The sequence below is a fragment of the Hyaena hyaena genome, unplaced genomic scaffold (assembly GCF_003009895.1).
Source record: "Hyaena hyaena isolate Hyena2069 unplaced genomic scaffold, ASM300989v1 scaffold_170, whole genome shotgun sequence".
In the NCBI taxonomy this organism is placed as follows: domain Eukaryota; kingdom Metazoa; phylum Chordata; class Mammalia; order Carnivora; family Hyaenidae; genus Hyaena; species Hyaena hyaena.
Window position 1 is genome coordinate 317,789 of NW_024080802.1, and position 144,179 is coordinate 461,967.

The 144,179-nt window shown below is 36.5% G+C and overlaps 2 protein-coding genes across 3 annotated transcripts; both read left to right on the forward strand.

The window, feature by feature from the left end:
- The first annotated feature begins 57,707 nt into the window (after nt 1–57,707).
- On the forward strand, nt 57,708–100,282 carry DCN (decorin). 2 transcript variants are annotated; one of them, XM_039240233.1, is made up of 9 exons: nt 57,708–57,895; nt 60,953–61,073; nt 61,848–62,094; nt 76,976–77,088; nt 83,359–83,572; nt 84,320–84,433; nt 89,733–89,826; nt 93,263–93,401; nt 99,504–100,282. In XM_039240233.1, the coding sequence occupies exons 3-9, from the start codon at nt 61,881–61,883 to the stop codon at nt 99,696–99,698; spliced, it is 1,083 nt and encodes a 360-aa protein (XP_039096164.1). In that variant the 5' UTR covers nt 57,708–57,895; nt 60,953–61,073; nt 61,848–61,880; the 3' UTR covers nt 99,699–100,282. The 2 variants fall into 2 exon arrangements, with proteins under 2 accessions (XP_039096164.1, XP_039096163.1); XM_039240232.1 differs by lacking the exon at nt 60,953–61,073.
- A 29,616-nt stretch (nt 100,283–129,898) lies between these two features.
- On the forward strand, nt 129,899–137,877 carry LUM (lumican). Its single transcript, XM_039240234.1, has 3 exons — nt 129,899–130,148; nt 132,510–133,395; nt 137,028–137,877. The coding sequence occupies exons 2-3, from the start codon at nt 132,531–132,533 to the stop codon at nt 137,180–137,182; spliced, it is 1,020 nt and encodes a 339-aa protein (XP_039096165.1). The 5' UTR covers nt 129,899–130,148; nt 132,510–132,530; the 3' UTR covers nt 137,183–137,877.
- The last annotated feature ends 6,302 nt before the right edge of the window (nt 137,878–144,179 follow it).

A 144,179-nucleotide genomic window follows, 5' to 3' on the forward strand; every position in this document is an offset into this window, starting at 1 on the left:
CATGAGATGCATGTTGTAGGCGTTGTATCACATGACCACACCATGTGAAGGCAGATGGCCTGATAGAACATTGGAATGGAAGACAGATGGCAGTTTAACCTTAGAGTGGAAATTGTACAGAGTTTGCTGAGTTTTCAAAGGAGTTGAAAATAATCCATTAATTTAAGGAACATTAGAGATGCTTATTCCAACCTCATGATTTCCCCTGACTTCATCTCTCTGAAAAATACTCTATAACATGTCAAGGTGCCATCCCAGAGGCATGAATTTAAAGATCAGTAAACAAATGCACTTTTAGCTATACAGAAAATCCTTCAGTTTCTACTTTTTCTGTAGAAAAGTAATGCCAGATGACTATAATTCTGAAAGTTTGTGCTGATCTGCTGGGAGTGAGGGTGGGGAGAACAAAAAAAAAAAAAAAAAAGAAAAGAAAAAGAAAGTAAGTCAGATTTAGGAAATTAAATTCTTGAGCAAGAATTTTAATTTCCCCTCAAAACCCTTCATGTCGTTTTGGCCAAAGCATACACCTGAGAGTTATATACAGTAACAACTATCTCTGAACCTAAAAATCTCCAACCCCTTAAAATAATATATTTAGATCCCTAAACTCAGTATTAATTAAATTTCTTTCATCTTTTGAGGTAACTTGTTTAAATGAATATCAGGAGTCAGAAGACATGAATACAATTTCTATCTATTTCAAATTATTAATAAAGAGATTTTAGACCTGGAGCAGGAAATTAATGTTTCTTTTCAAATGACTGATTGTTTCAACTCATTGCAATGCTGGAATATTCAGAGCATATTTCTGATGTGATGTTAAAGAGTCAGTCCTGATATTTAAGATATGATTGGTTATGTATTTCGGTTCTTTTAATTTTCTTTACACTCATGGTCTTCTAAGATCATGAGTTTCAGCTTGTTATTCTGAATTTATTATTAGGGAGCCCTTCTAGTTAAAAAAAGAAGATAACCAATTACTTTCCTAACCATATGCTGTTACTTCATTGTTACTCTATATTTTTAAATTTTTTTTTTAGCATTTATTCAGTTTTGAGAGACAGAGAATGAGTGGGGAAGGGGCAGAGAGAGAGGGAAACACAGAATATGAAACAGGCTGAGCCATCAGCACAGAGCCTGACGCAGGGCTTGAACTCACAAACTGTGAGATCATGACCTGACCCGAAGTCGGACGCTTAACCGACTGAGCCACCTAGGTGCCCCTCATTGTTACTCTATTAATGCTAATTATGGCATTTCAACCCTGTCAGTTGGATATTACATCTTAGCTGTCAGGTGGCCTTTTCCCCACAGTCCACCCAACATATGCTTAAGTGATCAATTATGTCGTAGTTCATGGCCCACACCCATCCCTAGCCAGTGCACTCTGCCCTTTGGCCAGAATGAATTACTTGTTGTATCTTCACCTGAGTCCTTGCTCATTAAGCAGAAAAGCCCTTTCTCTTAGCTTCAGTCTTTAGGAATCTTTCTGCTCCTTCCACATCTTGCTCCAAAGAAGTCTGAAGTAAGAAAAGGAAAACTCAGCTGTAACCAGGGGACTTGGATCTTAATCTCAGGGTCACCACTAATGAGCTATGCATACTTTGGCAAGTTTTTACTTCTCCAGACTCCGTTTTCTCATCTGTAAATTGAGAACCCACGAACTAGATCAGTAGTCCTCTCTTGACGTAAAGTATACATATGTATGCCTACATATCTGTGAAAAAAGAATATGGAAAGGGCGATGGTGTTCGAGCTTCTCAAGACAGGATTCTGGGGTGCCTGGGTGGCTCAGTCGCTTAAGCGTCCAACTTCGGCTCAGGTCATGATTTCACGGTTGTGAGTTCGAGCCCCGCATTGGGCTCTGTGCTGACAGCTAGCTCAGAGGCCGAAGCCTGTTTCAGACTGTGTGTCTCCCTCTCTCTCTCTCTGACCCTCTCCTGTTCATGCTGTCTCTCTCTTTCTCTCTCTCTCTCAGAAATAAATAAAACATAAAAAAAAATTTTTTTTTTAAAGGACAGAATTCTAAGGAAAAGGACCTCGTTAAAAAACAGAAGCAGAACGCATCAACTGTTAGAAACACTGGCTTAGGGGCGCCTGGGTGGCTCAGTCGGGTAAGCGTCCAACTTTGGCTCAGGTCATGATCTCCCAGTTTGTGGGTTCGAGTCCCACATCGGGCTCTGGGCTGATAGCTCAGAAACTGGAGGCTGCTTTGGATTCTGTGTCTCCCTCTATCTCTCTCCCTCCCCTGTTCCCACTCTGTCTCTGTCTCTCTCTCAAAAATGTATAAATGTTAAAAACATTTACAAAAAAAGAAACACTGCTTTATTTAGATGAATCAAGAGATGGAAATAAGTGAGGACAGCAGGCAGTTCAGGATGGCCCTATAATGGCCAGGAGGGAGCTAGAGAGGCTATTTCATTCACGAGGTTGTAGTCAACAGAGCGTTTATGCAGACAACTGATCGGGCTCAGACCGTAAAAAACGGCAAGCGGCGTTCTTCCCTGAAATTTCTTTATCCCCTTAATGATGTCGGCAAGGCTATATCTTCTTTCTTAATGATTAATGATTGTAAGGAAATAGGGGGGACATACATTCAATGCTATTATGAGTATAAAATGTAGGAATATACTTATGGAGAGGAATATATATATGAATATTATAAGTATAAAAATAATCTTTCCGCCTCATATGATGTGTACTCCTTTCAATTTTGAGGACCGTAAGAAGTGTTGAAGTGTTTTATTGACAATATTCCTTTCTCTTCACCTGCTTTGTGTGGTTTCAGCCTCTGCTTATGACATCCTTTGGGGCATTTTGTACTCTCTCTTTCACTCCTTAATTTAGGTAAAAGCTGTTAGGAATTACCATTCAGGCCATGACCCTTCACTGCCAGAGGAAAGGAGTCTTCCCCTCCACTTGTGCTTCACCCTTTTCCAGATGAAATACTAACTTATGATCTGAGGTCCAACAAGATGTTGTAGTAAAAGAGATTTTGATGGCTTAGGTCTCTCATCTATCCTCATCTTTGTTTAGGGCATAAAATCCTCCAGAAAATGGAGGGACCTATTAGCAGAGTATATGTTAATGAAGCTTCCTTAATCAAGTTGATAGTTGATATAGGGCTTAAATTTCCCTGTCTTTTATCTTAAATAAATTTCTCTTCCGGGCAAAGTGTGACCTTAGAAATGTTTTTAATTCAGATACAGTAGAGTAGGGTGGTGGAAGTGATTACTTTTTTTTTTTTTAATGATCTTGACTCTTCCTCTTTACACATTTACTTCCAAACCTTATTTATTACTTCTTTGATTAAAGGGGACATATACTGGAAGTAAGATTTATATGTCCTTTTCATTAACTTTTATAAAAACTAAAAAATAAAGTGATGTTGTAAACCCATAATATTCTTTTCAATTTTTAAAAGCTGATTTTAGAAACAAATCGAAACAAAACAAAACAAAAAATTATTAGTAATTTATAAATTAAGAAATTCATCAATTTTAAGTATTCATTTCAATGAGTTTTGGCCGCTATATACATTCATATAATAACTTCCACAATCATGATGTTGAGTATATACATTCCCTCAAAAATTCCCTTTGCTCTCTTTAGGAGGTTGCTTACCCCTCCCCCCAACCCCCAGCCACTAGGAACTATAATCTGCTTTCTATTGAATAGTTTCCTCTTTTGTAGGATTGCATCTAAATGAAATCATGTAACATATCATCTTTTATGTTGGGCATTTTCATTTAGCATAATGCATTTGAGATTCATTTATGTTATTATGTGCGTCAGTAGTTCATTTATATTTTTTGCTAGGGAGTATTCTATTGTATGGATAGATAACATTTTATTTATCCAATTACTAGTTGATAGACATATGGGTTGTTTTTTGGTGCTGTTATGAATAAAACTGTTATAAACATTTAAGTACAAGTCATTGCTGGGGCATAACATCTCGTAACTCTTGGTTAATCATCTAGGAGTAAACTGCTAAAAAACAGAAAAATTTGACTTCTTAACAACTAAAAATCTTTTGCTCTTCAAACAATACTCTTCAGAAAATGAAAAGACAAACCACTAACTGAGAAAAAATGTTAGAGAAACATATTTCTGATTAAGACAAAAATGAAAACAAAAACTGCTGTCCAAAATATATGAAGTTTTAGGAGTCAAGAGAAACAATCTGATTTTTTTAAGGTAAAAGAATGAAACAGATCTTTGGCCAAACAAAACACATGAACGGCAAAAAAATCTGCAAAGAATCCTCAACATCACAAGTTATCAGGAAACTACAAATTAAAACACAATGATATAAAACCTACACACCTATTGGAGGGGCTAACTTAAAACCCTAGTGATGCCAAGTGTTGGCAAAGATTTGGAATAACTGGCACTCTCATGCACCTTTAGTGGAAATGCAAAATGGTACAATTCCTTGAAAAAAAGTTTGGCGGTTGCTTAGAAAGTTAAGCATACACTCAATATACCCATTTTTTCAAATGCAGGCAATTTTCCATATTTCCAAAATTCTTTGCAGTCATGTATACATGTGTTCATTATTCATTCCTACTAATTTTTTACAGAATATTGTGAATTCTACAAATATATTTCAATAATTAATAAAACAAGTGACAATATTTATTAATACAACTTTCGCAAGCTGCACAATTACTTGGGGCCCAATCTTTCTCTCTCTCTTTTTTTTTTTTTGATGTTAATTCCCACATAAAGGATTAGGACAAAAGTTTTTCTGTATACAAATATGTCCTGAGCCTTAAAAATCAGTTTAATTTAGGGGCGCCTGGGTGGTTCAGTCGGTTGAGTGTCTGACTTCGGTTCAAGTCATGATCTCACGGCTCCTGAGTTCAAACCCCGCTTCATGCTCTTTGCTGACAGCTCAGAGCCTGGATCTGCTTTGGATTCTCTGTCTCCTTCTCTCTCTCTCTGCCCCTCCCCTTATCCATGTTCTTAATTAGTCATATATTATTGTTGTTTTACTAGTTGGTAGTAATAAATGCTGCAATGATAACTCTGGACAGAATAGCTTAGCAGTTAGAGCCATAAAATGCCAGGAAACTGAAAAAAAATAAATTAAACAAATAATAATTTATATTATTAATATGAATTATTTTATTGCATTAAATTTAATTATATCATATAATCTATAGTGAATTATGTGTTACGTGTAAAATTATACACTAAAATTATATTTTGGATTTCCATAATCTGTATAAATATTTTTACTGTAAAAATCATATTGAGATAATCAAGAAAATGTTTTCATGTGTAGTCTATTACCTTCATAAAGCTCTAATAAAATAATTAAAACATAAATAGGAGTTTGAGGATTAAAAGAAATGATGAAAGATTTCTGACTGCCAAAGTAGAGCGTGCTCATGTATATTTCAGTGAATGATCATGTGTGACACACTGTTTTGCAGTTTAATTTTATTAGATATATTTGAAAGAGACACAAAGCTTTAGCTTTTAAAGATCAATAGTTATAATGTGCTAGAGATTAAATTTTCTGGAACCATATACATTGCTGATGAAAAATTTCAGATATCAATTTAAAATAGGCAAGACAGTAGATGGTTTAAAAATATATATGGCTTTTTAGAAGGTAAATGAGGAAAAAAATTGAAGCTCAGTGTTTTAACCTACCCAATCTGGACAAGATGTGCCATTTTGGAGTATCTTGTGCTTCCTTTCATTATAAGATTTCCTACAATTTTTTGTGACAGCCTATTTACTTACCTGCTTCCTCTATGAAACAAGAAGCCCCTTGTTGTCAGGAAGAGACAAGTCTTAGGACAGATATTGTCAATAAATGTTTTTTGACTGAATGCACATCTAACTGATTTGTTTGCGACACAGATTTCTCAGGGTTTTTTTTTTTATGATTATGTATACTTCTCTTTAGGCTTACAGTCTTTCTCCTGAACTTTTAAGTTCTTCAAGAAAGGAATCAATATCATGCCCTAGTAGGAAGAAAACAATAAGTTTGGATGTAGTCCAATCTCTGACAGCAAAATAATTATGTAACTTGGGCAAGTCATAAATTTTTTAGGCCAAACATTTCTTTACTTGTAAAATCTGGGCCTTTAATTGGGTGCATTCATAGGTCCCTTCCTGCCTTAAACCTATTTTATTTTCATGTATTTCCTATATAGTCGAAAGTGACTTAATTCATAAGTCACGTATTTCCTATATATTCACAGGTAAGAGGGCTCGTGTGTGACTGCGGCCCCCTTGCCTTCCTCGTGACTCTGCATTTGGTAGAAAAGAAGTAACAGGGACTAGAATTAACTGACAGCCATCTACAATTACTGAATCATTATACTTAAAACTGAAAAGTACTCGATACATCAATTCTACTTTTACTTTCAAAATGAGAAAATGTCAAAGACTTTTCCATCATTTGCCCAAGGTGACCCAGAACTATTATCAAGGCTTGGTATCGCATTTTATCCCTCTCAATGGAGGGCCAGTTGCAACAATAATGGATCCAGGTTTTGTGTGTCCATATCTAAAGTCAAATCTCAGTCACAGAATTTGGGGAAAGTTATTTACCATTTCCATTTTTGAGTTCCTCTCTTACATTATGTGATAATAATGCTTTGCCTCATAGCTTGGTTTGAGATTATTAAATAATGGTCATAAAATCTTAGGCACATTCGACAAAGCTAAATAAGTGGTAGTCATGATTCGGTACAAAGCGGCAACATCTTAAGCTAACAATTGTGATTTTACCTTAACAGCACATATAGCAGGCAAAAACAGATCCTCAAAGATTGTACCTAACTGTTTAACTTTCGGTTCTTTCAGTGTCCCCAACCCAGGGAGGTCATTGCTTGGACCTGACAATAAGGGCTGGCCAGGAAACTCAGAGTGGAGATGATGGTTCATGAGCCGGGACCCTTCCCGTGATGGGACCCTTCTGCGGGCCTGCTCTTCCAGAGCCAGAAAAGGAACAGCCCCGAGGCAGTAAGAGTCAAGAAATTTTGGGAAAAGCTTGGGATTTTCATTCTTCTCAGAAGTTGGGGGGCATCTCTGGTCTTGCATACAGCTCTCTAGCCGGTCCTTGATCCCAGTGGCCTGCACAATCATACCATAAAATTCACCACTTTAAAGTACACAATTCAGTTTTTTTTTTTTTTAGTACATGCATCATCATCGCTAACAAAAAAATACTACATGTTGAAAAATGGAAAATAATTATGTAAAGGCACCTGTTGGCTCGGTCTTTGAACATCTGACTCTTGATCTCGGCTCGGGTCCCGATCTCACTCTTTGTGGGATCAAGCTTCATGTCAGGGCTCTGTGCTGTCAGCACGGAGCTGAGTTGGGATTCCCTCTTTCCCTAACTTTCTGCCCCTCCCCCACTCACATTCTCTCCCTCTCTCTCTCTCAAAATAAATAAAAACTTGAAAATATATATTAAAATACAAATTATTTATCAATTAATCTACCTACTTATCTATCTGTCTATCTATCTATCTATCTATCTATCTATCTATCACTTGCATTTATTCAATTCAAGAAACAATGAACGAGTGTCAAATGCGAGTCTACATTAGCCATTGGGGATACACACAGAAATAAAGCATGATACGGTCTATAACTTCAATGAATTCCAAGTTGACATTTTGAGGAAAAAGTCCTAATAAGTGCACGAACCAATTCCTACAGGAACCATACCTGCTGCTACAAGCCTGAAATTAAGCAATTGGCTTTGCAACCCAAGGTCCCTGTAGGATATCCCGTGTCTCTCTTTATATTAAACTGCCTCACCCTATATGATATCAATTGAGACATAATGAAAACTGTTACATCAGATTTCCCTTAAGTGGTGAGAAAAACTAACTCCATGGAACTCGGGTTTACTTAGCCCACTTAAAAGAGATCTTGGAACATGGCATCTATCTGAAGGGAATGAAGCAGGGATGAGAACAAGACAAGATTCAGCATGAAAGGAAATCAGAATTACAAACTACTCTGTGCTCAGAACAGTTTGGATTTTGTAATCGGAGCTCTCCCAGATGTTCTGAGAGTCCCAGGGCAATCATGAGAGACCTAAGGAGATGAAGCAATGAGAGAATTATATATCCTGGGGGATTTGTTTCTTTATAACAAAACTCCTTTAAAGTAATTTATCAAAGTCACCAGAGAACTGAAGACATTTAGCATGGCTTATAAAACCTCAAACGTAGTGCTCTCTTTTTGAAAATTGAAAAAGCTGAAGGCTTTTTTGGTTAGCCTTTTCTTTATAATGTCAGATCGCCACTTGCCATAAATAGGAGTAAGGGAGGATAAGAAAGAAAATGTTTGAAGACAACAGTGAGATGGAGGTTGGGAGCTACTGAGTTTGTACTTGGGGACGAATGTATTTTAAAACCACGGCACGTATGTGTGTACATGTAAATAAGGCATTGACTACAAGAGCAAGCTCATTTCTGTCTTTGAACAAACAGCACATTCTGTGGATTTCAAGTGCATAAACATCAGGAACTAATCTCTTACATAAGCCATATCTATTATCTTCTCCAACATTGAGGTCATACACTAGGGAGATAAGGGAGGACTTTTTATTCCACACACACACACCCATTTTTGGCTGACTATAACATATAAGTAAATTTGTTACCCTATTAATTATATGTGCTGAAAATGATTCTTATTCCTATCAGTCAGAGAACACAACTACCTTTATAATAATCGGAGGTAGAGATTACTATAAAATATTTTGGATAATTTTAATAAAAACAGAGTTGGGACAGATTCCGTTTCCAGCTGAGAACTGCTTTTAATTAAAACCTTGTTCAACATGCTTACTGCAGAGTTTTCTTATTTTCCTGTTATAGAAAGATGTACTGATTCAGCAATTATTGAACTCTGGACACATTATAAAACTTTCTTCTGAGACTATTTAGCCAAGAAAATCAGCTGTGATTCATTAGATAATAACACTACCAGGAAGAATGTTCCTAAGTTCTCCCTTAGTTATAGGTCTTTGCTGGCTATAAAATACAAAGGCCCAAACTAAGAAAAGAGACTTGTCATTTTAAATTTAATAAAAGTCTCTGCAATGAGGCGGTAAAGGTAGACTTCTGTAAATGTATGGCTAGTGAGTCCATCAAGCAGGGTGGAAATGTTAGATAAGCTGTGTTCTATTCACAACTTTGTTAACAATTGTTTCACTATATGCCCTGCAGTGACTACTGCTAGTCAATATTAACTAGCGCAAAAAGTCAAGTCAGTGTTGTCTGTTACAGAATGGATGCTGCACAAGCTCTGCACACTATGTGTGTGTTATATGGGACCAGAACCAAATAGAACTTAATTCTTCAGCATCCACTTGGACTCATGGAGACTGCCAAATATTTTGCTGCCTTCCAAATTTGCTCATTTTTCCAACTCCTAATTTGTGTGTTTATCATTTGTGTTTTTTAACACTAGTGAAATGGATCAAATTCCTGTTACTTAGTCACTTTTTACTTTCTGAGGAAGATGCTTACAATGGTGAAAGAAAAATTTGCAAAATCACATTCTTCCTGAGATCTAAAACTCAGCATAGTGTTTATAGTCAACAATGCTATATTATATAAAAACGTATAATACTTCAGAGTTGCCAAGAGACTAGATCTTAAATGTTCTTGCCACAAAATGAAATGATAGTTGTGTGATGTAATGTAATAACAGTGTTAGTTAACTTTACGGTGGTAATAATGCTATGATATATAAATATCAAATCAACACATTGTACACCTTACACTTACACAATATTATATGTCAATTGTATCTCAATTAAAAATCACACCAAATGGTCTAAGATTTATGAAGTGATTAAAGTAGTAGCTAAACAATATTAAAAAAATCACAATTATAGTTGAGGAATTCAAGAGATCCCCTCACAGAATGAACAGAGAGATATACCATGTCCATAGACTGAATGACTGAAAATATCATTTATTTTCAAATCAATTTATGTGTTTAGTGCAATTCCCAGCAAAAATTTTGGTCAAGCTGATTCTAAAAATGTTATAAAAACATAATCCCAAGAATAGTTAAAATAACCTTGACAAATAATACAATGGAAAGAATTACTCTACCCAATATTAAGGCTTACTATTTAGCTATAGTAAACCAAAAAAAGTATGGAGATAGAAACACAAATAAATGAAAACATAGAGAAAATTCAGAAAGAGACTCACACAAATATGGCCAACTGATTTTTTTTTTTTTTTTTTTACAAAGTTTAGAGATAATTCGATGGAATAAAGATTGCCTCTGACAAACAGTATTGGAGAAACTGGGTATCTATGGCCTCAAAATGAAGCAGACTTACATGTAAAACATGAAACATTGATAACTTGAACCTCATCAAATTAAAATCTTTTGTTCTATTAAAGACCCTGTTTATTTTTTTTATTTTTTTTTCTACAGAACGAGTAGGAATTTATTTTTAAGAGACTGTTACAAAAGGTACTACATCAGTGATAATTGCAGAATTGTTACCATTGCGTTGATTAGTAATAGACTTGATTTTTCCAAAGCATATTCTGTTGCCTGTAGGTAATGCAGAAGAGCTTCTATAAAAGGGCAGAGGGGAAATTAAAACATAGAATTTATCAGTCAAAAATAAAATAGCTTCGAATAGGAATAGGAAATCATGGAGCTTATGAAAGCAATGGAGACATTGTAACTTTTCAGGGGGGATCTAGAAATGGATGGATTTTCCAGCCATATTATCTTCCTAGATTTACCCTCTAATGAATTTCTTTTTTTTTTTTTTTACAAATAGTTTATTAAAGACCCTGTTTAAATGATGAAAAGACAAAAGACAGACTTGGAGAAAATATTTGCAAGCCATGTATCTGACAAAGGTTTAGTATCTAGAACTTACAATGAACTTCTAAAACTCAACATTAGAAAAGAAAGTGGGCAAAAGACATGAATATCTGTATTAAAAAATAAGAGAAAATAAAAGTATAAAGGCAATACTCAAAAGAGCATGACTGAGGTAATGAGTCGAAAAATAGCAATAAAAGAGGATATTCTTTAAGCCATCAATAAGACTTTGAATTCAAGTAAAAATTGCAAACATAATTATAATGTAAACAGCAAAATGAATACTTAACAATATGTAAGACACCTTACTCTTTGAAAGCAAAAGGATTAGATGTGATACTTATATTTTCAGAAAATACCAACCAGCAATTCTGGTAATGTTTTGTTCAGTTTTGCAAAAACACTGAATACATGACTGTACATTTGGTCATAAAATTCAGTCCACTCTTGCCATCACAATTTCAGAGGATTATGAAACATTTCAGAGAGTTTAAAAGAATTTCAGGATATGATTAAAGAGTTGGAAGGAAAAAAATATCTCTAAGTTAAAACTGGAGGAATCAGTATAGTTTGAGGGAAAGACCCAAAGAGGCTTCAAGTTGTGCAAAATGGTATTCACCAAAAACAGTAGCTCTTGTTTGTTTATACAGAAGATGAACCACAATGACATACATTAGATTGACTTCTCTGCCTGAGTAAGTTATAGCTCCAAATGATGCTACTTACGTAAATACCTAAGAGTTCAACTTTATATAACCCTTACACTATCAAATAGACATTGTTGTGCCATAAAAATGAAGACACTGAGGGGTTTGCATTTTGTGTAAGCTTGCACAAGAAATGATGGAATTGTAATTCTGGTCAAGAATGGCTAATTTCAACATTCAGGTTTCTAACCAATGTACCAGGTCAGAGGTCAGCAAACTACAGCCTAAGGACAAATCCAGCCTCAGTCTGTTTTTGTATGGCCCATGAGCTAAGAACGATTTAAAGTCTTAAAAATCCCCCAAAGAGTGTAGCTTATGGCATGTGAAAATTGTACGAAATGCAAATAGTTGACTAGTTGAAAGAGTAACTATATAGACCACAAAACTTAAAATAATTTTTTACAGGAAATGTTTATTTTCTCCTACACTAGGGCATCCATGCAGTATGAATCTGCATACAGAAAATTTCTACCTTGTAATGTATGCCAGGAAGTGGAGGAATTTTCTCTGATAGATTGTAATTCAGGTTATGTGCTCCTTGGGAAACACAGATAAATGCAGAGATTTCTTGAAGGTAGGAAAGCAAACTAAGTAGCTTTTCAAAGAATCTCTAAGGCAGTTGTTGTCTGCATTTGTAAGCATTGGAAAGTATATAAGGAAATCAGAATGGGAAACTGATGTTTCCCAGGCCACCACCCAGTGGAAACAGTTAGCAATGCATATTCTTTTAAACCGGTAGAACACGTAATCTGGGTAAGTGTGTCCCCAAATCATGCAACTCACCTTCGTGTTCTATAATGTGAAGCCATAAACTCACTTTTTACAAAACTGAAGAAAAATGTAAATCTCAAGGTGGTATTTCTGCAAAGAAATTCAAATCAATAAATACATCCACAGTAATGCTAACAGTTTCCTGGTTTTGTTTTTTTTTTGAAACAAAATAATTGAAAGGTTTCTACAAAAAAATTGAGTAAGAAGGAAATAAAAGTTCTTATACTTCAGGCTCTCTTTCATAACACATAATAATATCCTCAGTTGAGTAGCCATAACAGCAAGAGAGATTTCCTGAAAGCTGTTTAACACCCCTTCAAGGAATAAAGGAGAGAGTTTGGGGACAGACAGGGTAGGGGAATTCCTCCTAGCTTCCATTGCTTGCTTTTTTCCTCATTTCTTCTCATCAGCATATGCCCCTCTTCCTAAAGAAATCCTACTGTTTAGTTAATATGTAGGTAAGATCTTTTACAATCAGAAATTGTGCAGATGCCTATTTTTATTAACCATCAGTCTTTGAGAATAATTGTATTAAAAGAAGAATTTACTCTTTGAAAAACTCCTGGGATCTAGCAAACATAATGTAACACTTATTCAAACAAATATCGCCTTTTATCTTCATTGACATTTTTTCCATTCATAAAATAAAGTAAACAATATCTAAACTATCTCCTTTGCGTGACTACTCTCAAATGACCATATAACTCTGGAGGCTAATAAAGTTGAGCCTGATAATAGACTTTGACCTTTTAAAAGAGGATTCATCCTACTCAATTAATCATCATTCTGTTTCAATAGTACTTTGAGCTTAAGTAGCGTGGGAGGCAGAAAAGGGACAATTTTAAGAATATTTGCCATTTCATTCTTGCAACAAAACTGATTTCATGTCTTTGACTGAGCATTCTATAAATCCAGAACTTGGCCTAATATTATTTCTAATATGATAAGTAAAGAAAGGAAAATGAATTCCAGTTGAATGGAGAATGGGAGAAACGACTGCATGATTCATTCGTTGCTTCAATAATTCAAGTTAAGGAAGAAGCAAAAAGTTCTGTTTTTCTATGACTAAAAGTGGCTTTCTTGAGAGGTTCATAAAAAGTTCATGTTACCCTTGAACAAATATGTTTTCCACATTTCATTGCCAGAATGTGGAGAAACAGAAGGGCCAGAAATTAGTGAAAAATTCTGATCTCACTTTGTGTTGCTGGACTTCCCTAGAGTAGGAAGTACCAAAAATCATCCTGGAGAGAACTAATGCTTTTTCCCATTGTTTTTGCCAAAAGTGAAAACTATTTTGCCTAACTCTATGCCTAAGCTAACAAGAGACTAAAATTTTAGATTCTTTCAAGCTCCCAACTGCTGATCTATTTTCATATATCCAATTAAAGGCTCAAATGCTAGAAAAAGTAATAAGTGGAAATGACAGGCTATGAGAGATTTTATTCATATAGAAATTAATACTGTTTCTTTCTCCCCAATGGAAATGATGACAAAAAGTATATTTTTATTTAGACTTTAAAATGTATCTTTTTATTTGGTCATTAAGCAGTACCTAATTTGTCCTGAAGTAAATTGTGGTAATTTCAAACATCTTTGCCTTAATGTAATATAAAATTAAGTGAAAACTAGACAATCCATAAAAAAATAAGCTAGAAGATGTTAACACATTTAAAAATTGCTTAATTTCTCTACACATGTATTCATTCATAGCAAGTCCTGAATTTCCCAGGTATTTGAAAATAGAGATCTATAGGAAATTTTCATCCATGAATTGCACGCCGTACCAAGGTTGTTACTCTATTATAGTAGGCATTTAAACCATTTTCAAGTTATAGAAAATGGTATCACTGCTGTGATTTAAAGTATGTGTGTGTTGGGATGCCTAGGTAGCTCAGTTGGTTAAGTGTCCAACTCTTGATTTCAGCTCAGGTCATGATCTCATGTTCATGAGTTTGAATCCACTGTTCATGGATTTGAGTTGTCAGTGCAGAGCCTGCTTGGATTCTCTCTCTCTCTTTCTATCTCTGCCCCTCCCCTACTCACTTTTTCTCTCCCTCTCTCTCAAGAATAAATAAATAAGCATTAACAAACAATTAAAATAAAAAAGTGTGTGTATATATGTATGAAATTTCTAAATACACATTCATTTTTTTTACATAGTTATGACAAGACTGGAAAATGAGATGTTATGATAGGAAACCTTGGAAGAATTCAACCAACAGTCCAAGTTTATAATTATTAATAGAGTTAAAACCTATAGGCTGAGTTTATAATTATTAATAAAGTTAAAACCTATATTTTGGAATGAGGCAAAATTGTCTCCCTTTTGGCTGTTTCTTTTTTGCTCCTTTCATCCCCACAATCTTAGTTTTCAAACAGCTTAAGTTTTTTTAAAAAAAGGACAAAAAGGAAAATTTGAGGCAGAATATACTAGAAAGACATTTCTAGACACTTGGAGTACCAAGTGTCTGCCTTCCTTCTTCAGATGGACAGACTACAGAACACTAACAAAGTATAAATTGCTATGACGCTACCATGATCCTCATTAATAAGTCAGACCTGCGCAGAGTGTTTTTACAAAGACCACACCTCTCCCTGACCTACCAAAATCAAACACACACACACACACACACACACACACACACAAATCAAAGAAAAAAAACAGAAAAAAACGTACAGTTACTCAGTCTAAAATGGCTGAATGTTTGGGGCCTTTTGATTCTTCTTTTGCATGGGGGCAAAGAAAGGGAGAAATGGATAGAGAAAGGGCTTCTGAGGTGCAAAATAAAAAAGGAAACATACCAGTGACATCTCGGACCCAATTCCTTTGATGTGGAAGACATTGGCAGCGGAGAGGCACATTTGTCTGTTTCTTCCCACATGTCTACAACCAAAGTAGCATTTCAACATCATTTTCAAGTTTAAACCTCTACTTAGTATAGTTTACCATATGCAGTTTTGGATACACCAAACCCCAATAATGTGTACTTATCCCAGAGCCAAGGACAGCCTCATATTCAAAAAAACCAGAAAAGACAGATAAAATGGATTAAATCTGTAGTTGGGGGTACTTGCTAACATGTCAAGAGTTCCACGGACCTATTGATAGTGAGAATGTCGATTTAAAAAAAAAAATATTTAGGGGCTCCTGAGTGGCTCAGTCGGTTGGGCGATCAACTTCAGCTTAGGTCATGATCTCACAGTTCGTGGGTTCGAGTCCAGTGTCAGGCTCTGTGCTGACAGCTCAGAGCCTGGAGCCTGCTTCAGATTCTGTATCTCCCTCTCTCTGACCCTCTTCTGCTCACGCTGTCTCTCTCTCTCTCTCTCTCTCAGAAATAAATTAAAAAACATTAAAAAAATAAAATAAGTATTTATTTATTCTGAGTGTGTGTGTGTGTGTGTGTGTGTGTGTGTGTGTGTGCGCGCGCATGAGCGGAGGAGGGGCAGAGAGCAAAAAAGAGAGAAAATCCTAAACAGATTCTGCATTGTCAGTGCAGAGCTCAACGCAGGGCTCCATCTCAACGCCTGGTAAGATCTGACCTGAGGGTAAATTGAGTCTAAACTTAGCCAACTGAGCCATGCAGGCACTCCAAAAATGTCTGTTTCTGATACAAAATTTTAATATCCCCTGTCCTGAAGATACATATATATCAACCCTAAACACTTATTTGACCAGAATGATAGCAAAATAAAATAGTATTTCTTCAGATGAATGTTACAATAGAAACTTTGTATACCTCTAGTGCTTTTTGTTTTTAAATGCTAAATTGCCTCCTCTTTGACCAAGGGGTTTTCTTCAAATATTCCCTTAAAATTACATTATTCTATTTAGGAAAAAATGGTATACGTTGTGTGAGGATATTTTTGCATGTTTATAATTATTTGTTTGAGAGCATATTTCCCTTCTAAAATATAGTATCATCTATTCTTGTTTATACAAAAAAATTGACAAAATCTTAGCTAGTTCAATAACTAATAATGGGATACAAATCCTGTAACAAGGTATGGTATCATCAGTGCTCCGTATTTAATTCACATCTACCAGAAATATGGATCTATATTAGAACTATGTTACTTTAATAGATTTAGATTGGGTATGATCTCTATCCTCAAACAATTAATACTACAGTAAGTAAACTAGTGTGTGTGTGTGTGTGTGTGTGTGTGCGCGCGCGCAGCTTGGATTATATGATTAATTGAATAATACATTTAGTGTAACTGGGTAACTCATCCTAGTTAAACGAATTTAGATGGAATGTTTTGATAAGTAGTTCTGTTTGTTCATACAAAAATTAGGGACCACCTACTTAACAGGATAAAATTTCACTAAGGCTTAAAGGACACGAAAGGAATTATTTGGGGTCCAAGACAAAGGATATTGAAAGTTACTGGAAGAGTTTGTCAGTGGTGAAGGGCTGTCAGTATGGAACAACAAAACAAAGCAAAAGAAACAAGAAGACAGTCAACACTGAACGTTAGGAGACTAATAATAAATAGACAGGTTATATTGAATAAAGTCAAGGGTGATAATAAATCGAAAGAGATGTAGAAAGCATTTAGGATTACTAAATTTCTCAAATGAAATGGTTATGACATTATCATAAGAGATTTAATTTTTTTTAAAAATATTTTTATTTTATTTCCAGGAGAGAGAGACAGCGTGAGCAGGGGAGGGTCAGAGAGAGAGGGAGATACAGACTCGGAAATAGGCTCCAGGCTCTGAGCTGGCAGTCAGCACAGAGCCCGACGCGGGGCTCAAACCCACGAACCGCGAGATCATGACCAAAGAGAAAGACGGACGCTTAACCGACTAAGCCACCCAGGTGCCCCAGAGATTTAATTTTTTAATGTTTTATTTATTTCTGAGAGAGAGAGAGAGAGAGAGAGAGAGAGAGCATGAGAAGGGGAGGGTCAGAGAGAGAGAGAGATACAGAGTCTGAAACAGGCTCCAGGCTCTGAGCTGGCAGTCAGCACAGAGCCCGACATGGGGCTCGAACCCACGAACCGAGAGATCATGACCTGAGCCAAAGTCGGACGCTTAACCGACTGAGCCACCCAGGTGCCCCTTTAAAAAAATTTTTTTTTTTGTTTTATTTATTTGTAAGAGAGAGAGATAAGAGGTTTAGAAAATGTTAAAACTAAAAGGGACATAGAGATAAGTTTTCAGATGAAAAAAAGGACCACAGAGCTCGAGATGCCAATGTTTTCAGAGCAAGTCACTGGAAAAGGGACTTCCAGAACACAGACTTCCCAGCTTTCAGTTACCACTGAACATTTTTGATACTTGAGGTATTGGAAAAGTAAGGTAGAACTTTCCAGAATGTTGAACAGAACTTCCTGCTATGAAAGTATGAACCATTGACTATAAAACTTTACTTTTTAGTTATAATAACAGGTAAATTTCCCAAAAGAGAATTGTTACTTAACTCTGACTAAATGGTTCTCTGGCCTGTTTATATCTGCCTCAGGCCAACCAATTTCCCCTTTGACCAGATGGACACAGATTTGCAGACAGCAGTGGCCCATGTGGTGTGGCCCAGAGCCTTTCCTGCCTCCTGTGTCACTGATCATGTCCACGGGAATTTGGACCAAGACTGGAAAGTGCAATCTTTAACAAAAGTTTCATGCTTTTCTCCTCTCAGGCAAGAAACCAGAAAAGGATTACTGAATTATTTATCAGCAAGTTTTTATTGACTCCCTTGCTTATTCTGGTGCTCATGGTACCCTCCATTACATTTTAGCTTCAGTTTAAGACAACCTTTTGAATCCTGGACTCTTTAACTGTCCTATATTTTTATTGCTTTAAGGAATAAACTGACTATTGAAGTTGGCCAATCTGATCACATCTCTGACCAATTTAAAATTCTTCAAAGATTCCCACTGAGTATAACCTATCAGATTCCCTAGCATATCATATAAAGCTTCTTAGACCTGGACCCCACATTTTCCTATAATTTGGTCTCCAGTCACACTCTCGTGCACCTATAGTTTTTCCAACATATTTCCAAATTCCCCAAGGCACAAAGCACCTAGTGCCTATTCTTAGTCTCAAAATTTATTATATCAATTATACTACTTATCAATATATAAGTATATTACTTATTACTTATTGATACTTATGTCAGTTATGCAATTATACAACTAAGAGTTGGGGCTGTGTCTTACTTTTTGGTATCTTTTAGTTCTGAGATCTGAATTCTGGCTTAGATACCTCTGTTAAACTAATTATCACATTTTTTTTTGTCTGACAGTCATTTACTACATTTTGAATTCTCGGAAGAAGATGGTGTTGTCCTGTGTCACCGCTGAATTCCCAGAACTGAACACAATACCAAGTACACAGAAATAGAGTAACTGTTTGTTGAATATACTGATGGATAAATTAACACTAGTTTGATTCCATTACTATTGTTGAAGCGCTCTTGTAATACTCATCTGCTCACAGACTTATCATCCCTTTCTCTTAACCTAGTAAAATTCTATAAGCCCAGTGTTTATCACAGTGCTTGGTGGATATGTTAAATGAATAAATTAAAACTTCTTTCATGTCACATTGTACTTTCTTCATAGAGTGTGTCTTGATCCCCATCTAGAAGTAATTTCTCCCTACCCAGGGTCCTTCAAACAATTATTTTTGAGGAAATTTGCTTGGCAATATTGTGTCTATCTTCCATATTTGTCAGAAATTATTTAAATATATTGTTTAAAAATAAATATTGTATCTTGTGTCTCCAATTAGTCCTTAAGATTTTGAGCTCTTGATGATTATAACCAACGTCAACTTCTTTCCTTTGACTTGCCCACGCATTATCAGTGTTTAACTGAGATTTGGAAAGCAAGACACGAACAAAGACAAAGTTACCTGGCATTAGTCTCAGGTTGATGGTGATGGTGAGGGTTTGAGTTGTGAACCCAACATGCTTTCTTTCTGCTACAGAGCAGGAAGTGGGGATAAGAGGAAGAAACAGCAGATGATAGGATGAAACCTATACACAGTAAGCGCCAGGGAAGTGTAATACAGAATGGATTCGAGATGTGAGAGAGAATCAGGGACATTTCCTACAAGGAAGTGAGTGTGGAACATTCTCTTCAATGAGGAATACTGAAAAAAATATATATAAAGACGGAACTCCATAAAGGTTAATACTCTGAAGGTAGTAGGTTTCGTGAGAATTAAGGGGAAGAACGTGCAACAGTGGTTTGATCAGAGAAGCCCTGTTACAAGTTAACAAATACGGGGTCAGATAGACAGAAATGAGTGTCCAATGAAGAATTTTATGAAGAGATTCTAGGAGTTAGGAGATTCCTTTATGTTTTTTAACACCCGGTTCACCTGTTCCAATGGCTGATGTATTGCCGGGATCCTGGCAGGGTCTGTCATCTTTGTCAACATTGTTACAAGCTTAATTCCAGAACCTGGGTGCAGCATGGACAGGTGAGAAACCATGCAAGCAAATAAACCTGAGACTTTTAAACATCACCCTTAGCTTTTGGTAAAGAAATGTGTAGAGTGGGGCGCCTGGGTGGCTCAGTCGGATGGGCGACCGACTTCGGCTCAGGTCATGATCTCGCAGTTGGTGGGTTCGAGCCTCGCGTCGGGCTCTGTGCTGACAGCTCAGAGCCTGGAGCCTGCTTCAGAGTCTGTGTCTCCCTCTCTTTCTGATCCTCCCCTGCTCATGCTGTCTCTCTCTCTCTCTCTCTCTCAGAAATAAATAAAAAACATTTTTTAAAAAAATGTGTAGAGTGATCAGTCTGAAGTCAGTATCTAGACATTGGAAGATAAAAAAGAAGATGAGATATTTTCACCCCTCTTAGTTCCATTCTTATAGATCTGCTTCATTAAATGAAAGCATTCTAGGTATACCCTTGTTAGTCCTGAAATCCTGTGAGATACCCCCAAAGGCCTCACAAGCCATGCATCCCCAGAGAAGACAGAAAAATATGTTCCACTGTTTCCTGATAAGAGCCCATCAAGGAAAAGTCACTGCAATAAAACTAACGACACTCTTTTCATTTCATGAAAACTTTAAACAGCCACTCCTATTTTAAGCATTTTCTGGTTTTCATGCAGTAAGTACAGCGAATGGAGATGTTAGCTGCCGAAACCCTTTCCCCTGCTTGTGTAAGGAAAGACACATCTTTGCCAAATAGCTTTGGTTTGGGGGACAACCCTCCGAGTCCACATTTGCTTGAGTAGCAATTCATGTGAGATGGAAAATGGAAACTTAACAACCTCACTTAGTGACTATGTGCACGGATTAGAAGTACTCAGTGAAAGTTAAAAACCATCAGAGCCGGAAAGAATTTACTGGCAGCAGTAGATGAATGTGTATATTTAGTAATATAAAGAGCCCATGAAGAATGGACACTTGGAGTCTGTAAAAGTCAATCAAGTCTCTGGAATACGTAGGGCAGGGAGAAATCACGTGTCAACTATTCTGTGACAAGGCTCTGGAACACCCTGACTTTTTGACTGAAGCTCAAGAATAGCAGTCAGGAATTTGGTGCTGTGTCCCAGATGTGATGAAGTCGCTGGCTGAAAACAACGTATAAACAAAACATTAAGTAAAAGAAGGGAGAGGAAGAGAGAGAGAAAAAATCTACTTGATTATCCTAAGTAAATATATTTGACCTCAAAAACAGGAGCTAACTGAAAACCAATAGCAGATTCATTCCACCAAACTTGCTAAGTGAGGGAAAATGAACTGTCAAAGTACCTGACATGTAAAAATGTTGGCCACAAATATACAAAGAGCTTTCCTTTCTAGTGACCATTTTTTCATATAGTACCTCAATTGTCCACACAATGGATATTATGTCCCCTAGCACTTTTTTTCTTAATGGTTGTAATTCAATTTATCATGTGCTTTATTTTTAAATAAAATAAATATACATAAAGGTGCATGATTGTTTTGAATTCTCCTATCAAATGCTTATTTCAATTGTCCTTTCCTTCCCTCAGGGTACATTCATCAGCATGAATTTGATAAGTATTTTCTCTGTTCTTTTAAAAATATTCCCGCTCACGTGCATGTATGTTCATGAATGTTGTATTGTTAATAACATCATATCATATATTTTCGTTTTTAATTTTTTTTAAGTTTATTTATTTTGAGAGAAAGAGACAGAAGCAGAGACAGGATACCAAGGAGGCTCCATGCTGTCAGCACACAGCCCGATGTGAGGCTCGAACTCACAGTGAGATCATGACCTGAGCCGAAATCAAGAATGGAATGTTTATCTGACTGAGCCACCCAGGCTCCCCACCATATATTTTTTGCTACTTTTTTTACTCAAATTATATTTTAAGGTATACTTTTTTAAACTAGTATGTGCCTTTTAATAGCTGGACAGCATTTTACCATATAAACATAATGTATATTATTTATCCATTCCATTTCCCTCTGAGGGAATTTGCATTATTTCCATTTTCCCACTTTACAAATAGGACTGCAGACATCCTAGCATACGCTCTATACAAATGAGGCACATACTATTTTCTAAGTTCTTCGCTGCATAATCTAATTTAATCTTCACAAAAAGTCCAGAAAAGCTGTTGTTTGATTAACATCTTAGAAATGAATATATCATAAAGGTTAAGAAACATTATCAACTTTACACAACGGATAAGAAGGGAGCTAGGATTGAATTTTCATCTAATGCTACTGAAATCATCTTGTCTATTTATTGGTTCACCTACTCATTCTCTGTCATACTCACCAGAATATAGGTCTCAGAGGGACAGGGGCCTTGATTTTGGCCAGTAAGTACTTGATAAATGAATGAATGAGTGAGTAAGTGAATACAATAGTTCTCCTCTATGTTGCAGAGCTCAAAGAGTGAAAGAACTGTTATCTGGTCTGGGGTTCTCGAATAAGTTCGTTTTAATTTGAGGCAATTCCATGTTCAAAAAAGCCCAAGCATGCTGTTCCGGGTTTGGCTCCTCATCAAATGTCTGTGTTTGTTCAAACCGGGAACTCAGGGATGTGTACTGGGTGAGCAAGTTTTGGATCATTTCAGATGTCATACACAGGGCTGGCAGTTTGTGGTTCTGAAGAAGTCTGGAAAGTCCAAGTCAGTAAAGTTCTGTGGCTTACTATAATATTTTTTCCTCATTTTGTAAACTCTGGAAAAAATAAATCTTCAAAGTTACGGCCACAAGTTTTGTGACACACCATGCTCTTAAAAATGACTAATTAAAATAATATGAATTGCAGCGCTTAAATCACAAGAATAGTCCTGATTCTGGGAAAAAGACAGTTTAGCAATCCACTGTCTTCAGAGTTGCTGGCAAAAATTTTCCATTCCTTTATTCTATGCCATAAACATTGGATAAGATATGAGGAAAATTCTGTGACTATTATCAGCATTCAGGACTGTTATCAGCACTGCATTTTTTTTGAGTCATTCATTTTATTCTAAGGTATTACTATCCTGAAGTTCATTGAATAACCTTAACTGGGAGAATCAGTTCTGTTTACTGAACTTTCTAGTCAGTTAAAATGTACAAAAGAAGCTTTTCCTTTGTTTTTAGCCTTGTTCTAGCAACTTTCTAATATGTGGTAACATCTTGTAGACTGAGTACATTTAGTGTAACAGTCCAATCTTCCTTTAGAGATGTAGTATCTTTATGTATCTTAGAATGTCTAACCTGCAATAAGTTCTTGTAAGTTTTTCTAAGAGGTTGTACCTAATCCGTAGAAATCACAAGATGTAGCCTAGAATTTAGTTTTTTAATCACTACACCATTTCTATCATTTTGTGTTCTTTCTATTCTTACCCAGATATTTGGACAAGATGTTACTGTTGGGCTCCAGCTGATTGAATTCTGTTGGATGAAGTTTAACCAAGTTGTGTATGAAATGAACCAATATGATACATATGATGTCACAAATGGTCACATTTTGAACTTCATAAAAATAGTACTTTACTAACAGTACTGAAATCTAGTCAACATAAAAACAAAAACAAAAACAAACAACTTTCTACCAAAGCAGAAATGGTGGGTCTATAGCATTCTAGAGTAGATTCTAGCTTCCACTTGCTATAAGGATTATGGGTGGATATTTTAAGCTGGTAAATATCCTGTGGTCTGTACTTACTTTCCTCAAAAATTATGTAATGCTTGATTAGTATAAATTATTGTATGTATGTTATAGATATATGTAATATATTCTATATATGTAACATATTACAAATTATAGTAACAAACTAAAAGACAAATGAGCTCTTTCTACTTGTTTATAAATTTTTTATATATGAATTTTCAAAGACAAAAGTTAAGAATAGCATAATGCACTCCATGAAGCTATGACCCAGAATCAGCTCACAGTCAATCTTGTATCATCTATATCTGACCCAGTACAAACTATCTTAGTATAAGCATTATGTGTGGTGAGGTAGAAAGATCACTGAATGGATGGCAGGAAATCTGGGTCTAAGTCTTAGCATAACCCTAGGGGAACCTCTGAGCTTCTCTGTAATTCACAACCTGAGATATATATAACCAAATTTCCCTTAGCTTCCTACCAATCTTGTTTAATGCACTAGGCTATAGTAGTATATGTTAGGTCATATGCACCCTGTATCTTCCATGACCTTTCTCTTTCTAAATAGACACTTGGATGTAGTCTACTTTCACCACAAAGACAAAATTATAACCAACTTAAAGAGAAAAATAGCACTAGCACTGGACTAGTTCTAACCATAGGTATTCAACCATTATAATGATCTCAACTCTAAAAAGAGTGGGTGTACACACACACACACAAAAAGGATAGACAAGATCTATCACAATAATCTAAAACCAAGCTCCTGTGAATTAGTTCTTTATTGCTGTATAACAAATTACTCAAAACATAGTGGCTTAGCCTTACAAATATTTACTTACTTCATGTGTCTAGTCCCTGGCACTAACCAGGTGTTCAATTATTGTTTTAAAAAATCTTGGGTAAAGAAAAGAATAAAAGTATGTCTACATATGTGGGTGTTCAAATATAAATAAAATATCATGGAACTGGATAATATTTTTATATTATATGGTTATTGCTTATATAATTACTGTTAAATACATTTTCGTCTCTAAATCTGTAAATATATAGTAGGACAGTTGGGGATGGGATGAGTTTTAACTTTTTACAAATCAACTTTATCTGAAAAGTTCTTGTGTTTTGGTTATTTATTGTCACATAGCAATCTCTGCCAACACTTAGTGACTTTCAATATCAATTATTTTGTTTAATGGATCACAATTCTACAATTTGGGCCAGGGCTGGTAAGGCTTGTCTCTGCTTCAGGTGACACCAGCTTGGGCAGCTCACTTGGGTGACACCAGTTAAATAGCCATTTCCAAAATGGCCTTGCTCACATGGGCTGTTGATGCAGCTTGGTTGTCTCTCTCACAGCATGATGGGTTCATGGTACACAGGGCCTTACAGTGCAGGGAACTTTCCCCAGAAAACAGTGGCAGAGTCTCTCGACCTTCTTAGAATCATCAGACCAACACTTGCATACCATGACTTCTTTTGCATTATACTGGTTAACACAAGTCACAGAAAAAGCCAAGATTTTAGGAGAAGGACTACACAAGAATTGGATTATGGGGAGGCATGGTTTATTGGAGAAAGAGTCCATATCTAGTAAATTCCATAAGAACAGAGAATTTGTCTACATTGTTCACTAGTGTATTTCCTTTCTCTAGAACAGTGCCTGGTTTCTACTAGAGGCTCAGACTATGTTTTGAAATGCCTGAGTAAAGGAACAGATAAATTATATGAGGAATAAGAACAATTTTGATTGATTAAAGAGGGGGAGTATTAAATGAGGGCTGTCATGAAACAATGAATATTTTCTCATTTTGAAGAGCAAAGCTTGGATGAATTCAGGTGAGAGACTTCTGAGAGATGTAGGATATCATAGGGAACAGAGAAGGGTGTCAGAGAGCCTGATGGAAGAAAAATACATGGCCCAGCCTAAAGATAATCAAGTTATGTAAGCAGTTTGAAGTTCCAACACTTGAAATTCAGCTATTATTCTTTCTCCTCATATGGTAAACAGATATAAATTAAGCGAGAATTCTGAAAAAGAAGAACAAAACAAAATAAAATTAACATCTTCAAGGAACTAGGCTCTGCAGAACAAAACAGTGCCAAGTAAATAATTACTGCATTGAATTTTGCTATCAACTTAATTTTTTCAAGTGCCAAATGCTCGCCGCTATAGACTGAATGTTTTTGCTCCCTCATCCTGGAAAACTGCATATTTTGACATCCTAACTCCCATAGTGATGGTATTAGAAGGTAGGTCCTTTGGGAGGTAATTAGGTAGGAGGGTGGAGCCCTCATAAATAGGATTAATGCCCTCACAAAAGAGGCTCCAGAGAGATCCCTCATTCCTTCTCTCATGTGAGGTTACAGCAAGGTGACTAATTGATAAATTATAAATTACCTCATTGATAAATGAAGAAGCTGGCTCTCACAGGCACCGAATGTGACAGTTTCATGATCCTGGACTTACCAGCCTCCAAAACTGTGAGACATAAATGTTGTTTATAAGCCACTCAGTTTACGGTATTTTTGTTCTATCAGCCTGAACAGACTGGGACAGTCACCATCCATCAGAACAGGTGACTATTTTCCAAGAGGAAATATCAGTAATAACTGATAACAGATATCAATTAATGACATTTAGAAAGAACAACTTCAATGAGGGTGAGGGGAAGTACCAAGGAGAACTTATCTTTCATATAGAGATTACTTATCAGCTAGCACTTAGAAAAAGTTTAAATGCAGGATCATATTTTAGAAATTTCTGTTCTTCAGGTACAAATGTGTGCCATTCTATGGTCAAAGATAAAATTTTCACGTGGAAAAATGTTCAAGTTTCAACCATGATGGTCACACAATAAAACAATGAAGCATATATTTGAGTTTCTGTGCAATATTTTTTAATACACTTGAACCTGGGGCAAATGTTCAGAAACCCCAATTGGCTATGAACTAGTCACTGTTATGTCTATTATATCGTTGTTAATTTCATTTAACAGTGGGTTTCATTAAAATGCCCAAAAAAGTCAGAGTATTAAATATCCTCTAAATAGATTTTGTTTGGCAGGAATGTTTTCTAACATAGAAAAGGCCTAGATAAATAATGGTCAGTGTGCTGGAAAAGAAAGAGAGACACTCTAGTAGCCCTTTTGAGTTCTTTTTCTGTATGGGATTAGCCTGAACTATTGACTTGAATAAATGGTTAATATGGTTTCAGGTCATTCAATCATTGATTTGGTCAGTACATATTGGGACTACGCCTTGGAATAAATCAACGAACAAAGTCCTAATCACTCCCCTCATAGCATTTACATTCTTACGAGGTGATAAAAAAAATGAACAAGAGTGACAAAAAATACATTAGGTGACATGTAAGAAGGTAATAAATGCTATGGAAATAATAAAAGTAGAGCATGGGAAAGGAGATTTAGTGTCAGAGTGGAAGGGAGGAATGGGATACAGTTGGGCAACTGTGTTAGTCCTGATGGAGACCCGTACCACCCAAGGGGAGAGTGTTTTCAGGCAGGGAAAAATACTAGAGCAAAGGCTTTTAAGGAGAGAGAGTGTCTGGTTTATCTGAGCCACAACAAGGAAGTAACAATGGTGGCATGGGAGTGAGTAATGGAGAAAGTATCACAAGGTAAGTCAGAGAAGTTATGGGTGGGTGGGTGTGGAGCGTGGCTTTGTTTCTGAAAGTCACACAAGCCTTTTAAGAAGTTGAGCTGATTTTTTTTTCTTTTTCTTTTCTTTTCTTTCTTTCTTTTTTTTTTTTACTGGAAAGGCAGAGTCATGGCAGGGTTTTGTGTGAAGAAGTTCCGTGTTGTGAATTTAATTTTCATACCTCACTCAGACTGCTGTACTAGGCATAGCCTGGAAGGAGTTAACCCTGCTTTCCCCCACCCTCCATGGCTAAGGTCTTCTCCTCACTGCTTCTAATTTCTTCATCAATCACCCCATGATGCAGCTGCTCACATGATTTGAACAAGTTCCTTGAAACACATGGTCTTCATTTGGTCCCTTTTTTCTAAAGCCATGTGAATTAGTCTCTACCAAAGAACTTTTGGACAACTTAATTTAGAAATATTAATAATCTAGAAATAATGTAATTTTTTTTTACCTCAATGTCTACTTGCAGTTTTTCCATTGGCAAACCTCAGACACTGGAAATATCAATTCATTGAATTAACTAATTAAATAAATAAATATTTAGTGTTGTCTACTATGTGTTAGGCACTGTTCTATGACTTGGCGATTTAGCAGTACACAAAACAAAGCAGCACCTGGCTCTAATGAAGCTTCTATTAAAATTCAAACAGTCTATGCAACCTATAATGTACATGTTGAAGGCTAGCTCCCATACACATAATTTGAATTTTACTTCAAAGAGGTAAATATGGGGGTAAAAAAATTAGCCATATCATCCCCTTTCATAAGTACTGGGGCATCAAAGGCCACAAGATATTTTTGGATCCAGTTTTGTGTCTTTGAAAATGGAGTATGTAATTTTTTTATTTAGCACATTCATTCATCCTTTTCCTTAGTAACAGTATGCTAGTTTTATTCTAGTTTTCTCCTCTGTATAGCCCATATGAGGTGGGAAAGATAACGGCAAACTCAGCTATAGGTTTGACCCAAATGGCCATAGGCAAATCCATGCTCTTGGCCTTCGGGGATGTATATATGATCTAATTCAGGTTAATGTGATCGGAGGAGATGTTTTTGAGGACTTCTGAAATGAAACTTTCTTATTCCCACAAGAAATTCCTCAGGCCAATGTTCTCCCTTCTGCTCACTGTGCATGTGAAGCATGGGAGCCCCTGGCTGACCCTGGCAGCCATCTTGTAACTTCAAGAGAAGGCAGCTGTAAGTAGAAACAGCACTAAGACAAGTAACAAGGAGACATGGAGAGGAACAGTGCTTGTGGTCAAAAATATTTGATCAAATCTCACTTAAGGCCAGGACAAATTTCCAGTCTTCAGTTACTTGAGCTAAAGTTTCTGTTATTTCAATGAAAAAAATCCCTAAGTGGGGCACCTGGGTGGCTCAGTTTTTTAAGCATCCAATTCTTGATTTCTGATCAGGTCATGATCTCACAGTTCGTGAGATAAAGCCCATACACCGGGCTCTAGGCTGACAGCACAAAGTCTCCTTGAAATTCTTTCTCTCTCTTTCTCTCTCTGCCCCTTCCCACTCATGCTATCTCATACACTGTCTCTCAAAATTAAACAAATATATTTACAAAAAAATGTCCTAAGTGATACAACTACTATATGCCCAGTACTGGCAATACCAAAGAAATAACACAGTCTGTAACATCAAGAGATTTTCATGTTAGTGACAGAGACAGAAAGTAACTAATTATATAGAGGGATGACTTTTAGCATAAGGAAGAGAAGGTTTCATCTAGCAAGAGAACACACGCAGCTGCTAATGAGGGACAGTGAAGGGTTGTCAAGAAACATTTCTTGGAGATGATCCCTGAAGTGCCTTTTATAAAGGCAGTGAGACAGAGAACAAGAACAGTCAGTTATGAAACAAACCAAACCAAACAAACAAAAAAACCCAGAATAAAAAAATAAGCCCACTGCCACTAATGATAATAGTCAATAACATTTCTTGTTTGCCATCTCTCCACCGGTAAAATATTTGCAGATATTGTCTCATTTAACTCCTATAACAACTCTATAAAGTAAATACTTTTTTATATAAATGAGGAAATTGAGGCTAATAAAAGTTAAAGGGCTTGCTCATTTCCAAATAGCAATGAAGTTACAGATCTAGAAACTCAACCAAGCACTTTGACTCTAGGATCCACATCTAAATTCACTCTAGACTACTGGTTTCCAGAATTTGGAGACTAAAACATTTTTTTAAATGTTTATTTAGTTTGGAGAGAGAGAGGGAGACAGAGCATGAGTGGGGAAGGGGCAGAATTGGAAGCAGGCTCCAGGCTCTGAGCTGTCAGTCCAGAGCCTGACATGGGTCCTGAACTTATGAGCTGTGAGATCATGACCCGAGCCGAAGTCAGACACTTAACTGACTGAACCATCCAGGCGCCCCCTAAAACAAATATTCTTATGCCAAGTATTTCTCTGTATCTTGGATATGAGTAGGGGTGTAAATAATGAAAGTAGAGAGGAAATCAGGGGCTATATTATGAAAGGATAGCATGCTCCAAAGTTTAGATTTTAGAAATGAGAGTTAATTTCATATACGATGGAATCTGACATGTGATATACTTGGATCTCACTAAGGTGTATGTGATCACCAGAAAGGCTCTGCATCAAGTGTAGGCCAAGTACTGAGATTCCATAATATCAGTGTGACTTGTGATTATCTCTGAAGTGGGGACTGGTCAATTGTATACCTGGCTTGCAGTAATATAAATATACATGAAAGGTAATAAACATCATACGCAGCAAAAAAACGTTCTTTAAGTACTTTATGCAAAAACAAGAAGTATATAGAATATCTTATATATTTGAACAGATGATTAAGTCTGTAAAATAATACTATTGGACCTATATCAAATGTTTTTTAACTTATATAAACAAGAATTCCTATGATATAAAGTATAAGCTAATTGATGTTTTTTATTAAACAATTCATACTCAGGAGCTGTTTTGAGTGACTTTATTTAGATTGCATTTCTTAAAATAAAAACATTTGTTTATAGAAACTCATTCTTCACTGGTGGGAACAGAGAATGATACAGCCACTTTCTAAGACAGTGTGGCAGTCTCTTACAAAGTTAAACATAGTCTTAACAATACAATCCAGCAATCATGCTCCTAGGTATTTACCCAGAGGAGTTAAAATTTTATGGTCGCACAAAAACCTGCCCATGACTGCTTCTAGCAGTCCTATTCATAATTTCTAAAAATTGGTATCGACCAAATATCTCTCAATTGGATAATGGATAAATAAACAGTAGTATATTTACACAAAGGAATATCCTACAATGATATAATAAATAAGCTATCAAGCCACAGAAAAGACACGGAAGAATCTTAAACACATGTTGCTAAGGGAAAATAGTCAATCTGAAAAGGCTATATTCTCTATGATTCTAACCATATGATATTCTGGGAAAGGAGAAATTGTAGAGATAATAGAAAGAGCAGTGGTTTCCCAAGGTTCAGGAGGAGGCGACAAGGATGAACAAGGAGCACAGAGCACTTTCAGGGTTGTTGAAACTCTTCTGTATGATACTGTAATGATGGACACATGACGTAACACGTCTATCAAAACTGTGCAACGTGAAGGGTGAACCCTAATGCAAAGTATGGACTTTAGCTAATGTGTCCGTATTGGTTCATCAACTGAAGCAAATGCACACACTAATGCAAGATGTTAATAGCAGGGGAAGCTGGGGAGGGAGTCCCTGTACTTCCCACACAAAATTTCTGTAAACCTAAAACTGCTCTAAAAAGTACATTTACTAACATTGATTTATTTGTTTGCTTGTTCATAATATTTATTTATTTATTTTGGGAAAGAGAGAGAGAGCACTAACAAAGGAGGGGCAGATAGAGGGAGAGAGAGAATCCCAAGAAGGCTCTGAGCTGTCAGCACAGAGCCCAACAGGGGGCTTGACCTCACACATTGTGAGATCATGACCTGAAGCGAAACCAAGAGTGGAACACTTAACCAACTGAGCCATCCAGGCACCCCGCTAATTTTTTAAAAATACTTATTTAGAAGCTATTTTTTTGGGCACCATAAGCCACAGGCGATTGAATTCTAAAATTAAAATAATTAGTTCCAGTACATTTCAGGATTCAGAGGCCCTTTGAGATTCTTAGATCTAAGTATGTCTTCACTTTAGAACAAGTCCAGAATGTTTGACTGTCTTGATGGCCACAAAGCATGCAACTGAGGGAGTCTGAACTTGAACTCAGTTCACTTCACTCATAAATTTACAACATTCTTCACTAGATCAATGAAGGTATGACTCAGTAGGTATGAAGGAGTCAATGACATAGTCCACCAACCCTGAGGTCTTTTGAATAGGGTAAAAATATAAATGTGCTTTTTTCAAATGCTTTTTATTTTCCCAATAATGGTCTGTATTTTGAAAACACACACAAATATACACATGCCAGTATGCATGGATATATACATGCACACACAAACACACATACATGCAGATACCTTCTATCAGCAGTATTTTATATGTTTCACATAAAGAAATAAAGATAAACTCTTAAAGCAGGGTAGATCTACTTATTTCATAGACTCGATGAACAACATTTCTTTCAGTTTTTGGATTACATTTTGGAGGGAAGGGTAGTAGTTACTGAACAATTTCTAACTTGTATAAATGTCTTTTTTCTTTTAATCTAGCATCTGTCTAAATTTTTGTAATTTGGCAGATTCTGTATCTGGACATGACAAATTTCAGCTGGAAAAATATGTTGTGAAAACTCTTTCAGATGCCACATCACAACTGGGGCCTCTGTTAAAGCCAAAAGTGCAACTGGACCATATTATTACATAGCTATTTTATTTGCATTCCTGACCCCTAAGGAGTAAGTGGATTTCCATCTGGTATATTATATCATTCTTCTACTATGATGAGAGTGAACAGTTTTTTTAAAGTTATACAAACAGCATAGCTGAATTAACTATATTGGTCAAATTATTTGAAACAATATTATTCTTTATTAAGCTAGCAAGGAACTATAAAAACAACTAGATCTCAATAAAAATAATTAGTATACACGTATAGTCATAGTTAAAACACTGGCAGTGAAAGTGAGACTGAAAAAATATATAATTAAATCTATTTCATTAAATATGCTTTTAAAAGAATGCCTCTTTTTAAATGTTTATTAATTTATTTTGAAAGAGCAAGAGTGCACAGGAGAAAGGCAGAGAGAGGAAGGATCCCAAGCAGACACCACACTGTCAGAGCAGAGCCTGACCCAGGGCTCAATCTCATCAATCGTGAGATCATGGGCTGAGTTGAAATTAAGAGTTGGATGCTTAACTGACTGAGCCACCCGGTGCCCCAGGACGCTTGACTTTAAAGAATGCCACATGACTGAGAGAGAGACCTGGTGTCAGGGCAATGGGACTGGATGGATGCCACAGTTGTATCCCGGGCAGGAGAGCAGGCACTTGGCGAGCAGACCCAGATTGTCACAATTCGTGCAAGAGGAGATACGGGACCTCCAGGGGAAGTCGTTAGCTTTCATGCTGTGCTGGCTAAACTCTATTCCCATCTCTTTCCTGACCTGTGCCCCAGGGGACTGACCTCTACGGGCTTCATTATGGTGCTTCCTTAGTCTCTGGCTTCCACTGGGTCTGACAAATGAGCCATCTGCAAGACGGGGCGGGGGGGGGGGGAGCAATTGATTCTCCTCACCCCCTTCTCCATCATCTGTAATTGCATCAGTGACTGTGTTTTTCTACTTTCTTGCAGTCTTTTTCAGTGCCTCCTGCCCCTCAAGGCTACAGATTTCCCTACATTCTGCTAATACCAGTCCCCTCCCTTTCTTTCAAGGGATGGTCATTATTTATAATAGTTGTTGGTTCCTGGAAGATCAGCCATTCTGTTTAGCTTCTTTATACCCTGACCACACACCTTCATCAATGTCTTTCCAATTCAATATTTTGAACATGCTGTTTCTGCTCAAACCCTAACCAATGTAAAGTAATAATAATAGCTAAGAAGTATTATGATATGTTAATATTATGTTAAGAAGTGAAAATGACTTATAAAAGCTTATAATAATCCTCTGAGGCTGACATGTACTATCTACAGATAAATATTATTTATAGATAAATATTTGAGAAATTGAATGACGTCCCCAAGGTCATGCATCTTAAGTGGGTGAATGATTCAAGCTCTGATTTTCTGAGTCCAGAGCTCAGTTTCTTCATTATTATGCGATCCTATACTGCAAATCATCACACGTTAGAACAAATATCAAAAAAGTCTATGCATAAAAAGTCTTAAAAAATTATAGTTGAGAAAATCCAACTAGCACTGCCTTTCCAAATTATTTTTCCAAAAGGGCAAAATTTCCACATTCTACTTGACTATTACAGCATAAGATGATACAGCAGGTATTCAAACTTCTTAAACCAACAGTATATTTTTACACGTGGAAATTCTGGTTTTAACATTAGCTACGTGGTAGTGCAATGCCTATATAAATCTGCCCAACAACAAAAGTGAATGATACAACATCTGTCATGGGTTTCCCTCAAAAACACTAATAGCTGTGCAGACCAATCCCACAGGAGCAGACTGATCTCATCCTGTATTTGATGTCCTGGGAAATATCTACTGATCTGTAAAACTTATCAGCAGCTATAACAGAGAAAACCTGTCATTAGTTGGTTAGTGTTAGTCCTTAGCTTTTCCAGGAAAGCCTAATAACACTGGAGAGTACTTTGTCCACAATTTTTTTTAATCAAATAAAATTTTGTCTTAACTTTGCTAACTTATTACTATAGGGATCTGACATTCAGACACTCTGTAAGAATTATGCCTACATTTGTTAATGTCAGAAGATATAAGGATGGATGCATGTTGGCACAACAAAAGCAAAAATTATGGTTATAGAGTCGAATGGGTACTATTTATTTTAAGTTCAAGGTGGCTCATCTTCTTTGGTTATGTTATTCTGTATCAGAAAAAAAAAAGGAAACATTAGCTCTAAGAGTTACAGGGACACAGCTGGATTCCATTGTTCCATATCATTCATTAAAAAACATGAATGCCATGAAAAAACAATTTGGTCTTACTCACATACTTTATATTTTCTCTGAGAAGTAAAAACTAATTGAATGTTTGACTGAAGGACCTATAAGTGAATGAATGAACAAACCAAAAAAATCATTTTCCTTACACAATAAGAGTTGATTAACTTAGGGGTGTCTGGATGGCTCAGTAGGTTAAGCAGCTGACTCCACTCAGGGCATGATCATGGGTTCATGAGTTTGAGCCTCACGTTGGGCTCTGGGCTTATAGCTCAGAGCCTGGAGCCTGCTTTGGACTCTGTATCTCCCTCTCTCTCTGCCCCTCCCCCGTTCATACTCTGTCTCCATCTCTCTCTCTCAAAAATAAACTTTTGAAAAAAATTTAAAAAAGAGTTGATTAATGTAACAATTACCTTATACAATGTTTAAATGTTTCTAGTTTACTTAAAAATTTCTTGTTTACTTGCTCCTCCTACTTATTGGGCACTGAGAGAGATTTCACAATTATTGAAAATCTATTATTTGTGAGATTTTGGCTCATAAAATTATTTAAACCTTAAAATAATTGTAGCATGTTAGGTAAAGATGATTAATATTTAGGTGAAAGGCTTTTGGTGTCAGATCTGTGTTTGAGTCCCAGATGGAGGTTATGAGTAGAACCAGAATCTCTGTATAGAAGGAATATTGAAGTTTTAGGGGGTCACAGGTAAAACTCATCTTGTATAAAGGAGATAAAGTGGTAGGTAAATATATCAACTTTATTGCCAATAAAACCTATATTAGAAGATGTGGCTTAGGTCAATGGCCAAATGGTTTGGGAAGCAAACTGTTCTTTATATCCACTCCCATCCCCACTTTAGACATGAGGATGTCCCACTCAAGAAAAAATTGAGGGCTACTGAGGACAAACCCACCTACCATAATTACTACCACACACATCTCTGGGATAATAATGGAAAGAAATATAGAATGAATAGAGAAGCACTTCTCATTGCTTTTAAACTCCAAATCACTTAATTCCATCTAGTTGAGCACAATGCCAGACACATAATCTTTCATAAATAATAGTTATCACTACTTTAAGGCACAAATATTCTAATTTTTCTATTTAAGAAACTAAGTCTCCAATAAATGATATGACATGTTCAAGCATCAGAGAAGCAAGGATTCAGATCTGAGTCAGACTCTATAGTAGGTAGAAAAATGCCCCCGATCCAAAGATGTCCACATCCTAATGCCACCTGGAACGTGTGAATATGTTCTGTTACATGACAAAGGGAAATTAAGATAGTATATGGAATTAAGCTTGCTCATTAGCTGACCTCAAAACAGGGGGTGTATCTTGAATCATCTAGGTGGTCCAAGGTAACTGCAATGGTTTTGAATATGGAAGAGGGAGACAAGAGTCAGAGTGACACACTGTGAGAAAGACTATATCAGCTATTGTTGGCTTCGAGGATGGCTAGGGGCCATGAGCCAAGGAATGAAGGTAGCCTATAGGAGCTGGAAATAGCAAGAAAACAGATTCTACTCTCGAGACTCAAGAAAGGAATGTAGCCCTGCCAACATCTTTATTTTAGACGTGACACTATTTCACATTTCTGACCTCCCAAATGGTGACATAATAAATTTGTGTTTCAAATTACTCAATTTCTGGTAATTTGCTACAACAGCAATAGGAACAAATACAAACTTCAAAGGCAAGCATGTCTACCCCATACGACACTGTCTTCCTGTCCCCGATGAACTGTGACTCCATCAAAGGCTGAGTTCTAAGGGCTAGGTTAGAAGGTGAGGTGGCATGGATTTCAGATGTTGTGCAGGAGTGGCAAGAAAGATTATTTGATGCAGAGGGGTTATTTGCCACTAACAGACTTTGAGAAACATAATAGAGGAGATTTTGGTGAAAAGAGTATGAAAGAGTGAACCCTCTTACCTCAGCGCCATGTCCACAGAAGTTGAATAAAATGGCAAAGAAAGAGCATTTCTGTAACTTTTTTTTCATGAAGACATTGTGCTTCATAGGCAGTTTTAAGCCACACTGTCATTCTGTGGCTCTGTCAGTAAAAACTGGTTACAAAAATACAGATTACTCCAAAGCAAAAAACTCCAAAACAATGTATCATGTCTATTTAACTCTGCCTTTTAATCTAGCCCTAAACCAAAACATTTTGTGAAAAGATTCAACCATAAGACTAGCTTGTTCTATTTTAGAAACTAGTAAAAATGGCTATTAATAGTTTGGAATAGCTATGGCCTTTAGAACATGTTACCCTCATGAAATGGAGCTGCTTTATGTTCATTCCATTGGGTAGAATTGGATATTTTATTTGTGTTCTACCCGGAAAGGGAACTGACACCACCCAGGAGATAAGCCGCGCCATGGGCTTCAGGTGGGATAGCATTAGGAAATTGTAAATCATGTTTTCACCTCTTGGTCTCTTTGTTACCGCTTACAGCAATGTATGCTTAAGATGTTCATCTGTGCTCTGCTTTTTCATTGCTTAGGAACCAGTTTGTGGAAGTGTCTTGTTAGGCTTTGTCCCAGAACTCTGGAACCTTGGGACATATTTTATTTGCTCACTTACCCATCCCTGACCATCTTTGCCTCTCCTTGGTGTCTAAAATTTAGAAAAAGAGTTTCAAAGAGCTTCTGCTTCCTGAGACTACTATTTCTGCTCTCAGACAAACATGGAGTTTTGAAATGATGATCTGAGTTCTCTATCTCTACTAATGTTTCTAGGAGAAGCGACTTATGGAACACATCTGGAACAATTCTGATGAAGTGGAAATTCCCTGAAGTGAGTTCATGTGATTAGCGATAAATATTTTCTTATGTATTCATTTAGAATGGCTTGCAAAATTTTGAGTCATCATCCAGGAAAAATACATACAGTGTAAATAAAGGTGGTATTAATAAATAGATGTTGTTTTCACAAATTCACAGTTATTTCTGAAGAACTGAGATTTGAATGTAGATGTTCTCCTAACTCCAGGAAAACCTCACATGCTAATGCTATTTGTAGGCACAAGCTATTTCTAGGTCTCTTAACATGAATTTCATGTTTTCAAATCCTCAATTTAGGGGAGCCTGGGTGGCTCTGTTGGCTAAGCATCCAACTCTTGATTTTGGCTCAGGTCATGGTCACATGGTTTGTGAGATCCAGTTCTACATTGGCTTCTGTCTTAACCAGCATAGAGCCTGCTTGGGATTCTCTCTCTCTCTCTCTATCTCTCAAACTAAATACATTTGTAAATAAAAATAATAAAATCCTCAATTTACAGATTTCCCTCTATTTGTTCATATATGTAAGGTTTGTTTTCTCTTAATCAGTAAGCCTACCGACAACAAACTCTCTATACCTTTTATTGCCCTGTATCAGAGAACATCATTCTTCTTCGCATCACTCTGAAAGCTTTTACAGATTAACCGATTCAAATAAATGAAGACTGCCAAGAGTTACTTGTCCCAGAATAAGATTTCTTTCATTTTAATAATGAGGAAGTATCTTCAATTTTATGTGGGCATACTTGAAAACCTCAGCCTTTTACTTTTTGATGGAGCAATGAGTTGCCTTTAGGGGCATTAGAAAAGTCTATCTTTCAGCACTAGCACAAGGTTTTGTGAAGGACAAGTTGATGGGAAACCAAAAAGTGTTCATTTTAGGCAGGTGAGTTAGAAGAAGGGCCATCTTTAGACAAATCCTAATAGATCAAAGGCAGGATTTAAGCCCTCACTCACACCCAGGGTTAGCTACTGTGAGACAGCACCTACCCTGCCCAAAGGTGCCCAGGAGCCTTGTACAAAGTAGACCCTCAGCAATTTATCTCTTTGCTTTGACTTCTGAAAGGACCCTTTAAAAAGTACTCTTCTGTTCTTTTCCAAAGAACAGTTGCCATAGGTTACCCAGCAGATAGCCCATTGAAAGGATGGATAAATATCAGGTGATATTGCAAATGAGAAACCACAGTAATTGCTCAGAGATAAGTGTTAGGATCTTTGATGAAACTTTATGTACCATAAGGGCTGTGAACTAACAAATAATCAATTACTCTTGTGGAGTTCTTTATCATTTATAAAAATCTTTTCCTTCTGGAGACTCATTATTTCACCAGATGATCACAACAACTGTGAGAGGGAATTGTTTACTCATTTTTACAGATTCAGACTATAAGTCATTTGCCATGTACTGACCACACTGAAAGCATAATGATGACTCTAAGATAAAGCAGTAGTCAAAGGAAAGTTCAAACGTTGAAAATGGGTAGGTTGTGGAGTGTGTGTTTCTACCATTAGTGTTTCATTTTGTCTGGAAAGTATTCCAAAAAAAACGTAGGCAAACATTTAAACTTGGCAAATTCCATATAAAAATTCAGATTTTTTCCATCAGGCTGTTAGAGGTGAGTAGTAGTGACCCATGTAGAAAAGGTGCGTGCCCTTTCATATAGACACAGCCTCTGCCACTAACTCAAAACAAGTACGTGCATTTACAACCTGCAGGTTTCAAACAAGAGCGTCTTGCCAATGCCTTCTCTCTCTCATCTAGAAGTTGGGATTTTCTTTGATCATTTACTTAATAAACATATATTTATTGAATGTCTACTATGTGCATTGTTTTAAGGTTGGGATAGAGCAATACATGAGACAGACGAAATTCCTGTCCACATGGAGTTTTCATTCTACTAGATAGAGGTTGTGATGGGGTTTATTTAATGAGCTCGTCTATTTCATTTTCTTGTAAAGATCAAATGCAACCATTTTGAAAGAGAGTCATTCACTTAATATGTTACGGTATTTGGGGCTCTATTCATGAGTTAGGTGTTCCAGGTGCTTTGACAAGCATGCTGCATATCTTAATGACAAGAGAAAACTCTCTGAGGCCGGGGTGATTATGATCCTTATCTTAAACATGATTTTACAAACCAAATCTCAGAAAGAGAATCTTGCCCATAGTTTACAAGCTATGAAGCAGTGAAGCCATGATTCATAAACAAGTCTGACTAACACAAAAGACTATCTTTCTTGTAGTAACTTGTGCTGCTAAAAGCCATTAGCTCCAGTTTCAACATTTTGCCTAGAAGCCATCTTGCTTAAAACTACAAGTTAATTGGGTGAATTTACTATCTTTTTAGTTGTAGCAGTACTTTTTTACTGTGAGTAGGTAATACGGACTCCATTTTGCCAATCTCCTCATTTTCTTTCCATTTTTTAATTTTTTTAAACATGTTTTCTTGCCTTTCGCTATCCAGTCCCAAGTCCAGTAGCCAATATTTTAGGGTTTTGTTATAGCAGCAGCACACTGCTAGGCACTGACTCTCCTGGTCAAGAGTTTACCTAGAGAATATATGCCTAAACACAGAAACTTTCCCTTTTTAACCACGTAAAACCAATGGACATATACTTGTGGTGCTGAGAAGAGTGTAGGGAAATAGATATGAGACCAGATGAAATAATTTCAGTGGTTAAGGCACATTACCCTCATTGATAATATTAACCATATCACATTGAACATGTAGCTGTCAACAGATTCTGCTTTACTTGCACAAATGTGTGAATAATGAGGCCTTAAGGAAATTAATTTCTAAAATAGTAACTGGCCAAGTTGTTTTATGACTACTGCAATTTCTTTTGTTCATGGGCAGAAAATCTCATAAAATGAATGAAATACTTTCTGAAAGCTAATGCTCTTTTCCTTAAGAATAAAAATAACTTTTGAATTCTAATCTTCATCCACAGTATATAGATCAAGGAAATTTGTGTTTGTATGTTAAAAAACCAAAAAGCTGCTTGAGTAATATTTACTGTTATCTTCAGGATATAATTTAATTGCAAGTGAAAACATGCAATAATGCATCCCTCCAAATACATAAATTATGTGTCTCTATGATTCATCACCCCATACTCCATACAACATTATGAGGAAATGTATTTCTTTTAGAGAACAACTAGAGAACAACTGGGTTCGGTCAATAATTACTTACAAAAGTAATAGAATAAGAAAGAATCATAGGAAACAAAGGCAATCAATTGATAAGAAATTTGGAAGTGTTGAATTGACAGATTCAAGAGCACCTATATTATGCTTAAAACAGTATTATAAAATATCTTAACACATCAATTCTTATGTTTCCTCACTGAAAACTTGTGAAGTTTCAAACTAGGAACTGCATACGTGCATGAATATATATATGTATATATATATGTACACACATATACATATATATATTCATTCATACACACTTTCATGTATGAAGATTAAAGCCCATCGTGAGGACAGGGTGTATGGCAGGACCACTTAGCACTTGATTTGACGTTCACAGCTTTTCAAATTTTGACTTCAGTACTATCTTCAAATAATCTTATACATATAATTTCATAGATACAATAACGGATTCTAAATGTAATTATGATCAGACTTCTTTAAAGACACAGCTGATTTGGGGGTACATCAGTGGCTTGGTCAGTTCAGTGTTCCACTTCAGCTCAGGTCATCATCTTGAGGTTCCTGAATCCAAGTTCCACATCGGGCTCACTGCTGTCAGTGCAGGGCCTGCTTTGGATCCCCTGTGCCCCTCTCTCTGACCCTCCCCAACGTGTTCTCTTAAGAGCAAATAAATAGTTTTAAAACAGTAAAAAGATGAAATAAAGACACAACTGACTTCAAATCCTATTTTTTATATCTTCATAATAAAAGCAGTAGCCTATAAAATGAAAGAGATGTTGGTTTCTACCAAACTTTTAAGAGACTGATATTATGGTCTTCCTTAAAGGAGGATTATTTTTTGAGAATACATATATATAAGATCATTTACTCAGTTTTTAAATTGATTAGTGTCACAGTCCCACATTTCTATTCATTTATTCATTCATTCAACAAACATTTGTTTAGCATCTGTAGGGTACCCAGTGTGCTAGTACTAAAGATAATATTGCAAGGGTGCCTGGGTGGCTCAGTCCGTTAAGCTGCTGACTCTTGATTTCAGCTCAGGTCATGATCTCGCAGCTAATGAGTTCGGGTGTCACATCAGGCTCTGTGCTCACAGCACGGAGCCTGCTCTGGATCCTCTGTCTCCCTGTCACTGTCCTTTCCTCACTCGGTCTCTCTATCAAAAATAAATAAATGTTAAAATATTTTTTAAAAAGATAATAGTGCAATGTGTTTATCCTCAAAAAATATACTAAATGCACTGTATTGTAAGGGGAGAAAGACATATAAACAAACAGACACAACTGAATGTTATAGTTGGTTTGAGAGAAGTCCATCCTAAAATATATGATGTTGTGAACGGCAAAAACGAATTAATAACTACTTCTAAAAATCAGGACAATGGCACAGATGACGTTACACTTGAAACAGAATTTATACGTTATGTATGTATGTATTTTTTTTTTTTTTTTGAGGGAGAGAGAGAGTGCCCAGTGCAGGGACTGACTTAGGGCTCAATTTTACAACAGCAAAATCATGACCTGAGCTGAAATCAGCCACGTAAGCCACTGAACCACACAGGTGTCCTGAGAAGTTATATTTTAAATGAATATTAAAACAGAAGTAGATTTCACTAATTCATGGAAGAGAAAACAAAGCATGAGCAATGAGTCAGAGAGTATGAAACAATACCATGCATTTGGGGACCCCTAGTCTATTCATGCATTAATAGATGAGGCTGGAGACCTATGCAAAACCCTGCCACTGATCTTGTATTTCAAGTAGTGAGATTTGTTTCTGTATAGCCATCAGCCACATGTGGCTATTTAAATTTAATTTCCATAAATTAAAATTTCATATAATTAAAAATTAAACTCCACTATCACCTCAGCCACACTTCAAGTGCTTAATTGCCTCTATGTCTGGTAGCTACTCTTTAGAACAGTAAAGATAATGATCATTCTTATCATTGTGGAAAGTTATTTTGGACAGCACTAGATCATTTACACTGGGAATCCCAAATGTTAATGCCTACAGAGGCAAGACACATATACATATGTCATATAAAATGCCTATGGGACATCCCAGAGGGAATGTTCAGTGAGGAAGAGAAAATTATAGAGAATAGAACAAATGTCCAGACCATAGTGCAGTGTTTTGTAAATAAAGCTTATTGGCACACCGTCATGCACGTTTATTCACTTAATGTCTGTGGCTGCCTTTGCTCTGCAATGACAGAGCTGAATAGTTACAACAGAGCCTTATGGCCCAGAAACCCAAGAAAAATTTAATACCTGGTCTTTTTCTTGGAAAAAGTTTGTTTATTCCTGCTCTAGAGCAAAAACTTGGTTTACTCCATAAACACACATCGCTAACTGAATGTGTGGGTTAAGCCCATTCATTTATTTATTTATTCAATTTGAAAATATTATTTATTAAGAAGTATATATGTGCCAGGGTTAGACTAACAAATGATGTATGGGAATTCTTTAAAAGTTACAGCATCTTTTAAAAGGATGCAGTTATAATTGTGATAAGGAAAAAGACTTAATATTTAAGATTTTTTTTTCCTCAGGGCATCACAAGGAAAATCTTACCAGGGTAAATATGTGAGTTCTGTCAGTTTTAACAGTCTTCAAACAATTTTGCTGAGGTTCATGCAAATTTTTACTGGAATGTTAGGTGATACTGAATTCTCTGTCATTTCTTCCAGAGTAATTCTACTTAAATAATCAACAATCTAGAAATGTGAAAAGGCTTCCAGACTGACATCTGAAAACTCCAAAAGAACTTCTAGTGCAAGGAGGCCATTGATGGTGTGGTTTGAAGAGCGGACTGTCCCTGGCATACCTACAACTCCAGTAAAGTAGGTGACCCTTCACCTACGCAATCATTTGTTCATCCATCCATTTATTTAGCAAACATTCTTGAAATGCCTATTGTTTACCAAGCACTTTTCTGGCCTTGCAGATGAAAAAGAAAAATGAAGAACAACAACAACAAAAAGATTCTAGGAACCAATATAGATATTAGCCTAGTTGAGGAAATTATGTCTCATAGAGTTATATGGGAATATAATGGTAAAGTTTAAATAGCTGGTGGAAAATGGAACAATTCCATTAACTTCTATTTCTTTACAAAATCCCACTAAGATATCAATAAAAAGAGATTTTTTAAAAAATGTTTATTTTTGAGAGAGAGAGAGAGTGCAAGTAGGGGAGGGGCAGAGAGAAAGGGGAACAGAGGATTCAAAGCAGGCTCTGTGCTGACAGAGCTCTGGGCTTGAACGCACGAATGGTGAGATCATGACCGGAGCCAAAGTCAGATATTCAACTGACTGAACCACTCAGGCACCAAAGAATCTTAAAACATATATCAAAAAAGATGGTGAAAAGGGAAAATAAGACTATGGCAATAGAATTTTGGAAACCAGAAAGAAGGATAAAGCTCACTGACTTAAAAGAACTAAGACATTTATGGTTTCATCAACAAGGTGTAAAAAACTTGGAAGTAACTCCTGTTATAATAAGAAAAAGCTGAACAAACTGAGTATCGATGACCTTCTTGGACTCAGAAGAAAATAGAGGTTTCAAGGCAAAATACTGTACTGAAATCTGGGTAAACAGGTGAATTCAAAGTCACAGCTGGAATGTGCTTAAAGTGGAGCAGAAGCCACTGTAGCCATAAACTGACACAAACACTTAACTAGTACTTTTGAGCAATCACTGAAGGCTAAATGTGGACTGCCAAGAAAATGAGAAACTTCTTGATCTTCAATCTTAGGGTGACCTTACACTTTAAGGATTTTACCTCTAGAAATTCCACCAGGTTCTTAAGCTAAAGTTCTGAGGAAGATCTTCTCATGGTTCTGGAATGAGGAGAAGATGAGTAATCACTTTGTCATATACCTGGAATGTTCTCTGTAACTGAGATCTACTATTTCAGGAAAAAAGCTTTACGAGAGCCTCATCCCATATGAGGGAAGGGGGTTCCTACCACTCCAGCTTCTCCAGTGAAAGTGAACATAAATAAAAGCTTCCTTAGACAAAAATGAAGAAGCTTATTGCCAGCATACCTTTATGCAAAGAAAAAAATGTTAAAAGATTTCTTTAAACAGAAAGAAAATAATATAAGCCACAATCTTGGATCTACCTAAAGAAGAGTGTCAAAGGAAAAAATAAAGAAAGATAAAATAAAAATTTATTTTTTTATTCTTATTTGCTATACACTATAACTTTATATACAGTCATAATAGCAGGACACCTGAGTGGCTCATTCTGTTAAGCATCTGACTCTAGATTTCAGCTCAAGTCATGATCTCACAGTTTGTGAGTTTGAGCCCCACGTAGGACTCTGCACTGTAAGTGAAGAGTCTGCTTGGGATTCTCTGTCCGCCCCACGTAGGACTCTGCACTGTAAGTGAAGAGTCTGCTTGGGATTCTCTGTCCCCCTGTCTCTGTCCTTCCTCCCCCCAGTAAATAAATACATAAATAAATTTATTTTTTTAAAAACCCAGACAAAGCAGAGAAGGGGAAAAAAGAAAGAAAAAAGAACAAAGTCAACAAATAAAACAAAGTTACAAACATGTTAGCTATATCAAAAATGGCTCTCAATGTGAATGGTCACAACACCAATTAAAATCCAGAAATGGTCGTAATGGACAAAAAAGCAAGGCCCAACCTCACATTGTCTTACAGAAACCAACCTTAAAAACAAAGTCTCAGATTGGTTACAAGGGATAGAGCGCTATAAGCTAACAATCAGCAAAATAAAACTAAAGACGTTGTATTAAATCCAAACAAAATGTACTTCAGAACAAGGAAAGTTATCATGGATATATGGGCATTACATCATGATAAAGAAGTCCATTTTAATTTCCCTTTAACGTGTATGCACCTAACAACAAAATGACAGATCAAGTGAGACAAAAGCCGATCAAATTGAAGGCAGACATGAACAAATTCACTACTAAAGTTGATGCCTTCAACACTTCTCTTTCAGTAACTAATAGATCAAGCTAAAAATTGGAATATATATAACCTGAATACCACTATCAATCAACTTGATTTAATTGATATTTATGGAATACTCCAACTAATGACGGCAGAGAACACAACCTACTACAGCTTGCAGAGAACAGTCTTCAGGATTGATCACATGTTGGGACATAAAATATGCCTCAACAAGGTTAACTAATTAGAAAACATACAAAGTATGTTCTCAGACTCAGTGGAAATAAGAGATAGCTGGAAAAACCCCAAGTATTTGAAATTAGACAACATACTTTTAAATAAATTTTGGGTTAAAGAAGACAAGTGTTTGGGTCAAAGAAGAGAAATTTTTTGAAGCAAATAAAAATGGAGAATACAAGTTACCAAAATTTGTGGAATACCACAAAAAACAGTGGCAAGAAGGAATTTATAGCAAAAAATGCATATATTACAAATGAAGAAAGACTTGTAGTCAATTTCATCTTTAAAAAACTAGACAAAATTAAAAAAGAATTAATCTTATAGGGTTGCCTGGGTGGCTCAGTTGGTTAACAATCAGACTTTTGATTTTTGCTCAGGTCATGATCTCATGGTTCATGAAATGGAGCCCCATGCCAGGCTCTGGGCTGACAGCATGAAGCCTTCTTGGGATTCTTTCTCTTTCTCTCTCTCTCCCTGTCTGTCTGTCTGTCTCTCTCCTCCTCCTCTCTCTCTCTCAAAATAAATAAATAAACATCAAAAACTTAATCTTACCAAGGGCCAAATTTTAAAAAATTTATGTGATACTTCTAATTTTTATATGCTTGTAATGATCTGACTTTAGAGCTATTTTTAAACAAGAGAAGTTGGAGTATGGTATGTTATAAACTCAATGTTTGTAATCCCCACCCAATTCATATATTGAAATCTAATCCTCAGTGTGAAGGTATTTGGAGGCAGGGACTTTGAGAGGTTGTTAGGTCATGAGGGTTGAGCCTCATGAGCGGGATTCATGCTCTTCTAAAAGAGGCCTGAGAGAAGGTGCCACGTGAAATGATAGGAAAAAGATGATGGTCTCTGAACCAGGAAGAGGGAGCTCACCAAACCTTGAATTGGACAACACCTTGTTCCTGGATGTCCCAGCCTCCAGAACTATGAGTAACCAATGCCTTGCTTGTAAACCACACAATCTCTGGTCTTCTATTCTGAGGGCCCAAACAGACCAAAACACCATGTTCCTTCACAGATGTACTCAGAACTGACTGTTGGAAACTGTTAGATTTTTATGGATGTTTTTCTTAGGGATGGGATGATGTGAACATAGAATGTCAGTATTGTCCCAGTTGCAGAGGACGTTTAGGGGAGAATCAGCCACCTCTTCCCTCAGCTTTCACATAGTAGCATGTTTGAAAACCCCTGGATTAGGTTATCATTCATCACACTTTATAACAAAATTTTAAAATACCACTGCTTAGCATTTCTAGCCTCTCAACAGTATATAAACAGTCATGTATGAGTCTGTTAGCCCATTTCATGACTTTTACATACTATTGATCCATTGAAATTTGTTTAGGGACTGTGCCAAATGTGGTTTAGTTTCAATGATTTAAAAATTATGTAGCAACCGTATACCCAATATGTCACATGTCAGGAATGATGATGTTGAAAAGACATGGCCTCTACATTTAACCAACTCAGAGTTTAGTGAGATAAACAATTACAAAGATCTTTTCAAAATAATGGAAAATGCTATGAATTATTTTTAAAGTGTAGTTATTTACTTTGGGAGAGAGAATGAGGAAGAGGTAGAGAGGGAAGGAGAGAGAAAGAATCCCAAGCAGGCTCCTCACTGTCAGCACAAGGCCTGATGTAGGGTTTGAACCCACGAGCCGCGAGGTCATGACCTGAGCCAAAGTTCAACACTTAACTGACTGAGCCACCAGGAGCTCCATGTGACCTTGATTCATGTGAAAACACGGCTTGTTTCTCCCCAGGTGATACGGCTGGAAGGCCTCGTGGCTGCTGGCGTGCGCCATGGACCATCTCCCAGATCTCTTCAGCAGCTCACCTTCTAGCTGCCAGAATTGTTGATGACTGACAGTTCACAGTAAGGTCCCATTGGTGAAGGGAGCTACCTTGCCGAAAGTTAAGTCCCTTCCCGGGGACGACTCATAGGGCCGATGTTGGGGAACGGAAGTTCAGCTGTCTTGCCAAAGGGATTCAAGTTAAGTCTCAAGTCCTCTCAGGTTCTGTCAGCTCTAGAGCTTCCTGCCTGACCAGCTGAGGCGGAGGTTGTCACTGCAACGCAGCACCGCCGCTCCTGTCTCATCCTGCTCCCCTCTCTGCCTTACAAGGGTTGTTCCTGAGAGCTTTCTCCAGTCAACCTCCTGCAAGAAAGCTTTGGCTCAGAATCCACTTTTTGGTGAACTGACCTGCGACACCGCTGACTATATGCACACGTAAGGGTCCCAAGTGTCAAGGAAAATCCTGAGGGGCCAGACTGGACATAGGATTAGGCATTAATTATGGGAATCTGCTAGGGAAGATCTAACGTGGGATTTATAGGGCATTAGAAGATCCACGAGACTTCAACTAGACACCTGCTATCAGCCTGGGACCCATTAGAGTAGTTTTAACAAGTAGAAAATAAGATTACTGTAGTCCTTATACTGCTATTATTGTTTCTGGGACTTTTCAGAAAGAAGTTTGAAACATCACAAACATGAAGAACTAAGGATATACTTCCCACCTGACTCCAGCAAACTAAAGCAGCCTTAGGTGGGAAGCCCCCAAATACATATATGCGTGACATCTATTATGGATTAATCATTACTAACATTAAATTAAATATAAAATATTAGAATCTGGTTTTTAAAGTATTGGGCTAAGGATTATTAAATATTTCCCAAAGAGTAAAACCTCTGACATTGATAACAGGCAATGCGATTTTAGGTGATACATCGATGAATAGTTTTATTAGAATAATTATGTATTTACTTAAGCATGTAACAGAAAATATAACCAGAATACAATGATGTGGTTCTTCAGATTTCGTTATTATTTAGAACAATAACTACTAAGTAAATAATGAATGATCAATAAGTAAAATACGTAATTATTGAATAAGAGATGATGAAAAGTTATGATGTTGGTCATCAGCCGACTGAATTTTGAGGGTCACTGATTTATGGCAGAAATGGCAGTTGTAACGGAAAGATGCAGTGTGGGAAAGCTTGCACTATGGAAATGGAAGTAGAGAGGCACATAAGAAAATTTAGACAGATGTGGTTTTGCATTTCTGCGTGCAAGTGCCTGGGGGTCATCTGTGGGGCCCTGAAGAACAAATAGGGATGGGGGGGGGTCTCAACTCTGCAATATGACAGGGAAGATGGAAGGGCTGAGATCGTCAGAATTACCACTCTGAAATGGGATACTCCACTTAGGTGGAACTTTGACTTGATCCTCTGCCAATCTAAGAGGACTTTCTCAGCAAAGACAGGTTCTTCTAGGTTTTTAAGGTCAGATAACACGGAAGAAATGAATGTACGTGCCATTGGGATTTGTGGAACCTTTTGTCCTAAGGGCTAATTTTCAACAACTATTTACCGTGCACCGCTATGTGCTATACCTGTTCAAAGCATGAGAGATAGAGCAGTGAACAAAAGAAGCACATATCCCTGCCCCAATGCAGGTTTCAATCTGGTACCCACATCCAGGATCCCTTAGGATGCATTAAGTTTGTGGTGAGCTGCGTTATGACTCTTAAATAATGAATGAAACTTCACATCTCCCAAGGTAGCTTTGGTCGAGTACTGAATTTTTTTTCCCTAAAAATCTCTACACAATGCTTACATTATTTCTATTGTTTGGAATTAAACACTTAAGTAGTTCGTTTTTCATTTCAACATACTCTATATTTTAAAAGAGATTTTAAAAGCACGTCACAGAAATAGATGCTATTCTTTCAGAAAGATCGTGTGCCTAGTGTTTGCCTAAAAACAGCCAGCTTGTGCAGAAAATATTTCCAGTAAGACCAAGGTATATTTGACTAAGTTAAGTTAGTTTAACTGTATTTTATAATCTCAAAACATAGCCTTATATTCCTTATTTCACAGAGCTGCTATGACAGAATACAGATACTTTACTGAAGCTTAGTTATCAAAACTGAGCAGAGAACTGAAAATAAATGCCTGCTGCTAAGGAGTCAGTACCATCATTCCAAATGCATTAGCAGGTCCTCAAATTATATCCTCAGTGCTTGTAAACAAGCATTGGTGATACTAAAGCTTCCTTGGTGAATTACTTTCTACAGAAAATCTGTATATTTTAATTGTTATGCTTTGGTAATGAGTTTAATTAAAAATGCTAAGTGTCTTTCAATTTTATCTTTGACATAAACATAGCAAGCCCCTGGGCCCATTGCCTAGGATTTATTGGTTGAGACCAAAGCTGTTCTCCAAGAAGAAACCTTTTCATTGAAGAAATATGTTCTAGCTTCTTCATGGCTGGTGATAATTTCCTTACATTACATGATCTTCCCACTTAAATATATATATTTTTTAAAACTAGCAAAAAATAGAGAAAGCTCTTAGTTCTAAATTAAACATTTATTATATGACCCTATTTAACTGGGCTCTCTAGAACAGGCAAATTTATGGAGATCGTAGAATAAGGTTTACTGAGGACCTGAGGGAGAAAGAAATGAGTTGTTGTTTAGTGGTACAGGGTTTCTGTTTGGGATGATGAAAAAGTTCTGGACATGGGTAGTAGTGATGGGTGCATTGTAACTGTACTTAATGCCCCTAAATTGAACATTTAGAATAGAAAGGGATAACATTTGCATTATGAATATCTTGACCACACATACACACAGGCACACAGACACACAGACAGACACACACAGACACACACACAGCCTTTGAAACCACCAGATTTGCAAAGGCATCATTAAATACTTCCTAACATAATGTGGGTGTCGCCGTGCATTAAAACATGCCAGCTTGCAACCACTAATATTTGCAACTACATGAAAATAAAATTTTAAAAAATCTCGGTATTTCCTATAATCTGTCAGCAGCTTGTACTATGTGGTTTTACTCTCCTCAGGCAGGAGAAGAGTATTTCAGAAGTCTACCAAAGCACCTATTTAAAGAGCTGTTTTCATAACACAAACTTCTATGGTCATTGGCCTATGGGAAGAATTAAACGCTTCGTCTCTAGTTAGATTGTGTATTGTTTCAGACCATGAGTAATGCTAGGGAAGTTACTGAAAATGGCCTCCAGGAATGAAGATGTTTCATGAGAAGCCAACATTTTGATGAAGAAAAGCTCCAAAGAGATTTAAACCTGAAACACCAAATGTGATCATGCCTCAATTTTCTTTTTTATCCCCATAGACTCATAATTATAAAGTACACTCACATACTGGTGATATAATGCTTTTTATAAATGATATGCTTAGGCATCATTCTATTAAAAATGAGCATATACATCATTTCTGAAGAGTAACATTTCCTCTAATATTTGAAGTGGATTTATTCAAAATACAGGATTGTTTCCAAATATAAAAGCTCTCATGATTTAAATAGGAAAGCATGTTTCTCTTTGTTTGTCATGTTAATATGTATCTGCATCAAAAAATTCATCTCATGAATTATTAAAGAAATAGCCTCCACAAGGCAAATTACAAGGAATGAATTATTGCTATTGCAGGGACAACTGGAATCAAGCAAATAGTTCTCAAGGGGATATAACTATCTCAGAAAAAAGTCCCTAAACTAAGTCATTATTGTGCAGTACAGACATTAGAACAACACTTTTCATGTGCTTGCCTACTTAAACTCTAGACGGCTGTCTTCTGAGGTGGAGCATTTACTTTTCCTAGGATACAGGGTAAATTGAAAGGAGAATATTTACAGACCAAATAGGTGCCACACAGTCAATACACATTGCACAGACATGACCTGCATTGGAGTGCTCCAAGCTAAACAGGACAGAACTTTCAGGCTGGAGTACGAGTAAAAAACAAGATGAAGAAGAAAATGATCCCTTAAAGTCCTCAGTGCATTCTAACATTTTCATTACTTGACATAAACTCAGATAGCTTCTCCTCCATGGTTCTGTTCTACCCTCTTTATGAATATAGACTCATTTTATCATGTATAATAAGGTGCTATCATGAATGGGGAGACTGCCTAAGGTCACACAGATAATCAGTCGCGGAGCCAAGAATCAAACCTGAGTCATCTGGCCGCAGGGTCTGTGCGCTCAAAGATTACACTATGCTACCTCCCTGAAAAACTAATGAAGTGACCTCTGTTGAAAGTAATTACAAATACAGGGTCTTCTATGCTTTCTACAATTCAGGCATTGCACACTATTCAGTTCTGTCTTATCTTGGGCTTGACCTCAACTTTCACCTTCATATAGTATATTTTCCCTTGTTTGGAAAGGAAACATAGCATTGCCAAAGGAGTACTTCAGTGGGTTTATGGTAGTAAGCTGTGTTTCCAGAAGGACCAGTCAACTAGGAAGTAAACAGGCAGGAGCTCGGCCAGGAGGTGGTCTTCCAGGAAACGTCTGGCTTTTCTCTCTCTCTTTTGTAGTTTCCACTCACTCCCAATATGCACATCTCCTGAGCTTCGTGTCATCTGTAAAATGTCAAGGATTCTGCCTTCGCTCAGTATGAGAAGGCTTCATTCAACATCAAGTCTTCCCCTGTGTGAAAATTCACAGGGAAAGATTCTACATTAATCCTTCCTTTTTTTAAAGCACATAATTCAGTTTGCATGATTTCTGTTTAATTTCTAGAGTTACCATCAAGGCTACAAATCATGTTTGTACCCTAGAAGTTGAATTCAAATAAAATGAATTTTCTTATGAGTTTTGCGGACATCAAGAGCTTTACATAGCTTTATCCTTTTTGATTGTTGCTTGTCCCCATTTAAAGAATGTTCTCCCTGGAGAGAAAGAAGTTGACTCTCTCTGCCTTTGCTTACATGACTAAAGCATCTGCTTAGGATAGCAGAGAACAGTGAGTGGAGGACACAGCTTCTTTAAGCCCCATCTCTGTGCTTTTAAAATTGATTATGGGTGGGGGTCCTGGGTGGCTCAGTTGATTAAGTGTCCAACTTCAGCTCAGGTCATGATCTTGCAGTCCGTGAGCCGGAGCCCTGCATCGGGCTCTGTGCTGACAGCTCAGAGCCTGGAGCCTGCTTCAGATTCTGTGTCTCCTTCTCTCTCTGCCTCTTCCCCACTCACACTCTGTCTCTCAAAAATGAATAAATATTTTTAAAATTAAAAAAATAGAATTGATTATGAGTGGGGCATCTAGGCGGTTCAGTCAGTAGAACATGTGACTTTTGATCTTGGGGTTGTGAGTCCCAGCCGCACATTGGGGGTAGGGATCGCGTTTTATTTTAAAAATAAAACCTTATAAGAATTGATGATGAGAATTGATTATGATGGCACCTTAATGATAGGGTTATCAGGAGTCTTAACTGAGATAATGCATTGAAACAACACAACCAAGTGCCTGGCACAGAATGTGTGCTCCACTCATCCTTAGTGCATCACTGCAGCTTCCTGAGCAGTGAGCCTATTTTCACCACGTTCATCTTCTTGTTACTAAGGTATTAGTACATCAAGATGAAAGCAAGAACTTCCGTACTAGTTTCCCTAATTCTAGTTTCACCATCCTGCAGAAACTTGTTAGAGTTTATTCACTAAAATAAAGCTTTCATCATGGTATAGCCTCATTTAAATACCTCTGATAATATCCAGCTGACAACACATCAGTTGGTAGATACTAATTCCCAAATGTGTTAGGTGCGCAAATGAATGAGTAAATGAATGCTCTATGGGAGACTTACAAGTCTTTTCCCAAACTCTGACCTCATTTCTTGCTTTAGCCCCTGTTAGTTATGCCCATAAACAGGGAACATTCATTTACTGCATGACTTCAGCATGTCAGACACCAAGGCAGTTGTTGAACATTCAAGGATGATAAAAGGGCCCATGGTTTCTTTGAAAGAAAACATCCACTTTAAGCTGCATTGATTTATTTATTGTCTCTTGCCTTCCCATTGCCAAGATTTTGATAGCACTGCTCTGCCAGACTAAAAGCCTCTCTCTCTTCTTTCACATTCTTTTTGCCTGCAGGACTCAGCTCAAATTGTACCTTCTTCTCCATAAACACTTATGTAACTATCCACGTGTAAAATGATCTCTCCCCCTCCCCTCTTCTGCCTTTCTGAGGCAATTACTTTTAATTATATCATACTTGACTTTGGCAGGAATTATAATTATATAATGCATTATAAGTTTCCTGGTATGGTAACTCTAAAATGCTATTAAATATATATTTAAATAAATATATGTTAAATATATATATGGAGTATGTCCTATCTCTTTACTGGTGTGAGTTCTTTAAGGTCCTACCTTTCACATTGTACTTTTTATTTCCTGGTATCTTCCATAGCACCTAGTATTAATATTTTGTCACATAGTGATCCCTCAGTCAGTATTTGCTGGTTGATTGATCGATTCTTTGCAAAGTTACTGGAAATTTCCCAAGTAACAGAAAGGTATGTTCTTTGTTCACACTATGAGATATTTAATAAATGTTAACTTGTTGTTTCAGTACAAACTAATCAGTTTATGAAAAGAATAAGAATCCTTTGACTGCCATTGATAAAAGAAATGCTCCTGAGTATTCAAGAAAAGAGGCAGAGAACTAAGGAATCTAATACATCCCTGTGGTAAAAGAGAACTACATATCTCCATAATGTTTGCCTATCTTCATTCATAACTTTCCCTGTCCCATCCCTATATCTCTTACTGCTTCTTTGCTCGAGTAGAGATTCTTCACCTAGAGTCTCTGGATCCTTATGAAGTCAATGAGTACATTTCAGCAGGGCATGGGACCCAGTAAAATGTTCTGCCTAAGGAAGGGCAGACAGTTATTTAGAAAGTACAAAGTAGAGGTTAAAACCCAAACTTATCTCACTGCAAAGTCCTTGTTTTTCCATGTATATCATGGCTTAGGTGATTTCTTGCCTCTTGGGCAAGTCTGGTTATGGGACCAGAGTGTCCCAGGAAAGTTTTGAAACAACAATGCCACAGGAGTGGCAGCAGCAGAAGCGATGTTATGTGTTATTTGAGATGTGTCAGGCACAGTTCTCAATGCTATATGTACTAACCTACTTTAAACCTCTCCACAACCTATCAAGTAGGTAATACTATGCTTATCTACATTTTATAGATTAAAAACCTGAAAGTCAGAGAGGTTCCTTTATTTACACAAGGCTCAAGTACACTGAACACCATGGTGAGGGGTCGGGGGAGTGGAGGCTTGTGGGAAAGAAAGATGGTCCAGATCATAGTTTTCTACTACCAGATTGTTTTTCAAGACAGCCTGCATTCAAGGCTGTCCTGAATTTCACCTGAGGCTTTGCTTTCTTGGCCAAAGAAAAACTGCCTGTCCTGGGTGGCAAAATAAAGCACCAGACAATCCATGTCAGCCCCCGACCTGACTTTGAAGAGTCAGACTAAGAATAAACCAGTCACATCAGGCTTGTGAAGATAACCACTTGCTTCCAGACCTCTTAGAAAATAAAAGGGTGTCCAAAGGAGACCTTTCTAAATTCTGGCATTTTCCACATCTTTAGTATACAGGGACAATTTAAATCACTTGTATTTGATATTGGTGAGGAAGAGTGACTAGCCTTGAAATGAACTTGGACAACATGTAGAATATAGTTACACTGTTAACTAGTGGGTTGTCAGTAGAAATCACAGTGTAAGTGGCTTTACCAGCAGATGTGCTATGTGCTCTGAATTTGAATATTTCAAATAACTAGAAGGCAGCCAAGGTTTCAGTGACTCCTACTCCTAAGCATTCCAAGCCAGGATAAGTTTCCGCAGTCTGCACAAGCACTACTTCTGGCCTCAAAAGTGTTCCATTTCCCACTAGATTGCAAGAGACCTAGATGCTGATGATAGCCTCATGGCCTATGTGTGGCTTAACCGCATTATGACTTTATTGTGTCTTAGTGTCTCCCAAGTAAAAGTGGGTGTAACAATATGTGAAACTTAACATCTAATTAAAGAACTGATTTTATGTTTGAAAATTTTTATTTATGTATTTTTGAGACAGAGAGAGTGATCATGTGAGCTGGGGAGGGGCAGAGAGGGAGATGGAGAATCCAAGCAGGCTCCATGCTGTCAGCATAGAGCCTGATGTGGAAATCAAACTCACCATGGTGAGATCATGACCTGCACTGAAGCCAGAGTCAGATGCTTAACTGACTGAGCCACTCAGGTGCCCCAGAATAGATTTTAAATAAGATGATGTTGGTAAAATCCTTTAGAAGTGAGCCTCTAACTGAAATTTAAAAAAAAAAAAAAAAAAAAAAAGAGGAAAGATTTGTTCTTGCACAAATACAAAGTGTAAAAGGAATTGTAGCTTGGTCACACTTTTTAAACTAGTCTGCAAAGACATGTTGCCCAAGAATTTTTCTAATTAGTTTTTTATATCTTAAGAGTTTATCTTTCTTTTAATGGAAAACTAGATTAGGTGCAAGAAGAACTGGGTATTAGTTTTTGTTGTGCTTCTTACCAACTCTGGGGACTTGGGCAGATTGTCATTGGACTTCTGTTTTGTCATCTGTAAAATGGAAAGAGTAAGAATGATTTTCCTTGCTCATCTCAAAGGATTGCTCTGACGTCCAATAGAACAGTAAAAGCTAACATTTACGGAGAGTTTAATTTCTTGGGACACGCTCTGAGTTCTATGCTTTATATACATTGCTTCGTTTCATCTTCTTTCTGATATTTTGAGTCAGGTAATAATTTTTACCTATCATACAGATATGGGACCTGAGACTCAGAGACGTTAAGTATTGTCTGAATTCAGAATACCAGAAAAAAGAACCCAGATGTGAACCATAACCAAAAATGTCTCTGCTTTATTAAAGTATCTACATAAAGAGATAATGTGTCGTCTTTTCCAATGCCTTTCCTACTTTCTTCCATTTTCTTCTTAATACCCTTATCTCCCCCTTCTCTCTCTCTTCAGTAATAATTATTGCCATTATTCATTATGTACACTGTGATAGTGCTGAGTTTTGATAAAGAGCAAACCAGAGTTGGGCAGAACAATAATGATGGTGTGATCCATAGCTAATGATCTGTCTGACTTTATGTGGTCATTCACCAAGTATTTCTTGAGAATTTATTATATACCATGAGTGTGCTGAGTGCGGGCACTCTAAAATTAAAATGATGTGCTTCCTCCCTTGGGGTAAGACACACACATAAAAAGCTACAGCATGAAGAAGAAGGGATTACATGTCATATGAAAGAAATAGATGCAAGAGAAGTTCAAGAGGACAATGTAATTGATTCCACATAAGGGGATCATGGACTTTGCACCAATGTCCAGGGAAAATAATACTAAGCTTTTTTCTAAATGATCAAAAAAAAAAAAAAAAACCACTAGGTATGTGGTTATTAGTTGTCAAAGAGAGGAGGGGTTGGGTGGGGGTTGTAAAATTAAGGGAAGCTGGTCTTGGAAAACAAGAAAAAATGTCATGTGACATCACCCCTCCCCTCCTTTAGATATCCACTCAGGAATGTAATTCCTTCAAGTTTCATCAAGGCAGAAGTATTTACTGTAGAATTGTGTACTTGGATGGCTAGAGAAGGAGAGGGGAAGATGGAGGAAGGGAGGGTTAACCTCTCAAGTTTCACAGATGTGGATTTCAAGTTTCCACCTGGTAACAGCCTAGGGGCTATGGCATAAAGATACAAGTCAAAACATAGAGACACACAGGGAAAGAATTAAGGAGCATCCAGCAAGGGAATTAACAAAAATTCAAAAAAGTTTTCCAGTGGCTAAATAAATATCTTCCCTTGTGTTTACATTTCCTTTTTCCTATTTACTGAAATTTGAAAAGAGCCGTAGATTGTGTTGCCTTTTCAAAGCTCTGGATTATATAAAAGTGTAGTCCATGAAAATCAAAATTTTCATATACAGGCTAAATTAAAATGAGACCCATTTCTAGTATCTGTGTGTTTTATTTAGAAAAATAAAATAAACCTAATGGCTGGTAAACAACAAGAGAGATAATAAACTATGAGTAAGGAAATAATAATAATATTAATAATGTGACATTCTTTTCATTAAAAAAAACCTGCCCTTCTTCCGGAACACTTTAGAAATAGGTTCAAAATACATAGGAAAACTCCACAGCAGAGTACTTAAATTTGCACAAACAGCCCAAGGCAAGTAAGAATCTGAATGAGTATTTTCATATAAATCGACTCATTTATTTCTGCAGACCACATTTAAAATAACTACAAGATTAATTTCATTCCATTTGCTGGATTTACACATCATGAAAGCAAGAAAAACTGTCCTTTCGGAAGTATACATGCTTCTTATAAACAAGACTAGAAAGAGTGGCTCCTGCAGTGAGGCTGGGGGTGGGGAAGCAAACCCTTCAGTTACAATCTTTTAGGGAAATGAACCGACACAATAAAACAAATTTCAAATCAAGTTGCCCCTCTCTACCACATAAGCAGTTTAGAATCTTAAGCAGATGCAAAAGGAATAAAGCAAATGGGGAGAGTAAAGGTCGATAAACTTTCTGGCTGCAATACAAGAGACATATCATTACCATATGATCTAATGTGGGTGTCAGCCGGATTGTGTTCATTGAGGGAAACCTTATTTTTTAACCGTGCTATGGAGTAGAAGCAGGAGGTTTTCAACCTAGTGACAGTCACAGAGCAGCACCTACCCCCTCCTCCTTTCCACACCTGCAAACTCTTTTGCTGGGGCTGAATATTTAGTGTAATTACATCTCAGCTTTGAGGGCTCCTGTGGCAAATCCCCGGATTAAAAGGTATGGTTTTCAATAATTGTCCTGAACTCTGCTACAGACTAATAAAACTCCGATCAAGTTGAGAGCAAAAAGGAATTATCTGGTGAGAGAAAGGAAAGGAAAAAAACCGTGCTAAACTTTTGATAATCTTTATGCAGCATTTTAAACGAGTATTGCTTGAAGACAGAAGTTAAATATTTGGTAAAATGGTTGAATGCATTGTTTTAGTTCTTTCTGTTCTTGCAAAGATGTTTATTAAAAAAAAACTGTAACCTAACACCATGAGTATCTATATTGATATATTTTGTATTTGTGCTAATGAAATGTTTTACCTCTTTAGAAAGTATTTATAGAAAAGTATTCTAGATCAGCATGTTATTTGTAGTTGGGTTATATGTATATATTTAAGGATTTGATCCCCTCCTGAATTCTGATATGTTCAGAACTTTTAAAACCTCAGTAACGTGAACTCCGGTGATTAGCTGCAGAAGTTAAATGTATATTTTACAACCTGGAAAAAAACAGAAATTATCATCACAGAGGTGAAAATAAACATTGCAAATATTATGCTGTTTATTAAAGAGAATCTCACAGTTAGTTACATAATTCCTTACAGGGAAAGAAAAGACCCCGTCAGTGTTCTCAATGCAGATGAAATTGTATTGTAAGATACATCACTAGGGTGTAGGTTATTTTTCTTGCTAATTTCAAAGGAGGGTACCAAGATGACCACTGGTTAAGTGGGCTTCCAGGGACATAAATTCCTGTGGCTTTTGCTTTTCCTATTGCTGTTTTGACCGGAAAAGGAACCAAATGCCTCCTATAGCAGCCCTTATTTGTGGATAAATGCTTTTTGTATTGTCTATTTTTAAACCATTTCTGTTATTATTGGGGTTTTCCATTCACATAGTGCTGGGGGATTTTTATTTTTCTCTGTAATTATAGTTTTACTTCTCTCTCGAGGATTAAATTTTGGTCTTGAAAGTCACACCAAAGGAATAAATGACATCCCATAAATGTTGATATGAATGACATAGTTAATTTAATGGACCAAAGTAGTTTAAGGAGACAGAAATTATTTCTGATGAAAACACTTAGAAACTGGGGCAAGTGGCTTTAGTGGAGTAGTGACATTATACTGAACCATTAGCATGTAGGAAAGAGTCATACATTTTGAAAATGCTTAAAACAATTTCAATGAAATTTGGGAAGTATATTATCTAAGTAAATAATCCTCTGATTTCCACAAGGGCAACTGCTATTTTGTGTTTATTTTTCTTCTATACTAAAGAAGGAAAAATGATTAAAAAATTATTAATATCAACAGCCCCCATTAATTGTTTTAAGATGGTGGGTCTTCAAGTATGATGACACCAATTTAAAAGAAATAATCTCCTGTGGGAATTTGTATAAAGTTTCTGGACATACTCTTCTCCAGGACATTCAGGGTTAAAATGCACACACACACACACACACACACACCCCACACATCAAAGTGATATAAGTAATGAAAGCTATAAACTTCCTGTTTGTGTTCAGCTTTAACCAAGAAAAATATTGTGCTGGGAATTTGCACCATTTTAACAAAACTAAACACGTATAAATGATACTATTCCTCTGAGCTTGTGTTCAACATTTCTTTTTCTTTTTCTTTTTCTTTTTTTTTTTTTTTTGAGTTAGTGAAACAACCAGGCATTCTCTGCTCTGGAGAAAAGATCAAAAAGCAACATCTGCATTAATTCTCATTGCTATTTATTAAATCTGCAATTACTTTGCTTCGTTTTTCTTCTAAAATTGTAAGATATTAAAGATGCAAGGCTAGCAAACTGTGGTAAACCGTAAACATTGCATTTTAATGTGAAACAGACCGAAAACCCCTCCCTGAGATCCAGTCCAAGGAAACACTGCCAAAACCATAGGGTCTCTGTAAAAGGCTATGGAGTAACTGAGTGGGAACGTGCTCTTGGAGAAAACCTGATACTAAATTTAAAGGGGCAGTGTGAATAATAAGCTTTGTGGTATTTTTTAAATGAAAAGCCACAACCCTGTACTGTATATGTGCTGCCTCATACATACCTCAGTAATGAATAGAGACTAAGAACAAAAGTATAAGAAGTCCAAAAACTATTTTTCCCTCTCTAGTGGACGTAGCCAAGAATTTCCAGAAGATACTTAGATACCTTAAGGTTAAGGCATACAAAGCTGTTTGTTTTTTTGTTGTTGTTTGTTTTTTGGGTTTCTTTAATTCTCTCATTTATTTATTATTTATTTATTTGCATATGCTACCATTGGCTGCTGACTAAAAATCATTCTTTAAGTCTAGTTATGAATTCGCAGCTCTAATATGTTTCTTAATAAGTGTACAATGCAAAGTAGATGCAAAACTAAAGATAATATCTATAATGTGGTTTTGGAATCCTTAGAACATGTCCAGTGGCGTTTTAAAATATATCAACTCAAAAAATAGACTGCTTGTTCTCCCTATGATCAAACTACTTTTTGTCAATTCAGATTTATTTAGTTCACTTCAGGTAACTAAGCAACCAATTCAACAACAGACATATATATCTAAAGTGCTAACTGAATGAATGGAGGAAATACATAGATTTGTCAAAATATTTTTGTTTCTTTCCAAAATTGCTTTCTTCGTAAAACCAGATAACATGGAAGTCATATAAAAATCAGTAGGGTTTTCCATAGATGTTTATTTTATTTTATTTTATTTTTTAAATGATCAGTTTGAGAAACTGGTCAATAGATTTATTTTGAAAAGTAAACTGCTTATACCAAGTTGAAGTTTTCAATGTGTTACCTTCCTCATGCTAGAAATTTGATATTGAAAAAAAATACAACTTTGTGTTTTAAAAAATCAGACTGGTTGCTGGGAACAAACTGAATAACGTGTATTATTAATAAATTGATGGTCAATTGAGTCATTTTTGTGCAAAATATTGTGCAAGGCCTGGGTACAGAACAAAGAATAATAAGACACGCCCTGAAGGAGTGCATCTTCTAGCTTGGGGGACAGACTGAGCATGCCAAACAAATTACAGTATAATGTGATAAGTTCTTTAAAAGAGGTAAGAGCAACGTGCTTTGGGACACAGAAGACGGAGGAAGCAGCGTCCTGTGTGCATGAGCCAGGGAATACACAAGGGAAGTCCATTGTCTCATTCAATCTTTACAGCCCTCTCACAAGGTAGGTATGTTAAAGGGCAATTAGCTTTGAGTGTCAGGGCTGTGGTGGGGGTTGGAGCGGAGGGGAAATGGGGAGACATAGGGCTTGAAACATCCTTTGGTACCAAATTGTGAATGGTCTCACATGCAGCAAAGGGGATGGGGACCTGATGGGCAAGCCTTGAGAAGTCAACAAGGAGTTTTCGGTAGAATAGAAATACAATGAAATCTGATTTTCTGAACATGACTTGGGCAGCAGAGTGAAAGATGGCCTGGAGTAGAGGAAATATTCAAGGCCAAGGCTGAGACCAGTTGGAAGCTCTTGTGGTAGTTCAGGGAGTGATGAGAAAGATCTGGACCAAGATAAATACAGTGGGCTGGAGCGAGGAGATTGGCTTCCAGAGATATTTCTGATGCAGGAATGGGAGATGTCTCATGTGTATAGATGGGATTTTATTTGACTGTGGCATGGCTTATGTCAAATGAGCATTGAAAATTCCAACATGATCTATCATCGTCACGATTTTGCAAATGATGTGAATATATGTCATCTTAGTTCAGACTCCAAATTCAAGCAAGCAGATTTCAATAACATTCACATGTCTTTACCCAAGTAAGTGTCTGTGTCAGGTAGTCTATTATGTACCTTTCGAATACATTTCAACGCTCTGCTTCCCAACAGTAAACGAAATACGTTTTTGAATGCTTTACACTCACTCTTCTTCGGGGTGTCATATCAGAGGAAACACAGTACCCGGGCAGTGCTGCTTTTCTAAACCTTTTGTTTGTTTTCTAGGTTCCTTGGCAGTGAAAACACATGAGATAAATCATGAAGGCAACCATCATCTTCCTCCTGCTTGCGCAAGTTTCCTGGGCTGGGCCGTTCCAACAGAGAGGCTTATTTGACTTTATGCTAGAAGATGAGGCTTCTGGGATAGGCCCAGAAGATCATGTTCCTACCATGTCTGAACTAGAGCCTCTGGGACCAGTGTGTCCCTTCCGTTGTCAATGCCACCTCCGCGTTGTGCAGTGTTCTGATTTGGGTGAGTAGGTGCAGGGGGCTCTCTTTCCTTAACTTGTTTCATGCTCTATTTTTGAAAATTTCAAATAGTTAGTTAACGTATCCACTGCTCTGTTGTATTCACTGGAATGGCTTCCTGGGGAGGTAAGCGTTTTCATTTTGAATCCCTGCAGTTCCAAAAGTGAGAGGCAGTGCCACCTACGGAGAGGCAACGGAAGCGGAGTAGCCTAGAAAGAAGCAGCCTTGAAATTAGGAGACTTTTTCTCCCTTTTTTTAAAGTTGGGGCTCCATCTCTTGCACCATCTTGGGCAAATCGCTTTTTAAAAAAACCCCTCTGAGCTTCATGGTCCCCCTTCTATAAAATGAAATTTTGAACAAATCACTGTTCTACGATTCCAAAGGGATGGCTCATGTTAATTCAGGGAGTGGTTTGCTTTCAAGAAATACTAGATCGTAAGTCGTGGGTGATGTCTCTACTCTTGGCTTAGCTCAGATAACAGTGTTTGAACATTACTAAACTGTAAAGTATGTAGAGTTATCAGAAGCAAAACACGTAAAGTTTTAGAACAAAAAAAAAATTATCTTTCAAGTACCAAACGACTCCCTTAATCTCTGGGTTTTAGTTTCGGCTTTGCATTTGGCATTCTGCAATCTAGCTATTTATTCTTCAGAAAGTTTTAAAAGCAATCTTTACAGCCAAGATACGGTATAAATATTCAATATAATCATGGGACAGATAACATTAGCCCAATACTGTATACAGTTTGATTTATCACGTTTCAAGAAAAATTTGGCCTGGGAATTCCAAGAGCAGTACACTCAAAAGATATATCTCCAGAAAGTTTGAGGCCCCAGCAGATGGGCCAAAGGGAAATGAATTTAGTTGACATGACAGTTGATTTCTCTCTCTCTCTCTCTGTTCATTTTCTTATAAGGAAAAATCCTCACAAAATAACTCTACCATGCTATATAGACTATTTCCTTATAGGGGAAACTCCATAGTGTTGTGGGGTATTTTTTAGACACTCTATATTTATTCAGAACATGCTTTCTAGCACTATTTTGCAGGGAAATTTGCCACCAACTTCTATAGTTGGAATAAACTACATACTGGAGCCCAAGAAAACATGAAACATGTTCAATAGGAACAATTGAAAATCAAATACTTCAAGATATCTTTTTCAGTGCTGACATTTTGTGCAGCCATTTAACCACTCCCCAACCCCCAATGAAAACCAGTGTGTAGAAAGACTTTAAAAGGTGACGGGATAATTCCACTGGATTCATGCATTTATTCAGCAAATATATTGTGATCCCACAATGTCATAGGCCCTGGAAAGAAAGGAACGAGGAAGACGACTATGGTCCTTGTTCTTGTGGGTCTGATACTATATTAATGGTGATTATTTCTTTTTTGAATTGTATATTCACTACAAGGGGGATTAGATTGCTATCAAATTCTACAGGAACTATTATAAGCATTTAGAGATTACCTGCATTACCCACATAGGCAGGAAAAAAATGGAGATGAAAATCTGAACAGAGGAATCATCATATGATGGATATACTACTGCTAAACTTTTATTATTTTTAATGTTTGTTTATCTGTTTTTGAGAGAGAGAGAGAGAGAAGAAGAAGAAGATGGGGGGAGGGGGTGACAGAGAATCCCAAGCAGGCTCTGTGATGTCAGCGCAGAGAATGACATGGGGCTTGAACTCAAGAACCATGAAATCATGACCTGAGCTGGAATTAAGCGTCAGATGCTTAACCAACTGAGCCACCCAGGTGCCCCAAGTGGTAGACTTTTAAAAAAAATGTATTAAAATGGTCGAGTTCCTAAGAAATGTGATACATGTGAAATCTCGCTTTGCCCCTCAGAGCGAGGTTAAAAGGATTCATGATTCTTCCCACTACATGTAATACCAACAATGAACAGTTGATAGTTTTAAGGAACAAAGACTTGTTCAGTCACTTCACTGGTTTTATTTTTCATAGATGAAGTTTTACTCTGCTCACATGATAAATAGTTTATAAAGCTTGGCTCTGAAGAAAGCATTGGAGACAGTTTTCTAGTTGTCTTTCATCAAAAAGGCCTAAGCCTATTGCTCAAAACTAAACAGAAAAATCCAGTCTCACGAAACATCAAATTCATTGAGTTGGGTGTCTCATGATATGGCTTTGTTGTTGTCCTTGTTATTATTGTGTTTTATTTTGTGTTGTTTTTGGATGAGGACATTTTATATGTGTTACCTTTTATATAAGAGCCCAGAGTGCACATTTGTCCTGTAGAAGGCTTACTAACTTTATATACCAAAGAAGTAGCTAAGATTGCAATAATGATTTGTTTGGGGTAACCCTGTCTAATTGAGAAAACTGAGTTCCTGTGAGCAATGGTCTCATCTAAATTACTTTAAGTTTTTATGAAACTCATATTTAAATATGTTGTGAGTAATTTTGGTCAGATATTTCTAAAACAGAAAATACATTTATTTTTCTTTTAAATTTTCATTTATTTACTTATTTATTTATTTATTTTGATTGAGAGAGAGAGAGTGAGAGAGAGAGAAAGCAGGAGGGAGAGGGTGAGAGAGAATCCCAAGCAGGCTCTGGGCCATCAACATGGAGACTGACATGGGGCTCCATCCCACAAACCATGTGATGATGACCTTAACTGATATCAAGAATTGGATGCCTAACTGACTGAACCACCCAGGCAACCAGAAAATTCATTTCTTAAAAGGAAGAGCAATCGTTTGCCTTTAAAGAAAACACTCTATTCACACTTTCAACTACTATCTAACTTCTCACTTTATGCTTGTGGCGCTGTTCATAGTCTTGACTACTTACCTCATTTGCAGAAAAATCATAGCCGACCTTAGAGATTCTATTCTCTCTGAATGTTACCTAGCTCATAGTGGGGTCTCAATATATATATTTCTTTTTTTTTTTTTAGTTTATTATTTATTTTGACAGAGAGAAAGAGCAAGTGGGAGAAGAGCGGGGGGGGGGGGGGAGAGGGAGAGAGAGAGAATCCTAAGCAGGCTTTGCACTGTCAGTCTAGAGCCCAACCTGGGGCTCGAACTCATGAACTGTGTGATCATGCCCTGAGCTGAAATCAAGACTTGGACACAACCTATTGAGCCACCCAGGTGCCCCAATATATATTTTCTACATGAGGATTATATGGAGTAGAAGCTGAAGAATATGTAGACAAAAAAGGGGGGAAGGAGAAATGGGAAACCTTGTTCACAGTAAAGGCAATGCAGTTTATCTTACTTTTTGGTTTAAGTTTTCTAGTGATCTGAACATGAAGCTTGAATTATCATAACAGAGGAAAGAATGTAATGCAGTTTGGAATGAGAAATGTGAATGCTTATCTGCATCAAAGGCTAATGTTTTCTTAAGGATCATCCTTGCCAGAGCTTTTAATGAGCAGAGAGGATCTACCATGTTGAGGACAGTAGGCTTTGTCATCTGTCTAAACAGTGCTTAACAGAAGAGAACATTTCTTATTAAAACATTTGACTATTTTTGCCGCTAAGAAGTATTTTTGACAAAGTTAAACAGCATCAAATTTGTAAACAGTTCTTTCAAAGCTGAGATGTAACAACTGTGAAATTGGAATTGAATAATCAGCCCATGGAAAAATTTGAGGTGTTCAGGAAGATACACTGACTGTTTTAGTCCTTCCTTCTAATATAGCAAAATAGCATTATGATATGTTTTCTGTAGCATGTTTATTATTTCTATAGCATGCAGGATTGAGAAAGTAAAGCTGTTTGAACCTGTCCAAGAAATAATGAATGCTCCACACATATTGGCCAAGTTGGTTGGCTGAATATCTTGTAAATTAGCTTGCAGTTTGGACCAGAACTTTATGAAACTCCTATCTTCTTTGTTTCTTTTTCCTCTTAAGACATAAAGCAGTTTGCTCTTAAATGTAGCATTTATTTAAGAAATAAAATAAACATAAGCTTATGAAATTCAGAAATCTATGGGTTCCCTTAAAATAAAAAAAGCCACCAATGTAACTCATTTTTGTTAAATCTCTTCAAAATGTCCTAATATCGTTCCTGTGATTGGATGCTTTGTCTGACGTACCTAACATCTTGAAGGAAGACAGTTCCCTTACTTGTATGTATCCTCTTTGGCTCATGTGTTACCAGGTAGCATTATTTGGTACTTTCATCTTGTTGCTAAAAGGCAGACCGACCCTGGCAGGTAAAATAAGAATAAGCATTGTTTTTTCACGACTCTTCCACATTCAAGCAGTACTTATTGATAACTTCCTATAAGCAAACTTCAAAAGAATTTAAATACCTTTTAAAATGATTTAACAGTTGAAAGAACTTGGGTTATGGAGTTCAACACCTCTGAACCCGAGCCCTGCTTTACCATTTACTACCTGTAACTTTGAAACTTTCATTGGATAAATGGGAATATATTGCATTTCATTAGGTAAGAATAGAACTGTTTGTAAAAGTGTCTAGCATACTGTTGTATTTAGTTTACCATTTCAGACAAAGTTGGCTAGTAACATGATGCTATTCCTCATAATATTCTTTTATTTTTCTTTGAAACTGAGGATCTCTAAGAAATACATGGCCTGTCAAGCTTAATATAAAATAGCACCTTCTCTCTCCTCCCTCCTAAGAGGGCCACATCATCTCCAGCTTTGAATAGACACAAATCCCAAAATGATACAATTATCAAGCAATTCACTCTTCTTTAAACGCTATTCCTTTGGATAAAATGGGTTCATTTAAGTAGAGAACAATGAAACATTTGGCTATTTTATAATCATAAATGACTCATAGAGATCTCTCTAGAGATGACCTCGGAAGATGTAACAATTTATTTTGCCATGTAAAAGCAGTGCAAATAACTACTGGTTCCTAAATGGTACTTCCTATGGGGAAGGATATTTTAGTTTAAAAACAAATCTTCACAAAAAAAATTCCTTTTAAATTGCATAGAGTTAGTTTTCTTCTTCTTCTTCTTCTTCTTCTTCTTCTTCTTCTTCTTCTTCTTCTTCTTCTTCTCCTTTTTTAGTTTATTTTTAAGTGAGAGAGAGACAGAGCTTGAGGAGGGGAGGGGCAAAGAGAGACGGAAACATAGAATCTGTAGTAGGCTCAAGGCTCTGATCTGTCAGCACAGAGCCCAATTCGGGGCTAACTCGTGAACTGCAAGATCGTGACCTGAGCCAGTCAGCTGCTTAACCGCCTGGGCCACCCAGGCACTGCTAGTTTTCTTCTTTTTAAATCATTTTGCTTCAACTGGTGAAAATTTTGTCAGTGGCTGCCACGTGGGACATATATGGCATAGCTTGTTTCTTCTTTGGGGAAACTGGTTTTCCAGAAGCAAATTGTATACATGAGGTAAATGAACCATTAGCCTTCCTCTGTGAAATCAACTCAGAAGAACAAACTAGGGCTATTTTGTTGGAGGGCAGAGAGAATGCTAGAAGTTCGGTTGCTTTTATAGTTTCTGTCTAACTCCGCAGCAGCAGGGACATAGGTGACCCTCCCTGAGAGTTTCAGATACATCAAAAGGGTGTGTCTGGGGCACCTGGGTGGCTCAGTCGGTTGAGCATCAGGACTTCAGCTCAGGTCAGGATCTCACCGCTGGTGAGTTCAAGCCCCTGTAGGGCTCTGTGCTGACAGCTCAGAGTCTGGAGTGTGCTTCAGATTCTGTGTCTTCCTCTCTCTCTGACCCTCTCCCACTCCCACACTGTCTCTTTCTTAAAAATAAATAAAAGTTTAAAAAAAAGCTGTGCCTAAGACATGGTACAGGAAGGAGGCTGTACACAGAGTGTGCCCAATGGGTTCCCTACTATTGGATAGGGTGGAGTAGGGCAGATCTTTACATGCAGCAAGAGGAACTCTCAGGTAACTCAGATGGCCGAGGTTCCTGACACCAGAGGTTAAAGATGGGGAGGAAGAAGAAAGGAGCAGAGAAAGCCACAGGAAGCATCTGTCTTCTTGAGCTGACTGAGAACTGACACATCCCTGGTTTCATTCTCAGTCCCAGGAGGTAGAGAGAGACAGCTGTGTGGGATCAATGGTATTTGGTCAGACTGCAGCTGTGATGTGTCCTCTGCAAGATCATCCGGGCTCCAGAGGACAGGCTGGGAATAGGTTGCCCGAATATCAGTTCTCTGGGCAAAAGAAATGCAGGAGACCCTCTGATCTTAACTTTTCTCCTTCAGAGAATAGCAAGAAGATTATATATTTCCCTGAAAATAAGGATAAAGAAGAATTAACCCACTTTTCATTCCAGTCTCAATAATAGGAGAAAGACTGGTAGCAACTAATCGTTGACTTAGTTAGAAGATCGCTTTTCTGTAGCTTGTCTGCTTCTGTGCTTTCACTATAATCTATATTTTCCTTGATTATTCTTATATATTCTTATACTTGTTAGGCTCTCAAGCATCAATAATTGCCTTATGAATGAATAAGTGAATATATGTATTACCTAGTACTTGGATGAGTGCAAAATCCTACAATAGTCTTGATTCCATCAAGCTAGAAAAAGAGCAAATATGGCTGACTGTGAATTAGGAGTCCTGGAGCTGTGGTGCACAGCATTTTTGTTTTTAGTTTTGTGGGTTTTTGTTTTTTTTTTTTTTTTTTAGGATGGCCATAGAATCAGGAAGCTTAGAACTTCCTTGAGTTTATTTGAAAAGAGAATGAAATTAAAGGGGAATGTCTTATTTCAGAAACCCAATCCAACTGCCATCGCTATCAAATTGCCATTTTTAAGAGGAAAATTGGGAAATATGTATACCTTGAAGGTGTTTTGATGGAGCTGAGACTCCATGTTATATCTCTCATGGGCCAAAAACTGAAGTGTATCACTCTTGTCTTCATTATTAAATTGAAGACAGCATTATTAAAAAATACTGTTGGAAGTCAGCAAGAATAAATTGTGGAGTTTGGACCCCTGCCACAGAGCAGAGGAGCGGGGAAAGCATGACATCTTAGGGACGCCTGGCCTTTGTCCAACATGATGTTTACCAGATTGCTGACATTTACTAACAGGACCATGCTATTCATCACTGGGGCAACTAGAAAGAAAAAGTACAATTGTCATTCACCTTCATATCAGAAATGAATTCCTGGTAACTCTTAAGTAGAATTTTATTTACTTTAATAAATAACCCTATTTTAAAGAAGATACGGTTCCTCTTATAGAATTTGGGAGAACAAATAATTCAGACAAGCCTTAGAAACAACTGCATTTTAATGGAAAATTTAGAATTATATTAAAGGAAGCTCATTGAAAAATAATTGAATTGAAGAGAACCACTCTCTCCCTGTTACTCTTACTGAATAAATGTTATCTCAAAACTCGGCAACTTAAAAAGATAATTTTATTTGGCTCATTATTTAAGTGCAGAAAATTTGACTCAGGGTCTCTCCCACATTTCAGTCGGGGGTTGGCTGGGGCCTTGGCCGTGGGGAGGCTAGCCCAGGCTACACACCTAATGCCGCGCTCCCATAACTGGCAGTCAGTGCCGCCATTGCCTGTGAGCTCAGCTGTTCTTTCATCTGGAGTGCTTCAGATGGTCCCCACAGCTGGGTGGTCTCTGCCTAGACAGGCTTTTTCCATGGCCCTTGGCGGCTGCCGAGGCAAGCGTTCCAGAAGAACTGGGGAGCAGCTGTACCACCTTTTTGGACCTAGCCTCAAAAGTCAGGCTGTATCTCTTCTGGCCCATTCCCTTAGGTCATAGAGACGTTATAAGGCCATCCCAGATTCAAAAGGAGGGGAATTTGACTTCATCTTTTTATGCTTATTGAATAAGCCCATATCAGATGGGAGATATAATTAATGCCATCTTTGGAAAAGGCAATCATCTACACACCCACTCAGATGTATATACATTTCTAATGAGAAATAAAGGCATAGATTATGTATCCTATGTGGAAGGTCCACAGATATTACATGTCCCTATGAAGGTCATTATTTAACTACTTAAGAGGTCAAATCAATGATATGCAAATTAATTGACAAATTTACTTCATAGTAACAAACTTTAGACTGAAATTTAAGAAAGGCATTGAATCATATCTTCTTTTCTTTCCATTGTAGAATTATCTTTTTTTTATAACATGTTTATTTATTTATTTTTAGAGAGACAGAGAAAGTCAGGGAGGGGCAGAGAGAGAGGGAGAAAAAGAATCCCAAGCAGGCTCCACACTGTCAGCACAGAGCCCAACATGGGGCTTGATCCCATGAACTGTGGGATCATGACCTGAGCCAAAACAAGAGTTGGGTGCTTAACTGACTGAACCCCCTCAGGTACCCCTGTAGAATATCTTTTTTGGAACAAAGTTTACCTTGGTAAGTGATATTTCATTTAAAATGCTTAATATCTTACTTTCCATACAGTTTTAGGAACTAATATAAAATTCATCAGTATAAGTAAGAATGATTTAGTTAAAATCGTATTGGTTAATAAAATCATATACAAAGACAGAAGGTAAGGTTTTTTTTCATTTAAAAGCTTAAGATAAAAATATACTTAAGGTTGAACAACTGTGTGCTTGAATGCTATCTGAAGATTAGTGTTAGTTCAAATAAACAATTTTTAATTGAAATACAGTTTTTAATTGTCTCAAAGTAATCTTTAGCTCTCGTATTTCTACCCTAGTCTACTTCCTTCTCAGCATTTTCAGATGAAGAAATAGAGCTGTTATATAAGTGAATATAATAAGTTAAAGGTTCCAGTTATCTCACATTAGTGTCCGAGTTGATTTTAACACAAAGTCACTCTGACTCTAAAGATGATAATATTGACCAAACAAATAGCCCAATATAAACATGACTGATATATTACAAATTTCCCAAAAGAGTGTAGCATTTGCCACTACTAAAATATAGTTAAATGGACCAGCAGCAGCTTTTGGGAGACTTAGTTGTTGGGAAAGGTGCTTGCTGAAATGAAAGGTTACCACCCAAAAAGCAGGGCTTTGTAGACAAGCTCTTTAGAGGAGAACTTCAACATCATGGGAACCGTGATCAATGCAATAGGACCACAAAGGGTTTGGTAAGAAGAGCCAACCCAGGAATAAAATATATCAATGAAAACTCTGTGTGTGATACATGGGCAGAGCAGATGTCAGCTTCCAGGATAATATGTGTTATCGTTGTATTTATACAAGGGAGAGGAGTAAACCTGAAAAACAAACATTTGGTCATAGATTTACAGACTAATAAGCAGCAAGATAATTAGACCTACACTCTTTTGTCTCCTTTTCGATGACACTTATAGGTACCAAGAATTGAGGCCCTGCTCTGCAAGATGGTAAGAAATCATTTTGTAGAACAATTTAGTGCATCCTCACAAAAATTCTTTGAAAGATGCAAGAAACCTGGGGCATAGACAGCTCAAACAACTTGCCCAGGGATGTTAAGAATCAAAAAGAGAAACCAGGATTAAAATTCAAATAACAATCTTATTTAAAAAGTTATAGAAATATTTTTAAACATGTAAAACTTTGCAAAATAAGACTCTTGTACACCCATCACCAAGCTTCAACAAATGTCAACTAACGCCTTCATTTTTCTATATATCTCCAACCATCTTCCCCCATCATATTATTTTAAAGCAAATTCCAATTGTCATTTCATTTTATACAACAATATATCAGTATGTTTCTCTGAAAGATTAAAGCCCTTAATTCATACAATCATAACAATCAGATCACATCTAAAATTTAAAATCATTTTTAATATCATCAGAGATTCATTCAGTGTACACATTTCAACCATCTCATAAATATTATAAATGTTTAATTTTACAGTTTGTGTGAATTAGGATCCAAATGAAGTACATATAGTGTAATTATTGAATGGCTTTAAAGTCTCTTAAACTATTAGTTTGAAAAACAAGCCTTTCTTTACTTTTCCTTGCAGTTTATCTGTTGACGAAATAGGGATTTTGTTGAATCCATTTCTTTACTTTTTTAAAGTTTTAATTTGATTCTAGTTAGTTAACATACAATGTTATATTAATTTCGGGTGTGTAATATAGTAATTCAACAGTTCCGTACATCACCCTGTGCTCATCAAAACAATGGTACTGCTTAATCTCCATCTCCTATTTAACCCATTCCCCAGCTCCCCTCCCCTCTGGTAACCATCTGTATGTTTTCTGTAATTAAGAATTTGTTTCTTTATTTCTCTCTCTCCCTCTCATTTTTGTTCCCTTTGCTTTCTTGCTTGTTTCTTAAATTCCACATATGAATGAAAGCATATAGTATTTGTTTTTCTCTGACTGAATTATTTCACTTAGCAATATACTCTCTAGATCCATCCATGCCATTTCAAATGGCAAGATTTCATTCCTTCTTATGGCTGGGTAACATTCCATTACAAACCATTCCACTATATATATAGATATAGATATAGATATATCTTCACTATATATATATATAGATATATATATCTTCACTATATATATATATCTATATATATCTATCTAACATCTTTTTTATTCATTAATCAGTGGCACTTGGGCTCCTTCCATATCTTGGCCATTGTAAAGAATGTTGCTATAAAATCAGGAGTGCATGTATCCCTTTGAATAGTGTTCTTGTATTCTTTGGGTAAAGACCCAGTAGCTTGATTGCTGGATCTTAAGGTAGTTCCATTTTTAATGTTTTAAGGAACCTCCATATTGCCTTCCACGCTGGCTGTACCAGTTTGAGTTCTCACGAACAGTGCTTGAGGGTTCCTTTTTCTCCACATTCTCACCAATACTGGTTGTTTCTTGTGATATTGATATAAGCCATTGTGACAGCTGTGAGGTGATATCTCATTGGAGTTTTGATTTGTATCTCCTTGATAATGGGTGATGTTGAGCATCTTTTCATGTGTCTGCTGGCCATCTGTATGCCTTCTTTGGAGAAATGTCTGTTCATGTCTTCTGCCCATTTTTTAATCGGTATTGTTGAATCCATTTCTTTAGTAGACTTAAGAATGTACTTTTGACTTCTGTATTTCTTGTAAATTGGGAGTTACATCTACAGGCTTAATCAGATTCAGTATTCATTATTTGCTTCATTGTTTTTGACAACACTCTACTTATCTATAAATGAGGGTCTGTTCCTCCATCTAAGGGTTTATAATTGATCTCTTCCCCCTGAGAAATATATGTCATACAAAGAAACAGTTACCATTTTATCAGTTACCATGTGGGAGAGAAAAGGTAGTATACTTCAGACATATGTGAAAAAAGATTCCTCACAAATATGTCAAAGACACAGAAGAAATTGGGAGCAGTTATCAAGTGCAGATAATGGGGGCAACATATTTGATAGTAGTGTTCATTACTAAATGTTTCTGGCTAACCAAGAATCAGAAAGAAAATTATGATTATTATAGCCAGTTACATTCTAGTACTTCCGAGGAAAAGTAAGAACTGTTATGAAAGCAGGATGTGAAGAGATGATTGTAACAAAACACAGCAGAAAAGATCTTGAAGCTATGACCACGAACTTTTCACCAAGGACAGCAGGACAGATTATGATTTTCACATTAATCAATCAAAAAGCTACTTTTATGTGTAAAAGAGTAAGATCACAGCTCTCGTGAAATACAGTCATTTGTTCCTGCTTATCCAGAATTTATAGAAAAGAAAGAAAACTGAAGTGAAGGACAATACCTCATGAGCTTATATATAAGGAGTTTGTGGCAGAGCGGTCACTGTGTGGTTAGGATGAATATTATAGAGGGGGTAAAGAGCATACTTTAAGGCATTATTAGAATGAAGCTAGAAGGACTAGACTGGGTGGAATATTCCATAAAACATACATTATAAATAAAAACAAGTATTTAAGAATAAGCACAGTATGTTTAAGGAACAGTGTAGATCAGGATCTTTTAAAAAATATGCACCGTGTTTATATTCACCTATGACACATCTGGTAGATGTAGAGTGAGGACTCATACCACCTTGTTCTTGGTTTAGGTTAAATGTGAGATACCTTAGAGAAGCCGTATAACTTTATTAAATTTAAATCACCTATAAAAGAGAGTCTCGGTCTATCATAGAAGTTTCCTAATTTCTGGGACAAGTGAAGTTTCGAATGTTGAACAAGTTAGTTTCTTATAAGGTCGAACTCAAATTTAGCAAAATAACAACTCGCCATCTGCTATTAGAATTATTTTTTTAGGATGATATATTTGAAATGGGGGCAGATACTGGTCTCAGAAATGTGTGTGTGTTTGTGTATGTGTAGGTGTGTGTTATTTATATTAAAATGAACTCAGTTGCACTCATTTGTTTTGAATTTTGATGTAGACTGATAAGAACTTCATTGTAGTGTCTGTCTGATCAGCATTTGGGAATCATAGACTAGCTGTTACTTAATGGTCCTTTCCTTTGTGATATTTTAAGAACCCGTAACTGGGATAATTCTGTATCTCCCTCTCTCCCTCTGTCCCTTCCCTGCTCAGGCTCGGTCTCTCTCTCTCTCTCAAAACTAAATAAATATTGGGGCGCCTGGGTGGCTTAGTTGGTTAAGCGTCCGACTTTCACTTAGGTCATGATCTCGCGTCGGGCTCTGTGCTGACTGCCTGCTCAGAGCTTGGAGCCTGTTTCGGTCTGTGACTGCCTCTCTCTCTGACCCTCCCCTTCTCACGCGGTCTCTCTCTCTCCTAGAAATAAATAAAAAACATTAAAAAATTTAAAAAAAACTAAATAAATATTTACAAAATGTAAAAAAAAAGGCTAGCTCTTTGTTGGAAATACAGGAAAATTGTCTTCTATTCTGCACTTTGATCCTCTTATGTGAGTTATTCATGTTAGTAAGCTTGTTCTAAAAAATGTCTGGAAAAATAAAATTACGCTACAGACTTACCTGTCTTACAGGATTGATGTGAGGTAAGTGAGATAACATATCAGCTTTCATAAACTATAAATCTACATAAACAAAGTTTTAATAAAAATATTGATATGTGAAATCTCCCCAATAGATTTAAATTTACTAGTAATTGAGAGTAGATGGTAGGGTTATGATTTTCATTGATAAAATGATTTTCTAAGCACTAATATGCAAAAGTCACAAGCCTGAAGATTTTTTGACACTAAATCTTCAGAAAAATAATGTATATAATTCTCCCCAAACAGTTCCTAAAATTTTAGGGCAAAATAATCAAAATTGTTAGCTTAGTAGATATATCATTTTTTCCTCTCCCCATCTGAAATTTATCTACACTTTGGCATTGAACAAATGTTAGGAGAGTCACTATGATTTAAGTTCAATAATATATAAAAGTAAGTATAAGTGGAGATTAAAACTTTGACAAAGAAGCCCACGAAGTAATAATTAAATGTAGGCAGGAAGCTTTTTTTTTTTCCAAAGGAAAAACAAATGTGTCTTTTCTTGGTTGGAAAATGCTAATTATCAAAGATTTGGCAGAAGCCTACCACTCCTAATTGAGTGAAATTATCAAACTGACATTTCGGAAAATGGCAGCGATCATGACTACACAGTGCTGTTAAATATCCTCCTACAAGATAGCTGTGCATCGCTGGAAACACTTCACTCTTGTTATTTCTCTGTGAACTGTTTCTGTAGTGTTCTTGGAATATATTTATGCATGTTTAGCATTGCCTGCATTTTGCTATTTAAATTTATAATGATAGTTGATCTCTGATAATGTGATAACGCAAGTAAAAAGTGATTTCCAGAGAACTTAGAAGGCAGGTGACTTCAGAAATATTTTCTGCAATTTTCATGGAAGACGTGAAGATAGCACTATGGCTACCATGGTAATTCCACAGTCTACACTTACATAAGATTCAAAATGGGAAGGACACCTTTGCAACATAGCAGTTATGTTCTCTGTAGAAATTTTCCTTGTAATTGAGAACTGTAGATTGAATTATATGTTCTGTGGGGATGTGGACAATATCTGTCTTGTTCCTGCTCTGTCCCTAGGACCTAATAAATTGGTGGTGTCTAGGAAGTATAACATAAGGCTGTGTTGAATGAATGAAAGAATTCAAGGTTCAGATATGGTGGAGAGGTTAAAAAACTTTTCTGATTTAGTTATACAACCTAAAGTATAGAAATGATCACATTAATTTGAGTCAATAGAATATCAAAATTTTCCTTAATGTCCTACAACTATATGAGACAAAGCCAATGGAAGAGAGACAGGCATTTTAATTTTTTTAATCTTTATTTATTTTTGAGAGAGAGAGAGAGACTGAGAGACAAAGTGTGAGCAGGGGAGGGACAGAGAGAGAGGAAGGCACAGAATCCAAAGCAGTCTCCAGGCTCTGAGCTGTCAGCACAGAACCTGACTCAGGGCTCAAACTCACGAACCACAAGATGGGATGCTTAACCGACTGAGCCACCTAGATGTCAGGAGAGAGGCATTTTACATGTATATCTGTGGCAATGTCATGTTACAACTAAAGGATCTCTAATGATTTGACTAAAGCTCTTCTCTACTAATGGTATATTTATGTAGAAAGTATAGATTTATAAATCACTTGCACTTAACATTTATCAAAGGAATTGATTTCTAAAACAAGAACAGTGAGGTAAAACATAATGTGCACTGAGAAATTTGAGCCACTCTCTTACAAAATATAAATTTACTTTTATGTAGAAAAGTAAATACATAGGGAAGGTGATGTATTTATTTATACTTAAATATACATATATGTATCCCTTACATATGTATCCTTATATATATATCCTTTGACCTCTTTGGCAAAAATAAGGCAGGTACTTAAAACTACAATTGGTATAATTCCTAGAAGAAACTTATGGCATCAGTAAAACTTTCATCGCAACATTGATTTCTTTGCAAACACATCCTTTGTGATTGTATAGTCATGTGCCGTTTTTCCTGACCGCATATCACTTTATTCTCATGCAAGGTTTGGACAAAGTGCCCAAAGAGCTCCCGCCTGACACTACACTGCTGGACTTGCAAAACAACAAAATAACTGAAATCAAAGATGGAGACTTCAAGAACCTGAAGAACCTTCACGTAAGAATTCTTGGTTGGTTGGTTGGTTGGTTTGTGAATTGTAACAAGATCTGAATCAGAGGGTTTTTCAGAACAAAACTTAGATAAGGCCTGGAGTACTATATGGTGACAAATAAGCACATATGTGTTTATTAAATTCTCCTTTTGGGGAATGATGGGGGAGCAAAACATCATATTTATTAACCCCTAAAAGTCAGTCAATTTTCTTATATATACCCCCTATATCTTTAGTACTTGCTTTCTAATATATGTATATATATAATATATATATTCTATACATATTCTAATATATATTCTAAATATATTCTAATATATATTATATATATGTATATATATATATATATATAATCTTAATCTTCTCTTACATTTCATGAATAAAAGTCTTTATCTCCTCAGTTAGATAGTATTTCATTAGTGGAGCAAAATGGACTACTGACCTTAGCATTATTTTATTTTTTTCTGTTTTCTTTCGTTCATTTTCTAAGAGGTGCAAATGTTGTAAAGGCTCAAAGATTGGCACCAATAGGAAAAGGGATAAACATCCATGTTTTACTTAGTAAATAGAATTCTATCTTCAAATATCTGTATTTATATATCTATATGTTGCTTTGCATGCAGGATTATGCATGCTGCATTCTTATCCATATCTGTGCTTTTGTTGTGATTATTACTTTCCTCTACTCTATTACAATGTCACACACCCAAGTGTACCAGATAGGATTCCAGCAGAAAATTGATGGCACTCTCAAAAGGTTCACAGAGAAGGCGTTACTGAAGGGACTATCTACAAAGGGATGTAGGAGCCAACAAAGCATTATGAAGTATGAAAGCCCACCCTGAGAGAGGTAGGGAGCTGTATTCCTGCCTCCTGATTTCCTGTCAGTGCCTCCTATGGATGAACCTAACTAGAGGCCAGAGGTTAGGGTCATCTGGGTGAGGCAGTTTCCAAGTTCACTTCCCAGGACATAGAGGAAAGTCACAAAGAACAAAGATGGAGCATAACTATAGTTGGGAGAAGCTGTGTTATAAATGGAGAATGACTTACCCAATCAAATAGGGTTAAGCATTGCTAAGACAGCCTTCTGTAACAGTAAGTGCATTGTCTTTTCAGAGAGGTCTTCAGAATCTCTATAAACTGTATTCTTGAATCCAGCTCTCTACTTGTGGGATGGATATAATGTAGTTTCCCCTCAGAATATCATTGCACAATTAGTAAAAAGATGCCGGGTTTCAATGTCCATAATAAATACCAAACACGTCACTGTCTCTGTATTCTACTCTGGTAGGCCACTCTTGGAGTATTGAGTCTGGTCCTGAGCAAGACATTTTTAGAAGAGCATTAACCTTTAAGTATCCTCAGAATGATCATCATGGGGATAAAGAATCTGGAAATCATCTCTTATAATCACAGTTGACAGATATGTGGATGTCTAAATTGAATGAAAAAAGGTCATGAGTGACATATGTGAAGGGATATATTGGAGAAGAGAAATTGAATTGACTTACTTCAACTACAAAGTGACAGAAATGTCCTATTGGCAATTGAGTGGAGATTTCAGGGGAACAGAGTTGTGCTCAACATTAAAAATACAATGTAAAGCATTAGAATTTTCAGGAAAAAATATAGAGAATTGCGTAGTTACGAGTGACCTATATATAGAAATAAGTTTTACAGCCTCTTATGATGAATATCACAAAAATACATCTTAAAGTATTTTTTAAGAGAGAGCATGAGCAGCAGAGGGGCAGAAGGAGAGGGAGAGAGAGAATCTTAAGCAGGCTCCATGCACAGCACAGAGCCTGACACAGGGCTCAAGCTAATGACCGTGAGATCATGACCTGAGCTGAAATCAAGAGCTGGACGCTCAAGTGACTGAGCTACCCATGTGTCCCTAGAAATACATTTTTTTAAGGTCGGAAACATAAACAAAAAACTCTAATTTCACATCCATCTGGTTCTTCTAGTCATTAGAGAAAATAATGGAGGGTATATATAGTAAGAATAGGCAATACATAGTAAAATATAAATATAAAAAATAAATAATCTGGCTGCTATTACTAAAATAAGAAATATAGACTAAAGGGAAGTAATGTAAATAAAATAAACTGGGCACAATATGCTATAGGCTTAATATAATCAAGATAAGTTTTAGTTATCAACTTTTGGATAACCAGGATGAGAAAAGCAATGAACACTTTTTAGGAGAAAATACACCAGATTTTTATAAGGAGGCAAAGATATTTTTTTCCTTAAGATTTTAAGACTCTCTATGGAACAGTTAATAAAAATAAAGCCAGCACATTAAATGACATAGTCTGTTTACTGAAGTGTCCTACAATAGAAGCCTGATGTGATGTAAGTAGTGGATGTTATAGGCACCAAGAAAGAGTCAAATCAGACATATCCTACGTCAGGTTTCCAGTTAGTATTTGAGAGAATATAGGACAAAGGATCTAGAGGATTAGCAGAGTTTTGAAAGGAAGAGAAGAAAAGAGGGGTTTTTGTGTGAAAGGAAAGGCAAGGCGAAGAAAAAGCAGATACAGGAGTTGGCTAGAGTGAAAGATACAGAAAGAGTGAGGATAAGGCTTGAGCTACAGATCTCAAATCTTGAAGCAATGGGATCCATCTCCACTGATAAGATACTTGACCTGAGCCCCAACTCACATTTTCTCTGCCTTCATGGTACGTTTTCACTGGGAGTGAGCTGATGGCAATATCAACACAGTTTGTCAATGACTCTTCAAACTATCACTGGATATGTTAAAAAATTAATTAAGAAAAACAGTATTATTTTCAATGAACTAAAATTTAAAGGCTTCATTTTATTTTTATAACCACTCTAAAGCTACTTTTTTAAGGAAGGAAAATTCTCTTACTTTAATCCCAAATTACTCTATATTTAAGTATAATCTGAATAATTTATTTGAGCTCCTTATAGCCTTAAATAAGAGATACCTAGTTTCTGTGACACTCTCATTAAATCTGGCATTTGTAATAAGATGTTCTTTCTTTTCCATTTCTCTTCAGTATGTTTTCGGCAACTACTATCTTGGAAATCTCTTTCCTTCTACTTTGAAGTATACATTGAACAGAGGAAGAGTTTATTAGAGCTTCCAACTGTTAAGGGAATGTTAACCAGCTATTTTTCTCTTACTCTTTCATCCATGATCATTTCTATCCTTGTTATTTTGCAAATAAACATTATAATTTCAGCTAGGAAAGCCACACTTGAATGAGAAGGAAGAAGAGAAATGAAAATTCAGTAAAGGTTAAAATAGAAAGGATTTAACAGAAAACTTCCTTTTTTCTCAATAATTTTATCAATTTAAATTCTGTGTCTTGTAATGAGTAGTATATACTGTATAAGAGTAGTTTTATGCTTATATGTAAAAGAAAAACAACATAACTATTATGTGAAATAATGGGAAATTAAGTCTTACAATGCCAAATTTCAATGTATTTCCTTTGAATTAATGCCTAATAAATCTAGTAAGGAAGTTCTTTTAAATTAAAAATAAAAATCGTCAAAAATTTTATAATAGCAAATATTTGTTTAGCAATTACTATATACTAGGTTTAATACCTACATATACTCACTTGTGGAATTCTTACAACTTATGAGGTAGACACTCTTGATAACTCCCTTATACAGATGAGGACACTCAGGCACAGAGAGGTTACTTATTCACAGCTACTTGTTCATAGTCAACACAGCAAATAAGAGCCAAATCTTGAGATCTAAACTTGAGAGCATTCTGAATTGGGTTTGTACATTAATTGCCTATAAATATGATAGTAACCATATAATCCCTTAAAACAATAACTGGTACAGTGTAAACCTGCATTAGTGGCTTTGAGGGAAACTGTCCATAATACTAGTCAGGTGTCGAGATTTTTTTTCTGTCAATTTTCTTGAAATATAATTGACATACAGCACTGTATAAGTTTAAGGTATACAGCATAATGACTTCATATACTGCAAAGTGATCACCACAATAAGTTTAGTTAATATCCTTGATCTCTGATTATATAGTGTGTGTGTGTGTGTGTGTGTGTGTGTGTGTGTGTGTGAAGAGAAAAAAATGTGTTTTTCCTTGTGACCTTGTGAGGAGATCTTTTAGGACTTCCTCTCTTACCGTCCTTCATGGTTTTGCTGGCCTTTGGCATTAGCCAACGTAATTAGTTTATTCTTATTCCTATCTTACAATCTTGTCATTGCCTGTTATTTTATAAGTGAGCTTTCTTAAATGGGTATCAGTGCTTATGGAGCTAACATCAACCATATTTAGCAATACTCTATATACACAAATAACTTTGTTTTCGCTTGTGGATCTGTTTTGTGTGAAGTTCTAAGTCATATAGCTCTTAAAATTTTACTTCATTATGACCCAAATTTACATAGCTTATATTTATTTTCTGAACGTTTTTAAATTTGAAAGCAGGTGTGATTTCCACTGGATTAAAATGCTCAACCAACAATGCCATTTGAAAGGTACTTTGCAAAGAACTCCATATATGTCATTATGTTTTGACTCTCACAACAACCCCCTATTGGTGCTATTATTATGCTCAGTGTACTGAAGAAATAATTGGGGCAAATGTCATACTGCCCTTCAACATAACAGCAGGTAGTACTACTGCATGCTCACAGGTAGAGCCGTTATCTAGTTATTACCTAGCAAACAAAGTAATATTTTGTTAGCTGAAATAACAGGTATTATATCTTCAGGGTGATTCTTCATAGTAGGTTTTAACATTTAGTGAAAAATAAGCAGGTTTTCAGACTTTAGTTAATACATTTAATGATATCAAGCTTTCAGAGTTTTCTTCCATAGATGGCAATAGATGATCATCTCTTCATACTTAAGCATCTGCCATTTTGGGTGTGTTTCAATGAGGCAACTCCTTTTAGACCTCTCTTCTAGCTCTGCTTTTACAAATTTCCTGGGCATTTTCCTTGTAAATATTAATACCCTATGACTTTAACTATCACAAGTTTTTGCATTTTTTGTAATATTCTTTGGAATTTCCTGGGATTTTGTTTAAATCTACCCATGCATCTTTTAGGGTTAGTTAAAAGATTGTTACTTGTAATAAGGTTTAAGTAAGTCAAATAACGTGAACTACATGAGAATGTACATGGGTTAACCAACCGACTGTTACCTTCAGGAAGTATTTCTGCATTTCTGATACTGAAAGTTCTCATTGTTTTATTTTTTTGTTCCTATGCATTTTCATATATGCACAAAACTGCACTACAACTGAAAAGGAAGTTTCTTAGACCTTGATAAAATTATCCTGAATCCCAGAGGATTAGTTGACAAGAAGACTTTCAATAATTAGAAGTATGGTTCTATAGACATACATATCACTGGAAGAGAATGAAGTAGCCCAAAAATAAGTTTAGCAGTAGCTATGTGTATAACAATAAGGAATGAGAAGTAATTTTCTATATTAGGAGAATGCAGAAACAAAAATTTAAAAATTACCAAAAATATTAACATATTGGACTATATAAAACCTTTATATGTAAAAAGGACAAAAGCAGAAGAGAAAATATTAAGGCTCTGCATTTCATATTAACTATGTCTTTATTTTCTGTAAACCAATGATTAAAATATATTAAAATGTAATAAAAATGAGAAGTATTGTGATCAGGCAAATCTTTCTCTCCATAAAATACAGTAAATAGTAGCAGAACAAAAGGAAATTTATTTAACCTTTCAATTCACAAAGAAATGCAAAGAAATTATAGTGAGCTTCAACACAATGTACTTTGGGGGGAAATTATATCAAAATTTGCAAGGCTGCAAGAAAGTTTTACTGTCTTGCCTTGCTGGTGACAGTGCAAATTGATGCCACTCTTTAGCAGTGGAATCCATGACACTGGTCAATGAAGATGGACTTTTAGGTTAAAAAATTCGCTGGGGCATGATGGATGCCTGTGGGACTGGATTGTTTTCAAGTATCTTGGGTTACTCTCATAATTTCAATCTTTAGGAGTATTTACTGTTGAAAAGTTAAGTGTCCATGTATCTTATTATAATCTATATTTCATCACCTTAATTTCTGATGTTCAGATCCTCATTACGTTTCTGAAATGAAAGAATCATGTTTGCTTAATTTTTTTCTGATTTCTTGCAATTTTATAGATTTCTGTTAGTCCCATGAATGAAATAAATAAACTGCACACCTATTATATATATCATAATATATATTATATATAATATGATATTACATATATTGTTGTTTTTGTTCACTATCTGCAGACATTGATTCTTGTCAACAACAAAATTAGCAAAATCAGCCCTGGAGCATTTACACCTTTGTTGAAATTGGAACGGCTTTATCTGTCTAAGAATCATCTGAAGGAATTGCCAGAAAAAATGCCCAAAACTCTTCAGGAGCTGCGCGCTCATGAGAATGAGATCACCAAAGTGCGAAAAGCTGTGTTCAATGGCCTGAACCAGATGATCGTCGTAGGTACAGATATTCTTATAACTCTAAGGCCAGGATTGAAGGTTCACCTTAAAAGATTCTAAGTAAGCTTTAGCTGAGGGAAGGTAAATTAGCTAGAACTTGCATGTCTTTAGCCCATAGGAGGAACAGTAGCAAGACCAGCAGAAATGAGATTTTGAATATGTGCCTTGCAATGCTTTTGTTTCTCATCTTTAAGAATCTGGAAATGTGGAGAAAACTATAGGCCAAAGTCACCCTCATGCATTCCCAAGAAGCAATGGAATGGATGGAATTAAGTAATTATTAATTAGAGATGTGTGGGAGATACCTTTCCATTGTGGGGGTTGTTTCTATTGTGAACATCTATAAATCATTTGTTTTAACAAATGTGTTCTATATATGAGAACAAATGGTGATTACAATGCTAGTTTCAGATTATTTAAGATTGTAATTCATCTCAGGAAAGTAATAGCCCCATAATAAGTGTGACTTATAAACACTTGTGTTTGTTGATTTCTGGGTAAACCTTTTGCTTTATCATAAATCTTTGTGTTTTACTGTTATTGTTTGGTTTTTGTTTGCTTTAGTAAGAAATTTTTACCTTAGTTTGCTATCTCTTTGAAGAGCGTGTTCATTAATTTCTCTTTTGTTTTTCAGTCAAGTTGTTATTGACCCAAATTTCTCTTAAATTCCTTGTTGAAACTGACACGACTGTGATTTGCAATATCCTAATGCTGTTCTCTAAGAACTTTGCACTTATTGCATTTGTAGAGCTGGGCACCAACCCACTGAAGAGCTCGGGAATTGAAAATGGAGCCTTCCAGGGAATGAAGAAGCTATCCTACATCCGCATCGCTGACACCAATATAACCACCATCCCACAAGGTGATAGAAAATTTTCCAAGGCAGTTTGACATCTAAATAGAAAAAACTTAACATTCAAAAAGAATGTTTTGAAAATTTAAATGGTGACTGAAGCATTCAACGTTATTTCCAGTAAATTGTCTACCCCTGTTTCTGTTGAGCCTGGATGACCCCTGGGCTATCTAGGCTCATTGTAGACATGGCAAGATCTATAAAGTCTCTTCTGAGATATAACTTACACATAATGATTTCTTATTAAGGAATTGTGAGAGCACAGGGGAAAAAGTATAGTTGTTTAAGAATATAATGTCTTGCTGGTGTTAAAAGAAAAAAGATACACAGAAACACCTCTGAAATTGAGCCACTTTTTACTTTGAGTCAGTCTTTTAGCAAATTCCTTTCCATCTTACTCTGCCATTATGTAAGTGGTGACCACTTATATAATAAGTCTTATATGATAATATTGTAGAGAATGTGGATTTTGGTCTGTTTGCTTGAGTTCAATGTGTCCCTAATTGACTCTAAGATCTTGGACAAGTTATTCAGTATTTATGCCTTAATTTCTTTATCTGCAAAGTGGTAATAATACTAATATACAGCTCATTAGGTTGTCTAAAATTAAATAACTAATTAGAAAATATCAGGCCTGTAAATAAATAGTGGATTAATATTACATTTTATTATTCATAAAAATGTTTTGACATTCATTTTGCTTAGGCAAAGTACCAAACACTGGAGATAGGCCAGTGAATAGGGTATACTGCCTGCCTTCATGGGGCTTATTATCTACAACAAAGCCAGACAAATAGCCATCACCACACAACCACGGGGTCAAGGTTATCCAGCTAAGGGCTGGACACATAAGCCAGTCTTTGTGAATCAGAAAAGAAATCCAATCATTGTAAAGAAATGCCTCTAATTTTCACATTTTCCCTGCCCCAGTGTTTTAATCTTTCAAAAGCCCATTTGTAATCTCAAAATTTCCCCTTCATCTGGACCTTTCTCAGCTTACATATCTTGTTCTTGGACTGAGCACAAAATGTAGGTTTTTTGCCCGCAGAACACAATCAGCCTTTATTGTGCTTCCACAGAAACTTCAGCTCCTGTGAGTACATATTCCATAGAATGGTTTCTTACCACCCCTTGCCCTCTCCATAGTCTTTTTTAGTCTTTTTGTTACAGAAGATGTTTTTCTGCCCATAATAGCAACTACTGGTATAGATAAGATAGATGAAAGGTAGATGATAGATAGATAGATAGATAGATAGATAGATAGATAGATAGGGATTGATTAATAGTTTATAAACCACTTTCATATTGAGCCTCCAACTTGCTGCATGTAACAAGTGTCATTTTTTAAGATATTTATTTATTTTAAGAGAGAGAGCATGAGAGAGAGTGTGAGACAGAGAAGGAGAGGGGCAGAGAGGATCCCAAGCAGGTTCCATGCTCACTGCGGGGCTCGACACAGAGTTCATTCCCACAAAGGTGAGATTATGACCTGGACCACAATCAAGAGGTAGACAGTCTGCTAGACAGTCAGTTAGACAACCTGCCACCCAGGCACCCCAACAAGTGTCTTTTTACATTCCCAGGGCAGATGTGTATATATCTGTTTATATACAATATATGCATCATATATAATATTTATATTATCCCAAGTATAGATGTATATATATTTTTATGTTTTTAATATATTTTATATTTTAGTAATGTTTTAATTATTTAATTATATTTAATTATGTTTTTCTATATAATACATACACATACATCTTGCCAAAGGCCATAGAGCTATAGAAGGCCAAATAAAAAACCTAGAACTTACTTTTATTTATTAAACACTTACTATAAACATTACAGTAACTAAATTTTGTTCAGCCCTTATTAGGTAACAGGTATTGTGCCAAATGCTTTTTATGGATTCTTCTATATGAATCTCAAACCATTTCTCTATAAGAAGATTGTCATGCCTGTTTAATAAATAAAGAAAACCAAACTTAGTGACATGAAATAAACTGTGACCAAGGTCTTGGAGTTTGGAGGTGGCCAAGCTGGGGCTGCACTGTGCTGATGTCAGATCCCATGTGCGTGACCACTATACTCTGCTGCCTACCTAAGTCCTCTCTCTTATGCATAGTTATGCTGGGAAAATACATAAGTCTGCCTTTCCTAGGCCAGACTCTTATGCCTGAACATCACCAGCCTCTGGGAGTCTTAATGTCCACATTAATAATCTACTATCACTGATAGAAACACAAGGCAGAGGGATAAAGTGACAAATTATGGTTTCTCTATTTAAACAACATGAGTGAGAGGTCTGACTCAGTCACATAGTCTTTCTGTGACTTTAGGCTAGTTGTTGCACATCTCTAAAACCTAAGCGGGGCGCCTGGGTGGCCCAGTTGGTTAAATGTCCGACTTTGGCTCAGGTCATGATCTCGCGGTTCGTGGGTTCAAGCCCCACGTCGGGTTCTGTGCTGACAGCTCAGAGCCTGAAGCCTGTTTCAGATTCTGTGTCTCCCTCTCTCTCTGACCCTTCCCCACTCATGCTCTGTCTCTCTCTGTCTCGACAATAAATTAAAAAAAAACTTTAAAAAAAAATTTAAGAAACAACAACTCAGCTTTGCTATCTATGGAGATATCAATGACACGTATCTTCTAGGATATTTATGAGAATAAATAGACACAAATAAGACTTATAATGTGCGTGTATCTGGCCCAAAGTAAGCTCTTATATTTACCTTCAAAATGAAAAGGAAACCGAGAAAAAGTAAGTAGAGTATAGGTTCTTTAGCTAAATGCTACGGTGGCAAAGGTTAATGGTATTCTTTACAAATTTGCCTCTCTCTATCCTATTGCAAGTTGTCTTCCATAGTCAGTCTTTCTCCTGACTATAACTTTACTTTCGGGAAACTGACATTGCAAAATGGAAGACACTTAGAACCTAGGAAAGAGGTATGGATGTGATAATTATTGTTCTAGAGACATTACATTTTAATAATATCTTTTCATGGTGATAGGAAAGAAGGATGTGTATTCAATTTGGTCTGCTATAAATTCACTCATTAATTATATATGGGAATATTTTAATAATCTACATTTGTTTTTTTTTTTTTAAATGTTTTATTTATTTCTGAGAGAGAGAGAGCCTGAGCAGGGGAGGGTCAGAGAGAGAGGGAGATACAGAATCCGAAGGAGGCTCCAGGCTCTGAGTTAGCCATCAACACAGAGCCTGATGTGGGGCTCGAACCCACGAACCGTGAGATCATGACCTGAGCCGAAGTCGGACGCCTAACTGACTCAGCCACCCAGGCACCCCACATTTGTTTATTCTAAGGAGGCTTGAGTGGTTGAAATCCCTTCTTCCAAGAATGACTGTGTTTTCATGATATTTAGCCATAAGAACGATGCAATTGTGATTTTGTTACTGGACCCCCGAGACCAGGTTCTTGAGTCTCAGTGTCATAGAAATAAACACTGAACTCAAGGGAAAGAATGCGGGTGGAGTTTATTAGAGGTAACTTGTGTACAACGGAGCCAACCAGAGAAATGTTGCTCTCTGAAAGAGTATTATGCAAGACTTCTAAAGGCACTTTGCCTAGGGGAGAGGGGCTAGGATTTGGGAAGCATTCTTCAATCCCACGGTCATTATCTGTGGTCATTAGTTTTCAGTGGACAAGAGACAATCACAGAATGCCTTTGCCTATGGTTGACATTCTTTTAGGGCTCCTGGAAAATAGAAATACTTGTGCAAGCAGGCTTTAAATTGTTACTTCTAATTTTGCCCAGACAACCATTACTCATAATGACTATTATCTCATTTGTTCGCTTTCCCAGAAGAAGGTATTTGTCTCTAAGTATATGGAAACTTTTAACCTTTGCCTCAGACCAGTGGCTTTACAGGAGTTAAGTCCCTCTTGCTTCTTTTATACTGTGTCAACCTCATTTCCTTCAGTTAAGAGCACGCTAGTTAACTACCTTTGACTGTCTGGGGGCATTATACATTTCCCTACTTAGCAGCTAGATAGCCTCTGAATTTGTATCTGGGAGTCTCAGTTTCTTCATCTATGAATGGGGACTAACAAAAAATAATTTGTAAACTGAAACAATTAAATGAGCTAAGTTAGGGAACATGCCAGTATCAGCGTTCACCACATTTCAGACGTTCAGGGTGAAGTTCCCTTCCTTAGCATCTCCCTCACAAAACATAGCACCGTAGAGAAGTGAATAATAAGTTCAAATAACATACGGACTAAACTTTTACATTAACTAGACAGTATTGATAGAATCCTGCTATTGATAGAAAACATAACCTGCAGTTTTCCAATTTTGTTCTTTACGGACAAATAACCAACACTCTCTGCTAAGCAGATGTTAGTTCTACATGTAACCAATTTGCTCTTTTCTTTGTGGTCGGTGCTATTCTTCTAAGTGGAACAATATGCTCTTTAAAAGGCTGTATCAATGCATATTATATCCTCAGATGGCAGGAGGAAACGAAAATAAAATATTCAAACTTTTATATTAATATGACTAAATTTTTAGAAGTCGTAATCTTTCAAGAAGCACTGTCCAGAGGTTTCGTGGATACTTTGGAGAAATTATTTCCCCAGGTGTTCTACACATGGCAGATAGCTTGATTATAGACCTCTGCATTCCTCTTGCATAAAGAAACAGTCTTGATTTAAAAGGCCGAAGTAATCTTTAGCCCTTGTACACATCCGTGTTGCACAGGAATTAGATGCTGGGTGTGTTTGGCTTGTTTGTTTCTGTGTTTGATTTTTAATGTAGAAAAGCTGATTACGACTGAAGTACAGTATATCTGTTAATTATTCATAATGCCCATTAATGAAATACTTAGTTAAATTTGTCTATAGGTTTAACTTATACATAATCGCTTTATTATAGTTCAAATGCTTACCTAATTTTCGAGTTGTCTTCTTTTATCAATGGTAGTGTTAACTTATTAAAGAAACTCATGAGATTCAGGGCGTGACTTCAGCTCTCCGATTGGGTCTTGAGAATTCCTGAGAATTCCTGGGACAAAAATCTACTGTGTGACAAACCACAGTCCATATTTTTGTTAAAATCAAACTACGAGAAAAGGAAAAAGCGCTTGAACTACTTCCAGAACTGTATATTATTATGAGAGGGATGAAGAAAAATGATATAAAGCAAAACCAATGAAAAAGATGTAAAGCAAATCCTTTGACACTCTGTGTCTTTTAGAAAATAGGTGGCCTTCGTCATCATTAAGTCTTTCTACATCCCGTCATTACGATTATCTGCTAATGTTACATTTTGTACTTCCGTATTCCAGGTCTTCCTCCTTCCCTTACTGAGTTACATCTTGAAGGCAACAAAATCTCCAAAGTTGATGCAGCCAGCCTGAAAGGACTGAATAATTTGGCTAAGTAATAATATTCTTTCATAACTTATGTCAGTAAAATGGCCAGATGTATAGGTGTCTACGTGCTCAGAACCAGAAATACCATGGGCAAATTCTGACCATATCACATTTTTTGATCTTGGTCCCAACCACCTCAGATCTCAGCATGCTCAATTATTTTTTAAAGAACTATGAAATAGCATACTTAGCATAACCATGAAGATTATCGACCATACTATGTTTAGATTTATTTAAACATATCTCATGTACAAAGCATCTGATTAAATCAGCATGCTTATTCCATAGGTTCTAACTTATGCATTCACTAGAAGGTTGATTAAATTATGATCCAGTGTTCAGAACTTGAAAGTGCCTTAAAATGAAAACTACCAGGACGTGAAAATACTGGGCGTCCCACACGACTGTATTAAGATAATTATGATGAGATTCTCACGCCTCTATTCTCTGAAGAGTTTAAAATGTCTCACAACATTTAGTGTAGTCTTACAAAAGTTACTGGGTTGCTTTTGTGTGTGTGTGTGTGTGTGTGTGTGTGTTTTCTGGCTCTTCTTACCTTTTTTTTTTTCCTAATAGGTAATCATTAGCTCCTTTCCTGCCTTCTAGCTTAACTTTAATCTTTCTATGTTTGCAATCTGGTTAAGTAATAAAAAGAGGAGAACGCTTCCAAACTATTTGCTTTATCTTCAAAAAACACTCTGCTCTTGAATGGTGTTGCTGAATGTTCTTACGAAGGAGCATGGTGTTAGGCCAAATTGACTCACTCCTTTTTTTTTCTTTATAAATTTTATGGTAGATAAATCAATATAAACTATAAAATTGATCTTGAGAAATAGCTAAGACCAGATGATATATAACACAGCTTCTCCCATTTCTGTGGATATTCCCCAGTGAGCTTGTGGGTGGTGAGGGCTTAAGGTGAGCATACTCATGTATTATCATATACTGTATTACCCTAAGTCTCAGATGATAAGAAATCTAAAGCTATTTTAATTACAGCCTCTAATATAGCAAATATATTTTTGAAATAGTATTGTCCATCACTGACCTTTTTTTGTTGATTTGGTCTCTCTAGCTGCAGAAAATGGAAGAAGATAAGTTGCATTGCCTGTTGTATAGAACAGTCATTAGGACAGCTATTATGAGTGGTAGTGGTAGTCATAGAGATGTACAATAGTCTAATTCCAAATATGGTAAGCCATTAATAATATTTGTGTCTTTTTAGAAAAAAAGTTTATTTTATGCTGAAAGTGGCATGGAATTTATTTTTAAATTCCATTTATTAAATTGGAGCAGATTGACTCATGGGCCAAGCAAAATTTTCCAATTTGTTTGAATGTATCAAACAAATTTCTTTTTGTTTGGAATCAAGTCCTGAAAAATCTGTCTATGAAACCATCAAATCCTCATGTCGTTTACTCTTCACTGCTGTTGGAACATGAGACATGTTTGGGTATCGAAAATCAAAACTGTGAAAAGGAGAAATAAAGCAGCCACTGATCTCAGAACATTATGGGGCAAATGTTACAGTTAGTTGTTAGGAACATGTGAGGAGAAATAATATATGCCTCTCTTCAAAAGTATAAGATGGTTTTCAGGCAAACTTCCCTTTTGTTATATATGTATACATATAGTATACATATAGCACCATCTCCTTTACTAGATGAAACACTCTTCAGTGGAAGGAATCGTGGTTTTTGAGCCATGTGCCCTCTACCTTCCTAAGGCTAAGATAACATCTTGAACATAGCAGGTCCCCCAAAACATTTATTGATTGAATATATAAATAGATCATCAGAAAAGTGAACTTTCTCTGAATCAGTTATTAAGAATATTATACTGTAAAAATGTATTAGCCCAAAATTGAATATGGGATTTGGAATGTTGTAAGAAATGGGAGACAAAGGTCTATGATAGAAGAGACAAGAGATAAATATCTAAGACTGGGGGCAAAACAAATTGTTCTCTGCCAAGATGCCAGGTTAATAATCAATAGCTAAGCTAACACATTTTATTAATAAACTAAAATTAATATACAGTGATATCAGTTATTTCAAATCTCAAGTCGTGATTAAAATCGAGAGACTTGGGTTACATACAATAGAATATAAATCCCAAAATGACTCAAAAATCAGAACTAGCTGAAGGCAAGCTAAAATGATCCTGCTGAAAGTTCCCAAGGCTGTTCTACATCATTTGAAGGAGCCCAGTAGACCCCTCCTCTTTCTCTTCCTTTGAGCTTTCTGATTCTCTTTCATTTCCTTGTTGCCTCATCCTGGGTATCTCCTCTCTGCCCTTTTGGATTGGCATCTCCCTAGTTTGACAGAGTCATTCATCTTCATAATGCCAGATAAACCAGCCTGTCTCCCTGTTAACCTCTTCTAACTTTTGAATCCCATTGACTAGGAAGAAACCTCCGGGATGCAGAACTTTCACTTGTTATGCATTTAATTTAAAAAATGCATCCCAAAACTTTGAGTGGCATTGTATAAGAAATGTCAAAAAGGCCAACACACAGACATGTAGGTCACAGATCAGGGTCAGAAGCCAGGAATGCTGGCACCAGGCAAATTCTGATAGTAGCCGATGATCACTGAGAAGCTCAAACAAAAGCAAAATGCCAATTCTGTTAACCTTCTTGGCAGGTATGTTTACTGATTCATTAGAACCTTCTATCTTTTATTTCCAATGAAAAAATTTATGTAATAAATATACAATTGCTGATTTCTAAAATGGCCAAAATGATACTAGTACTCTTTTTAGTATCATAGGGGGCAAATTCATTATATGCGTTATACAGAGAAATCAATTCAACATCTAGTCATTGATCATAAGAAGCTCTGTATTAGTACTGGATACGCTGCAAAATAGTCACTTTTGTCTAGAAGAGACCACAAGTACACAGTCCCTTGAATTTTTTAAAGAGGGTGATAACAGGAGGCTCTAGGAGCATTTACTAGGGGTACCTATCTAGTCTGGTAGGATCAGCAGAGTTTCAAAGAGAGTGAGTTGGGGCACCTGGGGAGTTCGGGCAGTCAAACCCAAGACTCTTGATTTCAGCACAAGTCATGATCTTTTGTTCAGAGCCCAGGGTTGCTGTCAGTGCAGAGCCTGTTCAGGATTGTCTCTCTCACTCTCTCTCTCTCTCTGCCCCTCCCCTGCTTGCATGCATGTGCTCTTGCTCTCTCTCTCTCTCTCTCAAAATAAATAGATAAATATTTTCAGAAAAGAGAAAGTGACTCTAAGTTGGGAACTTACGAACACATGGGCTTTATGTAGGCTCAGCAAGGTTGGAAAAAAGCACTCTAGGCAAAGGGAACAGTAAGTAAGTGCAAAAACAAAGAACATCCTTGCCATTGACTTGATAAATCACACAATGCCTGTGAGAAAGGCATCCATGTGCCCTGAGCAGGGCATGCATTCATTTCTGCTTCCTTCTGCAGGTTGGGACTGAGTTTTAACAGCATCTCTGCTATTGACAACGGCACTCTGGCCAACACTCCTCATTTGAGGGAGCTCCACTTGGACAACAATAAACTTATCAAAGTACCTGGAGGGCTGGCGGAGCATAAGTACATCCAGGTAATGCAATGCCACTACACCTGTGAGGAGTCTTGAGGGAGCAAACCCTCCCTCCTGGGATACGAGGAGGCAGGACGCTCTGCCTGGGAATATTTTTGCAGAAAGATATTTTTAATGTTTCCACATCATTATTCATTCTGGTTTAATGAAAAATACAGGCTTGAATTATTATTTTTAATAGGAATATCACCTTAAACTTATTATAATGCTACCTGCTAGGACATAGTATTTTTTAGGAAGTAGTTAAGATAGTTTCAAGTCATAGATCAGTGTAACAAAAACATACTACTTGAAAAAGATGAAATCATCTGTGATGGACAGATGTGGAATAAAAGAGCAATTTTAACTTTTAGCTGTAGCAGATGTCATGAAGGTCCAAAAGAATGTTCTGTGACTGAGTTAACTTCATGTAAGTTACCAAGCTAGAGTACATGCATAAGGATAAGAAGTTATGGTCCAGTGGCCCATGGAGATAATAGAGCTTTGTAGTCTGTAAACCTATAAATGTAAGTCAGCTCATCAGTTTAAACAGTGATATATTTTTTCATATATAAAAATACAGATTTCCACTGTTACTCTGAGGAAATGACACAAATATGTTATTCAAATTTTATATTTAAAAAATTAATAATGTGGTTATTCATGGATTTTATGTGTTGGCTTAATTTATCTAATTTTCGGTTTCTTTAAAGGTCATATTTAAATTGCTTCTTTCAGAAATTTACATAGGTGCTTAGTTCAACCATGGTGATTGAGAAATTATGTCTTAACATTGACACACTATTATAGATAAAAACTTTTTATTAAGTTGCCATTTGGTAATCAACTTTTTTGCTTGTGGTTCAAGATAGGTTTATTGCTTACTCTGCTCTCGATTATGTCAAAATGTTATTGACCTCTTTTTGTATTGGTTTGTAACAAAAAGTCCAAATGAAATAGATATCACCATTCACATTAGCTAGATTTCAGCAAAGTATCTGAATTATAAGTATGAAGATGACACTTGAACATATTTTATTTCATGCTGATTCTTTTTTAGTGGGTCTTTGATGGTGATAGGATAATGAGTAAGCAGGTCTGAAGGCACAAGAGAAAACAAGACACTTTTAAGACCTAGGAATCGCTACCATTGTTACTATTAAGATTTCTGTTGGTAGTGGGCATTTTTGGGGGGGGTGGGGAGACTCTTTCGTTTTCATTTTTATATCCCAGAATAATCAGTTTTACCTTCTTGATTGCCATTTTTCAAGTGTCAGTCTGGACATATTATTGAGTTCATAAGATAAGTTTAATGAGTTTCTTAAGAACATGTATGAGATGGGAAAGGATAGAATAGGATGCGTGGAAAGAAAGTATCACTGTAATGGTAAGTATTTCATAAAAATGTTGTTTAAATGCATATATATACTAAATTTATATTTATACTATTTATATATACTAGATTTATATATACTAAAGATTTACATATACTAAACCTCCGTATACAATGTGTTTCTTATTGTGAGTCACAGAGAAAAATTTATAAAACATGCTATTTTGAAATCTTTGTTGAATATCAGTAAATATCATGGGCATTTTCACATGACCTCACATTCAGAAGGGTCTCACTCTTCGTTTTCCATATCTAATTGGCTATCCATGCACCCATTTCATCTCTTATAGGCTCTCTTCATCTTCTTATAAGCTCTTAGGGATTTTGCTTATCTTACTGCCTTTTTTGGTAAACATATAACTCAGTTATTTTTAGCAAAATTATATACTTGTTCAACCATCACCACAATCCACTTATAGCACTTATATTATTCCCAAATATTCTTTGTATCCATTTTCAATATCATCCCCTGTCATAGGAAAACATTACTCTACTTTGTTCCTCCATGGATTTGCCTTTCCTGGACATTTCATATAAATAGAATCACTTATTGTAATGATTTTAGGTCACCTGTAACATAGCATATATCAGTAGTTCATTCATTTTCATCAGTGAATAGCATTCCATTGTGTGTATATACTGTTGTAGACTCTGAGTCTAGAGTCTTGTCTAGCAAGAAAGCAGGGCACAGGATTAAAATACAAGAGATGGCTAATGTCCGGGAGAAGACAAGAGCCCCTATTAAGAGTCCTTACTCTGTTCTTATTAGGATCAGAAGGCTTACAAACATGGTGATGGATGTGCGCAAAGAGACAATAAAACTGTGAACATTAACTATGGGACGTGAGGGAAAGGGAGTCTTGAAGATGTGTGGGGTTAGGGGTTTGGGTTAGTACAAAACAAAATCCTGCCGCTGAGCAAAAGGTTGCTTACAGAAGACAAGAAGCACCACTTCTGTTTCCTGAAACTGGTCTAGGGGACAAGAAAGACAGAGCATGCTACCTCAGGGTCAACAAGGCCCTTTCTTTTATTAATTAGCTCCACTCTGGGCAACTTTGCCCTGCAGACATTTATAGCCCTATTTACCTGTTTACCTAATGGTCCTTCCTTCCTGTGAAAGCAGCTTTCTGCTATAGTACTAAGTTGGGGGCTTCTGCTCTGAATACCTTATCTTGTTTATTTCATATACCTTTGTTCTACATTGGGGCCTTTGCCCCACCATGTCTATACTGGGGCCTCAGCTCCACCCTCTCTCTACCTATTTGCCTAATCTTGTTTACCCAAACTTGGGTGTGAGCATCCTATGGCTTTCTAATTCTTTATGCCTTGTTAACCCATCCGTGAAAGCCTAGGGAATTCCTAAACTTATTCTCCACAATATAGCACATTTTGTTTTGATGACTTTAACCTTTGATTGTGTTTTGAAGTTGGGAGTGAAGGTCTTTTAACATTGTTCTTATTTCTCAAAAATAAGAACTATTCTTGTTTCTTTGTATTTTCATACAAATTTTAGAATCAGGTTTTAATTTTTGCAAAAATAGCCTGTTAGGACTTAACAGGGATTGTGTCGAATCTATAGATCAATTAGGGATGAATTGTCATCTTAACAATATTGAGTCTTCCAATTCATAAACATGGAATATCTCTCTATTTCATATTATTTAACTTCTCACAGCAATGTTTTTTCTTTTTTTGTATACATGTCTTACAATTATTTCACTAAGTTTATTGTTATTTTTGATGCTGTTGTGAATGCTTACCTTAACTTCATTTTTGAATTGTTTTTTCCTAGTACAGTAAAACCTTGGTTCCTGAGTATAATTCATTCCAGAAACATGCTTGTAATCCAAAGCACTCATATATGAAAGTGAATTTCAAGAACCATTGGCTCAGTTGTGACCATGTGACATTTGGTGTCACATACTACTCGTTTTGCAAGACATCACTCTTTTATCAAGTTAAAATTTATTAGAAGTGTTTGCTCATCTTGCAGAACACTTGCAGAACAAGTGACTCGCAATCCAAGGTTTTACTGTATATGTAAATAAAATTCATTTTTTTATTGATCTCCTATCCTGATACCATCCTGAAATTGTTTTAGTTGCGGAAGTTTTTGTGCATGTCTTTGGATATTCTGTTTTTGGGATCATGTCATTTGTAAATAAATATGGTTTTAGTTAATCTTTTCTTATCTGAATTATTTTCTTTTTTCTTTCTTTCTTTCTTTCTTTCTTTCTTTTTTTTTTTTCCTTCATTGCACTGGCTAGAATCTCCACTGCAATATTGAATAGAAGGAATGAAATTAGACATCTTTGCCTTGTTGTCTATTTTAAGAGAGGGATGGACATTCAACCTTTTACCATTCAGAGTGATGTTACCTACAGGTCTTTCGTAGATGCTCTTTATCACGTTAAGAAATTTTTCTTATCAGTTTATTGAGAGTTTTTGTCATGATTTTTTAAAATGCTTTTTTCTGTGTCTGTTGAGATTATCATGTGGTTTTGTCTTTTATTCTTATAATAAGGTAAATTAAATTAATTAATTTTTCAGTTAAAGCAATTTTACATCCCTGGGATAAATTATGCTTGGTCTTGGTGATGGTGTAGAATCTTTTTATATTTTGTGAGATACAGTTTCCTTAGAAATTGTTAAAATTCTATGTCTATGCTTATATGAAATATTTGACTGTAGGTTGTGTGTGTATGTATGTGAGGTGATTTTTGTCTGGTTTAATGATAGAAAATAATGACCTCAGAAAATGAGTTGAGAACCTAATTTTCTTTTCTACACAGGCTAATCCTTGCTTTATGTCTTGACATTTTCTTCTCTCATCTTCAGTATTAACCATAAACTCTAACCAAACCAGCCCCCCCTTTCTTGTTAATCACTGCTAGAAAATAGAGAAGGGAAAATGAAAAGAAATTTTCAAAGTCTGAGAATTATAAAAAAAATAGTTACAGGTATTTTTTGGCTTTAATATCCCTTGTTTCTGTTTTTATATGGTATCTATTCTCTTCCTTCTAAAACCTTTCTTAAACAAGACCCTTTTCACCTGCATAAAATATGAATGTTCTGGGAGGTGGAGCATCTCATAGGTTTTATACTGCACTTTATAATTGCCACATCACTATTATATTTTAATTTTGGTTGTATGATAAGTCATTTCTCGCTCTTCAGAAATCACCTATACATGAAAACCCATTTCTTAAGCCCTTTCATAAGTCTGATATTTAATATACATGAGAAAAATCTGTGAACAAGTTACCATTCTCTTAAACATGATCATAAAATACATTTCAGAAAAAATTCTAAAGAACTATAAAATTCTATTCATAAGGTAGAATTTGTAACATGGAGTAGATTTTCATTAAAAGTTCCTGAGTCTGGGGCACCTGGGTGGCTCAGTTATTTGAGCGTCCAACTCTTGATTTTGGCTTAGATCATGATCTTATAGTTCATGAATTTGAGCCCCATGTCAGGCTCTGTGTTGACATTGCAGAGCCTGCTTGGGACTCTCTTTCTCCCTCTCTCTCTGCCCATTCCCTGCATTCTCTCTTTCTCTCTCTTTCTCAAAATAAATAAATTAACTTAAACAACTTTCTAGGTCTATTCATTCCAAATGCTATGAGACTCCAGTGTTTCTTAGACTTTGTTATTATTTTGATTCAAATACTTCACACACTCTTCTTGTCCATTATATATCACTTCTTCATTTTGCATAATCTTATTAAAAGGTCCATTATTTTATCTTTGCCTTGAAAACATTCCATGTAGACACAGTTTATGAAATAACATAAATTTATTCATGTACTCATTTAACATATATTTATTAAACAACTACGCTGTTTAATAGACAGTGATGATACAGTCATGAACAAAACAGAACAAGTTTCCTTCCTCATGGAGCTTTTATTCTAGAGAAGGAAAAAGGACAAAAAAACAAATCTATAATATGCCATATAGTGATAATTACTATGAAGATTTAAAGTAGTGCGACTGGGATAGAGAATGGCAGCATTGGACAGTCAGGGAAGGAGTCTCCGGTAAGAAGAAGTTACATACATTACATGAAAGAGTAAGACTTGTAGACACCCTGGAGAAGGTCAGTCCAGGTGGAAGAAACCATGTGTGCCAACCTAAGGAAGGACCATGATCTTTGTAATAGAAGAAAAGCAAGTAGGCCAGTTAGATTGAATAGTGAGGGGAGATGAGGTCAGGCCGGAAGGATGGCAGATCATGTTGGATTTGTGGGCCATTGTGAGAACTTTGTACTTTATTCTGCATGAGATAGGAAGCGACTGGAGTGTTGAGGCAAAGAGTATATAACTTGGCTTAATTTTTTAAATAATTGCTTTATGAGCTAAGAAAAGAAAAAAGAAAGAAGAAGGGAGGGAGAGGGGGAAGGAAGGAAGGAAGGAAAGAAGGAAGACTGACTTTGAAGCAAAAGAGGAAGCAGGAAGGACAACATTAAAGGCAACTTAAATCATCCAGGAGGACACAATGGCAGTTTTGGACAATGTTGGAGGAGTCAACATGGGGACAAGGACTGGGTTCTGGGTACATTCTGAAGACTGATCCAGCAGCATTTGTTGATGGTTGGGCAGAGAGTGTAGGAGGAAGGAGGGGTCAGGGTGAAGAGTAAAGAATAAAAGAAAAAGAATAAAGTATTTACATAAATGGCTCAGTATATTTAGAGGAAAATAATCATTCTTTATTATTTCATTTTGCAGGTTGTCTACCTTCATAACAACAATATCTCTGTAGTTGGGTCTAACGACTTCTGCCCACCTGGATACAACACCAAAAAGGCTTCTTATTCAGGTGTGAGCCTTTTCAGCAACCCAGTCCAGTACTGGGAGATCCAACCATCCACCTTCCGATGTGTCTATGTGCGTTCTGCCATCCAACTTGGAAATTATAAATAACTCCCAAGAAAGTCCTCGTTTTTATAACCTGGAAAAATCCCATTAATATCATTGCTCAAAAAAAAAAAAAAAAAAAAAGAAAGAAAAAAAAAGAAAGCTAGATACTGGAAACCTAACTGCAATGTGGATCTTTTTCCCACATGATTTATAATGCATAAAGCCAAATATGCAGTTTAAATAATTGCCTACAATAAAAAAAATATTTTGCCTGCCATTTTCAGAATCCTTTTTTGAAGCTTTCCGTTGATGTTAACTGAGCTATTGCAGGGATTTTTTTTTTCCCTAAATGTAAAATTTGGAGTAAATGTATATATACGTATATATACATTTCAACAATTTAGTAAAGCTTTTCTTGTTCAATTTTCAGAAGGAATCAAATAAAAAAAGTATTGATCTTCTGTAACTCATAGGCTTTTAGATCCTTTGACATTACGTTAAACTGCAAATTCTATCTAGCTCTGTATTAAACCCTGTTATTACTGGTAAAGCCTCATTTGAATATGTAAATTCAATACAGGCTATGTAAAATTTTCACTAATGTCATCATTTTGAAAAAAATAAATTAACAAAAACATTCAAAATTACTATTGTATAAAAGTGTAATCTTCCCTAAACTCAGTTTTCTGAAGAGAGCAGACATTGTGCTCGTGGCAAAAATAGCACATCTTTTCAAGTTCTCGCCATTTCTTTAACTCCTGTTTTTTGATACTTGTGTATTAGAACTTATATTACTTATATTCAGTGCTAAGCTGATAAAGCACAAAGCTGATTTTTCCTGATTGGTCTAGAAAGCTGGTATTTTCAGTTACTAAGACAGTAAATCAGTTTTAAAACATGATGTGTATAATCAGGCTGCTCATTGGATATTTCTATAATTACTAGATTAATATTCTAATATTCTAAATATTAGAAATATTTATTGCATTTAGTTAAATCTTCAAATTTAGATTTTTTTTCTGCAGGATTTATAAAGACCATTCGTCAAGCCTGGGGAATAAGCTGATTTGCAAAAAGTAGAGATATATCAAAAACTGTATTTAAGCTCTCCACGTCTAACAAGCAAATATGTGAGGATGATTATTTTTTTCTACAGTGTTGGATGCTTTATGGTTGCAAACACTGACAACCAAATCCAAACTGATTTAAACCATAAAGGAAAACTCAAACCATCCTGCAGTTTGAGTAGGCTGTAGGTACAACTTGATCGGAGTTCCAGCCAAGTTTCTCTGTATCTCTTTCAACTTCACCTTCTTTCATTACATTTTCAGGCTGGCTTCCCTTATGGTTGAGAAAATGCATCTCCCTCATTATTTACAACTCAGAACACAAAAGCATATCAACACAAAATTTCCAGAAGTCATGAGATTCTGTCTCATTATTACACAGCAACCTCACAGCCCTATAGAGGACATGAGTAAATACCATTTTATAGAAAAGTAGACTGAAGTCAGGAGAAATTAAGGAACTTTCCTATGGTCAAATACCTGGAAAATACATGGAAACAGAGTGATCTCTTTTGATCTTTGTGTAAATCGGGGCCAGATAGAAAATAGAATTTACCTCTGAGAGTTCAAATGAATGGAATGAAAGGACTATTATACAGTGTGCACAGTTTACTGCACCAAAAGAGGGATGATGAGGCACCAAGAGATGGCAGTGGTGTAAAGCCATTGCCACACAAATGGCTACGTTGTCCACATAGAATTGAGTTTCTGGATCCAAGTGAGAGGACAGCACTGGAGGATTTCTGTGCCCGGGGTCTGTGCTCCTGGAGGGAAGCCACAGCTGCTAACTGTGAGGTGTTGAAACAGGGTCTCTCCCCTGCTCCCCTTGTACATCAAATCCTCCCACTGATTAAGCCTAAAGGAAAGGCAACCATCCAGAAAGCTGGAAAGATGAAAGCTCTTCCTGGGGTAAGATGAAGATGGGAGAAAAATTGATCTGGTCAGAGCATTTGGAGAAGGACTAATTAGTCCAGGCACTATAATTATATCTGTAGCATTACAAATACCTGTAGCATTGATCTGTAGCATTATTACAAATTTCAGCAGACACAGATAAATATTATATTCCCCTCCTATGTCATCCCAGGTGCCTTTTCTGAAACCCAATTATTTTAGACTTTTCTGTATTGGTCAGAGTTGCTAACAAATAAAACAATATTTGATGAAACCTTGTCAAATGATTAACTGAATCTGGTTTTCCACTCTTAAGCATGGGGCTATTTTTATAATGGCTTTGACTAAAACAGCATTTACTTCTTTAAAGGAATATGACCAGTATTAAAAATAAAAGTGTAATCAGAAAACTTGCACTATCACTATTAATGGATGGTCAATTATTTGTGCATATTGTTATGCACAAATTTGGCAGGAAATAAAAATAATATTTGGATGATCATGAGAATCAGCACTTACAGCTCTAAGCTCTTGAAGTCAGTCATTTTCTTCATTGCAGCAGTAACTGCCTGAAATGCACAGTCCTTTGTGTGAGCTATTTAATAACATGCACGTCTTTCATGAAGTGATCATGTTAGACATTCATTTAGTCTGACATCAGGCAAAAAGTGGGAGAGGCTGTTTATTGATTTAGCTAACTCCATTCATTCATTCATGCATTCATTCATTCAGTAAACTTTTTTGTTTATTGGGAATATAAGTCCTGGTAGAAAGATAACAACAACAGATATTTATTTCTGGAGGTTATTTCGTGCACACAAAGCTTCCGTGTTAGGCTGTATTTGGTCCATATCTGCTTATCACAGAACTCCCATAAGAATGTACTGTTCCTATTTCACAGATGATGAAATTTAGAAATCGTAAATGCAGAATCAGAATTATAACCACAGTGTGTGCTGATCTAGTTAGGGTTGGCCTCCATTTTCGCAATAGTTTATATGACTCAAAGCATGTCAAGGCCAAAGGTGTTAGTTGTAAAAGCTGAGAAGAGAATCTATTCCTGGTTCTTAGCAGTTCCTCTGCATTGTGGTAATAGGTGAGTGTCCAGAGGCGCAAGATAAAAACTATCCTTTATTCAGCTCTATGTCTTAAGTGTACATACAGTCTCATTTAATACTTACATTAGCCCTGTGGACTATATATGGTTGTTTAATATCTTTTTAAATAAGCAAATGAAGCCCCGGGGAGGTCAAATAATTTCCACATGGAAACACAGCTTGTAATTAAGAAAAGGCAAACTGTTCATTCCTTCAATGTGTTGCCTCCTGCTACTTTAGAAAAAAATGAGTTTGTGTCCAACAATGAACAATTACTGCACACTCACAGCATCTTTCATCTCATTTGCTCTATTATGCAAGGTGATAAGATAATGGGTCATCGCACCAATGTGATGTGTTAAATTTTAAGAAAGATACATTTGTTTGTTAAAAAATATTCAAACTACGACACTGTTCAACTTTAAAAACGTTCTGTGTTAGCACCGTCCAATATGGTACTTATTACCATATTGAACATATCTTTGTGTCGGTGTGAGGGGGCCACAATGCAACCATTAACATCAACTTTCTTTTCATCTTTATAAAATACTTACTTATGTTTTTTGTTCTTATTTTTGTCAACAATTGTGTTTGATTGTGTGTGGATTACGTAGGAGGCTAGGAAGTGTCTTTTCGCCTCTGACCCTTTGTGGTTGGCTAAGCACTTTCATGCATTCATGCTAGTTTTAAGTCATCTTTCCATATTCAAGCGACCCAAGTTTTCCAGAACACAGTACTGAAGTTTTGGTTTTTTTTAATGCATTCTTCGCCAATGACCTTGATCTGGCAATGAAAATTACTATGTCATTCTCATCACATAAATCAAGCGTAAACTCGTCTCTGCTTTCCTTCTGGTTCACTCATTTTACTGAATCATCATCATTATCTTCTTTTTTTTTTAATTTTTCCTTCCTCCTGCTCCGTAATATGGTTCCAAGGAACTCCATTCCCCAGCTTATTGCAGCTGTAGATGCAAGATCTCATTGCTTTATCCTCCATGCAAACAAAGAAATGCCTAATCCCTCAAGTCAACCAAAACGTTACATACAACAATTTCCCATTCATCCAGAGCTCCTTCTGGAAGACTGGCCCAATGCACACACAACTCTTTACCAGACTCCATTGCCCGTCAGACTCTGATCTCCCACAGCAGAGATATTACAGGTTGCTGACTTGATATCACAACCATTTCATCCTTCGCTCTGCTGCTCATGTTTTCATTCCCACATTGACTGCTGAATAATTTTTTAAGCAGATTGGCTTATGTATCCCAGGGCACCATCTGCCCGTGTTCCTTCGAATCTCAGGTCTGGGACAGACTGCTGATTTCACACCACAAAACAGAACAGTGCAAAACAAAGAAAAACCAAGAGAGGGAAAACATGCAACTTAATGAAGTCAAAAGCGAACATAAACATCCTGGAATGCAAAACAACCTTCACATGGATTGAAATAGTAAAAGACAGTCCACGTGTTCCCCTCAATGGGAGATCACGGAGGAAGGACTTGGGAGCGATGCCTCTTGTGTATGTGGCTCATAGTGTGTGAGCCATTGGTGATCCGGAGACTTTCTCCCTAGGCCATTTATGGACCGTAAAGGCTAAGTGACTGCTTCCAGGTCGTCATGAACAAACACAGGGACACAAATCAATTGAAAGTATACATAAAATATCAAAGTAATCCAACCCTCCTGCCCAAGCACAATATATCACCCGGTACATATTACTTTGTTTATTCAACAGAAAGTTATGAAAGCCCAGCTAGATAACTGACACTGTCTTAGTGGCTGACATAGAGCAAAGAAGGGTGTCTCACAACCAAACAGCAGATGTCACAGTGGGAAGGGACACAGCAGGGAATGACCCATGAGATAGGAAACAAGGAGTGTGGGGGGGTGGGACGACCTTCAGATAAAGTGACATGTGAGTAGGGATATGAAAGACAGAAGGAAGCAACCGCTCCCCCCCCCCAAAAAAAAAAAAAGCTAAGAGCGAGGGTGCATGGCATGTTCTAGTGACAGCAGAGAGGTCAAATGTGAACAGAGTAAAGGGAGTAAGAAGAGGAAAAGTCAGAGAGGAAACAGGAACCTCTACCCAGTAAGGTTTTTTTACACAATTTTATTATATTTTTCTAATTTTTTAAATGCTTCTGTGAGAGAGAGAGACAGAGCTTGAGCAGGGGAGGGGCAGAGAGAGAAGGAGATACAGAATCTGAAGCAGGCTCCAGGCTCCGAGCTGTCAGCACAGAGCCCAATGTGGGGCTGGAACTCACGAACCATGAGATAGTAACCTGAGCCACAGTCGGAGGCTTAATCGACTGAGCCACACAGGCGCCCCCTTTATAGGCAATTTTAAAGACTACCTTTCTTCTGAGCACGACTGGAAGCTATTAAAGACTTCTCAGCGGAAAAAAGACTTGATTCAACTGTCTTTGAAGGGACATCTCCGACTGCAAAAATCATAGGATGACAAGAGGGATGCAAGAAGGATATTTAAGACATTATTGCAATAACCAAGCACGATATGATGCTGGTTATGGGCGGCATGTGACCTGGATGGTAGCAGAGAATTTGCAGAGAAAGGTCACACCGTGGAGGTGTTTTAAAGATACAGAGGACAAGGAGGGCTGAGAAACCAAATGGGGAAGGAGACAGAATAGAGACAAGAATGACTCCAAGAATTTTGCCCTGAGCCACTGAGAGGATGAAGTCACCATTGCCCAAGATGGGAAAGACTGAGGAGGCAGATGGGGAGGTAGAGGGGGAGAATATCAAAAGTTGTTTTTGGATGCATTCATTTTGAGATTTCTATTCAATTTCCACACAGAGGTATCAAGGAGGCTTTGGATTCAGGAGTCTGGCTCAGGGGAGAGGGTTGGGGTACAGACACAAATTTGGGAGATACCAGAATATAGATTGTCCTTTATCAGTGCAGAAATGACTTGGCTTTATCCACACTAAGCCATCCCACTGTACATGTTAACAATACATTTTACAGGGCCGATTCTGGCCTTTTGCAATGTTCTTGTGGTTTCTAAGATAAATAAACATATTATATGTTTCCCTCTGGATGCCTTTGCTAAGATCATGTCAGCATTTCCAAAACAGTCCTTGCTTAAACAACACTGAGAAAGTAAAACCTCTTGGGGAGAAAGGATTTTATTGTTTTTGAAAAGATCCCTGTATTTTCTCTTACGAATTTAGAATTGTATAAAAATGGTTTAGTTTCTATTTGCCTCAAGAACTCATATTAACAAAAGTGCAGCTTGGTGCCTGTCTCGAATGTGGGCTGATAACTTGCTGGTGGTTTGACGGTTATGAATAAACAGTTCTGTACCGTAAGACAAGCATATTCCTGAAACTGCACAAAGTCTCAGTGGGCTTCAGACACTGCCCCAGCACATTTAGCTAGAAAACCTTGGAAACGTGTACAAATTCCACGGCCAAAGTGATTATACTATGGAATCCTAGCATAGACAATCTGTAATAACTTATACTGATCACCAGTTTATCAAGAATACACATGGTCATTGGATCTGGAATTGATCTATGATAAATGGAAGATATTTCTCTGGAAATAATTTACCTTTTCCCCTCTTTTCACAAAACCAGTTATCTGCATGTGCGGGGAGATGGGAGCAAACCCCTTGCAATACTAGCATAAGAAAAAAATTAATTAACTTAATCATCCATTTATTCCTTTAATTCACACACTTACCGAGGACTTAGAATCTAACCTGAACTATGATAGGTCTGGAGATAGTAAAAACAAAAAAATCCATACTTTTCCCTGTAATAAATAACTGAGGTATGTGAAAGTGAGAAGTTTCTTCCATAAACTTTAAAAATGAATTCAAAGATAAAGTCTGAGAAGTTTCTGAGAGGAAACGAAAACCAAGACTATTGTGTACCTCTTCACGATTAAAAATTATGATGTTAAACAAATTTCCTGTGGCTGTCGTTGACTTCAGAAAAAAGCATCTGGAACACAGTAAGAAACACCAGGCCACCTACAAATCACAGAGCTGTTACTGAGGTCGAGGCAATGATAAACAAAGCTTAGGAGACCAGATGTTTCTGGATGCAGTATTTTGATTAAGATGTTCTCATACCATCTGGATTGATAGATGGATTTTTTTTTTTCTGGTGTATTTCTTCCTAGCTTCAGCAACTCTCATTGATAGATATATTGAGATCTATTTACCTAAGACAAGTGACAAGAGACCTAGAAATTTCTAGAAGCAATGTCCATATAAAAAAAACCCTTCAAGGACTCATGTATGAGAGGTACAGTTTAGCCCAGGTTTGGAAGTTGCTGTCACATTCACAAACCTTACATTTTCTCCAGATATGTAAAAGTGGACCAGCGTCCACTTTTAAACTTCTTTCTCAGGAAGAATACCTCAGGCCCTAGCTGACAAAAGTCAGAAATCAGGTAATTGTGTAAAGAATCTTTTCACAAACTTCTTGATGTTGGTTCTTTCTGACTTGCAAATTGCACAATGATTCAGAGTATTTCTGGTTTTGGTATTTGGTTTTTGTTTTCATGTGAGCACATGTTATTTTATTTTTTCTAGTTTTAATTGGATATAATTGACATATAACCTTGTATACATTGAAGGTGTACAACATAATGATTTGGTGTTGACAAAATATATATATGTAACAAACTGATTACCTCAGTGAGTTTGGTTAATCTCCAACAGTTTAGAGACACTCTCTGGGTTTTCCTTTGTAGTAACAACAACAACAACAACAATGTTATTTTGTATTGATCCAGCAGTTTTTGGTTGACAAGGGTATTCACTGGTATAATCTCATTGTTTCACAATTAATGGCTACAACTGGTTTATATTCTAAGAAAAAAAGACAAGGAATGAGTAGCTTAAAAGGGCTTTGATAGATGAGGTAAACATAGGCCTGATCTATGATTATATTATTGACTAGGGGATAAGGAGCTGTGCTAACAGAGCTGGGAAAGAAAAATTTTTCTTTTCCTTCTCCATATTCTTGCTGCTATTGCCTCTACTTTACTCCTTTTCTTCCTCATTCTCCTGTGTCTCCATTCCACCCTTGTTATGAACTGAAAGTTTGTGATCCCCCCTCCCCCCCAGAAGTCATATGTTGAAATCTCCCCCTCCCCCACCTGACTCCACAGTGTGATGGTTTTAGGAGGTGGGGCTTTGGGAAGGTAATTAACATTTGAAGTGCACAAGGGTAGAGACTTTGTGAATGGTGTTCGTGCCCTGATAAGAGTCTCAGAAGATTTTGCTTCCCTCTGCTCTCTGCCACGTGAGAATACAACTAGAAGTTGGCCATCAGCTTCCAGGAAGAGAGCCCTCAATAGAACCCGACTGTACTGGCACCCTGATCTGGTACTTCCTGCCTCCAGAACTGTGAGAAATAGATTTCTGTTTTTTATAAGTCAGTCCATGCTGTTTTGTTATAGCAGCCTGAGCTGGCTAAGATTATTCTCACCTGTATACCTGGAGGTTCACATCCGTGCTACACCAATGGATCAGAGCAGGGCAATTCTAGCTCAGAGTTGGAGATACCCAAGAGGTTGTGAAGCTAGTGAAATTTAGGTTTCAGAGCTGAAGGAGGATATGGCTGGTGGTACGAGTAGCCTGTGTGGACTCCTGAACTGTAGCTTCAGAATCTGCTTCTGCTTCTGAGCATTGAAGAGCAACCATAAAGAGTAAAAGCCTGGGGGTGCCTGGGTGGCCAGTCAGTTAAACGTCCGACTTCGGCTCAGGTCATGATCTCACAGTTTGTGGGTTCGAGCCCCACATCGGGCTCTGTGCTGACAGCTCAGAGCCTGGAGCCTGCTTCACATTCTGTATCTCCCTGTCTCTCTGACCCTCCCCTGCTCACGCTGTCTCTCTCTGTCTCTCAGAAATAAATAAAAACATTAAATTTTTTTAAAAATTTGAAAAGAATAAAAGCCTGAAACAGCTCAAATGTCCACCAACTGCTGAATGGATAAAGAAGATGTGATGTATATATCCTCACAATGGAATATTACTCAGCCATAAAAGAGAATGAAATCTTACCATTTGCAATGAGTTACAATAGTTTATGCTAAGTGTAATGAGTCAGAGACAAATACCATATTCTTTCACTTATATGCAGAGTTTAAGAAACAAAACAAACAAGCAAAGGGGAAAAGAAAGAGAGAGAAGCAAACGAAGAAACAGACTCTTAACCATAGAAAACAAACTGATGGTTACCAGAATGGAGGTGGGCAGGGGACGTGGCAAAAACACTGCTTTAAAGGCTGTTTGTGTAGAAAATAGACATTTTGGAAACCTCTACATTCTATTCTAAATAAATATTTAAAGGGCAGTAGGCTCAAAATAAGAGATGCCAAGACATAGGAAAATAAAGAGCAGAAGAAATAAAAATAAGTTATGAGAAAAATAATAGCTTCAGAAACAGTAAAGAAGTAAATTAACACTGCAGGAAGAAGGCAAAAGAAGAAGATGAAGGGATGAGTGATCTAACTGATGACAAATAAAAGCAGAAAGAAAAAAATTATCCTGTGGATAATTGCTGGTCTTTAAAAAGAAGCTAATTCAAAAAGTGCAGAAGGAAAAGTCAAAGGCAAACTAGGAGAAAGATTCTCTGAGTTGAAGATTTGAATCCTCAGCTTAAAAGGAGGTCCCTGAAAAATCAAAAAAATTAATGAAAAAAAACCAATCATCACGAAACCTGGCAAGGTACTTGGATTTCAAAAAAGTCATGCAGGCATAAGGTGGGACATACAACACAAATAAGAGTCTATCTATAGAGACGAAACAATTATACCTGCCTTGGATTTCTCTGCAACACTAAACCAGAAGAAAATGGAGCAAATTTGTCAGAATTTTGATAGAAAATTTTGTGACTATGTGTATGTATTCTTTTACATGTTTCCCTAAGACTTGAGTTATAGTAGGCATTCAGTGAGTATTTGTTACTCGAAATAAGAAGGAATAGATACAAACGTGAGTAAACCTTTAAAATCACTAGGGAACCAAATAATGTACTGGTAATAAACTCATTGAATTTTAAATGAGTATGAGTATTATTCATTCAATTATGATTAGTGTACCTGATTTTCAACTCTGCTGCTAATCAAGATTAATATTCTTAGCCTTTTGTTATTCAAGAGAATATGATATAATTTTCATTGCCTTCATGTGATTGAAAAGAACAAAAAATGGGGTGCCTGGGTGGCTCAGTCGGTTAAGCGTCTAACTTCGGCTCAGGTCATGATCTCATGGTTCGTGGGTTTGAGCCCCGCATCAGGCTCTGTGCCGACAGCTAGCTCAGAGCCTGGAGCCTGCTTCACTTTCTGTATCTCCCTCTCTCTTTGACCCTCCTCTGCTCACACTGTCTCTCTCTCTTTCAGGAATAAATTAAAAATAAATAAATAAATAAAAAGAAATGAACAAAAATTATTTATTGTCAATATACCATAGAGTCATTGGCTTGCTCACTCAAAATCTGGGAAGCTTTTTTCATAATCTATCAGTAGGTGCTACTAGGATAACATTGAAGGCATAACCTCAGTCTGTCCTTTTCATGAACTCCATTGCTACCAACAAATTCAACACCATCATGTCTCCCATGGGATGTGACATATTGTGATTTTCCTGCTTCCACTCCCCGCCTTTCTACTCCGCTTCTATAAAACCCCTTTCTATAGCAACGCAATCTGTACAGCTATCTATGAACACTTTCTGGTCTAACCCTCTGCATTTAACTCTCACCACTAATATGCCAAGCTTGTCCTACCTCAGGACATTTATACTTCTTCATCCCTCTGTCTGAGACACTTTGATCTGTACTCGAATGCCATTTCCATGACCACCCACTAGAAAACAACATATATTCTAATTTCCTATCCTTTAATCTTGTTTTCTTTTTCATAATACTTAGATTAATGTCTGAGATTATCGTATTTACGTACTGTCTTTTCCCCCCAATAAATAAGCTCCTTAAGAGCAGGGACCTTGTCTGTCTTGTTTATTTCTAATATGCCAAGAACATAGACTAATTCTAGACACATAGTGGTGTATTCCATATATCTCGAGTGAATGAATGAATGAGTGAATGATTACATAAATCAATGGATGAATGTCTGAACAAAGGACACTAGTTAGTGTGTATACTCACTCTCACAACTAACTACTGAAGAGTTTAGAAATTACTTCTCGGAACTGCAAACTAGCTGCTTTTATTTATCTCCTTTTCCGTAACTGGAATGATCAGGGGGAAAGTCCAGATAATAAGGTTGTTTTGTGAGAGGGGTTCTGCCAGAGGAATCTGAGGGAGTAACCTGGATATTGGCAGGGGAAAAAATAAGTTCAAGATGACACAATAGTAGCACACTCTTTGTAAATACATGCAGATATATGCATTATGAAGTAGGTGTGTGTTAATAGCATATCTGATACTGAAAATTCACTTTTCAGCAAGATTGCTTCCATTCTGTCATGAGTATCTAGAGAATGACCAACTGGAGAAAGAGAGAGAGAAAGAGAGGAGGGAGGAAGGAAGGAAGAAAGGAAGCAGGAAAGGAAGGAAGGAAGGCAAAGAGATTGCATTTCAACAGCTGGATCAAATTAAGAAAACCAAAGGAAATTCTCTGGGTTGAGTCCTGGACCCAGAAAACTGCAGTTGTGGGGAAGCACCACATTTATTTCAGCAAGTAACATGTAAGAAAATCATATCTGTAGTACTGAGTTCTGCAAATGTTGTTCAGTTAGATACCCTAGGGGCCAAGCCCCAGGACCTGTAAAATATTGTTACTGGTGAGATGGAAAATTAGACTTAGTGAAGTTTAAAACACTCACCTAAAATATGCGTTTTTGCAAACTAAGCCAGAATTTATTTGAGGTTTGCCTCTGTTTACATTAGGGATAATGTCTGCAAAGCATTCTTTTGTCATCAGAATGTACATCTATTTAAAAGCAAACATTTTTTTTCTTGGAAGTAAGGTAAAGATTTCTGAGTTCAGAGGTTTTTTTTTTTTTCAAAATGAATATAAGCATAAAAATGAGGGAGAGACGTGTTTGATGAATATATCATATTTATCACCTTGTTTGAAATCATGATGAGATTTGTAAAATATGCAAGTTTAATTTTTTATCTTTTCCCAAATTAAATCAGAAGAATACATGGTCCTGATTGTAAGTTCATTTTATAAAATTATGATAATTGCCAAAATGTAAAAATTAAATTAAAAGTTGTCAAGGTTTTGAGGCACATGGATGGCTCAGTTGGTTGAGCATCTGACTACATTTCAGCTCAGGCCATGATCCCAGGGTTGTGGGACTGAGCTCTGTATTGGGCTCTGCATTGAGAGTAAGGCCTGCATAACATTCCACCTCCTCCCCTGCTCCGCCTGTCTACCCCCTTCCCTCTCTCTCTAAAATAATAAAAAAAATTTTTTTTAAAGTTTTATCTAAAATATTCACATAAGTTTAACCAGCAAATTCCTCACTTTATTTTCTGTTGGGAAAAGAATACACAAATAAAACGGAGAATTTGATCATAATTACAAAATAGTCAACAAAATAATGAATCTTGCATCTGCATTTAGGAGTTATTCAGCATTAGGAATAAGAAATTGCCTCTTAGTGAAACAATTATTTTGATAAAAATTAAGTTGTGCAAAATTATGATACTAGAGCTAGAAGGAATCTTAGGTCAAGGAGATAATTATTTTGATGATTTTCCTTTAATTTGCCTTATTGTTGGTATGTATGTGGATGCAGTTCTATCACTGCAAATAGAAATGATGAGGTTATAGTGCACTTTTGCTGCTTTTACTTATATTTAAATAGAAATGTTTCAACTTCTTTACATAGTATGGGCATATTTCACTAGTATTTCATAATATTTCATATGTGAATTTAACATATAGTCATTTACCTATGCTTTTACTTCTCTAATTTGGAATTTCTTCCACCTTTCTATTATTATATAGTGCTGAAAAAATATTATCCTGATTATAAGTCACTTAATATAGGCATTCCTAGATCAAAAACTATGAGCATGTCAGTACATTTTGCCAATTAAAAATGTTTCTTAAATTAGTATCATGTCAGAGGCTCAAAGTGATAACTTATTTTTTCTGGTTACTATTATTTTTGTTGTTGTTGTTTTTCAATTTTTCTTAATGTTTCATTTATTTCTGAGAGAGAGAGAGAGAGAAAGAGAGAGAGACAGTGTGAGCAGGGGAGGGACAGAGAGAGAGGGAGACACAGAATGTGAAGCAGGCTCCAGGCTCTGAGCTGGCTGTCAGCACATAGCCCAATGTGGGGCTCGAACCCACGAACCATGAGATCATGACCTGAGGCAAAGCTGGACACTCAACTGACTGAGCCACCCAGGCGCCCCATGTATGTCGTTGTTTACCTAATTATACTTTACTAACTTCATTAGAATGAGAAAGATTATAAAGCCTAAAGAAGATAAATGACTCCCAGGAAAAACAAAAACAAAAGGACCCCAGCAATTTAGTGAAAGAACTAACACCACGTTGTCCTCAAGTTCTATCATTTACACACAACATTAGTGTTAATAGTATGTGTTAAATTGGCAATGAGAACCTGCTAAATTTGTGAGGTTCAGAGTACTAATATTATTAAAACACAAATTGATTGAAAAGTAGATATTTTAAGAGACTGATGCAATGCAAAAGAACCAGACGTAAATGCTTTCATGTTAGGACCTGGGAAGCGTGAGCAAATTCTGATATTGCCCAGCCATTTGGAAGACCTCACAAAATTCTTGGGCAATCTACTTTATAATTTAATTCTTAAAACATAGTTCTGTGGGAATTGAGACAAAGTGGGAATAGAGACTGGGAACACTGTCCTGGTTGAGATATGGAAATCTTCAGAGATACGGAAATCTTCAGAGATACGGAAATAGAGATGCAACAAACATTTCCTACATATGATTAGCAAATTCAGATCATATACACAAGGGGCAGAAAGTGTTTGGGGTGACTTCATAGTTACTGATGTATGAGAGTCCAGGATGAGGGACGCCTGGGTGGCTCAGTCGGTTAAGCGTCCAACTTTGGCTCAGGTCATGATGTCAGCTTGTGAGTTTGAGCCCCACATTCCGCTGTGTGCTGACAGACAGCTCAGAGCCTGGAACCTGCTTTGGATTCTGTGTCTTCCTCTCTCTTTCTGTTCCAACTCTGCTCGTGCTCTCTCTCTCTGTCTCTCAAAAATAAATAAACATTAAGAAAAAAAGCATATTTGCGGCGCCTGGGTGGCTCAGTCGGTTGGGCATCCGACTTCGGCTCAGGTCATGATCTCTCCATGGGTTAGTTCGAGCCCCTCATCGGGCTCTGTGCTGACAGCTCAAAGCCTAGAGCCTGCTTCAGATTCTGTGTCTCCCTCTCTCTCTGCCCCTCCCCACTCATGCTTGCTCTCTCTGTCTCTCAAAAATAAATAAACATTTAAAAAAAGAAAGAAAAAAAGAAAAAAGCCATATTCTACAGACTTGTAATAGAATTCAGAATCCTTTGGCATATATTACAATATTTTTACTATGAGTAGATTAATCCATGATTTTCATGTATATGTTCATTCATTCAACAATTATTTGAGGGGCTCCTGGGTGGCTCAGTTGGTTAAGAGGCAGATTCTTGATTTCAGCTCATGTTATGATCTGCCAGTTGGTAGAATTGAGCCCTGCATCCAGCTCTGTACTGAGTGCACAGACTTCTAGACACGCCTCTTGTGTTCTCTCTCTCTCTCTCACACTCTCAAAATAAATAAATAAATACATCAATAAACATTTTTTAAAACACAATTATTTAAACTCCGACTCTGTGCTGAACATTGCCCTAGATGCTGGAGATGCTGAGGTGAAAACAACGGAAAAAGCAAGTATGATCTCATTCTGTTGAGCAATGCACTTGCAAACATACACACACACACACACACACAAACACGCAGTAGAAAACTAAGCCAAAGGGAACTTGTAGTCAGGGTATGGCAGCAGTGAAAGAACAACAGGAGCCTGGCAGACAGCACGTTGAGAACAAGACCCAAGAACTCATATGTCCCAGGTGTGGGAAAGGCTGTGCAGAGTTGGGTGGGTGTGGTGGAGAGGGTTTGTGAGGAAACTAGTCCGCAAAGGAATACAGAAAACATGAGAGTCAGTATTACCTATTCCAGGGAGATTTGGAGGCAGGCATCTTGTTTCTGAGGTCTGATATTTTATCTTTATTATGGGTTTAATCATTTGTATTTTATGGGGAGTTAACAAGAAGCAGTACAAATACATACACAAAAGAATTTTCTACAGTGTAAATCACTAAAATGTTAATTGAGGATCATTATTATCTCTGTCAAGAAAGGTAAACTGGTGTTTTTTTCTAGCTAACACTACCATAAAGAAAACCATTAATTTAATATATAAAAACCCCCAAAATCCAATTAAAAATGGGCAGGGGACCTGAATAGACGTTTCACCAAAGAAGGCATAGAAATGGTCAACAGACACATGAAAAAATGCTCAACATCACTTCTCATTAGGGAAATGCAAATTAAAACCACGATGAGTTATCACCTCTCACCTGTCAGAATGGCTATTGTCAAAAAGACAAGAAACAGAAAGTGTTGGCAAGGATGTGGAGAAAAGGGAACCCATGTGCACTGTTAGTGGGGATGCAACATGGTGCAGCCAGTATGGACAAAGTATGGGGATTCCTCCAAAAATTGAAAATAGTACTACCTTACAATCCAGATATTCCACTTCTGGGTATTTATCTAAAGGAAACAAACACACTAATTTGAAAAGATGAATATACTCTATATTTATTCCAACATTATTTACAATAGTTGACATATGGAAGCAATGAGAATGTCCATCAATAGCTGAATGGATAAATAAGAGGTGGTATATACACACAATGAAATATTAATCAGTCATAAAAAAAGAATGAAATCTTGCTATTTGTGGCAGCATGAATAAATCTCGAGGGTATTATGCTAAGTGAAATAAGTCAGACAGAGAAAGACAAATACCTTATGATTTTGCTTATACATGGAATCTAAAAACAAAAGAAATGAACAAAACAAAGAAAACATGAAACACACTAAGCTACAGAGAACGATCTTGTGGTTGTCAGGAGAGAGTTTGGAGGATGGATGAAATAGAAGAAGAGGATCAAAAGGTACAAGCTTCCAGTTATAAAATAAATAAGACCTGGTATACAATGTACAGCATGTATAGAGAGACTCGATTAGACCTGGTGGTTTAGAGTCCCGGTCTTCACGTAAGAATGTCTTGGACATCTTTTGCCACTTCAGCTGGGAAGATTTGAGTATTGGTGGGAGAGGTAGACCATGGAAGCTCATTTGTGTTCAAACTCATACTCCTTTCCCAATGTTACCTTTTCCTTTCCATGTTTTCAAATATTTTTAGGAAGAAAGTAATATTTGGAATTGATGAAGGGAGTCATAGGGCTCAAATTAAACCACATGCTAACTGTAATCAAGGAGTGATTACTTTGTCTCTTTTTCCTTCTTTTTAAAAAAATGTCACCCAAATATATACTATAACAGTGTTCTACAGGCCATAGTGGAATGAAGCAAGAATCTTATATAAATGTTAATGAAATCAAAGTCATGAATCTAAAAGTAATGGTACACTCCTCTTCTTTGTTTACTTCCTTGTTCCTTTTGGTCTCCTTCTGTGTAGACAGACTCATAGAACAATGGCAATGATTTGCATTTGTTGCAAAGTGATTGGGGAAACAGTCAAGGGAAATATAATTGGGAAATTAGGCAGAGAAGGAAGGTGAAGAGGGGGTTGGCATTAATAAGAATCCTGATAAAGTTCATGGACAAAAAGTAGTATTAGAAATCTGAGGACGTGTACAGTTGTTTGGAATCCATGATCAAGCACAATTGTACAACTGTTCTTCTGTTTAGATGCTCATCTCCTTTTTCTCCAAAGTGGCAAATGAGATCATGATTCATTTAGGGATCCCACTGTGAGTCATGATCATGACGATCCCTGAAATAAATGCAGACTCGCCAGCACTCCCTCCCTCTTCTGGTTGCCCAGTCTAGTGTACAGCATCACTTCTGGGAAGACAACCCACAGACCCACAAGCAAATTTCTCAGTGCACTTTTAAAGTTCTCCAAAGTCTATTCCCAGAAAGGACATTAACCAGACCCAGAATAAATTCATTATTATTTTATTTTCCCTGGCTTCCAAAGGAAAATTAAATTCACAATTTGGCAACAAGATAGCTGAATTACTCTACTGAAGATCACATCTTGACTCACCTTCCTGACTGGATAATAAAAGTTTAAAAATAAAAATTTTAATCCTTTAATGTTAGAGTATAAATGAGGAAATACTATGTGGAGTGGCTCTACCTGATTTTTTTAAATTTTTTTTAAAATTTTTTAAAATGTTTTTTATTTATTTCTAGGAGAAAGAGAGAGAGACAGCATGAGCAGGGGAGGGTCAGAGAGAGAGGGAGTCACAGACTGAAACAGGCTCCAGGCTCTGAGTTGGCTGTCAGCACAGAGCCCCACGCGGGGCTCGAACCCACAAACCGGGAGATCATGACCTAAGCGAAAGTCGGACGCTCAACCGACTAAGCCACCCAGGCGCCCCTCTACCTGATTTTTGAAAAATTTACATCAAACATTTTAGAAGTCAGAGATCTAAAGTACAGTTTCTTCCAATCAAACATATTTGGGAATTTTATATAAATGAACCTATAGTGCCACATGATGTTTGGGAAACTGCTATAGGTTGGCTAATGGCTTCTCAAAGGTATCTGTATTCTATTCCCGGGAGTTGTGAATATGCTACATTTTGTGGCAATGAAGAGTTAAGGTAGCTGATGGAATTAAGGATACGACTCAGCTGACTTTAAAACAGGGAGATTATCCTGGAATATCTTGATGAGCCTAACTGTAATCTCAGGGTCCTAAGAGTGGAAGAAGCAGGCAGAAGAGTCAGTGATATAGTGATGTGATTTGAGAAAGACCCAAGTGGTCATTGTTGGCTTTGAAGTTGGATAGCTTAAAAGGCAAGGGGTGTGGGTGTCTCTAGAAGCTGGAAAAGGCAGGGGAATGAATTCTCCCTGAGAGCCTCCTAAAGGGATGCAACCTTGCTGACACCATGACTTTAACCCAGTGAAACTCACTTTGGGTTTCTGAACTTGAGCAGAAAGATAATGAACTTGTGTTGTGTTAGGCCTCTAAATTTGTGGTAATTTTTTTATAGCTACAACAGGAAACTAATAATGAATTTATCTTTATCCCTTCTTCCCCTCTCTCACTCCATTCCAGTCACACTGACCTTGGTTCTGTTACTACAGAGTCAACCATCTAAGCAGGGATTTATTGGAGAGTGAGGGCCAACCCCCTGGGATGTCAGTCAGAGATGGTGTGAGATCAATGATTATGGAGGATTGATGTGTACATGACTGACATCAGAGATGAGAGACCACAGACTCAGGAGCCATGATGTCTGGGTGCAAAGGTAGGTAAATCAATGAAGATGCCAAGAAGAGCAAAAGAACTATAATAAAGATCCCTGTAGTCACTCCTTCTTTATCTCTCTCCCCTGACCCCAGGGAGATATATGAGCCCCTCACACACATCCAGATTCCATTCTGTGGAATATAATGGTGAAGGAGTTAATCTCTGGAAGGCTAAAGGGACAATCTAAATTGAGAGAGACTATTTAAATAGATAGAAATTTAAAAGTGGTAATTAGTAAATTCAAATTTCCTGTCACCCAGTGTTGATTAAAGAGAGATTAAATAAAAAATAAAAAAATGAAAAAATAAATATCCCAATTTTCTTTGTACAACTGAATAAAGTGCATTAATTTGCAACCAACATAAAATGAATAAATGGTCTGAGACTAGGTCATTTCCATACTTGCCTGATCTGTCTGACCAACAGGAATATTCCTGAACACCCTGAGTTTTTAGATATCTTCTTTCCTCACATTAGCATTATTCGTGGACTGAATGCAAAAGCACAAGGCAGTTTATGCTGAACTCATCTCTGCCTCTTCTGTGGGTCATTCTGTTTAACCCTGAATTTTCTCCACTGGAGTCACACATGTTTCCTTTAGAAACAAACAAAAAAAAAAGGCAGAGACACCATCTCCATATGAGAATTTAAAAAGCACATAAGTTATAAAGGGACTCTTTAATTACTGCAAAAAACTATAAGAAATCAGGCATTTGGTAACCCAAGGGTTCCTCAAGAGATGAATGACAAAGATATGGTACATACACAATGGAATATTACTCAGCCCTAAGAAAGAATGAGATCTTGACATTTGTAACAATATGAATGCACCCACAGAGTACTATGCCAAGTAAAATAAGTCAGACAGAGAAAGACAAATAACATACAATTGCACTTATATGTGGAATGTAAAAACCAAATAAATAAGCAAAAACCAAAAAACACAAGTAGATTCTTAAAGGCAGAGAATAAATTGGTGGTTACCAGAGGGGAGGTTGGTAGGAGGTGAGTCAAATAAATTAAAGAGATTAAGAGGTACAATCTTCCCGTTCTAAAATAAATAAGTCATGGGGATGAAAAGTACAGCACAGGGAATTTTGTCAATAATATTGTGACAACATGTATGGTGGCACATGGTGACTCCACTTACTGTAGCTAGCACTGAGTAATGTATAGTACGGTCAAATAACTATGTTGTCACCTGAAACTAATATAACATTGTATGTCAGCTCTACTGCAATAAAAAAATAATATTAAAAGAAATCAGGCATTTGGAGCCTGCGGTCCTTAGGAGAAGATAATTTTAATAGTACAAAGATAACTTTCATAAGCACAAAGTAATTCATCATGTCTAACATTAGCTCAAGGCCTCCAAACTTAGGGTCATGGAATTTTCTATAGAAAAACAAAAATAGAGGAAAGAATAGAATATAATTTAATGACTTCCATCTGATTACCCTAATCTCTCTTGGTGATTGTTTAAAAATGCATTCTCAGTTACATGCCCTCAATCAGAATCTCCAAGGGAAATTTTTTTAGAAATTTATATTTTTTAAATTTCTTGAATGATTTCAATCAACAACCAACTTTAATTATCATTGATATTTTAAAATTTGAGTTATGGCCAATTTTCACTAAAGAAAACAAAAAGCATGGCTTTAAAAAATGCAGAAATATTTAAACCAACAAATTACTGCCAAGATAACTATAATGCATCTTGATCTATTTTCTCTTTGGAAACTTTAGGAGGAATTTTCTTGACATCTTGGTAATTTCATTGTTATGCAAAGGAAGAAAATGGGTATGGGTTGGAATATAATAGGTTTGGGTGAGTATCCAAAATCTAATATACTTTTTGGATTTTGGATACTCACCCAAACCTATTATGTATTATGTATATGTGTGTGTGTGTGTGTGTGTGTGTGTGTGTACATACACACATACATACATACACAATACAGAAGGGAAGATTAGATGCACACTGGAATTTTCAATATTGAAATAATTATCATAAAAATGTTGTGGTTTATGAATAAGTCAACTTAAACTTGTATTTTAAAACCCCAGAGCTATTTTCTGAAATTTCCTTCTGAAGGTTAGGGGAAACCATATAACCCTGGAAAATGTGTATCATTGAAAGTATATTAACTACTTAATCTTATAGGTCAATCATTCCCTTGCAAATATAATGGAGGAAGGATATTTGTAATGAAAGGTACATATTAAATTTCAGGACTAAGGCTTTCAACATGAAAGTAATGAGTACTCATACCACTTGTTATTAAAAGTCACTTTGTTTTTAGTGGAACCTATTTTATAATGAGTCAATGTTATGTCATTTTCAAAACATGCGTTTGGTACTAAAAAACACACTAGGATTAGTTGAGTGTTTAAAGCTTTGTAGTTTCATGAGGATATGTCTACTGGGCTCCTAGGAAGTATTTATTTGTAAATTAGGTTAAGCCTAAAATATTTTTAATCTTATTTGTTATTTACACATAGTTAAACCTTTCATTGATTTAGCTTCTTAGAAAATGATGTGTTCTGAACGCACCATAAATTTCATCAGAAGAAAAAAGGATTTATTTTTTTATTTTTTGTATATTTACTGATAATTTATTTATGAATTCACTCATTGGAAACCAGTTGATTTCCAAAAGTTTAGTTTCTTCTATTCCTTTGTACCTTTTAAAAGCTTTCCCTATGCCTGGGATTGTAGTCTCTCCGTGGCTAAACCCAGCTTATCCTTCACTTTATATAAAGCTTCATCTTGATTTTCACTTCCTAATGTAAAACCTTCCTCAATAAATCGTAGCCACTTTTGATGCTGATGCTGCATGAAATGGTAGCTCTTGTTTTTCCTCCTATAGAAATGCCACAGTAGTCGCTACCCGTTTATTTGCATCTCTTCCACCTAAACTTCCTAAACTTTGTGCTGCTTGAAGACAGGGATGGGTTTCTAGTGCAGTATGGTGCCTGACTTTTTTTTTTTCCTGTTTGGTTTATTAGGTTTATTTATTCATTGAGAGAGAGAAAGAGAGAGGGAGAGAGATAATAAGCCAAATAGGCTCTGTATTGTCAGCACAGAGGCTGATGCAGGGCTTGAACTCATGACCAGTGAGATCATGACCAAGAGTCAGCAACTCAACCAACTGAGCCACCCAGACACTGCTATGTGCAAAACTCTTAATAGGCCTTTATGTGTGGACTGATGAGTAAATAATTTGGTTTTCCCTCAAGGGGCAAATCAGAAATTTAAAAACTGTCTTATACTTACTTTGTAAGTTGGTATTGATATTAATTTGACTTGCATATGGAAAATAGGTCTGTAAGATATTTTTTCAGTGCTTCCGAACTTTTTTTTAAATGTTTTATTTATTTGTGTGTGTGTGTGTGTGTGAGAGAGAGAGAGAGAGATGTGTGAGCAGGGGAGGGTCAGAGAGAGAGGGAGATACAGAATCTGAAACAGGCTCCAGGCTCTGAGCTAGCTGTCAGCACAGAGCCCTACGTGGGGCTTGAACCCACACACCGTGAGATCATGACCTGAGCCGCAGTTGGGCGCTTAACTGACTGAGCCACCCAGGCGCCCCTCAGTGCTTACAAACTTTAAAGTTCTGCTTTCATGTAGTTAACTCATTCCCTGATTGTACTGCAATTGTATGTACCAATTTCTATCTATCTCCATAGCCACCTTTCTAGTTCAAGCCACCATCTTTGCTTCTTTCCTAGTCTAAAGCTGTTGTGTCCCATTTGGCCTTGTTGCTTCCTCTTATGATTCTATTACTTACAAATAATGACTAGCATCTCAAACCACTTGAAGGAAAATCCACAGTGTATGGTACAGACTATGATGCCCCACATAACCTGACCATCATTACATCTTCAGTCACAATTTGTATGCCACTTAACCATCAACCTTTTACCATCAGCCCTCTTTCAAACATTGTAAACCCTCTATACTGAGCACTCTTTCCTTTACTTCTTTATGTTTTCCTACCCAGGTTAACTATGATTTAATCCAAGAGGAGGCTTTCTCTGCTTTCCCATGCTGTGTTCTCTTTCACTGCATCCTATCATTTTATTTTATAACACTAATGATAAGTTGTAATTATTATTTGTTTTTGCATGCTGTTGAATGTAATATTAGTATAAATAGTAAGCATTTATGAATATTAAGCCTAGTTATATACTTTTACTTCACAAAGATGAATCACTTCATGCTTATAATGTTCTAAGTACTTTAATATATTGAATCACTTAATCCTCTTAACATCCCAATGATGAAGATAATTAATCCTATGTTACAAATATGGAAAATGAAGTTTAAAGAGTTGATATACACAGAGTCAGTTCCAGAGAAGACAGTAGAAGAGACAGAAGCAAAGATTCCCATCTCAGAGAATTTGCTGCTCTTATTCAATACATCAACTTCCATGCCATTTGCTTTCATACAAACTGAAAACAGTGGACCCCTGTAAAAGTAATAATAACTATTGAGTGCTTATTGTATGTAAGGAGCTGTCCTGAGAGTTTCATATACATTAACTCATTTAAGCTCATGAACAAGCTTTATGAGATAGACCCAGTGACTGTTCTCATTTTAATGATGAGCAAACTGATGCAAAGTGAATTGCCCAAGATCTCACTGCAAATATGTCACATATCATTATTAGCCACTAGAATATAGTTCAGTCAAAACAAATGCACATACACAGATTCCTGGGGTTAAAAGAAGGCAGCATGCTTGATGTCATCATTTTCTCTTTTTGTTATAATACAATGTTGATGAACTTTTTATTTTCATATTTGAAATGATTCTTATACTTCCTATTTCACTCCACTTAAAACCAATTAAATATGTGTAATCAGAGTATACATGATACTAGACATAAAAAATCATAACACATCAGCCATGCTTCACATGCAGGGACTTGCATCTGTCACTTTGGAGGACATATCAGAGAAAATTCTAGGTTTGGACTTTGGATTTTCTTTTTAAATTTTAATTTATGTTTTGAGGGAGAAACAGTGAGAGTGAGCAGGGGAGAGGCAGAGAAAGAGGGAGAGAGAGAATCTCATCCAGGCTCCACACTGTCAGCACGGAGCCTGATGTGGGGCTCGAACTCATGAATTGTGAGATCATGACCTGATCCAAAACCAAGTGTAGGACACTGAACTGACTGAGCCACCCAGGTGTCCCCCAGTTTGGACTCTGAACTTTGAAAAAAACTATAATGTCATGGGCATATTTCTTGTGCTTTACCTGCTTTCATGAAAAATAAAGGGGAGTTTAATTCTTTCTTGCTTGTCCTGTACAACACAATTGAAATCCACATCAGCACTGCACAGTATAAAATTTTATGTTAGGTTTGATTTCATAAATCGAGACAAGATAATCTGGAAGAAACTGTACCTGAAGAAAAGATTTAAAGGAAAGTATTCTAGGGGTACCTGGGTATCTCAGTTGGTTAAGAGTCCAACTCGATTTGGGCTCAGGTTCCCGGGTTTGAGTCCCCCATTAGGATTCATGCTGACAATGCAGAACCTGTTTGAGATTCTCTCTTTCTCTCTCTCTCTCTCTCTTTCTCTCTCTTTCTGCCCCTTCCCCTCTCATGTGCTCTCATGTTCTCTGTCTCTCTCTCAGAATTAATAAACTTGTAATGAAGTAAAAATAAAGGAAATTATTCTAAATTCTCTAATAGATAGGGATCATAATCTCATGGCATAGGGTTTTCAAATGTTAATTAATTTACCATACAGATTCAGTGAGAAGTTAGATATTTGACATAAAATAAACCACTTAGATAAATGCTATAAGTCTGTCCTTTCACCTCAACTGATCTCATTCAAATACAATAGCATTGGCTTTGATATAACAAAATATATATGAAAATCCATCTAAAAAGTGAACAGATTGAGACCAAGAAATATCCTGGAAAAATATTTCGTTCATTAAGTATATATGTGTGAAGAACTTATGCCAAGCCTAAGGGACAGATAAAGTCTTACTCTATGGAAGTGACAGTCTAGAAGGCCAAAGTTATAAAATATACTTCTAAAAAATGAACAATTTAAAAATCATTCCAGCAATTTGCAAATGACAATAAATTACAATATTCTAAACTGATAGAGAATAACTGAATGAGGCTCAAAGATCGCTTCCATTCCGGTGGTTCAATACCTGTCTGAGGAGGCTAAGGCTTAAGTGACTGCAAGCTAACAATTAAGGGGTCTAGGGCAGCAGCACTCAAAGTGTTGATCTTTCAGATAGTCCACAATATAAAAATTATTCTTTTCTTAATTAATTAATTAATTGTTATTTTAGAGAGATAGTGTGCGACTGCATGAGAGAAAACAGGGGAGGAGCAGAGGGAGAGAGAGAATCCCAACGAGGCTCCAGGGTCAGCACAGAGTCCAAAACAGGGCTCGATCTCACAATGCCAGGATCATGACCTGAGCCAAAATCAAGAGTTAGACGCTCAACTGACTGAGCCAGCCAGGTGTCCCAAATAATTCTTTTTTTAAGAAAAAATTATGTTCATAATAATATTTGGCTATTATTTGTGCTTTTTACTTTGACTCTATCAGAAGTGAAAAGTAGAGCTTTCCAGAGGCTATAGGACATGTGATGATATCATCTTGATGGCTAATGGACTTCTGCTTGTGTATTTTTGTACTTTCTAGAATTTTCTATGGTAGTAGTTTAGACTCTAAATATATTTTCAGAGATTAGTTCAGTTTGTTCTCAAAAACAATATTATGTGCCTGTTATTTTTGTTTATAGCTGTTATTACAATAAGCTGTACCTTAGCCCAATAAATCATTATTTTTAATCCTCAAATCTCCCTTGTGCCTACACAAACCAACAAAAGGAAGTTACTATACTTTGTGATCTTGTTTTGCAAAAGTATTTTGTGCACTATTTGACTAGTGCACAAAATTTGCTAAATATATTACAATTGATTGCCATAGCAATTAAATAATCAAAATAACAAACAAAGATATATAGAAAGACCTGAATCACACACCATTGGGCAGAAACATCAGTTTTGGTACAATGCCATGTCCTTAACAAACATTATTAAGCCAAAACAAGTAGTTTAGGTGAAAAATACAGGACATCAAGGATAAGAGAGAGAGACAGAGAGGAAGAGAGGAAGGGAAACGAAATTCTCTTGTATATATAGGACATGTCTGAAATATTTGAAGTCATAAACAAAGATCACTTTTAGGGACTGAGATTGGAGAGTCGGTTGGGTGAGGGATTTGTTTGCATTTCACCCCACATCCTGGTATGCTGTGAAATTTTCCACATGTTAAACTATTCATGTATATTAATTTTATAATGTAAGTGAACTAACAAAATGTAATAAATAAAAATATCAATATATAGTATATATCCAGGATGCCTGGGTGGCTCAGTTGGTTAAATATCAGACTCGATTTCAGCTCAGGTCATGATCTCATGGTTTGTGTGTTCAAGCCCCACAAAGGATGCTTGTGATCCTCCCTCTCTCTCTCTCTGTCCCTCCACTGCTCATTTTCTCTCCATCCCTCTCTCTCCAAATGAATAAATAAACTTAAAAAGATATGTATTTCAAAAAATATATATACACATCCATAAAAGTGTAAAGGTTATGAAGATGAAGGAATGTTCCATGGCTTGTAAGAAATGCTAAACTTGATAATGGTAGTAAGATTGATGTGAAGGGAGAAAAAATGCAAATGCATTTGTCTATTGTTCTGATTTAAAAACATAAACCACTTAACAAAAAAAAAGGAAACTTCATTTAAAGTGTCCTACTGAGATAAGCAAAAAAGACAGATTAGGTATGACCCATGTGAAAAATAAAATTCCAATACATGTGACAGTAGTTTGCAAATTATAAGAGAAAGCAAGTGGTGATTTTAATACTAAAAAGTAATTACTCCATAGCACATCTATATGATAGAATTCCATGTAGTAAATAAAAATGGCATTCGAGAATAATACATACTGATATGGAAAGGTATCCATAGCTTACTGTTTTGTGGAAAAGGATACACACCTACATGGATAATCGTACCACATATTTGTGAAAATCAAAACGTCTATGAGTTTGTGTGAGAACAAACTCACACCCCAAGGAAAAATATTAAAATTTTATCATCTCTGGGTTAGGATATTTATTTTCATCTTTTTCCATGTAAATATTCTCCAAATGTGCTAAGACAAACTACTTTTATGAAATTTATAATCAAATAAAAGTGCAGTTTTAAACCCCAGTGTATAAAATGATAAAAATAGAACTTTCTCCTCTACTAACAGGGAGTTATTATCGTATTTCATCGTATTTTATGCTCATGGATGACTTCACTTACGTAGATGCACAGTCACATATCACTAGATATAAAGTGCAGGGAAACATGGAGTACCATCCATCTAAGCCAAAGGGAAAGCAATGTCATAGTTTGGGTAGAGTACAGGTAACACATTAGTTTTAACTCTTCACATGAAAAAAGAATCGGCTATAGAATTTGGGAAATGTGTTTAACACTACCCATCAATTTGATGATCTCTGAAATTCTTTCCAAATCTGTGGTTCTATGACTAATAACTAATAACAGCTATACAATATTAAGCATTTGAACATATCAGTCACTTATACAGTAGCCCCCCACCCCTTATCCATGGTTTTGCTTCCCACAGTTTGTTATTCACAGTCCACTGGAGTCTGGAAGCAGATAATCCTCCTTCTGACAATATATCAGAAGGTCAGTAGTAGTCTAAGTTACCTCACAATTCACTTTACCTCATTTTGTTACGTAGACATTTTATCATAACATATCATTAGAAAAAGAAGGTGGGTGAGGACTGTGCAATAAGGCATTCTGAGAGAGAGGGAGAGAGTAAGAGACCACATCACATAACTTATATTACAGTATAGTGTTGTAATTATTCTGTTATTACGTATTGTTGTTATTCTCTTTCTGTGCCTAATTTGTTAATTAAACTTTATCATAAGGATGTATGTATATATGGGAAAAACATAATATCTATAGGGTTACGTCCTATCTGAGGCATCAGGCATCCAGTCAGGGACTTGGAATGTATATCAACTCTCCCCTTCCCTACATGGTATTATGCCAAGTCCTGTCCCAACAGCATTATACACATGGTGTTCTTTGATACTCACAAGTTTACCTATAAGCATCATCATACTCACTTTAAGCATGAAGACACTAAAGCTACCAAAATTACCTTTTAAAAATAGTTTGATACCTGATAGTTTGCTTAAGTTTCCAAATCTGTATCTATCTTTCCACCAAACCTGGGCTCTTTACTACTATCTTCCTCCAGGACCGACTTTTCAGAGATCACTAGCTAGCTTGGACAAAAAAGATTCTCTGCCATCAGAATGGTTTTGGGAAGGAAACAAGAAAGCTGTGGTGAGCCCGGGGTGGGGGTGGGGGTGCATTGTGAGAAATGCAAGGCTCGATTCAGAATGAGGCAGATGAAAGGGTCACCATATTCCCCGTCATTTTTGCTGGCCTTAGTCACCGAGGGATTCTGTGGGCGGGCTGAAGGGGCAGCTCAATCATTTGAACATGGATATTGATAAAACCTCCAACGTCTATTGCCACAAATGACCTCAGTCCATTTGCCAGGGTGGAAAGCTCCCACCTCACCCAGAAGTCTGAAGTGTGGATGGGAGTGTGTTTGCATGTAAGTGTGCTACGTACAAGGAAAGACAGTACTGCTTAGGTTTTGTGTGTATGTGTGTGTGGGGGGGGGTTGCCTTTTTAAAAACTATTGTATAGTTAATATTTCAGCTCTCAACTAATATTATCTGTAGAATATTCCAAGTTGATTAAATTAACTGCTTTGTTGTAGCTCTATCTTGTCCAGGGTCTTCTCAGTGGATGAATATTTCAAGATTTTGCTTTTCCACTTATTTGTGAGGTGACTTTAGTGAATTATTTAGACTTTCTGAGTCTGCATTTCTACTTCTGAAAATGTGGTAACAGTAGTCACATGGTTTTTAAGGCATAAAACTTAAAGTAAAATATATGTGAAAATTCTGAGAATAAAGCATTGGATAAATTACACTCTGAGTAGTAATTTTATTTCTTTCTAACAGACTCAAGAAATGTGCTTTTAAGTTGGCAGCATCCAATTTATTGGTTTCCAAGAACAGATTTTATTAAAAAAAAAGAAAGTATATGTTGATATATCAACTTCACAATGAGGTAAATAAAATCTAATGCAGCTAAACTCTACTACAGATACCCCAACACATTTATTGCTTATTAAAGAAAAATCCTAGGTGTAGAGAGCTGGAATTTTTCAAACAAAATCTCAGACTGTAGAATTTGACACAATCTAATGCTTAGAATTATTTAACTATCTTCTTATAATGAACCACTTAATTATATATAATTGGTTTAGTTCTCTTTTTTTCTGATTTCTTGAAGTTTATTTCCTTTCTCTGTTACAAAACGAGGCCTTTCTATAATTTTCTTAAAGTAATAATAATGAAACATTATGCTGAGTTGATTTATCATTGTGTTGTGGTGTGTGTGTTGGATGTGTGTGTGTGTGTGTGTTTGTTATTTTCAAGAATATTATCTTTTGTTTTTTTAACAATTCCATGACAAAAACAAGGCAGTATTCCAGTATTAGTTTTTCAGGCAAATGCATTAATGGCCAGGGAGATTGAATAACTCCATGGGTCTCATAGCTAAAGGTGACACATTTTAGTTATTTTAAAAAGGGAAAATCTTACATGTGGCAATTTATGGTAAAATATTTGATTCTAAAAGTTCCTATAAACACAAGGAACTGAAAAATTTGCAGGTAAAATAAATCCTCTAAATACAGCTGATACAATCACAAGATGAAATAGGCAAGAACGGAATATATCACTCATTTGCTAAAAGCATGCATCAGGAACGGACAATTAAAGATGTATCAAACCAGGCCTTTGGGAGAGTACAACTTTGCATAACTTCTAGTTTTGGGGGAAAATACTGCTAGCATGCAACAAGAGAATGAAAGATTACTGCCTTGTGATATTTTTAGTGTACATTTTTTCACGTTCTTTTATGTTTTTTGGCATTAAGCTATAGAATACCATCCCCAAGTAAGGTTTTGGACGAATTCCTAAATTAAATCCACAAAATAAGAAACAGGCAGGACATTGCTGATTGGTTCCAGATCTGAATAACACAAAATGAATCCTCATAACATAAGAAATAAACGGGAAATGTTGATTTTACCTTTTATGTCAGTGCCTAAATGAAGCATTTTTCATATTTTAGAAATGAATGTAAGTTACCTCCCTGGCCTGAAATTAAGGTAGTCCAGGTAAATAAATATAAATTTCAAGAGTATGGGCAAAAAAAAAAAAAAAAAAAAAAAGATCTAATTACTCTGAAGACTCATTTGCATTTTCCTGAAATTATTTGTTGTGTTTATGATTTATGAGACCTTTAGATGAACCTGATGGTTGGTTGAGAGAATAGCACCTAATTGTTCCCACAGCTCCAGAGAGAAAGAGCTAGCTTTGCAAGAGAACTGATCCTACAGGAGATGTCTCATTTGCAACAGGACTCAGTTCTTGGTTCAAAGCTATGGTATTTGGGCTAGTGAAGCTTGAATCTCTCTCCCATTCCATAGGGAATGAGCTGGGCAGTCCTTGCTCCCCACGTCCACCTGCACTTCGTTAGAGAGCAAAGGCTCACATGCCACCACCCCACAAGATCCCCACAATGACATAACTCCATGCAGAGACTGGCGTGACTGGGCTGGGTTTCCCCCCCTTCAGCTCTTGTATCACTAAGAATCTGGCAGCCAGTTCCGTCCTGACAGAGTGCACAGCATATATTGGTGGATTCTTGTCCATAGTGCATCTGCTTTAAGAATTAACGAAAGCAGTGTCAAGACGGTAAGGTAAGTGCTGTTTTAACTATAGCACTGGGGAGGTCGGCTGTTGGGGACAGTGTTTATTGTAACAGGAACAGAAAAGATCCCAGAGCAACTTTGCCAATTGCTATTCAACAGCAAATCCACAGTTTTGAGCATTTACTTTCACATTTTGCTTAACATGCTTTCCATGATTTATGGATTTGAGATAAATTTTATAAAGTATATTTTGTGCTGCTTGGCAAAGGAAGTTATACAAAGTTTCAAAATTGTAATGAGACAGTATTTAAAACTGAACATAATAAAAGAGTTTGGCGTTTAAAATGTTTGTTATTTTATGCTAATTACTGATGTATGTTAGTGCTGTTAGAACCTCATTTTGAGGTGAAGAAAGTCCATTTCAATTAGCATTCAAAATATTTTGCAATAAATATATTGTTCTAATTTGTTACAATTGACAAGGAACATGTTATAAAATGTGAGCTAAAAGACTTAGGTATGAATCACTTACTTCTATTTTGTTAATTTTAAAGATTTGTTCTTTGGATGTATGTCTTAAAAAAACATGTTTTAAGCAAATTCTGGGAAAGACGATTTACTTTTTGAGAAAAGCATTTCCTCCATAGCCACAGGTATTTGGAAAAAAAAACTGGGGAAAAAGCAAAGTGTGCTTTTGCCTCATAGTGGAGTCATTATATGGTTACAAACTCTCTTTGAATTCAGAGCCCTTGTTTTTACTCTGCCAAAAAGTATGGAAGCATTTTTTTTCATTACTATCCAAGACTCATGTTATAGTGACCATGACTGTTTCAGTGTATACTCAGTTTAAACAAGGTGGAGGCTTCTTAATGAAGCAAGACAAATCTTTACAACATTAACATATTGTAACTTAAAAGAATCCTATAATTACATTAACACGGTGTAATTGTTCTCATGGCCAAGCCCTGTCAGCTAAATTAAATAATGCTATCGTAAACTTAAGGAATAATTTCCAGAGACTCTGGCTACATGTTACATTATGTCAGCTATCAGAGTGATTCCAACAGCTTTTTTGAGGGTTTTATCTGCTAAAATAAAGTAATTCAAGTTGAAGCAAAGAAACGATGTCTCCATTTCTGATACTAAACATTCCTACTTATCCCAATTGATCTAGATACATAAGCTTGTACCATTTCTCACAAGAAGATATATTATTCTATGACATCTAGTGGAATGTGGATCCTGCTACACATTATGATTTCCCTCCCAGAGTTACCCCTCAGCCATAACTCTCCACTCTACAAAAGTCCAACTCTTTACCTAAACTGCTAACCCTCTATTTCCCCAAGCAATTGCAATACACCTTATTGAACGTCACCTTAGAAACATGTTCATAGGAGAGGATCACTGTTACAGCTTATTTTTAATTTATATTCTCAATTTTGTCCTTTCCTACACGGTTCCAAATGCCACTCTTCAATGCAGACTTTCCTCAGTTCTACCTCTTTTCCACTTCCATGCTGTGAGAGCATTAAAATCCAGAGAAGTGAGCCATGCCTTTCTAAATTTTGGCATGAATAAGGTAGAGAACTGGTAAAGTATTAAGAAAGGACAATTTTAATTCAAAACTGGAAAATAATAGATGTTTTCTACCAGTTGGATATCTTTACAGGCTTAATTACTTTTTGAATCTGTGACATTTCCCTGATTAATTAAAATTAATTTCTAAAACGAATACACTAAATATTAATTTCAAAACACAGTTGTGTAATGTGCCTAAAAGTACGGAATGTCAAAGACAAGTCAAGATAATAATCACACACACATACACACCCACCACGAATTCTGTCCCTCCTCCTCAGAATCAACAATACTCAGACATTTTTAAAGGAATGTACCCCCTCTCACATACACATAGATAAGAATAGCTTTCCTTCAGGCAAAACCACAGATTGCCCATGTTCCCAGCGAGGGTCTTCTTAATGAGACATTTTAACGATGGTGAATGGTAGGGTACAGGGTACAGCTTACAATTGTCTTTTCATTTACAGTTTTCTGGTTTTGAAGGATGTTCGGAAGCAGTGTACTAACATGGGAGCTAGTGGGCACCACCCAGAAACCTATTGCAGGAAGGCATTTAGTTAAGGAAGGACTAGAGAGATTGTTGGGCCTGGCTCGCCCAGAAGGGGGCGCATGTGTATGTAATCTGACCTGAAACCTACTCCCCACCCAGAAGAACGGGTACATCCTCCTGATGGTTAAATACAGATTTAAAAGACATCATTAGGTGCTCTAAAAATACTATAAAATAATAAAACACACATTTGTTAATGCATTTAACGTTGCAAATCCAATATCCTTTTCCTGAAAGTATACTGATTTATAAATAATATGTTTCACTTTGTTTAGGAGTCAAAGCATTGCCCAAACATGAATCCAGGTGTGTTTATTCTCCTCCTGGCATTAACTGGTAGTGCCAGTGGTTATTACTATGATGATTATGATTTCCCTCTATCAATTTATGGGCGATCATCACCAAACTGTGCACCAGAATGTAATTGCCCTGAAAGCTATCCAACAGCCATGTACTGCGATGAGCTGAAATTGAAAAGTGTGCCAATGGTGCCTCCTGGAATCAAGTATCTCTACCTTAGGAATAACCAGATCGACCATATTGATGAAAAGGCCTTTGAGAACGTAACTGATCTTCAGTGGCTCATTCTAGATCATAACCTTCTAGAAAATTCCAAGATAAAAGGAAAAATTTTCTCTAAACTGAAACAACTTAAGAAGCTGCATATAAATTACAACAACCTTACAGAGTCTGTGGGCCCACTCCCCAAATCTCTGGTGGACTTGCAGCTGACGCACAACAAGATAACGAAGCTTGGCTCCTTCGATGGACTGGTGAACCTGACCTTTGTCCACCTTCAACACAATCAACTGAAAGAGGATGCTGTTTCAGCTGCTTTTAAAGGTCTTAAGTCCCTCGAGTACCTTGACTTGAGCTTCAATCAGATGTCCAAACTGCCTTCTGGTCTCCCAGCATCTCTTCTAACTCTCTACTTGGACAACAATAAGATTAGCAACATCCCTGATGAATATTTCAAGCGTTTTAGTGGACTGCAGTATCTACGTTTATCTCATAATGAACTGGCCGACAGTGGAGTACCTGGGAATTCTTTTAACGTATCATCCCTGCTTGAGCTGGATCTCTCCTACAATAAGCTTAAAAACATACCAACTGTCAATGAGAACCTTGAAAACTATTACCTGGAGGTCAATGAACTCGAAAGTAAGTAGAAAGCTGTGCCTGTACTTGACTGGTGTTTCCTCAAGTTTTTACATGCCTGAGCTGTGCAGCATCAATATAGTCTATGGCTCCATTAACAAAAATGAATAAAAATGCCAATAAAATATTTATCCCTTTAATTCAAATAGAGATGAATTCTAGCTCAGTTATTTATCCAATGTTTGGCCTTTCTTTGGAGTGTCCAGATCAGAAACCATTAAGCTTACAGAACTTAAATACTAATTTCTTCAAATTTGATATTTTGTGCTAATACCTGTTGGTGTGTTAGCTCTTGATATTTGCTTTCATTTGTCGCTGTCGTGATTTAGATTTCTGTCCTACATTTATTTCTTGGCAAGTTCTAGTTGGGGGAGGAACAAAGAAGCCCAGAAGAGGGATGGCCAACAGAGGCTTTCAAATGTCCCTCCTGCTTATCTCCAGAGCAGTTCACATATACTCATGGTCTCCTCTGACATCTTTACTTGGGGCTCCATATGTTACTCTACTGTCATTGACCATCATTTACCCCTGTCATCTGTATTATGGTGTGTCTGGTCTTCACAGTGTTCTTAGGAAGATGGTGAGGAAGATTAAGGAGGGAAGGAATAGGGGCACCTCAGTGGCTCGGTTGATTAAGTGTCTGACTTTGGCTCAGGTCATAATTCATGGTTCATGAGTTCAAGCCTTGCATCAGACTCTGTACTCACAGCTCCAAGCCTGGAGCCTGCTTCGGATTCTGTGTGTCTGTCTCTCTGCCCCTCCCCTGCTTGCGCGCACTCTCTCTCTCTCAAAGATAAATAAACATTGAAACAATTTTTAAAGGAGTTAAGGAATATAATGAAGGTTCAGAATATTTTTTAACAGTATGAAAGATCTCCTTATTTTATACACAACACTTAACCTCATTTGATTTTCTCAGTTTTTCTCCTTTCCTTCTCCTGTCGTAATTGTATATTTTTTATTTATCTTCTGAGTAGGAGTTTGACCTGATCCACTTGGGCTGTTTATGTATTCTTTAGGTCTTCTGGGACATTTATCAATTAAATCCATACAGATTCGGGTGGGAAATTGAAATTCGCCATACTTCACCTTATTCTTTAACAAAGGCTGGTAGAAGAGTAAATGTATGGTTCATGAACAAAGTTGTTTAAATAAACAGTCAGGTGGGAAAGCTTTATTTACTTATAAAACAATCGTACCTGCAAATTAATCTATTGAAACTGAACATCTTTATACCACGAAAGTTGGTTCTTTTGTCATATTGGATAAGGATTTGACATTTCCACCCAAAAAATTATAGTGTGATTTATTGATATGATACTTTGTAATTTTGCAACAATTTTGTGTAACTGCTAGTAGGGTTGGGGTGCTTTCAAGAAGGAGACCATGACCATCAGCTCTGAAATGCCACAGATCCTTTCTTATGCCTGAAAATCTTGCTTGTTATATTATACAGAGTAAAGTTATCATAGCTGAACCCTTACAGTCATTTCCAGTGGAAAACTCATTCTGTAGCAATATATGGTCCCATGGTATAAACATTGGCGGTCAGGAGGAAAGATACTCAGACATCCCAAAATGCTAATGGGATTTAAGAAATTTAAGGGCTGAAGAAACCCATTAAATTTGGTTGGTGGAGTCTATCCATGTGAGTGGAACTACCTCATACTCTGAGACAAGAAAGGGAAGACATACAGATGCAGGAACATCTGGGAGCACAAAGATGAGTATGAGTACAAGAAGGAAGAGGTGATATAGGAGATGAGGAAGGTGGTCTCTGGAGGAAATGTTAGTAGTCACTCAGTGTCAAGCTGAGCTGGAATCCACACAGAACAGTCATTTGAAAATGCGTGTTTAGTTACTTTTATTCCTTTCTCATCTTTCACATTTAGGTATATCCATTTCAAGTGTTCTTGTTGTTTGATTTTGCATGTATGCAGTTCAGCTTTTTGCTACAGGATAATTATGTATAGTAATTGTCCACATTCTCTTAAGACACAAAAAGCTCCTTATGTGTTTCTAATATTAAGAAATAAGCAGTCTAGGAGTATTTATCATATTTCAAGCTTGCAACTTTAACCTTAATCTAGTCACAGATTTTCCTAAGTTGGAAAAGAGGGCAAAATTCAAATACATCAGGGGCTATTTAGCACATTTAGTGTGCTAGTACTGAGTGCAAAGTTGCTTCCATATCATAATCACTTCAATCTTTATGTAACACCGTGTGATAGATACATTATATAGCTAATAAGATCAGATAAATGTTCCAAAGTTACCCAGATGATAAATGGCAGAGATAGAAAACTAATATAAGCCTAAACCCACGTTTTTTCCATTGCTCCATGCTTTCTCAGAGGTAGTTACCATAAGATTCCTGAAATTTGATGAATTATTTAAAGATAACATCTTAGTGGAAAAAACAGTGTGGTAAGCCCCACTGAAGTCGTCATTAACTAGAATTTAAGAATGAAAGAAAATAACAACAAAGAGAACCAGATACTTTAATCAGAATAGACTTGAGCAATAGGCATAGGCATTTTCTATGAACACACATAGATCATGAAATCTAAGAGCAGCCTCAGTTTCCACTCAAAACTAAATCAGTTTTTCATTTGTGGCAGCTTTTCTTCCACAGAAGAAAAGAACATGAGCTCTGATCATGGACATTCTGTGATTTGCTTTTGGCTTTGGAGTTTTGACTTATTGTCATGAAGAGTGGTTGTTGGAAAACTCCTCAGAGGTCATGTAGTCCCTTATTTTAAGTTGCAAAACCCAAAGATGCTTATATTGGCGAGGTTGCTCACACAACAGCACCAACTTTAGATTTCCTCAGCTAGACTAAACATTTCAAAAGAGTGCTCAGATAATATGACACAGTAATTGAATGGCTTTTAAAATCCAGTGTTTCTAAATCCAGAAGTGATAATTAATAAGTACTCTTCTTGCAAACATTCAACTGAATGTCCTGATCTACCATGTTTTCTTAACTTATTTTATTTTTTATTTATTTTTAATTTCTAAAAATATTCATTTTTGAGAGAGAGAGAGAGAGAGAGAGAAAGAGTGCATGAGCAGGGGAAGGGCAAAGAGAGAAGGAGACAGAGAATCTGAAGCAGGTTCCAGGCTCTGAGCTGTCAGCACAGAGCCCGATGTGGGGCTCAAACCCATGAACCATGAGACTCTGATCTGAACAAAAGTCAGACCCTTAACTGAATGAGCCAGGTGTCCCAATTTTATTATTTATTTTAAGAGAGACAGAGACAGCATGAGCAGGGGTGGTGAAGAGAGAGAGGGACATAGAGAATCCCAAGCAGGCTCCATGCTGTCAGCACAGAGCTAGATGCAGGACTCGAATTCATGAACCTGTGAGATCATGACCTGAGCAGAAACCTTAAGAGTCAGAAGCTTAACCAACTGAGCCACCCAGGTGTCCCTCTACCATAAGCATTCTTTACTGAATATTGCTATGTCATTTGGTAGCCAGAAATACTTCTGTAGCAGTTTCAAATTCAAAGATCCATCAAATAAGTGGGAAGGAGTCCTAGGAGACACTGTTATGGATTGGAGCTTTTTTTAAGGGATCACTTCTAGCCCATGTACTAAAAAACTAATGGACATTTTCTATTAATTTCCAGAGTTTGAAGTAAAGAGCTTCTGTAAGATCCTGGGACCACTATCCTACTCCAAGATCAAGCATTTACGTTTGGATGGCAACCGTCTCACACACACCAGTCTGCCACCTGAGATGTATGAATGTCTACGTGTAGCAAATGAAATCACCGTTAATTAATATCTACAAATTCCAATTCTAATGAGGTGGATCCTGGAGCAACATTTCATGGTTACGTTTGTGTGTCTGTGTGTGTCAGTTTTCATAGTATTCATTTTTTGTCACTGTTTATTACTTTCACAAATTATAAATTCTAAGGAAAATGTTTTGTAAACATTTTACCACTTTTTTTTAAAGAAAAGATGAAAGGCAGGCCTATTTCATCACGAACACAGACACAGACACACACATAGACGATCAACTTATGCTTTATTTGTAAATTTAGTGTTTTCTACATCTCTACTGTCAAAAGTTGTGCAGAGTCTTCTACTGGAAGTAGCCCATGGAAGTCAGCCCAGCATTATAATTCCTAAATATGAACTCAATGTGCCAAAAAGCATGGGCTACCCATGTATGGATATTTAGTGTCTTGAACCGAATTATCTCAGTATTCAAATTCAATTTTCAGGTTTGTTTAGCTAAAAAAATAGGTGGTAAAATTTTGAGACCAATGATTTTGCAAAATACTAGACCAAATTCAAGAAGCCCCATACACATAAAGTGATATTTTTAGTATTAAGGATTTATATGGTTACTTATTGAAACTTTTCTTTTCTAGAATTATTTTTTACTCTAAGTCATGTGTATGTTTCTTTTTAATCATTTGCATGTTATGTTTAACAAGCTAATAGCAAAATAAAACACAGCAAATGGCATCACTGTGTTTTCTTTTGAAATTCATACCTCTCATATATAAAATAATGGATAAAAACTTTACAGATATCTTTAGCCTGCAATATTTGACTTATGTTGAATAGAGCTTTTCACTATATAAATTGTCTGCTTCTAGCATCCATTTGCAAACAGCTTTGAAACACATCTTACAGGATGTACTTAAAGGGGTGCAGATCCCAATTTCTGTTCGTCTTGGGGGAGGGGATTCTCCCCACTGAGTAATTCTCTGGACACCAACTGAGTGTCCTACAATCCTACTCGATTTTGACCCTGTCTACCTAGAGTCAGATTTCACAGGTCTTACTAGACTTCCCACACCCCCATGCGTCTGATGCCAATCCCAAGCCCAGGTCATTACCTGTACATCTGATCAACTGGCTCCAAATCAGAGGCTCCTAAGACTCCCTCCTTGGGTACAACTACTTTGCTAGAGTGGGTCATAGAACTCAGGAACTCTGTTTACTCACTAGATTACCAGTTTCTTATACCCGGATATAAGTCATTAATAGCCTGATAGGAGAGATGCACAAGGCAAGGTGTATGGAAGGCACACGGCTTCCACGTCCTCTCCAGGAGCACTGCTGTAACCAAACCTCCACAAATTCACCAATCCAGAAGCTCTCTGAACCCCATTGTTTTGTGATTTTATGGAGGCTTAGCTACACACACAGGACTGATTGGATCATTAACCGTTAGCAATTGAACTCAATTTCCAGCCCCTCTCAGCCCCCTGGAGGTAGGAAGGGGGCACTGAATATTCCAACCCTTTAATCACATGGTTGGTTCTCCTGGCAATCAATCCCCATTCTTGGGTTATCAAAGTGCTTTCCAAAAGTCGCTTCATCTGGTAACAAGGGACAACTTTATTATTCTTAAGAAGGGGAATACCAAATATTTTAGGAGCTTGAGCCAAGAACCATGGACAAAAACAAGATATATTTAAAGAATATATTTTGGTCATCTGAACGACCAAATATGTCTTTTATGTAACTCACATTATCAGAATTCTTAAATCTCAAAGCTTCCTTGGATATTTAACATTATTTCCATTACTGTTGGTTTTGATGATTTATATGCAATGATATTCTATTAAACAAGAAACTGCTATAAGATCTCAGAAATCACTGCTTGGTTGTTAAGCAAAAGTGGTGGACAACTCCCAGGACTGTAAACATGAATGTATATAAATGTTTTGAAAATGAGACTTTAGAAAATCAATTTATCTTGAAGCCAATACATTTGCAATAACAGAATCCAGGCTTTCTGTATTATGGATATTCATGGTTCTTTACAATGGGAAGTAAAAGGAAAAATAATTTCTGAGAAATAACTTTTTTATCCAGTTAACAGTAAGGAATATATCTGGGGGCAAATATTATGCAGTCAAAAACATACTTGACCCATAGGAGTACATATATAGCCTCAGTTGTATCTAAAACAAAAGAAGCATCTCTCTAAAGCATTCTATGTTTTAACAGAACATTTTTAGTGAACTATACCTTATGGCAAAACAGCCTATCTTCAAAAGAGCGTTATCAGTAAAGATTGAGTTTGACTGGCAGATGTGTGAGATATATATTAGATTAGGTACACTGTAGTTTTGATTGTCATGTCGTTTCTACATAAAGATAAGCTGCTTAAGCCGTGACTGTACTCTCAAGCCATTTCTTGGTATGAACTTAAAAATTTTATTTTTCTCCCAATTAAACTATAATATAGAAGAAATAAAACTATATGTTTCCTGGCCATATCTATAAAAAAGTCACCATTGATCTTTGAAACATACTCTCAAGTAGGTAGTAGGGAATGCACCATAAATTCTCTTTTAGAAAGAGTGTTATAGACTTACATGAATTTTGTCTCCATATCACTTAGGGAAAACATCTTGTCAGCTGGCAGTCTCTATCTTTGAAAGCTTTTGATTTATCTCTATCCAAAGTCATATGTTATTCTTAAGCCCAAAAAAAGCAAAACTATAACTTTTAAATGGCAACTGCCTTTGTAGTTGTGGTTGGTTGACAAGGACCAAATTAAGCAACATGACACTTTGATGTAGAAGCATTTGGGGAAGGCACTAGTTAGATACTATTTTAAAACAGCTCCCCTTTCTAGAGGCCAGACCCCATCCATTCAGGGCAGAGGTGGAGAAGAGATGCTTCCTGCTTGCTTCTTCACTCATTGTGGCAGCCCTACAGAAGAAAGAATATTGGAGACTCTCTTTGTCTTCTCTTTCCTCATTCCCTCACTGCCACTCCAGCAAGGGTAGTGTTTTTCAACATGATATAGTATAATCAGCATGATGAAATACTTTTCTAAATACAGATTACCAGACACAATGGTTCAGATGTACAGACCCAGTAAATTAAACAATGTAGGATCCCACATTTTTAAAGAACATACATGATGATTCTTATACTGATGATCAGTGATAAACATCTTTAAAAACAATGGCAACAGTGTGATCAAGACATTGAACTCCCAAACAGTTAAAAAACAGAAGAGTCCTTTTTACTCCGGAAGCAAGACAGAAAGAAGCCTGTTGTTAGGAATATACATACACGAGAATAAATATTACTTTTCTTGTTTTCTGATTCATTTAAGTTCTCTAACCATCAGTTTCTTCAAGTGTAAGCAAGGAATTAAAAATACTAACTCCATAAAGGTATGATGAGACACTTCTGCTGTCCAACTAATTTGAGAGTTACTTTGCCATATCCTTCTTGTCTGCCTATGGTCCTTTCTCTCCAGAATGGCTGGTACTTGCTTAAGAGAGATAGCTCAGAATTTAGTTGATTAAATTTTCAAAAAACATACCAGGAGAAATGCTCACAAACAGGGTGAATTTAAAATAGGAAGTTCTCTCAACTGTCTCACTAAAAACAAAGATTCTGATTTTGTGTTTTCCTTGATAAACAACCCCATAAGTGGATTAAAGCAATAATGCATATGGGTTCTTTCTTTCCTCAGATTGATTCACTGGAGAGTTAACTATAGACCCCGATTTGGGAGGAAAATGGAAAAATGAGAACTATTCCCCTTTATTCTCAACATCTCCCTTTGAAGATCAGGACTAGGTCATGCCTTTATGATGAAGGAGAACTAGGATGCGCTCAGGCTTTGAGGTTTGTAAGGAATTATCACGCCTTAATAAGTACAGAAAACACAGATGGATGACAGACCACTGAATGAGCCAGAGGAATGTTGATTTCTTAGTTAAAAGTTCTCCAACTGGTAATAGCTGTTTTCAGAAACACAGGAGAGTTGAAAAGGTTCGCTTTACAAAAGGCTATGGATTTATTTCCTTGTGATCTTTTAAGTTTTGGGTTCCGGTTTTTTCTATAGCTGTAATTTTATCATAATGATGGCCTTAGATTTTTTTTTTTTTTGGTTGGATTTTGCAACCATCACACATACTTGCTTCACATTTTGCTCGCAAGTAACAGAAAATACTCATTTGGTTTAAAGTGAAATTTAAAGGCGCTTTACAAATGGAACTAAATATGTATATAAAATAACAATGCTATAGAAGCTAAAGAAGTCATGTGACTTCTGTTCTACAAAAGAGAATGCATTCCATGTTTTAAGAATATAGATTGTGTCTCAGATAAACCCCTTTTTAGTCTCACTGCCACTGCTTTATTTTAAGATTTGCTCAATTTTCAAGATTCTCACGTTTTACCTAACTTCATCAACCATAATGTGACCAGTGTAAATTTTCTAACACCTAAACCTGGTCTCTTATTGTTTACCTGCTTAAAAGTACATAATGATCCACCATCATTTTTCTATTCTCTTTTTATTTTTAAATTTATTTATCTGGGAGAGGGAGAGAGAGAGAGAGAGAGCAAGCACAAGCAGGGGAAGAACAGGGAGAGAGGAGAGAGAGAATCCCAAGCAGGCTCACACTGCCAGCAAGGAGCTGGGTGCCGGGCTCCAACTCACCAGCCATGAGATCTTGACCTGAGTTGAAGTCAGTCGCTTAACCAAATGGGCTGCCCAGGTCCCCCTATGTGTCATCATTTTCAAGATGTGATCTAGGCTCCTCAGTACAGCATACCAGGATACCAAAGTTTTATTGTGGTCTGGTCCTTGGTTATCTCTAGAGGCTTATCTCTTATCAGGCTTTGCCAAGCTTTGCCATGTACCATATGAAATCAGCTGATATTGCAACCATACTTACCAGTTTATAGTTGGTTTTATTCTGGTGTGTATAGAAACGTGTCCTTTCTTCTTAGAATCTCTTTATGCTTCTTCTATTTGAGCATACCTACACAACTTTCAAGACTCAAACTACTCTGTTTCTTTCCCATAAATTCCTCTGAACTTTCTCAGAGAGAATGTATATCTTTTATCATGAAAAGAAAATCCTTTATCATAGAAATGAAAATTAGTTTTTGTTTTTTTTTTTAATTTTTTAATTTCCATTTTTAACTTATTTTTAGGGAGAAAGAGGGAGAGAGAGAGAGAATTCCAAGCAGGCACTGTACTGTCAGCACAGAGCCCAACGTGTGGCTCGAACTCACGAACCATGAGTACATGACCTAAGCTGAAACCAAGAGTCAGACATTTAACTGACTGAGCCACCCAGGAGCTCCAACAAATGAAAATCCTTTATCAAAATTTTGTGCTAGAATTAATGACTTTCCCTGCTATGTCTCCATGTGTACTTTTTTGTTAGTTCATTCAACAGATAGTTTTTGAGATTCTACTCTGCTCCAGAAATGGGTTAGGTGTTAGGGATTCAGCAAAACAAGACCACACGTTCCTCCCTAATTAGCCTTCAAAAAGAAGTCAGACAATAGCAGAATAACATGTACTTCATGACTTAATGTCAGGTAGTGATAAGTGCTATGAAAAAAATAAATAAATAAACTATGTGAAGGGATAAGAGGATGAAGAAGGAGGGTGATTTTTTTTTATTGGCTAAAGAAAGACATTCTAGGGAAAAGACTTAATTGCAATAACAATATTTACTTAAATTTTATTATGTATTAGATACTTCAGGGAATGCTTTTTATATATTTCGCTCAAAAAAAAAAAAAAACATACCTATACAATACATTCCTCCTTAACAGGGGAGAAAAAGCAGATTGTAAGGTCAGACATATTTTAAGTGTTTTATTCCTCAAGTGAGACCAGACCCCTAATGCCAGAGTGCGTGCTCTAACTCAGTAAGCTCCCATGGTATTAAGAGGTGCTTAGATGTGTTTACGTGTGTGTCTGTCAATTCCCTCTTCCCAGTCCTGATAAAACTCAGGGCCTGGTGGTATGTTCTGAAGTTGTGGTCTTTGAATAGTTACTGAAATCAAATGGCGATGAGGAAGAACAAATCATGAAGGCAGTCTTGAGTCAGGCCTTTGCTGGCGAGCTCCACTACAATTGCTTCCATTTTGGTCTCTTTGACTTTACATAAAATAGTTCAGTTTACTTTCATTCATGGGGATCATCCATTTCTCTCTATTAAATCTATTTTGAATAGAATGTTTTCTACTTTAAACCCCAAATATTGGATATCTAATCTGTCAATAACATTTCTATTTTTTTTTAATTTTTCATATTTTTTCATCTAGTCTGTCAACAACTTTCTGGCTAGATTTTCAAAATACATTACAAATCTGACCATTCGCAACTACCAGTCCAACCCACTGCCATCTCTCTTCTGAGTTAATGCTACAGCTACCCAGTGGATTTCAAAGAGGATTCAAGAGCTCAAACACACAGTCTATTTTCAAGCAACAGCCAGGATGGTCCTTGGAAAATATGTCAAGTTATTCCAACTTAAATAACTAAAATATCTTCTCATCACATGTAAAACTTGAAGCTCTTACCAGAACCTTCAAGGTCTTTTTCCCGCATCACTCTTCTTGACCACTTCTCTCCAGCTACACTGGTATCCTTGTTCCTTGCACACACTAAATATATTCTTATTTAGTTCAGGTTTCTTGGACTTGTCTCAACTGTGCCCCAACTTTATACAGTTTATTTTCTTACTTAATTCTGATCTGTTTAAAATCATCTGCTTAGAATGAACTTCACTAATCACTTCATATAAAAAAAAGGACACTTTTTTGTTCTCTGTCCTTTCCTTTACTTTATTTATGTATTTATTTATTCATCCATTTATTTATTTGGAGAGAGAGAGTGCACACAAGTAAGGTAGGAGCAAAGAGGGAGAGAATATTTTAAGCAGGGCTTAAATACCCCCAGCCCCCAGCACAAAGTCATACACAGGGCTTGAGCTCATGACCCTGGGATCATGATCTGAGTCAAACTCAAGAGTCAG

What these genes read in the sequence shown, in the direction of transcription:
- DCN (XM_039240233.1), top strand. Translation starts at nt 61,881, where the DNA reads ATGAAGGCAACCATCATCTTCCTCCTGCTTGCGCAAGTTTCCTGGGCT. An exon ending in TATAACCACCATCCCACAAG is followed by an intron (nt 84,434 to 89,732) that starts GTGATAGAAAAT and finishes TCCGTATTCCAG; the next exon opens with GTCTTCCTCCTTCCCTTACT. An exon ending in GGACTGAATAATTTGGCTAA is followed by an intron (nt 89,827 to 93,262) that starts GTAATAATATTC and finishes TTCCTTCTGCAG; the next exon opens with GTTGGGACTGAGTTTTAACA.
- LUM (XM_039240234.1), top strand. Translation starts at nt 132,531, where the DNA reads ATGAATCCAGGTGTGTTTATTCTCCTCCTGGCATTAACTGGTAGTGCC. An exon ending in GGAGGTCAATGAACTCGAAA is followed by an intron (nt 133,396 to 137,027) that starts GTAAGTAGAAAG and finishes ATTAATTTCCAG; the next exon opens with AGTTTGAAGTAAAGAGCTTC.